At 47.4% G+C, this 127255-nt stretch overlaps 13 non-coding genes across 13 annotated transcripts; all 13 read right to left on the minus strand.

Moving 5' to 3' along the window:
* Positions 1–6368: 6368 nt before the first annotated feature.
* On the minus strand, positions 6369–6487 carry LOC137500615 (5S ribosomal RNA). The gene has a single exon (XR_011018123.1). It is a non-coding gene; the product is annotated as a 5S ribosomal RNA (ribosomal RNA).
* Positions 6488–19198: 12711 nt separating this feature from the next.
* On the minus strand, positions 19199–19317 carry LOC137500616 (5S ribosomal RNA). Its single transcript, XR_011018124.1, has one exon. It is a non-coding gene; the product is annotated as a 5S ribosomal RNA (ribosomal RNA).
* A 9278-nt stretch (positions 19318–28595) lies between these two features.
* Positions 28596–28714, minus strand: LOC137500617 (5S ribosomal RNA). Its single transcript, XR_011018125.1, has one exon. It is a non-coding gene; the product is annotated as a 5S ribosomal RNA (ribosomal RNA).
* A 9282-nt stretch (positions 28715–37996) lies between these two features.
* LOC137500619 (5S ribosomal RNA) lies at positions 37997–38115 on the minus strand. Its single transcript, XR_011018127.1, has one exon. It is a non-coding gene; the product is annotated as a 5S ribosomal RNA (ribosomal RNA).
* Positions 38116–49986: 11871 nt separating this feature from the next.
* On the minus strand, positions 49987–50105 carry LOC137500620 (5S ribosomal RNA). The gene has a single exon (XR_011018128.1). It is a non-coding gene; the product is annotated as a 5S ribosomal RNA (ribosomal RNA).
* A 9282-nt stretch (positions 50106–59387) lies between these two features.
* LOC137500621 (5S ribosomal RNA) lies at positions 59388–59506 on the minus strand. Its single transcript, XR_011018129.1, has one exon. It is a non-coding gene; the product is annotated as a 5S ribosomal RNA (ribosomal RNA).
* Positions 59507–68793: 9287 nt separating this feature from the next.
* LOC137500622 (5S ribosomal RNA) lies at positions 68794–68912 on the minus strand. Its single transcript, XR_011018130.1, has one exon. It is a non-coding gene; the product is annotated as a 5S ribosomal RNA (ribosomal RNA).
* Positions 68913–78199: 9287 nt separating this feature from the next.
* LOC137500623 (5S ribosomal RNA) lies at positions 78200–78318 on the minus strand. The gene has a single exon (XR_011018131.1). It is a non-coding gene; the product is annotated as a 5S ribosomal RNA (ribosomal RNA).
* A 9267-nt stretch (positions 78319–87585) lies between these two features.
* On the minus strand, positions 87586–87704 carry LOC137500624 (5S ribosomal RNA). The gene has a single exon (XR_011018132.1). It is a non-coding gene; the product is annotated as a 5S ribosomal RNA (ribosomal RNA).
* A 9284-nt stretch (positions 87705–96988) lies between these two features.
* On the minus strand, positions 96989–97107 carry LOC137500625 (5S ribosomal RNA). Its single transcript, XR_011018133.1, has one exon. It is a non-coding gene; the product is annotated as a 5S ribosomal RNA (ribosomal RNA).
* A 9284-nt stretch (positions 97108–106391) lies between these two features.
* LOC137500626 (5S ribosomal RNA) lies at positions 106392–106510 on the minus strand. Its single transcript, XR_011018134.1, has one exon. It is a non-coding gene; the product is annotated as a 5S ribosomal RNA (ribosomal RNA).
* A 9332-nt stretch (positions 106511–115842) lies between these two features.
* Positions 115843–115961, minus strand: LOC137500627 (5S ribosomal RNA). The gene has a single exon (XR_011018135.1). It is a non-coding gene; the product is annotated as a 5S ribosomal RNA (ribosomal RNA).
* A 9283-nt stretch (positions 115962–125244) lies between these two features.
* LOC137500628 (5S ribosomal RNA) lies at positions 125245–125363 on the minus strand. The gene has a single exon (XR_011018136.1). It is a non-coding gene; the product is annotated as a 5S ribosomal RNA (ribosomal RNA).
* Between the last annotated feature and the right edge of the window lie 1892 nt (positions 125364–127255).

Raw genomic sequence — 127255 nt, forward strand, 5'->3', positions numbered from 1 at the left:
GGCAGGTTGCTGGTGACGTAAGTGCTTTTTTGCAATATGCTGGGCCTTGAGTGCCTTTTTAAGGAAGGGACACCCAGGATAGGATGCAGCATGGTTGCCCTTGCAGTTTGCGCATATGGCCTCCTTTCTAGGGACTGGGCAGGTGGAGTGATGATGGTGATCTCCACACCTATTACAGCGAACCTTGTTAGTACAGTTGGCAGCTGTGTGATGTAGTTGGAGACAGTTATAACACATGATTATACTAGCAGGCTTATGGCGAGGTGAGGTCCTCCTTTGAGTGGGGGTGGCAGTGCTTAGGGTTGCAGGAGGGGCTGCCTCCGGTTCTATGGCAGGTGTGGTTGGAGAATTTTCAGTGCTTTCCGGATCAGGAGGGGGTGCCTCCGGTTCTATGGCAGGTGTGATTGGAGTATTTTCAGTTTTTTCCAGATCAATCTGGATATGCGTGGTAGCTGAAGAGTTGGGAACTTCTGGGTCAGTCTGGACATGTGTGGTAGCTGAGGGGGAAGTGATTTTAGGGTCGGTTTGAGAACAGGTGTCCACAAGGGACGGAGGTGAATCGGTTTGGACGCCGCAGTCCAAGAAAGGAGGGTCTTCTATTGTGGCTTCTTCTTCTTCTTCTTCTGCATCTTCGATGTCGTCTTCCTCCTCAGGGTAGATTTCTTCTTCAGGCTCAGGATCTTGGAGTGAGTCCACTGGGTTAATGACTATAGGGCGGGGGACATCTTGGAGGGTACTGAGCCTTTGCAGAATGTCCTGCATGAGAATGTCTCGGACAGGGGTAATCATTAGTAAGTTGTTATGCGTCTCTTCTAGTACAGCGACGTGGGTGGGTATGATGTCTGAGATGGCACCAATTATTGTGCTACGGTTTAGAGGCACAGGTCCTTGGATACCAAGTGGGATTAGTGCTGTGCTGCACTTGGGCGAAACTGGAAAGATGGAATTATTCTTGACATAACGGACTGGATCTTCATAGCTTGCGCTTTCGAGATCCTGGTGAGAGAGTGTAGTTGAAGTTGATTTATGCGATAGTGCAGGCGACGGCGATCGGGCGGTGGGGTGAGAGTGAGGCGGGCTGGGGGTATTGTTGTTGCGATACTGGGTATAGGCCTCAATGAATTCACTAATGGGGGAGCGGGGAGGCGAGCGGGTACGGGTCGTGTTGCTTCTGGTTTGGTAATTTCTGGGAGGGTCCGGAACAGGGGTCCAGCTACTCGGTCCACCGGACTTGTTCCTTGATCTTGGTTTGTTGGGCATGGCGGGATTTTTCTTGGCTGGGATTTATTGGTTGAAGGCTGGGAGAGGTAAGGATGAAATACTGGAATGGTCAAACGCAGTAGCGGACCAGGCTGGGTATGTCAACTTGTTGCCTGTGTCGTGTCAGGCTAGTTTTTTATACGTGGATTACGCCACAGGCAAGACACGCGCACAGGACACCAAGCTGTATAGACAAATATGCTCTGTGGCCACTAAAGTGACCGTTTACTGCAGTTGTCTTCTTAGCTGGGCGCAGCTAGCGAGCGCTAGCGGCGATGCTGGCAACTAGGCGGGCTTCTTCTTGGCTGTACAGGGCTAGCGAGTGCTAGCGGCGGTGAGCTCCTCTTGACGGGCTGTGTGCTGGGTGTCTGGGTAACCAGTAACAGGCGTCGTGGCTGGTCTCTCCGATGCGCTCTCTAGCGTGGCTGCACGGCGAGAGTGAGTGTTCGAGTGAGTGTTCGAATGTGAGTGTTGAGTGTGTTCGCGCGCTCCCCTGGTTATCTGAGTGTATCAGGCTACTCGGACCGCGCAGGAAACAGCAGTGGCTGGCTGTCGGGTGGGTTGCGCGGCGACAAGTTGGGGACGTGCTTCCTAGCTCCTTTCTCGTGCTCCCTGCGTCTTTAAGGGGTGGGTTACAATCAGGGTTCGGTTAGGAAGGGATAGTCAAAGGTTTGACGCTGCTCCTCAGGTGGCAGAAGTACTCGTCACCTTGCTTCGGGCGTCCTGATGGAGGTGCGTTCGATGGGCAGCATTTCACCAGCCGCCTCTCCATGCCGACGTTTAGGGGCGGCCGTCGTCGTCGCGACGCCCCCGGGAGTGACCCCCTCTTACCTGAAGGAAGCCCAATCCTTCCTCTAGCAATGGAGCTGAACGGCCATCCTCAGGCTCTAACCCCTTCCGAGTGAGAGCAAAGGCAAGTCAGCCTTTAGGTAGTTTTCCACAGAGTGAAGCAGACCTGCTGTAATCTGCCTCTTGTAGCTTTGCTTGAAAGGACCTACAGGATAAAGGACATAAGTTAGAAGCTAGCCTCCATGACTCGTTCGACTCCTGCTTTCCTGCTGGTAGCGCCAATCTCGTAAAGTCCTAGCCTTTAGGCCTCTATTTATAAGGCTCTCAACTCTGTACAGTCTCTCACATCCAGCAGCTTTCAGCCCCTGTCGGGGGTCGAAAGCTCAGGTTGGGAAAAGGGACAGCCTGCCCAAGGGAACCTCTAGATGTTTCTTAGGGCATAATTAAATTTCCAGTTCGCTACAGAGCCTGTACCGCCTCAGGAGAGGCTTCACCCCTCGCCTGCTGGATGGAGGCATTGTGAGTCGTATCTTACTGCCTCCAGTGGGCTGCGAAGGCAGGATCGAGAACACCGTGACGGAGGAAGGGGCAGTCAGTCCAGACTCTTCAAAGAACAGATTTCCTGTACCAGGAGATGATAAGTCTGTCAGTTTGATAGACCTGGCAACATCCCTTACCTTCGGTCAAATTTCTTTAGGATGAGAGACCCTTTGAGACAGCAACTCAGCAGATTTATTGGAAGGAAGGAAGGAAGGAAGGAAGGAAGGAAGGAAGGAAGGAAGGAAGGAAGGAAGGACCATGGTTTCCCAACAAACTTCTCTGCAAGACATTGCCACAACTTACAAGGGAAAAAATGTAAAGGTTTGAGGTGCTGCAACACTCATACAGCTAACATCTCACTTAAATGGTCCTGAAAGAAAGAAAGAAAGAAAGAAAGAAAGAAAGAAAGAAAGACAGAAAGAAAGAAAGAAAGAAAGAAAGGAAAATAATAATAATAATAATAATAATAATAATAATAATAATAATAATAAGAAGAAGAAGAAGAAGAAGAAGAAGAAGAAGAAGAAGAAGAAGAAGAAGAAGAAGAAGAAGAAGAAGAAGAAGAAGTTGTGTTTAATGACCCTTCAATAGGAGTTTATTTTTTGAGAGAAGCTAGTGTTTTTACCTTGAATATGTATACTCTGAACGAGGTGAAGCAGAATTTGAAGCCAACTGATCGCGCCGAGACTCGATCTTGCTACCCACCTTCATCATACAGAGTAGCGTATGACGATGATGATGATGATGATGATGATGATGATGATGATGGTAGTAATAACTGTATCCAAAATTCAGGTAACATCAGTTTTTACTCGCAAAATGGTTTCATGATTTCTTTGGCTAAGAGAACCAAGCGGTAACCCTAACCTCGAAAATGAATTGTCGCTCTCGATTTATAAGATGCCCTTTCTTTCTTCGGCCTAGTCGCTATCTAGTCGGCAGTCGTTTGAAATCGTGCAGGTTTCTGCATGGTTCGACGTGCGTATCCTACTAGCAGTTGAAGTCAGCGTGAAATTAAGTACAGTACAGTAACTATGTGTAAGATCTCCTTCACTTGGTGAGACAAGTTGTAGGGCCAAATAAAGGTACAGAGAGCAGAGAGAGCATTACATAACATAGAGCTAAATATGCACTGTACTTGGGTTGATGGTGTATTATACTGAACGCCCTCTTCCCCCCCTCCCCCTGCCATTACATCTTTACTGAATGATTCTGCACAACGTTCCCTGCTGTTAATATTAATCCCCTACTGGGTTTTAGCTTAACGGTATCACTCGGTAATCATCATCATCATGACAGCCTCTGTCCTTCATGCTAAAAATCAGCTGCAGAGAAAAGGACCCTTTGTGTTCTTGCCATTATTATTATTATTATTATTATTATTATTATTATTATTATTATTATTATTATTATTATTATTATTATTATTATCATTATCATTTACCTCAGCGAATGAAAGCCCATGTATGAACATTTTTTTGTACATAAGCAACGATCAGCTGCTTTACCGACACCTTGTAATCCAAGAAAGAAAGAAAGAAAGAAAGAAAGAAAGAAAGAAAGAAAGTAAGTATAGGGGTACCTAACCACTCCTGAAAACTACTTTCATTGAAGGTTGTACTAGGCCAAACTCTAGAGACCTCTTACTAAATGGTACCATACTACAGGGCAGGTGTAAAAAATAGTTAATGAAACCGTATAATGAAAGGTACAGACTTAAGAGCAAGTGGCGTACTGGCTTATTATCCCTCCCTTCCAGGACCCTTCTTGCAACCACTAACCACCACCTACACCCCTGCCCAAGCAGTATTCGAGCATCGGGCTGTGTGATGTGGTCGCCTTAGAAGTTTGTGCTAGACAATACCCCAAAGAAAGTAGGTGGTTTAAGACAGGCAATAAAGTTTTAAGTTTTACTCCTCTTCCCTCAAATATGAAGAGAAGTACACCATAATGAGGGGTACTAAGCCATTTAAATTCATGACAGAGACCTGATGATTCTTAGCCCTGCTGATCTAGGGTGACACTTGATATAACCAGGCCAGACCCAGTACCTGAATATTTTTAGGTTATCCAAGCCAAACCTGGGTTATATATTGCCCGAAATATGTAGCATCTACCCTGTAATTAGAAGATGCAGGTGTGACTTCACGACTGGTGATGATATAACGGAGCACAATTTAGCATGTTAGGTACTAGTAGATCCACGATCAGCCCTAGCCGTGTCTGATGCAGAAATCCTAACCTGACTTGGGAAGAACGGTAACTTATTTCTTTCTTTCTTTCTTTCTTTCTTTCTTTCCTTGAACGCTAGCCTGTAGTAGTAAGGCAAGAGGCAGTGATCAGGTGGTCAGCAAAAGGACACATTATTGCTTGAGTTCGAAATTGTCCACTGCCTTAAGTAATAGTCGTATTAGTAGCAGTAATGGTGGTGGTGGTACTACTAGTAAGGTTATGTTCACTATTATCTTACGCCTTTCGTAGATGCCGAGGTGCCGGAAGTTTGTCCCGCAGGAGTTCTTTTTATGCGCCCATATCTACAGACCATCGAAATATCACACGAGTGAGCCGGTGTCGAACCTGTCAAGTAGGGCTCAGAATGGTCTAATTTTAATTCTAGGACGGTAACAGTAACTATACGGAGTTCCGATTCGTTCTACTCAATTTATCACTTGCCAAAAGATCGGTCAGCTGACGTACAAACAACAAAAACGAGTGCTTTCCTCCCTTCACCTAACCTAAAACGTCACGACTCTTTGAACTAACCCTTGTCGTCAAAAGGTTACCTTCTCAGTCTTATTTGAAGGGCGTCTCGTCTTTGATAGAAATGAAAGAGTTTTACAAGTTCCTAGGCTTCAAAACTACGTTACATCGCAACACACGCACTTCGAAGATAGCGGGCTGTGTGTAGGCCACTGTACTGCACTGGTGCCCTACCGTTCGTAAGGAAGCCCGGGAGAGACACGAGCGTACTACAAACTTGTAACTTATTGCCGAACCGTGTCGTAATTTGAATAGCTACTTACCTGAAAGAACATAAAAGGAAATTGTTCGACTCTTTGAGGGGCTGCTAAATGCCGCGGTCGGTTGCTAGGACATGGCTTTCATTGTAATCACGACAGTGTCGATGACGTTGCATGGAAACCACCTTCCTCGCGATTTTCAAGGTGGGCGGGGAGTTTAGAAGCCTCGTTCCGCCCTTTAATAATCTTAATATTGGGAGAAATAGGACGTAGAATGATGTTATGTGCCATAAGAGGCCTGCAGGATAAGCTACACTAACCTAAAAGAATAAGAACAGCAAGTTTAGACATAGGGACGTACGATAGGAGGTACGAAAGTTAAAATCCTGGCACGAGTAATTGGAAGCGGTGCTAGGCTCAGCAAGGGTCCCCTAGGTCGACACACACACACACACACACACACACACACACACACACACACACACAGAGAGAGAGAGAGAGAGAGAGAGAGAGAGAGAGAGAGACGACGAATAATAATAATAATAATAATAATAATAATAATAATAATAATAATAATAATAATAACAACAACGATGATGATGATGTCGCCGCCGCCAGGTTAGGCCGGTCACCTAGGAGGAAATGCAATACTACGCTAAGCTTCGTTCCTGTATAGCCACGGGGTCGAAGAGCAGCAAAAGGTCTAGCTAGTTTCAGACGTAACAAAAAACGTGATTTAAGCAATTTCTGCTGGCCTGAGGCAAAAGTTGAAAGTAAGTTGTCGTACTGGGACTGGGAAACTTGGTAAAAAGGGAATTGAGCCAACGGCACGTGGTGTTCCCAAGCGGTCACCCATCCAAGTACTGACCACGCCCAATGTTGCTTAACTGCGGTGATCGGACGAGAACCGGTGTATTCAACATGGTATGGCCGTTGGCGAGAGAACGGAGCTTGAAACGTCCATACGAACCGCAAAGCGAGTTTCCTGGAGGTCTTTGTGGCGCGGGGGCGTTGGCAATGGTGCAGGGGTGTGCTCGGAGGTCGCCGTCGCGGAGCGGGCGCGGGTGGTTGTCGCGCTCCGCGGCGAAACGTACCCTAACTCGACTTAACCCCACTTCTCGTAACCTAACCCCAAAAAAACGCGCGCGCTGGCGCGCGCGCGCACACACACACGGGAAGTGTCGAGGGTTGTAATAATAATAATAATAATAATAATAATAATTACTGAAGGTGGTTGTGAAGGGGCCGGCGCTGTAGCGCAGGGGCAGCGTGCCTGCCTCGTAGCTGGGGGGCCCGGGTTCAATTCCCGGCCAGGCAAAGGAATTTTACCTCGATCTAATGGCTGCTTTGAGGTCCACTCAGCCTGCTTGCTTAGGGGCTGTAGTGCCATGGGGCTTGGTCTGGTTTTCATTGTAAAGGACAAAGCAGGAGGATTTTTAGCAATAAGGTAATGTAGTAGTAGTAGTAGTAGTAGTTCTTCCCTCCTTAGCTTATGATTTGAATGTTTTGCACTGTCTTTCGATGTATATGAAGTAGGACAGATAGATAAAATCAGAGTGGAGTTGATAACAAGGCTAACAGATGCTGCTCTTTTTTTTAAAGGTGTGGTGGCCCTGAAAAGGGCCGTTTGTTAAGAATGCAGCAAGGCAGAAAACCTGGCACCTTACTTGGAGCTGGTGTATTTGGTAACTGCCTTGGTACCCTCACTGACGGCGTGCTTGGCCAGCTCACCGGGCAACAGGAGGCGGACGGCAGTCTGGATCTCCCGACTGGTGATGGTGGAGCGCTTGTTGTAGTGGGCCAGACGGGAAGCCTCAGCGGCGATGCGCTCGAAGATGTCGTTGACAAAGCTGTTCATGATGCTCATCGCCTTGCTGGAGATGCCAGTATCAGGATGTACCTGTTTAAGCACCTTGTAGATGTAGATGGCATAGCTTTCCTTCCTCTTGCGCTTCTTCTTCTTGTCTCCCTTGGAGATGTTCTTCTGGGCCTTGCCGGCTTTCTTGGCTGCCTTTCCGCTTGTCTTGGGTGGCATGGTTGTCTGGGATGTCTCCTAGAAAGTAAATTTTTCGGCCCCCTTGCAATTCTTTTTAAGACCGAGAGGGCTGCATGCGACTAGCCAATGAGCGCAAGCTTACTGCAGCCTTATTGGTTGGCTCGTAACGTTGAGCAACCTTGCAGGCTACAAAACTGGTGCGCAGAGTGATTCGGTATCATTTTCCCTTCGAAGTAGAGCAGCAGAGCATCATAGCATCATGTCAGGACGAGGAAAGGGAGGAAAAGTGAAGGGCAAGTCCAAGAGTCGCTCCAGCCGTGCAGGCCTGCAGTTCCCTGTCGGCCGTATCCACCGTCTCCTCCGCAAGGGAAACTACGCTGAGCGAGTGGGTGCTGGGGCTCCTGTGTACCTGGCTGCAGTCATGGAATACCTGGCAGCTGAAGTTCTTGAGTTGGCGGGCAATGCAGCCCGTGACAACAAGAAGACCAGGATCATCCCTCGTCACTTACAGTTGGCCATCCGTAACGACGAGGAGTTGAACAAGTTGCTGTCTGGAGTGACCATTGCCCAGGGTGGTGTTCTGCCCAACATCCAGGCAGTGCTCCTGCCTAAGAAGACCGAGAAGAAGGCTTAAGTTCCTGTTCTCGGTCAGGGCGTTGGCTCACCGGAAAAATATAAATAAACGGCCCTTTTCAGGGCCACCAACTCCTTAAGATAAGAGCTGTTTGTCTATCATGCTGCTATAGCTATCTTAGCAGAAGTATGGAGAAATCCTGAAGTGATAGAGCAGTTCAGACAACTCTCCTAATAATAATGATAATAATAACAATAATGAGACACTGCAAATATGAGGGCATCTGTAACATTAGCCAGGAGAGCACAAGAATAGCCTTTCCTTTGAGGTTATTTATTTAAGGGGGAAATGAGTAAGGTAGCTCCAGGCCCCTCTTAATATTTAATTTTCAGAAGGGAAGGAAGAAGGAAGTACATTATAGATTTCTTTTCATTTCATTTATGCTGTATAATTCTGTTCTTGACTGCTGGATACTACCAACCTATGCATGTAAGAACACACACTTAACTAGAAAGGAAAGGAAAGGATACTTAAAGTAGTATATTTACAATACTTTGTCTTTTAGACGTGCACAGCAAGGAAGATAATGTTTGTTTTCTCTTGTTAGCATTAAAATGTAGACATCATAACTGATAATGAGGGCTTTTTTCCGTGCAGGTTTCGGGGAGATGACTGTTTTGAGAGGGAGAATAGCGCAAGCTACGTTAGAGGAGTACTGTAAGTGGGACTCTGTGCTCTTTTGAGAGGTAAGTGGTGGCCCTGAAAAGGGCCGTTTTTTAAATACTGCATGCTCACAAACGGGAGCACGCTCGGAGGAGACTTAACCACCAAAACCGTACAGGGTGCGTCCCTGCCTCTTGAGAGCATAGACGACATCCATGGCGGTCACGGTCTTCCTCTTGGCGTGCTCGGTGTAGGTGACGGCATCCCGGATAACGTTCTCCAGGAATACCTTGAGCACGCCACGGGTCTCCTCGTAGATAAGTCCCGAAATACGCTTGACTCCACCTCTGCGAGCGAGACGTCTGATGGCAGGCTTAGTGATGCCCTGGATGTTGTCTCGGAGCACCTTCCTGTGACGCTTGGCGCCTCCTTTGCCGAGTCCCTTGCCTCCCTTGCCTCGTCCGGTCATGATAGATCAGTAGAGCTGCGAGTTCAGAGCTAGAATGCGGCTGGCACTCGAGGCCCCTCGCTTTTGTTGAAAGTGCCTGGCCCCGGTGACGTCAGCACCGCCCGGCCAATGGGAGTGCAGCTGCTACCGAGGGTGGGGGAAGCGAAGCAATAAAACAGTCGGGCAGCAAGCCCCCGAACCAGGACGAGTTCGACAGCCGTAGTGGAAGGACGTGTTCCTCCCGCTCGCTCTCTCTCTCCTTGCCAGGCGCTCTGTACTTTCCCAGTACTAGTCAGGCAGCTGTACTTGTTAGTACATCTTCGAAAGAGCATTTGTCAGAGCTGAGCACTTTTCAGTGCTCGCTATTTCTCTTTCAGGAGCTTTATTTTCAGGAGGACCAGGATGGAGAAGCCGACCCTACCAGTGAGACTGGTTGACCACGACTACGAGGCAGCCTTCGAGAAACTACAAGACGCGCTCTACACGATGGAAGCCCCCCACTATGAACGCCCGGGGCTGGTGGTGTTCAACCGGTGGGGGGAGGAAAACCACCAGGGGACGCTGAGAGTATTCGACCACCTCAACGCGGTCGCGGAGTTCATCGGAGAGCCTCTCCTGCCGATCATCGGCCATATGGTCCCTGCCTGGGCGATCATCATTCGCCCTAACGACGCAGCCAGCTTCAGGGTCTACGAGGAGCGCGCGTCCCAGCAGTTCCAGGTCGCCCGGCTACCAGGACTCAGGGAGCACCTGGACGTCTCGGGCTACCAGGAGGCAGCCTCGCAGACGGAGCCAACGACCGAGGACGACGGCGGCGCTCCCGAGCGCCGCGACGGCGCGACTCCAGTTGGAAAGCTGTACTCCACGAAGTACACGCAGACCAACAAGGCGACAACCAGGGCGAAGTGGTCGCAGACGCAGGCCTACCAGGAAGGGCCTGTTACCCGGGCGCAAACCAGGAACGCGCCCGTGTTGGTGGAGAGCAGCACAGCGGTGGAGAAGGACGCCCCCTGGCGTACTGAGACTGCTGCCCAGGTCCAGCCTGCCTGCAAGTCTGTCGAGTTGCAGACCTCGATGTGCGCCCCCCAGGACAGGGAACGCAGTCGAGTGTTAGCATCGACCGACGCCACCACCGCCGCCGCCAGCCAGGAGAAAGAAGAAGATGGCGACGCAGAGGAGCCGGCAGCTACCCCGGGGTCACCAGGCCGGGAGGAGGGCCACCAGGGCGAGGCCTCTTCCCCAGCCGAGAAGCAACCCCTGGGACCGACCGACGCCGCCGCCAGCCAGGGAAAAGAAGAAGATGGCGACGCAGCGGAGCCACCAACTACCCCGGGGTCACCAGGCCGGGAAGAGGGCCACCAGGACGCGGCCTCTTCCCCCGCCGAGAAGCAACCCCCGGGAAGAAGAAGAAGACGACGCCGCACCAGGAAGCAGAAGGCGACGCTGGCTCACCAGGAGAGGACCGCCAAGCCGCAACCCAGGACTGCTCCCAGGACAGCAGTCAACCGAGGAGCCAATCAGGAGAGGACCTCAGCGGGTAGCGGCAATCAGGTGAGAGTGAAACGTCCCCCTCAGCAGCTCTTGCAGTGTTTCCGCTGTCTGAGGTGGGGCCACCGTCAGGTTAGCTGTGGGCTCGAGGTGAGGTGCAACCGCTGTGGTGGTGATCACTACTACACGGCCTGCGCAACACTTAGAGACGCGCCGGTGTGCGCCAACTGCTCGGGGGGCCACCCGGCCTCCCATCGCAGTTGCCCTGTTTACCGGGCCATGGCGCGGGCAGAGAGGAAGGAGGCCCGGCGCCATGACCCACCACCTTCCAGGAGGCCCCCGCCTCGGCGGGCTTGGCCTCATTCTCCGGGATCGGAGACTGGGTACGAGGTACCCCAAGGAGGTGGAGTCGTGCGACAGGCCCTAGTGGTACTTGACGCGTGGCTCCGCAGCCGGCAAGGACCGTGCTAGTCACAGCAGTGCCCAGACGGACTGATCCCCAGACGATGGAATGGCAAGGAATTGGTGTATGTTTTGTGCATGTTACCTGTTCCTAACTAACACAACCTCTGGTCTTTTTCCAGCCCACATCCTTGCATGTGCTATCACAAGATGTCAGGTTTTACATGTAGGCTCTTTCTTCTTTCTGCCTATGTGGTTTTTCCCTGACCCTTCAATACCAAACTTCACTACCATATACCTAATACAATATCGCCTGGTAGCGTGTCTGACATGGAAACAGGCAGATACTCCTTGTATCACTTCCCACTCTCCCCTGCTATCTCTTTCTTCTTCTTAGAAATAATAGCATGTCGGAGGCCAAAGTAGATTGAGTCGTTGGTCACGCGGGGGGAGCGGGCTTCGGGGGCCCCCCCGAAAAAAAAAAAAAAAAAAAAAAAAAAAGCCCCCGAACCATTCTTCCTGGGACGAGTCGACAGTGAGCACGTGATGGCCCGTACTAAGCAGACTGCACGTAAATCTACCGGAGGCAAGGCCCCGCGCAAGCAACTGGCCACCAAGGCTGCCCGTAAGAGCGCGCCTGCCACCGGAGGAGTGAAGAAGCCTCATCGCTACAGGCCCGGTACCGTGGCCCTGCGTGAGATCAGACGCTACCAGAAGAGCACTGAGCTTCTGATCCGCAAGCTGCCCTTCCAGCGGCTGGTGAGAGAGATAGCTCAGGACTTCAAGACCGACCTGCGCTTCCAGAGCTCGGCTGTCATGGCCTTGCAGGAGGCCAGTGAGGCCTACCTGGTGGGTCTTTTTGAAGACACCAACTTGTGTGCCATCCACGCCAAGCGTGTCACCATCATGCCTAAGGACATCCAGCTCGCCCGCCGCATCCGTGGCGAACGTGCCTAAGTCCGGTGCTTGTCTTATGGCTGGAGCTTTACCAAACGGCCCTTTTCAGGGCCACCAAAATTTCCTAGAAGAGTAGTTATTGTCTCTCTGGTCTAGGATAGAAGGAAAACGAAAAGAAAAAAAGCTAGTGGTTCCTCTAGGTTCAAGGAAAAATCTAAGAGTAACAGAATATAATAATAATAACAATAATAATAATAATAATAATAATAATAATAATAATAATAATAATAATCTTGAGTATTGAGTACAATAATTCATTAATTAATATCTAGGACGTGATAGTAATAATAATAATAATAATAATAATAATAATAATAATAATAACAACAACAACAGCAACAGCAAAAGTGCAGTAAGTAAGGATAAAGAAAAATGTAGTTAAGTACAATAATAATGAAATTTGAAGAGTGAGTCGCCCCGCAATGAGACAAACTAGCCTGTTTAGGAGGCAGAGATAGGAGAGGCCAGGGTTCCAGCCTTGGACAGTGACTGACATAATATGCTCTCTTGGGGAATAAAATTGATGGCCCTGATAAGGGCCGTTTTTCCTCTGCTCCTACGAGAGCAAGAGGTGCGTGTAGAAGGAAGCAAGAACATGAAATGTCCTCACTTCCTTTTTGCTGGTGCCTTTTTAGGCGAGGCCTTGGGCTTAGCGGCCTTTTTAGGCTTAGGTGCCTTAGGTTTCTTAGTGGGCACCTTGGCGGCCTTCTTAGCCTTGGAAGGAGCCTTCTGCTTGGGTTTGGGAGCAGGAGCGGCCTTCTTCTTCTCGGCAGGCTTTTTGGAAATGGCTTTCTTGGCTGCAGCCTTGGCTCCACCAGCCTTCTTCGCCTTGGGGATGCGCTTCTCCTTGGGGGCAGCGGACCGCTTGACAGGGGCTGCGCTGGCCTTCTCCGGCTTGGCAGCCGAAGCGAGCTTGAAGGAACCTGAAGCTCCCTTCCCCTTGGTCTGGACCAGCTCTCCGGAAGCCACGGCAGATTTCAGGTACTTCTTGATGAAAGGGGCCAGCTTCTCAGAGTCCACCTTGTAGTTGGCAGAGATGTACTTCTTGATAGCCTGCAGAGAAGATCCACCTCGTTCCTTCAGGCTCTTGATGGCACTGCCCACCATCTCGGAGGTTTTCGGATGGGCAGGCTTGGTGCGAGGTTTCTTCGATGCAGAAGCCTTGCTCTTCTTGGGCGACGCCTGGGCCGGAGCCGAGGCGGGTGCAGATGCTGCCGATGCTGTTGCTGTGTCAGCCATGGTCACGATGAGAATGTGTTCGCGCGCTCCCTGGTCATCCGTATGTTCCACCTATCTCCGAGGAGATAGGTGGTTTGTAACGTGCCGATACCGGTGCGCTATTCCGCGCTCCTCTGTCGGACTGTTGTGTGTGTTAGTGTCAGTTGTGTGAATTATTGTGTTTTATTTGACAGTTTATGTATGCTCATGGTCACCCATCCAGTGGGTGACCACGCTCAATGTTGCTTTGACAGTATGTGTGCTCGCGGTCACCCATCCAGTGGGCGACCACGCCCGATGTTGCTTTGGCAGTTTGTGTGTGTATTTTATTTTTATTGTTGTGTGTGTGAGTGTTGATCGTATGTGTTATGTGTGTGTGGCCGTGTGTGTATGTGTGTAACCAAGACTCGCTACATTCAGTGTCACGGTGACACAGCAGTACGTGTTTGTCGGTTGTGGCACACCCTCTTGCGTTCGGAGGTTTGCAATGGGAATTACCGACGTCGTTAAGCAGTGACTCATACATAGGTGACTGGCGCCACCATATTTGTGTGAGTGTGCGGTGTTAAATTTGGAAAAGCATCGGTTAGGTGTTAATTTCTGAGGAAAATATTGAGCATCTGTAATTGGCAGTTTGTTGGCACCCGCATCGGCTGTACCCTTGTTCTGTGGTTTAGGAAGTGAGGGTTTAATTTGGGAAGAAAGATTCTTGGCGGGACGTGGATACTTGGTCTTGGATTCAGGGGCTCAGCTACTCGATCCACTGAGTTGACCCTGAATTGTAAGCAGTTAGTTGAAGGGGGGGGGGATAGGGGGCGGGGACAGGGAGGGAACCAACAGTCCAGGTTCTCGTCCAGGGAGAGTGATGTCCCTGGCCAGGGAGAGTGAAGTCCCTAGTTTTAACGAGAGAGGAAGGTTGGCTGGGCACTCGTCCCGGGTAGGAGTCCTAGGCATAAGGAGAGTGAAGTCCCTATGTTTTACGAGTGAGGGAAACCGGTCGCAGGCGAGGAGGGTGCCTTTGACCGGGGGGGGGTCCTAGGTTACAGTGCGAACCGTAAAGAAGGACTTGGATGGGGGAGATCATGGGGCAGGGAGGGGTACGTTTGATTTAACGGTCAAACGCACTAGGCGGACCAATTTGTGGCTATCAGTTACCCTCTGTTGCCCGAGTCGTGACAGGGCTAGTTTTTTATACGTGGTTAACGCCACAGACAAGTCACGAACTCAGGACAGCAGGGCAACGTCAGTTACGTAGTCTGTTGCAGGGCTGCCGCGTGTGTTCGCGCGCTCCCCTGGTTATCTGAGTGTATCAGGCTACTCGGACCGCGCAGGAAACAGCAGTGGCTGGCTGTCGGGTGGGTTGCGCGGCGACAAGTTGGGGACGTGCTTCCCCTTTCTCGTGCTCCCTGCGTCTTTAAGGGGTGGGTTACAATCAGGGTTCGGTTAGGAAGGGATAGTCAAAGGTTTGACGCTGCTCCTCAGGTGGCAGAAGTACTCGTCACCTTGCTTCGGGCGTCCTGATGGAGGTGCGTTCGATGGGCAGCATTTCACCAGCCGCCTCTCCATGCCGACGTTTAGGGGCGGCCGTCGTCGTCGCGACGCCCCCGGGAGTGACCCCCTCTTACCTGAAGGAAGCCCAATCCTTCCTCTAGCAATGGAGCTGAACGGCCATCCTCAGGCTCTAACCCCTTCCGAGTGAGAGCAAAGGCAAGTCAGCCTTTAGGTAGTTTTCCACAGAGTGAAGCAGACCTGCTGTAATCTGCCTCTTGTAGCTTTGCTTGAAAGGACCTACAGGATAAAGGACATAAGTTAGAAGCTAGCCTCCATGACTCGTTCGACTCCTGCTTTCCTGCTGGTAGCGCCAATCTCGTAAAGTCCTAGCCTTTAGGCCTCTATTTATAAGGCTCTCAACTCTGTACAGTCTCTCACATCCAGCAGCTTTCAGCCCCTGTCGGGGGTCGAAAGCTCAGGTTGGGAAAAGGGACAGCCTGCCCAAGGGAACCTCTAGATGTTTCTTAGGGCATAATTAAATTTCCAGTTCGCTACAGAGCCTGTACCGCCTCAGGAGAGGCTTCACCCCTCGCCTGCTGGATGGAGGCATTGTGAGTCGTATCTTACTGCCTCCAGTGGGCTGCGAAGGCAGGATCGAGAACACCGTGACGGAGGAAGGGGCAGTCAGTCCAGACTCTTCAAAGAACAGATTTCCTGTACCAGGAGATGATAAGTCTGTCAGTTTGATAGACCTGGCAACATCCCTTACCTTCGGTCAAATTTCTTTAGGATGAGAGACCCTTTGAGACAGCAACTCAGCAGATTTATTGGAAGGAAGGAAGGAAGGAAGGAAGGAAGGAAGGAAGGAAGGAAGGAAGGAAGGAAGGAAGGACCATGGTTTCCCAACAAACTTCTCTGCAAGACATTGCCACAACTTACAAGGGAAAAAATGTAAAGGTTTGAGGTGCTGCAACACTCATACAGCTAACATCTCACTTAAATGGTCCTGAAAGAAAGAAAGAAAGAAAGAAAGAAAGAAAGAAAGAAAGACAGAAAGAAAGAAAGAAAGAAAGAAAGAAAGGAAAATAATAATAATAATAATAATAATAATAATAATAATAATAATAATAATAATAATAATAATAATAATAATAAGAAGAAGAAGAAGAAGAAGAAGAAGAAGAAGAAGAAGAAGAAGTTGTGTTTAATGACCCTTCAATAGGAGTTTATTTTTTGAGAGAAGCTAGTGTTTTTACCTTGAATATGTATACTCTGAACGAGGTGAAGCAGAATTTGAAGCCAACTGATCGCGCCGAGACTCGATCTTGCTACCCACCTTCATCATACAGAGTAGCGTATGACGATGATGATGATGATGATGATGATGATGATGATGATGGTAGTAATAACTGTATCCAAAATTCAGGTAACATCAGTTTTTACTCGCAAAATGGTTTCATGATTTCTTTGGCTAAGAGAACCAAGCGGTAACCCTAACCTCGAAAATGAATTGTCGCTCTCGATTTATAAGATGCCCTTTCTTTCTTCGGCCTAGTCGCTATCTAGTCGGCAGTCGTTTGAAATCGTGCAGGTTTCTGCATGGTTCGACGTGCGTATCCTACTAGCAGTTGAAGTCAGCGTGAAATTAAGTACAGTACAGTAACTATGTGTAAGATCTCCTTCACTTGGTGAGACAAGTTGTAGGGCCAAATAAAGGTACAGAGAGCAGAGAGAGCATTACATAACATAGAGCTAAATATGCACTGTACTTGGGTTGATGGTGTATTATACTGAACGCCCTCTTCCCCCCCTCCCCCTGCCATTACATCTTTACTGAATGATTCTGCACAACGTTCCCTGCTGTTAATATTAATCCCCTACTGGGTTTTAGCTTAACGGTATCACTCGGTAATCATCATCATCATGACAGCCTCTGTCCTTCATGCTAAAAATCAGCTGCAGAGAAAAGGACCCTTTGTGTTCTTGCCATTATTATTATTATTATTATTATTATTATTATTATTATTATTATTATTATTATTATTATTATTATTATTATCATTATCATTTACCTCAGCGAATGAAAGCCCATGTATGAACATTTTTTTGTACATAAGCAACGATCAGCTGCTTTACCGACACCTTGTAATCCAAGAAAGAAAGAAAGAAAGAAAGAAAGAAAGAAAGAAAGAAAGTAAGTATAGGGGTACCTAACCACTCCTGAAAACTACTTTCATTGAAGGTTGTACTAGGCCAAACTCTAGAGACCTCTTACTAAATGGTACCATACTACAGGGCAGGTGTAAAAAATAGTTAATGAAACCGTATAATGAAAGGTACAGACTTAAGAGCAAGTGGCGTACTGGCTTATTATCCCTCCCTTCCAGGACCCTTCTTGCAACCACTAACCACCACCTACACCCCTGCCCAAGCAGTATTCGAGCATCGGGCTGTGTGATGTGGTCGCCTTAGAAGTTTGTGCTAGACAATACCCCAAAGAAAGTAGGTGGTTTAAGACAGGCAATAAAGTTTTAAGTTTTACTCCTCTTCCCTCAAATATGAAGAGAAGTACACCATAATGAGGGGTACTAAGCCATTTAAATTCATGACAGAGACCTGATGATTCTTAGCCCTGCTGATCTAGGGTGACACTTGATATAACCAGGCCAGACCCAGTACCTGAATATTTTTAGGTTATCCAAGCCAAACCTGGGTTATATATTGCCCGAAATATGTAGCATCTACCCTGTAATTAGAAGATGCAGGTGTGACTTCACGACTGGTGATGATATAACGGAGCACAATTTAGCATGTTAGGTACTAGTAGATCCACGATCAGCCCTAGCCGTGTCTGATGCAGAAATCCTAACCTGACTTGGGAAGAACGGTAACTTATTTCTTTCTTTCTTTCTTTCTTTCTTTCTTTCCTTGAACGCTAGCCTGTAGTAGTAAGGCAAGAGGCAGTGATCAGGTGGTCAGCAAAAGGACACATTATTGCTTGAGTTCGAAATTGTCCACTGCCTTAAGTAATAGTCGTATTAGTAGCAGTAATGGTGGTGGTGGTACTACTAGTAAGGTTATGTTCACTATTATCTTACGCCTTTCGTAGATGCCGAGGTGCCGGAAGTTTGTCCCGCAGGAGTTCTTTTTATGCGCCCATATCTACAGACCATCGAAATATCACACGAGTGAGCCGGTGTCGAACCTGTCAAGTAGGGCTCAGAATGGTCTAATTTTAATTCTAGGACGGTAACAGTAACTATACGGAGTTCCGATTCGTTCTACTCAATTTATCACTTGCCAAAAGATCGGTCAGCTGACGTACAAACAACAAAAACGAGTGCTTTCCTCCCTTCACCTAACCTAAAACGTCACGACTCTTTGAACTAACCCTTGTCGTCAAAAGGTTACCTTCTCAGTCTTATTTGAAGGGCGTCTCGTCTTTGATAGAAATGAAAGAGTTTTACAAGTTCCTAGGCTTCAAAACTACGTTACATCGCAACACACGCACTTCGAAGATAGCGGGCTGTGTGTAGGCCACTGTACTGCACTGGTGCCCTACCGTTCGTAAGGAAGCCCGGGAGAGACACGAGCGTACTACAAACTTGTAACTTATTGCCGAACCGTGTCGTAATTTGAATAGCTACTTACCTGAAAGAACATAAAAGGAAATTGTTCGACTCTTTGAGGGGCTGCTAAATGCCGCGGTCGGTTGCTAGGACATGGCTTTCATTGTAATCACGACAGTGTCGATGACGTTGCATGGAAACCACCTTCCTCGCGATTTTCAAGGTGGGCGGGGAGTTTAGAAGCCTCGTTCCGCCCTTTAATAATCTTAATATTGGGAGAAATAGGACGTAGAATGATGTTATGTGCCATAAGAGGCCTGCAGGATAAGCTACACTAACCTAAAAGAATAAGAACAGCAAGTTTAGACATAGGGACGTACGATAGGAGGTACGAAAGTTAAAATCCTGGCACGAGTAATTGGAAGCGGTGCTAGGCTCAGCAAGGGTCCCCTAGGTCGACACACACACACACACACACACACACACACACACACACACACACACACAGAGAGAGAGAGAGAGAGAGAGAGAGAGAGAGAGAGAGACGACGAATAATAATAATAATAATAATAATAATAATAATAATAATAATAATAATAATAATAATAACAACAACGATGATGATGATGTCGCCGCCGCCAGGTTAGGCCGGTCACCTAGGAGGAAATGCAATACTACGCTAAGCTTCGTTCCTGTATAGCCACGGGGTCGAAGAGCAGCAAAAGGTCTAGCTAGTTTCAGACGTAACAAAAAACGTGATTTAAGCAATTTCTGCTGGCCTGAGGCAAAAGTTGAAAGTAAGTTGTCGTACTGGGACTGGGAAACTTGGTAAAAAGGGAATTGAGCCAACGGCACGTGGTGTTCCCAAGCGGTCACCCATCCAAGTACTGACCACGCCCAATGTTGCTTAACTGCGGTGATCGGACGAGAACCGGTGTATTCAACATGGTATGGCCGTTGGCGAGAGAACGGAGCTTGAAACGTCCATACGAACCGCAAAGCGAGTTTCCTGGAGGTCTTTGTGGCGCGGGGGCGTTGGCAATGGTGCAGGGGTGTGCTCGGAGGTCGCCGTCGCGGAGCGGGCGCGGGTGGTTGTCGCGCTCCGCGGCGAAACGTACCCTAACTCGACTTAACCCCACTTCTCGTAACCTAACCCCAAAAAAACGCGCGCGCTGGCGCGCGCGCGCACACACACACGGGAAGTGTCGAGGGTTGTAATAATAATAATAATAATAATAATAATAATTACTGAAGGTGGTTGTGAAGGGGCCGGCGCTGTAGCGCAGGGGCAGCGTGCCTGCCTCGTAGCTGGGGGGCCCGGGTTCAATTCCCGGCCAGGCAAAGGAATTTTACCTCGATCTAATGGCTGCTTTGAGGTCCACTCAGCCTGCTTGCTTAGGGGCTGTAGTGCCATGGGGCTTGGTCTGGTTTTCATTGTAAAGGACAAAGCAGGAGGATTTTTAGCAATAAGGTAATGTAGTAGTAGTAGTAGTAGTAGTTCTTCCCTCCTTAGCTTATGATTTGAATGTTTTGCACTGTCTTTCGATGTATATGAAGTAGGACAGATAGATAAAATCAGAGTGGAGTTGATAACAAGGCTAACAGATGCTGCTCTTTTTTTTAAAGGTGTGGTGGCCCTGAAAAGGGCCGTTTGTTAAGAATGCAGCAAGGCAGAAAACCTGGCACCTTACTTGGAGCTGGTGTATTTGGTAACTGCCTTGGTACCCTCACTGACGGCGTGCTTGGCCAGCTCACCGGGCAACAGGAGGCGGACGGCAGTCTGGATCTCCCGACTGGTGATGGTGGAGCGCTTGTTGTAGTGGGCCAGACGGGAAGCCTCAGCGGCGATGCGCTCGAAGATGTCGTTGACAAAGCTGTTCATGATGCTCATCGCCTTGCTGGAGATGCCAGTATCAGGATGTACCTGTTTAAGCACCTTGTAGATGTAGATGGCATAGCTTTCCTTCCTCTTGCGCTTCTTCTTCTTGTCTCCCTTGGAGATGTTCTTCTGGGCCTTGCCGGCTTTCTTGGCTGCCTTTCCGCTTGTCTTGGGTGGCATGGTTGTCTGGGATGTCTCCTAGAAAGTAAATTTTTCGGCCCCCTTGCAATTCTTTTTAAGACCGAGAGGGCTGCATGCGACTAGCCAATGAGCGCAAGCTTACTGCAGCCTTATTGGTTGGCTCGTAACGTTGAGCAACCTTGCAGGCTACAAAACTGGTGCGCAGAGTGATTCGGTATCATTTTCCCTTCGAAGTAGAGCAGCAGAGCATCATAGCATCATGTCAGGACGAGGAAAGGGAGGAAAAGTGAAGGGCAAGTCCAAGAGTCGCTCCAGCCGTGCAGGCCTGCAGTTCCCTGTCGGCCGTATCCACCGTCTCCTCCGCAAGGGAAACTACGCTGAGCGAGTGGGTGCTGGGGCTCCTGTGTACCTGGCTGCAGTCATGGAATACCTGGCAGCTGAAGTTCTTGAGTTGGCGGGCAATGCAGCCCGTGACAACAAGAAGACCAGGATCATCCCTCGTCACTTACAGTTGGCCATCCGTAACGACGAGGAGTTGAACAAGTTGCTGTCTGGAGTGACCATTGCCCAGGGTGGTGTTCTGCCCAACATCCAGGCAGTGCTCCTGCCTAAGAAGACCGAGAAGAAGGCTTAAGTTCCTGTTCTCGGTCAGGGCGTTGGCTCACCGGAAAAATATAAATAAACGGCCCTTTTCAGGGCCACCAACTCCTTAAGATAAGAGCTGTTTGTCTATCATGCTGCTATAGCTATCTTAGCAGAAGTATGGAGAAATCCTGAAGTGATAGAGCAGTTCAGACAACTCTCCTAATAATAATGATAATAATAACAATAATGAGACACTGCAAATATGAGGGCATCTGTAACATTAGCCAGGAGAGCACAAGAATAGCCTTTCCTTTGAGGTTATTTATTTAAGGGGGAAATGAGTAAGGTAGCTCCAGGCCCCTCTTAATATTTAATTTTCAGAAGGGAAGGAAGAAGGAAGTACATTATAGATTTCTTTTCATTTCATTTATGCTGTATAATTCTGTTCTTGACTGCTGGATACTACCAACCTATGCATGTAAGAACACACACTTAACTAGAAAGGAAAGGAAAGGATACTTAAAGTAGTATATTTACAATACTTTGTCTTTTAGACGTGCACAGCAAGGAAGATAATGTTTGTTTTCTCTTGTTAGCATTAAAATGTAGACATCATAACTGATAATGAGGGCTTTTTTCCGTGCAGGTTTCGGGGAGATGACTGTTTTGAGAGGGAGAATAGCGCAAGCTACGTTAGAGGAGTACTGTAAGTGGGACTCTGTGCTCTTTTGAGAGGTAAGTGGTGGCCCTGAAAAGGGCCGTTTTTTAAATACTGCATGCTCACAAACGGGAGCACGCTCGGAGGAGACTTAACCACCAAAACCGTACAGGGTGCGTCCCTGCCTCTTGAGAGCATAGACGACATCCATGGCGGTCACGGTCTTCCTCTTGGCGTGCTCGGTGTAGGTGACGGCATCCCGGATAACGTTCTCCAGGAATACCTTGAGCACGCCACGGGTCTCCTCGTAGATAAGTCCCGAAATACGCTTGACTCCACCTCTGCGAGCGAGACGTCTGATGGCAGGCTTAGTGATGCCCTGGATGTTGTCTCGGAGCACCTTCCTGTGACGCTTGGCGCCTCCTTTGCCGAGTCCCTTGCCTCCCTTGCCTCGTCCGGTCATGATAGATCAGTAGAGCTGCGAGTTCAGAGCTAGAATGCGGCTGGCACTCGAGGCCCCTCGCTTTTGTTGAAAGTGCCTGGCCCCGGTGACGTCAGCACCGCCCGGCCAATGGGAGTGCAGCTGCTACCGAGGGTGGGGGAAGCGAAGCAATAAAACAGTCGGGCAGCAAGCCCCCGAACCATTCTTCCTGGGACGAGTCGACAGTGAGCACGTGATGGCCCGTACTAAGCAGACTGCACGTAAATCTACCGGAGGCAAGGCCCCGCGCAAGCAACTGGCCACCAAGGCTGCCCGTAAGAGCGCGCCTGCCACCGGAGGAGTGAAGAAGCCTCATCGCTACAGGCCCGGTACCGTGGCCCTGCGTGAGATCAGACGCTACCAGAAGAGCACTGAGCTTCTGATCCGCAAGCTGCCCTTCCAGCGGCTGGTGAGAGAGATAGCTCAGGACTTCAAGACCGACCTGCGCTTCCAGAGCTCGGCTGTCATGGCCTTGCAGGAGGCCAGTGAGGCCTACCTGGTGGGTCTTTTTGAAGACACCAACTTGTGTGCCATCCACGCCAAGCGTGTCACCATCATGCCTAAGGACATCCAGCTCGCCCGCCGCATCCGTGGCGAACGTGCCTAAGTCCGGTGCTTGTCTTATGGCTGGAGCTTTACCAAACGGCCCTTTTCAGGGCCACCAAAATTTCCTAGAAGAGTAGTTATTGTCTCTCTGGTCTAGGATAGAAGGAAAACGAAAAGAAAAAAAGCTAGTGGTTCCTCTAGGTTCAAGGAAAAATCTAAGAGTAACAGAATATAATAATAATAACAATAATAATAATAATAATAATAATAATAATAATAATAATAATAATCTTGAGTATTGAGTACAATAATTCATTAATTAATATCTAGGACGTGATAGTAATAATAATAATAATAATAATAATAATAATAATAATAATAATAACAACAACAACAGCAACAGCAAAAGTGCAGTAAGTAAGGATAAAGAAAAATGTAGTTAAGTACAATAATAATGAAATTTGAAGAGTGAGTCGCCCCGCAATGAGACAAACTAGCCTGTTTAGGAGGCAGAGATAGGAGAGGCCAGGGTTCCAGCCTTGGACAGTGACTGACATAATATGCTCTCTTGGGGAATAAAATTGATGGCCCTGATAAGGGCCGTTTTTCCTCTGCTCCTACGAGAGCAAGAGGTGCGTGTAGAAGGAAGCAAGAACATGAAATGTCCTCACTTCCTTTTTGCTGGTGCCTTTTTAGGCGAGGCCTTGGGCTTAGCGGCCTTTTTAGGCTTAGGTGCCTTAGGTTTCTTAGTGGGCACCTTGGCGGCCTTCTTAGCCTTGGAAGGAGCCTTCTGCTTGGGTTTGGGAGCAGGAGCGGCCTTCTTCTTCTCGGCAGGCTTTTTGGAAATGGCTTTCTTGGCTGCAGCCTTGGCTCCACCAGCCTTCTTCGCCTTGGGGATGCGCTTCTCCTTGGGGGCAGCGGACCGCTTGACAGGGGCTGCGCTGGCCTTCTCCGGCTTGGCAGCCGAAGCGAGCTTGAAGGAACCTGAAGCTCCCTTCCCCTTGGTCTGGACCAGCTCTCCGGAAGCCACGGCAGATTTCAGGTACTTCTTGATGAAAGGGGCCAGCTTCTCAGAGTCCACCTTGTAGTTGGCAGAGATGTACTTCTTGATAGCCTGCAGAGAAGATCCACCTCGTTCCTTCAGGCTCTTGATGGCACTGCCCAACCATCTCGGAGGTTTTCGGATGGGCAGGCTTGGTGCGAGGTTTCTTCGATGCAGAAGCCTTGCTCTTCTTGGGCGACGCCTGGGCCGGAGCCGAGGCGGGTGCAGATGCTGCCGATGCTGTTGCTGTGTCAGCCATGGTCACGATGAGAATGTGTTCGCGCGCTCCCCTGGTTATCTGAGTGTATCAGGCTACTCGGACCGCGCAGGAAACAGCAGTGGCTGGCTGTCGGGTGGGTTGCGCGGCGACAAGTTGGGGACGTGCTTCCTAGCTCCTTTCTCGTGCTCCCTGCGTCTTTAAGGGGTGGGTTACAATCAGGGTTCGGTTAGGAAGGGATAGTCAAAGGTTTGACGCTGCTCCTCAGGTGGCAGAAGTACTCGTCACCTTGCTTCGGGCGTCCTGATGGAGGTGCGTTCGATGGGCAGCATTTCACCAGCCGCCTCTCCATGCCGACGTTTAGGGGCGGCCGTCGTCGTCGCGACGCCCCCGGGAGTGACCCCCTCTTACCTGAAGGAAGCCTTCCTCTAGCAATGGAGCTGAACGGCCATCCTCAGGCTCTAACCCCTTCCGAGTGAGAGCAAAGGCAAGTCAGCCTTTAGGTAGTTTTCCACAGAGTGAAGCAGACCTGCTGTAATCTGCCTCTTGTAGCTTTGCTTGAAAGGACCTACAGGATAAAGGACATAAGTTAGAAGCTAGCCTCCATGACTCGTTCGACTCCTGCTTTCCTGCTGGTAGCGCCAATCTCGTAAAGTCCTAGCCTTTAGGCCTCTATTTATAAGGCTCTCAACTCTGTACAGTCTCTCACATCCAGCAGCTTTCAGCCCCTGTCGGGGGTCGAAAGCTCAGGTTGGGAAAAGGGACAGCCTGCCCAAGGGAACCTCTAGATGTTTCTTAGGGCATAATTAAATTTCCAGTTCGCTACAGAGCCTGTACCGCCTCAGGAGAGGCTTCACCCCTCGCCTGCTGGATGGAGGCATTGTGAGTCGTATCTTACTGCCTCCAGTGGGCTGCGAAGGCAGGATCGAGAACACCGTGACGGAGGAAGGGGCAGTCAGTCCAGACTCTTCAAAGAACAGATTTCCTGTACCAGGAGATGATAAGTCTGTCAGTTTGATAGACCTGGCAACATCCCTTACCTTCGGTCAAATTTCTTTAGGATGAGAGACCCTTTGAGACAGCAACTCAGCAGATTTATTGGAAGGAAGGAAGGAAGGAAGGAAGGAAGGAAGGAAGGAAGGAAGGAAGGAAGGAAGGAAGGAAGGACCATGGTTTCCCAACAAACTTCTCTGCAAGACATTGCCACAACTTACAAGGGAAAAAATGTAAAGGTTTGAGGTGCTGCAACACTCATACAGCTAACATCTCACTTAAATGGTCCTGAAAGAAAGAAAGAAAGAAAGAAAGAAAGAAAGAAAGAAAGACAGAAAGAAAGAAAGAAAGAAAGAAAGGAATAATAATAATAATAATAATAATAATAATAATAATAATAATAATAATAATAATAATAATAATAATAATAAGAAGAAGAAGAAGAAGAAGAAGAAGAAGAAGAAGAAGAAGAAGAAGAAGAAGAAGAAGTTGTGTTTAATGACCCTTCAATAGGAGTTTATTTTTTGAGAGAAGCTAGTGTTTTTACCTTGAATATGTATACTCTGAACGAGGTGAAGCAGAATTTGAAGCCAACTGATCGCGCCGAGACTCGATCTTGCTACCCACCTTCATCATACAGAGTAGCGTATGACGATGATGATGATGATGATGATGATGATGATGATGATGGTAGTAATAACTGTATCCAAAATTCAGGTAACATCAGTTTTTACTCGCAAAATGGTTTCATGATTTCTTTGGCTAAGAGAACCAAGCGGTAACCCTAACCTCGAAAATGAATTGTCGCTCTCGATTTATAAGATGCCCTTTCTTTCTTCGGCCTAGTCGCTATCTAGTCGGCAGTCGTTTGAAATCGTGCAGGTTTCTGCATGGTTCGACGTGCGTATCCTACTAGCAGTTGAAGTCAGCGTGAAATTAAGTACAGTACAGTAACTATGTGTAAGATCTCCTTCACTTGGTGAGACAAGTTGTAGGGCCAAATAAAGGTACAGAGAGCAGAGAGAGCATTACATAACATAGAGCTAAATATGCACTGTACTTGGGTTGATGGTGTATTATACTGAACGCCCTCTTCCCCCCCTCCCCCTGCCATTACATCTTTACTGAATGATTCTGCACAACGTTCCCTGCTGTTAATATTAATCCCCTACTGGGTTTTAGCTTAACGGTATCACTCGGTAATCATCATCATCATGACAGCCTCTGTCCTTCATGCTAAAAATCAGCTGCAGAGAAAAGGACCCTTTGTGTTCTTGCCATTATTATTATTATTATTATTATTATTATTATTATTATTATTATTATTATTATTATTATCATTATCATTTACCTCAGCGAATGAAAGCCCATGTATGAACATTTTTTTGTACATAAGCAACGATCAGCTGCTTTACCGACACCTTGTAATCCAAGAAAGAAAGAAAGAAAGAAAGAAAGAAAGAAAGAAAGAAAGTAAGTATAGGGGTACCTAACCACTCCTGAAAACTACTTTCATTGAAGGTTGTACTAGGCCAAACTCTAGAGACCTCTTACTAAATGGTACCATACTACAGGGCAGGTGTAAAAAATAGTTAATGAAACCGTATAATGAAAGGTACAGACTTAAGAGCAAGTGGCGTACTGGCTTATTATCCCTCCCTTCCAGGACCCTTCTTGCAACCACTAACCACCACCTACACCCCTGCCCAAGCAGTATTCGAGCATCGGGCTGTGTGATGTGGTCGCCTTAGAAGTTTGTGCTAGACAATACCCCAAAGAAAGTAGGTGGTTTAAGACAGGCAATAAAGTTTTAAGTTTTACTCCTCTTCCCTCAAATATGAAGAGAAGTACACCATAATGAGGGGTACTAAGCCATTTAAATTCATGACAGAGACCTGATGATTCTTAGCCCTGCTGATCTAGGGTGACACTTGATATAACCAGGCCAGACCCAGTACCTGAATATTTTTAGGTTATCCAAGCCAAACCTGGGTTATATATTGCCCGAAATATGTAGCATCTACCCTGTAATTAGAAGATGCAGGTGTGACTTCACGACTGGTGATGATATAACGGAGCACAATTTAGCATGTTAGGTACTAGTAGATCCACGATCAGCCCTAGCCGTGTCTGATGCAGAAATCCTAACCTGACTTGGGAAGAACGGTAACTTATTTCTTTCTTTCTTTCTTTCTTTCTTTCTTTCCTTGAACGCTAGCCTGTAGTAGTAAGGCAAGAGGCAGTGATCAGGTGGTCAGCAAAAGGACACATTATTGCTTGAGTTCGAAATTGTCCACTGCCTTAAGTAATAGTCGTATTAGTAGCAGTAATGGTGGTGGTGGTACTACTAGTAAGGTTATGTTCACTATTATCTTACGCCTTTCGTAGATGCCGAGGTGCCGGAAGTTTGTCCCGCAGGAGTTCTTTTTATGCGCCCATATCTACAGACCATCGAAATATCACACGAGTGAGCCGGTGTCGAACCTGTCAAGTAGGGCTCAGAATGGTCTAATTTTAATTCTAGGACGGTAACAGTAACTATACGGAGTTCCGATTCGTTCTACTCAATTTATCACTTGCCAAAAGATCGGTCAGCTGACGTACAAACAACAAAAACGAGTGCTTTCCTCCCTTCACCTAACCTAAAACGTCACGACTCTTTGAACTAACCCTTGTCGTCAAAAGGTTACCTTCTCAGTCTTATTTGAAGGGCGTCTCGTCTTTGATAGAAATGAAAGAGTTTTACAAGTTCCTAGGCTTCAAAACTACGTTACATCGCAACACACGCACTTCGAAGATAGCGGGCTGTGTGTAGGCCACTGTACTGCACTGGTGCCCTACCGTTCGTAAGGAAGCCCGGGAGAGACACGAGCGTACTACAAACTTGTAACTTATTGCCGAACCGTGTCGTAATTTGAATAGCTACTTACCTGAAAGAACATAAAAGGAAATTGTTCGACTCTTTGAGGGGCTGCTAAATGCCGCGGTCGGTTGCTAGGACATGGCTTTCATTGTAATCACGACAGTGTCGATGACGTTGCATGGAAACCACCTTCCTCGCGATTTTCAAGGTGGGCGGGGAGTTTAGAAGCCTCGTTCCGCCCTTTAATAATCTTAATATTGGGAGAAATAGGACGTAGAATGATGTTATGTGCCATAAGAGGCCTGCAGGATAAGCTACACTAACCTAAAAGAATAAGAACAGCAAGTTTAGACATAGGGACGTACGATAGGAGGTACGAAAGTTAAAATCCTGGCACGAGTAATTGGAAGCGGTGCTAGGCTCAGCAAGGGTCCCCTAGGTCGACACACACACACACACACACACACACACACACACACACACACACACACACAGAGAGAGAGAGAGAGAGAGAGAGAGAGAGAGAGAGAGAGACGACGAATAATAATAATAATAATAATAATAATAATAATAATAATAATAATAATAATAATAATAATAACAACAACGATGATGATGATGTCGCCGCCGCCAGGTTAGGCCGGTCACCTAGGAGGAAATGCAATACTACGCTAAGCTTCGTTCCTGTATAGCCACGGGGTCGAAGAGCAGCAAAAGGTCTAGCTAGTTTCAGACGTAACAAAAAACGTGATTTAAGCAATTTCTGCTGGCCTGAGGCAAAAGTTGAAAGTAAGTTGTCGTACTGGGACTGGGAAACTTGGTAAAAAGGGAATTGAGCCAACGGCACGTGGTGTTCCCAAGCGGTCACCCATCCAAGTACTGACCACGCCCAATGTTGCTTAACTGCGGTGATCGGACGAGAACCGGTGTATTCAACATGGTATGGCCGTTGGCGAGAGAACGGAGCTTGAAACGTCCATACGAACCGCAAAGCGAGTTTCCTGGAGGTCTTTGTGGCGCGGGGGCGTTGGCAATGGTGCAGGGGTGTGCTCGGAGGTCGCCGTCGCGGAGCGGGCGCGGGTGGTTGTCGCGCTCCGCGGCGAAACGTACCCTAACTCGACTTAACCCCACTTCTCGTAACCTAACCCCAAAAAAACGCGCGCGCTGGCGCGCGCGCGCACACACACACGGGAAGTGTCGAGGGTTGTAATAATAATAATAATAATAATAATAATAATTACTGAAGGTGGTTGTGAAGGGGCCGGCGCTGTAGCGCAGGGGCAGCGTGCCTGCCTCGTAGCTGGGGGGCCCGGGTTCAATTCCCGGCCAGGCAAAGGAATTTTACCTCGATCTAATGGCTGCTTTGAGGTCCACTCAGCCTGCTTGCTTAGGGGCTGTAGTGCCATGGGGCTTGGTCTGGTTTTCATTGTAAAGGACAAAGCAGGAGGATTTTTAGCAATAAGGTAATGTAGTAGTAGTAGTAGTAGTAGTTCTTCCCTCCTTAGCTTATGATTTGAATGTTTTGCACTGTCTTTCGATGTATATGAAGTAGGACAGATAGATAAAATCAGAGTGGAGTTGATAACAAGGCTAACAGATGCTGCTCTTTTTTTTAAAGGTGTGGTGGCCCTGAAAAGGGCCGTTTGTTAAGAATGCAGCAAGGCAGAAAACCTGGCACCTTACTTGGAGCTGGTGTATTTGGTAACTGCCTTGGTACCCTCACTGACGGCGTGCTTGGCCAGCTCACCGGGCAACAGGAGGCGGACGGCAGTCTGGATCTCCCGACTGGTGATGGTGGAGCGCTTGTTGTAGTGGGCCAGACGGGAAGCCTCAGCGGCGATGCGCTCGAAGATGTCGTTGACAAAGCTGTTCATGATGCTCATCGCCTTGCTGGAGATGCCAGTATCAGGATGTACCTGTTTAAGCACCTTGTAGATGTAGATGGCATAGCTTTCCTTCCTCTTGCGCTTCTTCTTCTTGTCTCCCTTGGAGATGTTCTTCTGGGCCTTGCCGGCTTTCTTGGCTGCCTTTCCGCTTGTCTTGGGTGGCATGGTTGTCTGGGATGTCTCCTAGAAAGTAAATTTTTCGGCCCCCTTGCAATTCTTTTTAAGACCGAGAGGGCTGCATGCGACTAGCCAATGAGCGCAAGCTTACTGCAGCCTTATTGGTTGGCTCGTAACGTTGAGCAACCTTGCAGGCTACAAAACTGGTGCGCAGAGTGATTCGGTATCATTTTCCCTTCGAAGTAGAGCAGCAGAGCATCATAGCATCATGTCAGGACGAGGAAAGGGAGGAAAAGTGAAGGGCAAGTCCAAGAGTCGCTCCAGCCGTGCAGGCCTGCAGTTCCCTGTCGGCCGTATCCACCGTCTCCTCCGCAAGGGAAACTACGCTGAGCGAGTGGGTGCTGGGGCTCCTGTGTACCTGGCTGCAGTCATGGAATACCTGGCAGCTGAAGTTCTTGAGTTGGCGGGCAATGCAGCCCGTGACAACAAGAAGACCAGGATCATCCCTCGTCACTTACAGTTGGCCATCCGTAACGACGAGGAGTTGAACAAGTTGCTGTCTGGAGTGACCATTGCCCAGGGTGGTGTTCTGCCCAACATCCAGGCAGTGCTCCTGCCTAAGAAGACCGAGAAGAAGGCTTAAGTTCCTGTTCTCGGTCAGGGCGTTGGCTCACCGGAAAAATATAAATAAACGGCCCTTTTCAGGGCCACCAACTCCTTAAGATAAGAGCTGTTTGTCTATCATGCTGCTATAGCTATCTTAGCAGAAGTATGGAGAAATCCTGAAGTGATAGAGCAGTTCAGACAACTCTCCTAATAATAATGATAATAATAACAATAATGAGACACTGCAAATATGAGGGCATCTGTAACATTAGCCAGGAGAGCACAAGAATAGCCTTTCCTTTGAGGTTATTTATTTAAGGGGGAAATGAGTAAGGTAGCTCCAGGCCCCTCTTAATATTTAATTTTCAGAAGGGAAGGAAGAAGGAAGTACATTATAGATTTCTTTTCATTTCATTTATGCTGTATAATTCTGTTCTTGACTGCTGGATACTACCAACCTATGCATGTAAGAACACACACTTAACTAGAAAGGAAAGGAAAGGATACTTAAAGTAGTATATTTACAATACTTTGTCTTTTAGACGTGCACAGCAAGGAAGATAATGTTTGTTTTCTCTTGTTAGCATTAAAATGTAGACATCATAACTGATAATGAGGGCTTTTTTCCGTGCAGGTTTCGGGGAGATGACTGTTTTGAGAGGGAGAATAGCGCAAGCTACGTTAGAGGAGTACTGTAAGTGGGACTCTGTGCTCTTTTGAGAGGTAAGTGGTGGCCCTGAAAAGGGCCGTTTTTTAAATACTGCATGCTCACAAACGGGAGCACGCTCGGAGGAGACTTAACCACCAAAACCGTACAGGGTGCGTCCCTGCCTCTTGAGAGCATAGACGACATCCATGGCGGTCACGGTCTTCCTCTTGGCGTGCTCGGTGTAGGTGACGGCATCCCGGATAACGTTCTCCAGGAATACCTTGAGCACGCCACGGGTCTCCTCGTAGATAAGTCCCGAAATACGCTTGACTCCACCTCTGCGAGCGAGACGTCTGATGGCAGGCTTAGTGATGCCCTGGATGTTGTCTCGGAGCACCTTCCTGTGACGCTTGGCGCCTCCTTTGCCGAGTCCCTTGCCTCCCTTGCCTCGTCCGGTCATGATAGATCAGTAGAGCTGCGAGTTCAGAGCTAGAATGCGGCTGGCACTCGAGGCCCCTCGCTTTTGTTGAAAGTGCCTGGCCCCGGTGACGTCAGCACCGCCCGGCCAATGGGAGTGCAGCTGCTACCGAGGGTGGGGGAAGCGAAGCAATAAAACAGTCGGGCAGCAAGCCCCCGAACCATTCTTCCTGGGACGAGTCGACAGTGAGCACGTGATGGCCCGTACTAAGCAGACTGCACGTAAATCTACCGGAGGCAAGGCCCCGCGCAAGCAACTGGCCACCAAGGCTGCCCGTAAGAGCGCGCCTGCCACCGGAGGAGTGAAGAAGCCTCATCGCTACAGGCCCGGTACCGTGGCCCTGCGTGAGATCAGACGCTACCAGAAGAGCACTGAGCTTCTGATCCGCAAGCTGCCCTTCCAGCGGCTGGTGAGAGAGATAGCTCAGGACTTCAAGACCGACCTGCGCTTCCAGAGCTCGGCTGTCATGGCCTTGCAGGAGGCCAGTGAGGCCTACCTGGTGGGTCTTTTTGAAGACACCAACTTGTGTGCCATCCACGCCAAGCGTGTCACCATCATGCCTAAGGACATCCAGCTCGCCCGCCGCATCCGTGGCGAACGTGCCTAAGTCCGGTGCTTGTCTTATGGCTGGAGCTTTACCAAACGGCCCTTTTCAGGGCCACCAAAATTTCCTAGAAGAGTAGTTATTGTCTCTCTGGTCTAGGATAGAAGGAAAACGAAAAGAAAAAAAGCTAGTGGTTCCTCTAGGTTCAAGGAAAAATCTAAGAGTAACAGAATATAATAATAATAACAATAATAATAATAATAATAATAATAATAATAATAATAATAATAATCTTGAGTATTGAGTACAATAATTCATTAATTAATATCTAGGACGTGATAGTAATAATAATAATAATAATAATAATAATAATAATAATAATAATAACAACAACAACAGCAACAGCAAAAGTGCAGTAAGTAAGGATAAAGAAAAATGTAGTTAAGTACAATAATAATGAAATTTGAAGAGTGAGTCGCCCCGCAATGAGACAAACTAGCCTGTTTAGGAGGCAGAGATAGGAGAGGCCAGGGTTCCAGCCTTGGACAGTGACTGACATAATATGCTCTCTTGGGGAATAAAATTGATGGCCCTGATAAGGGCCGTTTTTCCTCTGCTCCTACGAGAGCAAGAGGTGCGTGTAGAAGGAAGCAAGAACATGAAATGTCCTCACTTCCTTTTTGCTGGTGCCTTTTTAGGCGAGGCCTTGGGCTTAGCGGCCTTTTTAGGCTTAGGTGCCTTAGGTTTCTTAGTGGGCACCTTGGCGGCCTTCTTAGCCTTGGAAGGAGCCTTCTGCTTGGGTTTGGGAGCAGGAGCGGCCTTCTTCTTCTCGGCAGGCTTTTTGGAAATGGCTTTCTTGGCTGCAGCCTTGGCTCCACCAGCCTTCTTCGCCTTGGGGATGCGCTTCTCCTTGGGGGCAGCGGACCGCTTGACAGGGGCTGCGCTGGCCTTCTCCGGCTTGGCAGCCGAAGCGAGCTTGAAGGAACCTGAAGCTCCCTTCCCCTTGGTCTGGACCAGCTCTCCGGAAGCCACGGCAGATTTCAGGTACTTCTTGATGAAAGGGGCCAGCTTCTCAGAGTCCACCTTGTAGTTGGCAGAGATGTACTTCTTGATAGCCTGCAGAGAAGATCCACCTCGTTCCTTCAGGCTCTTGATGGCACTGCCCACCATCTCGGAGGTTTTCGGATGGGCAGGCTTGGTGCGAGGTTTCTTCGATGCAGAAGCCTTGCTCTTCTTGGGCGACGCCTGGGCCGGAGCCGAGGCGGGTGCAGATGCTGCCGATGCTGTTGCTGTGTCAGCCATGGTCACGATGAGAATGTGTTCGCGCGCTCCCCTGGTTATCTGAGTGTATCAGGCTACTCGGACCGCGCAGGAAACAGCAGTGGCTGGCTGTCGGGTGGGTTGCGCGGCGACAAGTTGGGGACGTGCTTCCTAGCTCCTTTCTCGTGCTCCCTGCGTCTTTAAGGGGTGGGTTACAATCAGGGTTCGGTTAGGAAGGGATAGTCAAAGGTTTGACGCTGCTCCTCAGGTGGCAGAAGTACTCGTCACCTTGCTTCGGGCGTCCTGATGGAGGTGCGTTCGATGGGCAGCATTTCACCAGCCGCCTCTCCATGCCGACGTTTAGGGGCGGCCGTCGTCGTCGCGACGCCCCCGGGAGTGACCCCCTCTTACCTGAAGGAAGCCCAATCCTTCCTCTAGCAATGGAGCTGAACGGCCATCCTCAGGCTCTAACCCCTTCCGAGTGAGAGCAAAGGCAAGTCAGCCTTTAGGTAGTTTCCACAGAGTGAAGCAGACCTGCTGTAATCTGCCTCTTGTAGCTTTGCTTGAAAGGACCTACAGGATAAAGGACATAAGTTAGAAGCTAGCCTCCATGACTCGTTCGACTCCTGCTTTCCTGCTGGTAGCGCCAATCTCGTAAAGTCCTAGCCTTTAGGCCTCTATTTATAAGGCTCTCAACTCTGTACAGTCTCTCACATCCAGCAGCTTTCAGCCCCTGTCGGGGGTCGAAAGCTCAGGTTGGGAAAAGGGACAGCCTGCCCAAGGGAACCTCTAGATGTTTCTTAGGGCATAATTAAATTTCCAGTTCGCTACAGAGCCTGTACCGCCTCAGGAGAGGCTTCACCCCTCGCCTGCTGGATGGAGGCATTGTGAGTCGTATCTTACTGCCTCCAGTGGGCTGCGAAGGCAGGATCGAGAACACCGTGACGGAGGAAGGGGCAGTCAGTCCAGACTCTTCAAAGAACAGATTTCCTGTACCAGGAGATGATAAGTCTGTCAGTTTGATAGACCTGGCAACATCCCTTACCTTCGGTCAAATTTCTTTAGGATGAGAGACCCTTTGAGACAGCAACTCAGCAGATTTATTGGAAGGAAGGAAGGAAGGAAGGAAGGAAGGAAGGAAGGAAGGAAGGAAGGAAGGAAGGAAGGAAGGACCATGGTTTCCCAACAAACTTCTCTGCAAGACATTGCCACAACTTACAAGGGAAAAAATGTAAAGGTTTGAGGTGCTGCAACACTCATACAGCTAACATCTCACTTAAATGGTCCTGAAAGAAAGAAAGAAAGAAAGAAAGAAAGAAAGAAAGAAAGACAGAAAGAAAGAAAGAAAGAAAGAAAGAAAGGAATAATAATAATAATAATAATAATAATAATAATAATAATAATAATAATAATAATAATAATAATAATAATAAGAAGAAGAAGAAGAAGAAGAAGAAGAAGAAGAAGAAGAAGAAGAAGAAGAAGAAGAAGTTGTGTTTAATGACCCTTCAATAGGAGTTTATTTTTTGAGAGAAGCTAGTGTTTTTACCTTGAATATGTATACTCTGAACGAGGTGAAGCAGAATTTGAAGCCAACTGATCGCGCCGAGACTCGATCTTGCTACCCACCTTCATCATACAGAGTAGCGTATGACGATGATGATGATGATGATGATGATGATGATGATGATGGTAGTAATAACTGTATCCAAAATTCAGGTAACATCAGTTTTTACTCGCAAAATGGTTTCATGATTTCTTTGGCTAAGAGAACCAAGCGGTAACCCTAACCTCGAAAATGAATTGTCGCTCTCGATTTATAAGATGCCCTTTCTTTCTTCGGCCTAGTCGCTATCTAGTCGGCAGTCGTTTGAAATCGTGCAGGTATGGTTCGACGTGCGTATCCTACTAGCAGTTGAAGTCAGCGTGAAATTAAGTACAGTACAGTAACTATGTGTAAGATCTCCTTCACTTGGTGAGACAAGTTGTAGGGCCAAATAAAGGTACAGAGAGCAGAGAGAGCATTACATAACATAGAGCTAAATATGCACTGTACTTGGGTTGATGGTGTATTATACTGAACGCCCTCTTCCCCCCCTCCCCCTGCCATTACATCTTTACTGAATGATTCTGCACAACGTTCCCTGCTGTTAATATTAATCCCCTACTGGGTTTTAGCTTAACGGTATCACTCGGTAATCATCATCATCATGACAGCCTCTGTCCTTCATGCTAAAAATCAGCTGCAGAGAAAAGGACCCTTTGTGTTCTTGCCATTATTATTATTATTATTATTATTATTATTATTATTATTATTATTATTATTATTATTATTATTATCATTATCATTTACCTCAGCGAATGAAAGCCCATGTATGAACATTTTTTTGTACATAAGCAACGATCAGCTGCTTTACCGACACCTTGTAATCCAAGAAAGAAAGAAAGAAAGAAAGAAAGAAAGAAAGAAAGAAAGTAAGTATAGGGGTACCTAACCACTCCTGAAAACTACTTTCATTGAAGGTTGTACTAGGCCAAACTCTAGAGACCTCTTACTAAATGGTACCATACTACAGGGCAGGTGTAAAAAATAGTTAATGAAACCGTATAATGAAAGGTACAGACTTAAGAGCAAGTGGCGTACTGGCTTATTATCCCTCCCTTCCAGGACCCTTCTTGCAACCACTAACCACCACCTACACCCCTGCCCAAGCAGTATTCGAGCATCGGGCTGTGTGATGTGGTCGCCTTAGAAGTTTGTGCTAGACAATACCCCAAAGAAAGTAGGTGGTTTAAGACAGGCAATAAAGTTTTAAGTTTTACTCCTCTTCCCTCAAATATGAAGAGAAGTACACCATAATGAGGGGTACTAAGCCATTTAAATTCATGACAGAGACCTGATGATTCTTAGCCCTGCTGATCTAGGGTGACACTTGATATAACCAGGCCAGACCCAGTACCTGAATATTTTTAGGTTATCCAAGCCAAACCTGGGTTATATATTGCCCGAAATATGTAGCATCTACCCTGTAATTAGAAGATGCAGGTGTGACTTCACGACTGGTGATGATATAACGGAGCACAATTTAGCATGTTAGGTACTAGTAGATCCACGATCAGCCCTAGCCGTGTCTGATGCAGAAATCCTAACCTGACTTGGGAAGAACGGTAACTTATTTCTTTCTTTCTTTCTTTCTTTCTTTCTTTCCTTGAACGCTAGCCTGTAGTAGTAAGGCAAGAGGCAGTGATCAGGTGGTCAGCAAAAGGACACATTATTGCTTGAGTTCGAAATTGTCCACTGCCTTAAGTAATAGTCGTATTAGTAGCAGTAATGGTGGTGGTGGTACTACTAGTAAGGTTATGTTCACTATTATCTTACGCCTTTCGTAGATGCCGAGGTGCCGGAAGTTTGTCCCGCAGGAGTTCTTTTTATGCGCCCATATCTACAGACCATCGAAATATCACACGAGTGAGCCGGTGTCGAACCTGTCAAGTAGGGCTCAGAATGGTCTAATTTTAATTCTAGGACGGTAACAGTAACTATACGGAGTTCCGATTCGTTCTACTCAATTTATCACTTGCCAAAAGATCGGTCAGCTGACGTACAAACAACAAAAACGAGTGCTTTCCTCCCTTCACCTAACCTAAAACGTCACGACTCTTTGAACTAACCCTTGTCGTCAAAAGGTTACCTTCTCAGTCTTATTTGAAGGGCGTCTCGTCTTTGATAGAAATGAAAGAGTTTTACAAGTTCCTAGGCTTCAAAACTACGTTACATCGCAACACACGCACTTCGAAGATAGCGGGCTGTGTGTAGGCCACTGTACTGCACTGGTGCCCTACCGTTCGTAAGGAAGCCCGGGAGAGACACGAGCGTACTACAAACTTGTAACTTATTGCCGAACCGTGTCGTAATTTGAATAGCTACTTACCTGAAAGAACATAAAAGGAAATTGTTCGACTCTTTGAGGGGCTGCTAAATGCCGCGGTCGGTTGCTAGGACATGGCTTTCATTGTAATCACGACAGTGTCGATGACGTTGCATGGAAACCACCTTCCTCGCGATTTTCAAGGTGGGCGGGGAGTTTAGAAGCCTCGTTCCGCCCTTTAATAATCTTAATATTGGGAGAAATAGGACGTAGAATGATGTTATGTGCCATAAGAGGCCTGCAGGATAAGCTACACTAACCTAAAAGAATAAGAACAGCAAGTTTAGACATAGGGACGTACGATAGGAGGTACGAAAGTTAAAATCCTGGCACGAGTAATTGGAAGCGGTGCTAGGCTCAGCAAGGGTCCCCTAGGTCGACACACACACACACACACACACACACACACACACACACACACACACACACAGAGAGAGAGAGAGAGAGAGAGAGAGAGAGAGAGAGACGACGAATAATAATAATAATAATAATAATAATAATAATAATAATAATAATAATAATAATAATAATAACAACAACGATGATGATGATGTCGCCGCCGCCAGGTTAGGCCGGTCACCTAGGAGGAAATGCAATACTACGCTAAGCTTCGTTCCTGTATAGCCACGGGGTCGAAGAGCAGCAAAAGGTCTAGCTAGTTTCAGACGTAACAAAAAACGTGATTTAAGCAATTTCTGCTGGCCTGAGGCAAAAGTTGAAAGTAAGTTGTCGTACTGGGACTGGGAAACTTGGTAAAAAGGGAATTGAGCCAACGGCACGTGGTGTTCCCAAGCGGTCACCCATCCAAGTACTGACCACGCCCAATGTTGCTTAACTGCGGTGATCGGACGAGAACCGGTGTATTCAACATGGTATGGCCGTTGGCGAGAGAACGGAGCTTGAAACGTCCATACGAACCGCAAAGCGAGTTTCCTGGAGGTCTTTGTGGCGCGGGGGCGTTGGCAATGGTGCAGGGGTGTGCTCGGAGGTCGCCGTCGCGGAGCGGGCGCGGGTGGTTGTCGCGCTCCGCGGCGAAACGTACCCTAACTCGACTTAACCCCACTTCTCGTAACCTAACCCCAAAAAAACGCGCGCGCTGGCGCGCGCGCGCACACACACACGGGAAGTGTCGAGGGTTGTAATAATAATAATAATAATAATAATAATAATTACTGAAGGTGGTTGTGAAGGGGCCGGCGCTGTAGCGCAGGGGCAGCGTGCCTGCCTCGTAGCTGGGGGGCCCGGGTTCAATTCCCGGCCAGGCAAAGGAATTTTACCTCGATCTAATGGCTGCTTTGAGGTCCACTCAGCCTGCTTGCTTAGGGGCTGTAGTGCCATGGGGCTTGGTCTGGTTTTCATTGTAAAGGACAAAGCAGGAGGATTTTTAGCAATAAGGTAATGTAGTAGTAGTAGTAGTAGTAGTTCTTCCCTCCTTAGCTTATGATTTGAATGTTTTGCACTGTCTTTCGATGTATATGAAGTAGGACAGATAGATAAAATCAGAGTGGAGTTGATAACAAGGCTAACAGATGCTGCTCTTTTTTTTAAAGGTGTGGTGGCCCTGAAAAGGGCCGTTTGTTAAGAATGCAGCAAGGCAGAAAACCTGGCACCTTACTTGGAGCTGGTGTATTTGGTAACTGCCTTGGTACCCTCACTGACGGCGTGCTTGGCCAGCTCACCGGGCAACAGGAGGCGGACGGCAGTCTGGATCTCCCGACTGGTGATGGTGGAGCGCTTGTTGTAGTGGGCCAGACGGGAAGCCTCAGCGGCGATGCGCTCGAAGATGTCGTTGACAAAGCTGTTCATGATGCTCATCGCCTTGCTGGAGATGCCAGTATCAGGATGTACCTGTTTAAGCACCTTGTAGATGTAGATGGCATAGCTTTCCTTCCTCTTGCGCTTCTTCTTCTTGTCTCCCTTGGAGATGTTCTTCTGGGCCTTGCCGGCTTTCTTGGCTGCCTTTCCGCTTGTCTTGGGTGGCATGGTTGTCTGGGATGTCTCCTAGAAAGTAAATTTTTCGGCCCCCTTGCAATTCTTTTTAAGACCGAGAGGGCTGCATGCGACTAGCCAATGAGCGCAAGCTTACTGCAGCCTTATTGGTTGGCTCGTAACGTTGAGCAACCTTGCAGGCTACAAAACTGGTGCGCAGAGTGATTCGGTATCAGGCGCCATCTCCCATTGTTGACCGTATTCCTATGAATTTCCATAAGTTCCGATGGCACGTTAACAAAAATTTACAGCCCTTCGAACCTCGCAGCAGGGAGGATATTGACCGGGCTATTCAACATCTCTATAATAAGATGGGGAATGCTCGGAAATATGCTCTAAATGCTGCACGAAATTCCATTTCGGCCCATGACAACAACAATGGGATGCGCAACAATGGCATTCGTACTCCCGCTCATCATGGCGGGAACGCGACTGGCCCTGGTTGCCATCCCAATATTAATAATAATAATAATAATAATAACAATCCAAATTATAATAATAATAATAATAATAATAATAATAATAATAATAATAATAATAATAATAATAATAATATTAATATCAACACGAGCCATCGGGACGATAATGGTACACCAGATCTCCTCAAGGATTTGATCTATATTAAGAATAGATATAGGAAAAGATGGCAATTGTACCGTGACCCTGCTGACCGGGCGGAATACCACGAACTCGCCCGGGAAGTCCGCAAACGATTGTTGGAGCGCAAGATTGAAAAATGGGAAGAATTCTGCCGCTCCCTTACAGAACACGAGCCAGACCGCAATTTCTGGAAAACCACCCGCTGTCTGACTCGAACCCGGGAACCTAGCCGAGCTATTCACGGCACTAGGGGCCTGGTATTCTCCCCTTACGATAAAGCTGAGGCCTTTGCTGATTCTATTGAGAATCAATGTGTGACACATGACGATATTAACGATGACAATGACGAACTACGGACTCGTGCCGCACGAAGAAAGGTCTCAACTTTCATAAGACAATGGACTCCAGACAATGACATCGAAAAAGTGACGCCTGCAGAGGTCCGCAAAATTATCAAGGGCCTTAAGGAGAATAAGTCTCCTGGCGATGACAGGCTATCCAACAAAGAAATTAAATTCCTGCCCTATAAAGCAGTACTGTTTTTGGCATCCATCTTTTCGGCCTGTTTTACCACGGGGTACTTTCCTAAGCTTTGGAAAACAGCCAAAATAGTTGTTCTTCCCAAGCCTGGAAAGGACAAATTATTCCCGCAAAATTATCGTCCTATTAGCCTGTTATCGCACTTATCTAAAATCTTCGAGAGACTTATTCTCAATAGACTCAATGGTCACCTTCTGCGACATAGCATAATGAGACCGGAACAGTTCGGATTCCGGTCAAGACGTAGCGCTCCTCTTGCAGTGCTGCGTCTTGCTCAGTATGCTACTAGGTCGTTTAATTTACGCCGTACAGTCCCTGCTGTATTTTTCGATATTGAAAAAGCATTCGATACGGTTTGGCATGACAATCTTATTTCAAAATTAATAGGTAAATATCATGTTCCCCCATACCTAGTCAAAATTATTCACTCCTACCTATATAATAGAAAATTTTACGTGTCCTGTGATGGAGAAAAATCCACCCCTCGGTCTCTGCAGGCAGGAGTACCACAGGGTGGAACGCTGTCCCCTACATTGTACGGCCTATATGTAAACGACCTACCTATAGTTCCGGGAGTAGAGATACAGCAGTACGCCGATGACATAGCCGTCTACACTTCGAAACGACGGCGATGTGATGCCATTCGGCTGCTGCAGTCCTGGATAAATTGTTTTAGGGACTGGTGCAAAATTAATAAAGTTAAAATAAATGCCGACAAAACTCAGGCAATCCCGTTCACCTGGAGAATACCTAGACTTGACCATCTTAGAATTGGCAACACGGTCCTCCCATGGGCCCGTGTTGTCAAATATCTCGGCCTTCATTTAGATAGAAAATTAACTTGGAGTAACAATGTGAACCAGGCCCTTCAGCGAGCATCAGCAAGGGTGGCCTGTCTTAAACCATTGCTTTCAAATAAATATATCTCTCCTACCATAAAGAGAAATATTTATTTAGCATGTGTGAGACCCATCCTTCTGTACGGCTGTGAGGTCTGGGGCTACACTGCCAAGACTCACATACGCAAGCTACAAACATTTCAAAATAAAACACTGCGAAAAATGATTAAGCCACCATGGTACGTTTCGAACATCAAAATTAGACACGACTTGCGTATCCCAACTATTCGGTTCCAAATTAACAAAATTGCTAGGATGGCCAAGTCTAGAATACTCTCGGCCCAGTCAAACGACCCAGGAGTCTCTCTGCTAAAACGGATTATAAGAACCAAGAAGCCTAATACCCGGTACAAATTTAGAGGCCCTTGGCTCACTTATAATCCATAATTTCGGCCTTTTCCAAATTTAACTAAACCATCACTAATTACTAGAAATCTGCCCTGAAAACGCCCGTTTCTTAAGAATGCAATGGTATCCCCTTCCTACCTCTAGTTGAAAACAAAATTTAGCGATGTTTCGGGGGTTTCACCACTGATTTAGGGACTCACCCCCCTAAAACAGATTGTTTTCCCCCCCCCCCAGTGCAAGTAACAGTGATTTTCCGTCTCATCGGTATCCCGCGGAAACAGATGAGTAGAGGGGCAATATTTTCGCCCCGGGGCTCCCAGGTACTTGCTCACAGCAAAAAAAAAAAAAAAAAAAAAAAAAAAGATTCGGTATCATTTTCCCTTCGAAGTAGAGCAGCAGAGCATCATAGCATCATGTCAGGACGAGGAAAGGGAGGAAAAGTGAAGGGCAAGTCCAAGAGTCGCTCCAGCCGTGCAGGCCTGCAGTTCCCTGTCGGCCGTATCCACCGTCTCCTCCGCAAGGGAAACTACGCTGAGCGAGTGGGTGCTGGGGCTCCTGTGTACCTGGCTGCAGTCATGGAATACCTGGCAGCTGAAGTTCTTGAGTTGGCGGGCAATGCAGCCCGTGACAACAAGAAGACCAGGATCATCCCTCGTCACTTACAGTTGGCCATCCGTAACGACGAGGAGTTGAACAAGTTGCTGTCTGGAGTGACCATTGCCCAGGGTGGTGTTCTGCCCAACATCCAGGCAGTGCTCCTGCCTAAGAAGACCGAGAAGAAGGCTTAAGTTCCTGTTCTCGGTCAGGGCGTTGGCTCACCGGAAAAATATAAATAAACGGCCCTTTTCAGGGCCACCAACTCCTTAAGATAAGAGCTGTTTGTCTATCATGCTGCTATAGCTATCTTAGCAGAAGTATGGAGAAATCCTGAAGTGATAGAGCAGTTCAGACAACTCTCCTAATAATAATGATAATAATAACAATAATGAGACACTGCAAATATGAGGGCATCTGTAACATTAGCCAGGAGAGCACAAGAATAGCCTTTCCTTTGAGGTTATTTATTTAAGGGGGAAATGAGTAAGGTAGCTCCAGGCCCCTCTTAATATTTAATTTTCAGAAGGGAAGGAAGAAGGAAGTACATTATAGATTTCTTTTCATTTCATTTATGCTGTATAATTCTGTTCTTGACTGCTGGATACTACCAACCTATGCATGTAAGAACACACACTTAACTAGAAAGGAAAGGAAAGGATACTTAAAGTAGTATATTTACAATACTTTGTCTTTTAGACGTGCACAGCAAGGAAGATAATGTTTGTTTTCTCTTGTTAGCATTAAAATGTAGACATCATAACTGATAATGAGGGCTTTTTTCCGTGCAGGTTTCGGGGAGATGACTGTTTTGAGAGGGAGAATAGCGCAAGCTACGTTAGAGGAGTACTGTAAGTGGGACTCTGTGCTCTTTTGAGAGGTAAGTGGTGGCCCTGAAAAGGGCCGTTTTTTAAATACTGCATGCTCACAAACGGGAGCACGCTCGGAGGAGACTTAACCACCAAAACCGTACAGGGTGCGTCCCTGCCTCTTGAGAGCATAGACGACATCCATGGCGGTCACGGTCTTCCTCTTGGCGTGCTCGGTGTAGGTGACGGCATCCCGGATAACGTTCTCCAGGAATACCTTGAGCACGCCACGGGTCTCCTCGTAGATAAGTCCCGAAATACGCTTGACTCCACCTCTGCGAGCGAGACGTCTGATGGCAGGCTTAGTGATGCCCTGGATGTTGTCTCGGAGCACCTTCCTGTGACGCTTGGCGCCTCCTTTGCCGAGTCCCTTGCCTCCCTTGCCTCGTCCGGTCATGATAGATCAGTAGAGCTGCGAGTTCAGAGCTAGAATGCGGCTGGCACTCGAGGCCCCTCGCTTTTGTTGAAAGTGCCTGGCCCCGGTGACGTCAGCACCGCCCGGCCAATGGGAGTGCAGCTGCTACCGAGGGTGGGGGAAGCGAAGCAATAAAACAGTCGGGCAGCAAGCCCCCGAACCATTCTTCCTGGGACGAGTCGACAGTGAGCACGTGATGGCCCGTACTAAGCAGACTGCACGTAAATCTACCGGAGGCAAGGCCCCGCGCAAGCAACTGGCCACCAAGGCTGCCCGTAAGAGCGCGCCTGCCACCGGAGGAGTGAAGAAGCCTCATCGCTACAGGCCCGGTACCGTGGCCCTGCGTGAGATCAGACGCTACCAGAAGAGCACTGAGCTTCTGATCCGCAAGCTGCCCTTCCAGCGGCTGGTGAGAGAGATAGCTCAGGACTTCAAGACCGACCTGCGCTTCCAGAGCTCGGCTGTCATGGCCTTGCAGGAGGCCAGTGAGGCCTACCTGGTGGGTCTTTTTGAAGACACCAACTTGTGTGCCATCCACGCCAAGCGTGTCACCATCATGCCTAAGGACATCCAGCTCGCCCGCCGCATCCGTGGCGAACGTGCCTAAGTCCGGTGCTTGTCTTATGGCTGGAGCTTTACCAAACGGCCCTTTTCAGGGCCACCAAAATTTCCTAGAAGAGTAGTTATTGTCTCTCTGGTCTAGGATAGAAGGAAAACGAAAAGAAAAAAAGCTAGTGGTTCCTCTAGGTTCAAGGAAAAATCTAAGAGTAACAGAATATAATAATAATAACAATAATAATAATAATAATAATAATAATAATAATAATAATAATAATCTTGAGTATTGAGTACAATAATTCATTAATTAATATCTAGGACGTGATAGTAATAATAATAATAATAATAATAATAATAATAATAATAATAATAACAACAACAACAGCAACAGCAAAAGTGCAGTAAGTAAGGATAAAGAAAAATGTAGTTAAGTACAATAATAATGAAATTTGAAGAGTGAGTCGCCCCGCAATGAGACAAACTAGCCTGTTTAGGAGGCAGAGATAGGAGAGGCCAGGGTTCCAGCCTTGGACAGTGACTGACATAATATGCTCTCTTGGGGAATAAAATTGATGGCCCTGATAAGGGCCGTTTTTCCTCTGCTCCTACGAGAGCAAGAGGTGCGTGTAGAAGGAAGCAAGAACATGAAATGTCCTCACTTCCTTTTTGCTGGTGCCTTTTTAGGCGAGGCCTTGGGCTTAGCGGCCTTTTTAGGCTTAGGTGCCTTAGGTTTCTTAGTGGGCACCTTGGCGGCCTTCTTAGCCTTGGAAGGAGCCTTCTGCTTGGGTTTGGGAGCAGGAGCGGCCTTCTTCTTCTCGGCAGGCTTTTTGGAAATGGCTTTCTTGGCTGCAGCCTTGGCTCCACCAGCCTTCTTCGCCTTGGGGATGCGCTTCTCCTTGGGGGCAGCGGACCGCTTGACAGGGGCTGCGCTGGCCTTCTCCGGCTTGGCAGCCGAAGCGAGCTTGAAGGAACCTGAAGCTCCCTTCCCCTTGGTCTGGACCAGCTCTCCGGAAGCCACGGCAGATTTCAGGTACTTCTTGATGAAAGGGGCCAGCTTCTCAGAGTCCACCTTGTAGTTGGCAGAGATGTACTTCTTGATAGCCTGCAGAGAAGATCCACCTCGTTCCTTCAGGCTCTTGATGGCACTGCCCACCATCTCGGAGGTTTTCGGATGGGCAGGCTTGGTGCGAGGTTTCTTCGATGCAGAAGCCTTGCTCTTCTTGGGCGACGCCTGGGCCGGAGCCGAGGCGGGTGCAGATGCTGCCGATGCTGTTGCTGTGTCAGCCATGGTCACGATGAGAATGTGTTCGCGCGCTCCCCTGGTTATCTGAGTGTATCAGGCTACTCGGACCGCGCAGGAAACAGCAGTGGCTGGCTGTCGGGTGGGTTGCGCGGCGACAAGTTGGGGACGTGCTTCCTAGCTCCTTTCTCGTGCTCCCTGCGTCTTTAAGGGGTGGGTTACAATCAGGGTTCGGTTAGGAAGGGATAGTCAAAGGTTTGACGCTGCTCCTCAGGTGGCAGAAGTACTCGTCACCTTGCTTCGGGCGTCCTGATGGAGGTGCGTTCGATGGGCAGCATTTCACCAGCCGCCTCTCCATGCCGACGTTTAGGGGCGGCCGTCGTCGTCGCGACGCCCCCGGGAGTGACCCCCTCTTACCTGAAGGAAGCCCAATCCTTCCTCTAGCAATGGAGCTGAACGGCCATCCTCAGGCTCTAACCCCTTCCGAGTGAGAGCAAAGGCAAGTCAGCCTTTAGGTAGTTTTCCACAGAGTGAAGCAGACCTGCTGTAATCTGCCTCTTGTAGCTTTGCTTGAAAGGACCTACAGGATAAAGGACATAAGTTAGAAGCTAGCCTCCATGACTCGTTCGACTCCTGCTTTCCTGCTGGTAGCGCCAATCTCGTAAAGTCCTAGCCTTTAGGCCTCTATTTATAAGGCTCTCAACTCTGTACAGTCTCTCACATCCAGCAGCTTTCAGCCCCTGTCGGGGGTCGAAAGCTCAGGTTGGGAAAAGGGACAGCCTGCCCAAGGGAACCTCTAGATGTTTCTTAGGGCATAATTAAATTTCCAGTTCGCTACAGAGCCTGTACCGCCTCAGGAGAGGCTTCACCCCTCGCCTGCTGGATGGAGGCATTGTGAGTCGTATCTTACTGCCTCCAGTGGGCTGCGAAGGCAGGATCGAGAACACCGTGACGGAGGAAGGGGCAGTCAGTCCAGACTCTTCAAAGAACAGATTTCCTGTACCAGGAGATGATAAGTCTGTCAGTTTGATAGACCTGGCAACATCCCTTACCTTCGGTCAAATTTCTTTAGGATGAGAGACCCTTTGAGACAGCAACTCAGCAGATTTATTGGAAGGAAGGAAGGAAGGAAGGAAGGAAGGAAGGAAGGAAGGAAGGAAGGAAGGAAGGAAGGAAGGACCATGGTTTCCCAACAAACTTCTCTGCAAGACATTGCCACAACTTACAAGGGAAAAAATGTAAAGGTTTGAGGTGCTGCAACACTCATACAGCTAACATCTCACTTAAATGGTCCTGAAAGAAAGAAAGAAAGAAAGAAAGAAAGAAAGAAAGAAAGACAGAAAGAAAGAAAGAAAGAAAGAAAGGAAAATAATAATAATAATAATAATAATAATAATAATAATAATAATAATAATAATAATAATAATAATAAGAAGAAGAAGAAGAAGAAGAAGAAGAAGAAGAAGAAGAAGAAGAAGAAGAAGAAGAAGAAGAAGTTGTGTTTAATGACCCTTCAATAGGAGTTTATTTTTTGAGAGAAGCTAGTGTTTTTACCTTGAATATGTATACTCTGAACGAGGTGAAGCAGAATTTGAAGCCAACTGATCGCGCCGAGACTCGATCTTGCTACCCACCTTCATCATACAGAGTAGCGTATGACGATGATGATGATGATGATGATGATGATGATGATGATGGTAGTAATAACTGTATCCAAAATTCAGGTAACATCAGTTTTTACTCGCAAAATGGTTTCATGATTTCTTTGGCTAAGAGAACCAAGCGGTAACCCTAACCTCGAAAATGAATTGTCGCTCTCGATTTATAAGATGCCCTTTCTTTCTTCGGCCTAGTCGCTATCTAGTCGGCAGTCGTTTGAAATCGTGCAGGTTTCTGCATGGTTCGACGTGCGTATCCTACTAGCAGTTGAAGTCAGCGTGAAATTAAGTACAGTACAGTAACTATGTGTAAGATCTCCTTCACTTGGTGAGACAAGTTGTAGGGCCAAATAAAGGTACAGAGAGCAGAGAGAGCATTACATAACATAGAGCTAAATATGCACTGTACTTGGGTTGATGGTGTATTATACTGAACGCCCTCTTCCCCCCCTCCCCCTGCCATTACATCTTTACTGAATGATTCTGCACAACGTTCCCTGCTGTTAATATTAATCCCCTACTGGGTTTTAGCTTAACGGTATCACTCGGTAATCATCATCATCATGACAGCCTCTGTCCTTCATGCTAAAAATCAGCTGCAGAGAAAAGGACCCTTTGTGTTCTTGCCATTATTATTATTATTATTATTATTATTATTATTATTATTATTATTATTATTATTATTATCATTATCATTTACCTCAGCGAATGAAAGCCCATGTATGAACATTTTTTTGTACATAAGCAACGATCAGCTGCTTTACCGACACCTTGTAATCCAAGAAAGAAAGAAAGAAAGAAAGAAAGAAAGAAAGAAAGAAAGAAAGTAAGTATAGGGGTACCTAACCACTCCTGAAAACTACTTTCATTGAAGGTTGTACTAGGCCAAACTCTAGAGACCTCTTACTAAATGGTACCATACTACAGGGCAGGTGTAAAAAATAGTTAATGAAACCGTATAATGAAAGGTACAGACTTAAGAGCAAGTGGCGTACTGGCTTATTATCCCTCCCTTCCAGGACCCTTCTTGCAACCACTAACCACCACCTACACCCCTGCCCAAGCAGTATTCGAGCATCGGGCTGTGTGATGTGGTCGCCTTAGAAGTTTGTGCTAGACAATACCCCAAAGAAAGTAGGTGGTTTAAGACAGGCAATAAAGTTTTAAGTTTTACTCCTCTTCCCTCAAATATGAAGAGAAGTACACCATAATGAGGGGTACTAAGCCATTTAAATTCATGACAGAGACCTGATGATTCTTAGCCCTGCTGATCTAGGGTGACACTTGATATAACCAGGCCAGACCCAGTACCTGAATATTTTTAGGTTATCCAAGCCAAACCTGGGTTATATATTGCCCGAAATATGTAGCATCTACCCTGTAATTAGAAGATGCAGGTGTGACTTCACGACTGGTGATGATATAACGGAGCACAATTTAGCATGTTAGGTACTAGTAGATCCACGATCAGCCCTAGCCGTGTCTGATGCAGAAATCCTAACCTGACTTGGGAAGAACGGTAACTTATTTCTTTCTTTCTTTCTTTCTTTCTTTCTTTCCTTGAACGCTAGCCTGTAGTAGTAAGGCAAGAGGCAGTGATCAGGTGGTCAGCAAAAGGACACATTATTGCTTGAGTTCGAAATTGTCCACTGCCTTAAGTAATAGTCGTATTAGTAGCAGTAATGGTGGTGGTGGTACTACTAGTAAGGTTATGTTCACTATTATCTTACGCCTTTCGTAGATGCCGAGGTGCCGGAAGTTTGTCCCGCAGGAGTTCTTTTTATGCGCCCATATCTACAGACCATCGAAATATCACACGAGTGAGCCGGTGTCGAACCTGTCAAGTAGGGCTCAGAATGGTCTAATTTTAATTCTAGGACGGTAACAGTAACTATACGGAGTTCCGATTCGTTCTACTCAATTTATCACTTGCCAAAAGATCGGTCAGCTGACGTACAAACAACAAAAACGAGTGCTTTCCTCCCTTCACCTAACCTAAAACGTCACGACTCTTTGAACTAACCCTTGTCGTCAAAAGGTTACCTTCTCAGTCTTATTTGAAGGGCGTCTCGTCTTTGATAGAAATGAAAGAGTTTTACAAGTTCCTAGGCTTCAAAACTACGTTACATCGCAACACACGCACTTCGAAGATAGCGGGCTGTGTGTAGGCCACTGTACTGCACTGGTGCCCTACCGTTCGTAAGGAAGCCCGGGAGAGACACGAGCGTACTACAAACTTGTAACTTATTGCCGAACCGTGTCGTAATTTGAATAGCTACTTACCTGAAAGAACATAAAAGGAAATTGTTCGACTCTTTGAGGGGCTGCTAAATGCCGCGGTCGGTTGCTAGGACATGGCTTTCATTGTAATCACGACAGTGTCGATGACGTTGCATGGAAACCACCTTCCTCGCGATTTTCAAGGTGGGCGGGGAGTTTAGAAGCCTCGTTCCGCCCTTTAATAATCTTAATATTGGGAGAAATAGGACGTAGAATGATGTTATGTGCCATAAGAGGCCTGCAGGATAAGCTACACTAACCTAAAAGAATAAGAACAGCAAGTTTAGACATAGGGACGTACGATAGGAGGTACGAAAGTTAAAATCCTGGCACGAGTAATTGGAAGCGGTGCTAGGCTCAGCAAGGGTCCCCTAGGTCGACACACACACACACACACACACACACACACACACACACACACACACACACAGAGAGAGAGAGAGAGAGAGAGAGAGAGAGAGAGAGACGACGAATAATAATAATAATAATAATAATAATAATAATAATAATAATAATAATAATAATAATAATAACAACAACGATGATGATGATGTCGCCGCCGCCAGGTTAGGCCGGTCACCTAGGAGGAAATGCAATACTACGCTAAGCTTCGTTCCTGTATAGCCACGGGGTCGAAGAGCAGCAAAAGGTCTAGCTAGTTTCAGACGTAACAAAAAACGTGATTTAAGCAATTTCTGCTGGCCTGAGGCAAAAGTTGAAAGTAAGTTGTCGTACTGGGACTGGGAAACTTGGTAAAAAGGGAATTGAGCCAACGGCACGTGGTGTTCCCAAGCGGTCACCCATCCAAGTACTGACCACGCCCAATGTTGCTTAACTGCGGTGATCGGACGAGAACCGGTGTATTCAACATGGTATGGCCGTTGGCGAGAGAACGGAGCTTGAAACGTCCATACGAACCGCAAAGCGAGTTTCCTGGAGGTCTTTGTGGCGCGGGGGCGTTGGCAATGGTGCAGGGGTGTGCTCGGAGGTCGCCGTCGCGGAGCGGGCGCGGGTGGTTGTCGCGCTCCGCGGCGAAACGTACCCTAACTCGACTTAACCCCACTTCTCGTAACCTAACCCCAAAAAAACGCGCGCGCTGGCGCGCGCGCGCACACACACACGGGAAGTGTCGAGGGTTGTAATAATAATAATAATAATAATAATAATAATTACTGAAGGTGGTTGTGAAGGGGCCGGCGCTGTAGCGCAGGGGCAGCGTGCCTGCCTCGTAGCTGGGGGGCCCGGGTTCAATTCCCGGCCAGGCAAAGGAATTTTACCTCGATCTAATGGCTGCTTTGAGGTCCACTCAGCCTGCTTGCTTAGGGGCTGTAGTGCCATGGGGCTTGGTCTGGTTTTCATTGTAAAGGACAAAGCAGGAGGATTTTTAGCAATAAGGTAATGTAGTAGTAGTAGTAGTAGTAGTTCTTCCCTCCTTAGCTTATGATTTGAATGTTTTGCACTGTCTTTCGATGTATATGAAGTAGGACAGATAGATAAAATCAGAGTGGAGTTGATAACAAGGCTAACAGATGCTGCTCTTTTTTTTAAAGGTGTGGTGGCCCTGAAAAGGGCCGTTTGTTAAGAATGCAGCAAGGCAGAAAACCTGGCACCTTACTTGGAGCTGGTGTATTTGGTAACTGCCTTGGTACCCTCACTGACGGCGTGCTTGGCCAGCTCACCGGGCAACAGGAGGCGGACGGCAGTCTGGATCTCCCGACTGGTGATGGTGGAGCGCTTGTTGTAGTGGGCCAGACGGGAAGCCTCAGCGGCGATGCGCTCGAAGATGTCGTTGACAAAGCTGTTCATGATGCTCATCGCCTTGCTGGAGATGCCAGTATCAGGATGTACCTGTTTAAGCACCTTGTAGATGTAGATGGCATAGCTTTCCTTCCTCTTGCGCTTCTTCTTCTTGTCTCCCTTGGAGATGTTCTTCTGGGCCTTGCCGGCTTTCTTGGCTGCCTTTCCGCTTGTCTTGGGTGGCATGGTTGTCTGGGATGTCTCCTAGAAAGTAAATTTTTCGGCCCCCTTGCAATTCTTTTTAAGACCGAGAGGGCTGCATGCGACTAGCCAATGAGCGCAAGCTTACTGCAGCCTTATTGGTTGGCTCGTAACGTTGAGCAACCTTGCAGGCTACAAAACTGGTGCGCAGAGTGATTCGGTATCATTTTCCCTTCGAAGTAGAGCAGCAGAGCATCATAGCATCATGTCAGGACGAGGAAAGGGAGGAAAAGTGAAGGGCAAGTCCAAGAGTCGCTCCAGCCGTGCAGGCCTGCAGTTCCCTGTCGGCCGTATCCACCGTCTCCTCCGCAAGGGAAACTACGCTGAGCGAGTGGGTGCTGGGGCTCCTGTGTACCTGGCTGCAGTCATGGAATACCTGGCAGCTGAAGTTCTTGAGTTGGCGGGCAATGCAGCCCGTGACAACAAGAAGACCAGGATCATCCCTCGTCACTTACAGTTGGCCATCCGTAACGACGAGGAGTTGAACAAGTTGCTGTCTGGAGTGACCATTGCCCAGGGTGGTGTTCTGCCCAACATCCAGGCAGTGCTCCTGCCTAAGAAGACCGAGAAGAAGGCTTAAGTTCCTGTTCTCGGTCAGGGCGTTGGCTCACCGGAAAAATATAAATAAACGGCCCTTTTCAGGGCCACCAACTCCTTAAGATAAGAGCTGTTTGTCTATCATGCTGCTATAGCTATCTTAGCAGAAGTATGGAGAAATCCTGAAGTGATAGAGCAGTTCAGACAACTCTCCTAATAATAATGATAATAATAACAATAATGAGACACTGCAAATATGAGGGCATCTGTAACATTAGCCAGGAGAGCACAAGAATAGCCTTTCCTTTGAGGTTATTTATTTAAGGGGGAAATGAGTAAGGTAGCTCCAGGCCCCTCTTAATATTTAATTTTCAGAAGGGAAGGAAGAAGGAAGTACATTATAGATTTCTTTTCATTTCATTTATGCTGTATAATTCTGTTCTTGACTGCTGGATACTACCAACCTATGCATGTAAGAACACACACTTAACTAGAAAGGAAAGGAAAGGATACTTAAAGTAGTATATTTACAATACTTTGTCTTTTAGACGTGCACAGCAAGGAAGATAATGTTTGTTTTCTCTTGTTAGCATTAAAATGTAGACATCATAACTGATAATGAGGGCTTTTTTCCGTGCAGGTTTCGGGGAGATGACTGTTTTGAGAGGGAGAATAGCGCAAGCTACGTTAGAGGAGTACTGTAAGTGGGACTCTGTGCTCTTTTGAGAGGTAAGTGGTGGCCCTGAAAAGGGCCGTTTTTTAAATACTGCATGCTCACAAACGGGAGCACGCTCGGAGGAGACTTAACCACCAAAACCGTACAGGGTGCGTCCCTGCCTCTTGAGAGCATAGACGACATCCATGGCGGTCACGGTCTTCCTCTTGGCGTGCTCGGTGTAGGTGACGGCATCCCGGATAACGTTCTCCAGGAATACCTTGAGCACGCCACGGGTCTCCTCGTAGATAAGTCCCGAAATACGCTTGACTCCACCTCTGCGAGCGAGACGTCTGATGGCAGGCTTAGTGATGCCCTGGATGTTGTCTCGGAGCACCTTCCTGTGACGCTTGGCGCCTCCTTTGCCGAGTCCCTTGCCTCCCTTGCCTCGTCCGGTCATGATAGATCAGTAGAGCTGCGAGTTCAGAGCTAGAATGCGGCTGGCACTCGAGGCCCCTCGCTTTTGTTGAAAGTGCCTGGCCCCGGTGACGTCAGCACCGCCCGGCCAATGGGAGTGCAGCTGCTACCGAGGGTGGGGGAAGCGAAGCAATAAAACAGTCGGGCAGCAAGCCCCCGAACCATTCTTCCTGGGACGAGTCGACAGTGAGCACGTGATGGCCCGTACTAAGCAGACTGCACGTAAATCTACCGGAGGCAAGGCCCCGCGCAAGCAACTGGCCACCAAGGCTGCCCGTAAGAGCGCGCCTGCCACCGGAGGAGTGAAGAAGCCTCATCGCTACAGGCCCGGTACCGTGGCCCTGCGTGAGATCAGACGCTACCAGAAGAGCACTGAGCTTCTGATCCGCAAGCTGCCCTTCCAGCGGCTGGTGAGAGAGATAGCTCAGGACTTCAAGACCGACCTGCGCTTCCAGAGCTCGGCTGTCATGGCCTTGCAGGAGGCCAGTGAGGCCTACCTGGTGGGTCTTTTTGAAGACACCAACTTGTGTGCCATCCACGCCAAGCGTGTCACCATCATGCCTAAGGACATCCAGCTCGCCCGCCGCATCCGTGGCGAACGTGCCTAAGTCCGGTGCTTGTCTTATGGCTGGAGCTTTACCAAACGGCCCTTTTCAGGGCCACCAAAATTTCCTAGAAGAGTAGTTATTGTCTCTCTGGTCTAGGATAGAAGGAAAACGAAAAGAAAAAAAGCTAGTGGTTCCTCTAGGTTCAAGGAAAAATCTAAGAGTAACAGAATATAATAATAATAACAATAATAATAATAATAATAATAATAATAATAATAATAATAATAATCTTGAGTATTGAGTACAATAATTCATTAATTAATATCTAGGACGTGATAGTAATAATAATAATAATAATAATAATAATAATAATAATAATAATAACAACAACAACAGCAACAGCAAAAGTGCAGTAAGTAAGGATAAAGAAAAATGTAGTTAAGTACAATAATAATGAAATTTGAAGAGTGAGTCGCCCCGCAATGAGACAAACTAGCCTGTTTAGGAGGCAGAGATAGGAGAGGCCAGGGTTCCAGCCTTGGACAGTGACTGACATAATATGCTCTCTTGGGGAATAAAATTGATGGCCCTGATAAGGGCCGTTTTTCCTCTGCTCCTACGAGAGCAAGAGGTGCGTGTAGAAGGAAGCAAGAACATGAAATGTCCTCACTTCCTTTTTGCTGGTGCCTTTTTAGGCGAGGCCTTGGGCTTAGCGGCCTTTTTAGGCTTAGGTGCCTTAGGTTTCTTAGTGGGCACCTTGGCGGCCTTCTTAGCCTTGGAAGGAGCCTTCTGCTTGGGTTTGGGAGCAGGAGCGGCCTTCTTCTTCTCGGCAGGCTTTTTGGAAATGGCTTTCTTGGCTGCAGCCTTGGCTCCACCAGCCTTCTTCGCCTTGGGGATGCGCTTCTCCTTGGGGGCAGCGGACCGCTTGACAGGGGCTGCGCTGGCCTTCTCCGGCTTGGCAGCCGAAGCGAGCTTGAAGGAACCTGAAGCTCCCTTCCCCTTGGTCTGGACCAGCTCTCCGGAAGCCACGGCAGATTTCAGGTACTTCTTGATGAAAGGGGCCAGCTTCTCAGAGTCCACCTTGTAGTTGGCAGAGATGTACTTCTTGATAGCCTGCAGAGAAGATCCACCTCGTTCCTTCAGGCTCTTGATGGCACTGCCCACCATCTCGGAGGTTTTCGGATGGGCAGGCTTGGTGCGAGGTTTCTTCGATGCAGAAGCCTTGCTCTTCTTGGGCGACGCCTGGGCCGGAGCCGAGGCGGGTGCAGATGCTGCCGATGCTGTTGCTGTGTCAGCCATGGTCACGATGAGAATGTGTTCGCGCGCTCCCCTGGTTATCTGAGTGTATCAGGCTACTCGGACCGCGCAGGAAACAGCAGTGGCTGGCTGTCGGGTGGGTTGCGCGGCGACAAGTTGGGGACGTGCTTCCTAGCTCCTTTCTCGTGCTCCCTGCGTCTTTAAGGGGTGGGTTACAATCAGGGTTCGGTTAGGAAGGGATAGTCAAAGGTTTGACGCTGCTCCTCAGGTGGCAGAAGTACTCGTCACCTTGCTTCGGGCGTCCTGATGGAGGTGCGTTCGATGGGCAGCATTTCACCAGCCGCCTCTCCATGCCGACGTTTAGGGGCGGCCGTCGTCGTCGCGACGCCCCCGGGAGTGACCCCCTCTTACCTGAAGGAAGCCCAATCCTTCCTCTAGCAATGGAGCTGAACGGCCATCCTCAGGCTCTAACCCCTTCCGAGTGAGAGCAAAGGCAAGTCAGCCTTTAGGTAGTTTTCCACAGAGTGAAGCAGACCTGCTGTAATCTGCCTCTTGTAGCTTTGCTTGAAAGGACCTACAGGATAAAGGACATAAGTTAGAAGCTAGCCTCCATGACTCGTTCGACTCCTGCTTTCCTGCTGGTAGCGCCAATCTCGTAAAGTCCTAGCCTTTAGGCCTCTATTTATAAGGCTCTCAACTCTGTACAGTCTCTCACATCCAGCAGCTTTCAGCCCCTGTCGGGGGTCGAAAGCTCAGGTTGGGAAAAGGGACAGCCTGCCCAAGGGAACCTCTAGATGTTTCTTAGGGCATAATTAAATTTCCAGTTCGCTACAGAGCCTGTACCGCCTCAGGAGAGGCTTCACCCCTCGCCTGCTGGATGGAGGCATTGTGAGTCGTATCTTACTGCCTCCAGTGGGCTGCGAAGGCAGGATCGAGAACACCGTGACGGAGGAAGGGGCAGTCAGTCCAGACTCTTCAAAGAACAGATTTCCTGTACCAGGAGATGATAAGTCTGTCAGTTTGATAGACCTGGCAACATCCCTTACCTTCGGTCAAATTTCTTTAGGATGAGAGACCCTTTGAGACAGCAACTCAGCAGATTTATTGGAAGGAAGGAAGGAAGGAAGGAAGGAAGGAAGGAAGGAAGGAAGGAAGGAAGGAAGGAAGGAAGGACCATGGTTTCCCAACAAACTTCTCTGCAAGACATTGCCACAACTTACAAGGGAAAAAATGTAAAGGTTTGAGGTGCTGCAACACTCATACAGCTAACATCTCACTTAAATGGTCCTGAAAGAAAGAAAGAAAGAAAGAAAGAAAGAAAGAAAGAAAGACAGAAAGAAAGAAAGAAAGAAAGAAAGGAAAATAATAATAATAATAATAATAATAATAATAATAATAATAATAATAATAATAATAATAATAATAAGAAGAAGAAGAAGAAGAAGAAGAAGAAGAAGAAGAAGAAGAAGAAGAAGAAGAAGAAGAAGAAGAAGTTGTGTTTAATGACCCTTCAATAGGAGTTTATTTTTTGAGAGAAGCTAGTGTTTTTACCTTGAATATGTATACTCTGAACGAGGTGAAGCAGAATTTGAAGCCAACTGATCGCGCCGAGACTCGATCTTGCTACCCACCTTCATCATACAGAGTAGCGTATGACGATGATGATGATGATGATGATGATGATGATGATGATGGTAGTAATAACTGTATCCAAAATTCAGGTAACATCAGTTTTTACTCGCAAAATGGTTTCATGATTTCTTTGGCTAAGAGAACCAAGCGGTAACCCTAACCTCGAAAATGAATTGTCGCTCTCGATTTATAAGATGCCCTTTCTTTCTTCGGCCTAGTCGCTATCTAGTCGGCAGTCGTTTGAAATCGTGCAGGTTTCTGCATGGTTCGACGTGCGTATCCTACTAGCAGTTGAAGTCAGCGTGAAATTAAGTACAGTACAGTAACTATGTGTAAGATCTCCTTCACTTGGTGAGACAAGTTGTAGGGCCAAATAAAGGTACAGAGAGCAGAGAGAGCATTACATAACATAGAGCTAAATATGCACTGTACTTGGGTTGATGGTGTATTATACTGAACGCCCTCTTCCCCCCCTCCCCCTGCCATTACATCTTTACTGAATGATTCTGCACAACGTTCCCTGCTGTTAATATTAATCCCCTACTGGGTTTTAGCTTAACGGTATCACTCGGTAATCATCATCATCATGACAGCCTCTGTCCTTCATGCTAAAAATCAGCTGCAGAGAAAAGGACCCTTTGTGTTCTTGCCATTATTATTATTATTATTATTATTATTATTATTATTATTATTATTATTATTATTATTATCATTATCATTTACCTCAGCGAATGAAAGCCCATGTATGAACATTTTTTTGTACATAAGCAACGATCAGCTGCTTTACCGACACCTTGTAATCCAAGAAAGAAAGAAAGAAAGAAAGAAAGAAAGAAAGAAAGAAAGTAAGTATAGGGGTACCTAACCACTCCTGAAAACTACTTTCATTGAAGGTTGTACTAGGCCAAACTCTAGAGACCTCTTACTAAATGGTACCATACTACAGGGCAGGTGTAAAAAATAGTTAATGAAACCGTATAATGAAAGGTACAGACTTAAGAGCAAGTGGCGTACTGGCTTATTATCCCTCCCTTCCAGGACCCTTCTTGCAACCACTAACCACCACCTACACCCCTGCCCAAGCAGTATTCGAGCATCGGGCTGTGTGATGTGGTCGCCTTAGAAGTTTGTGCTAGACAATACCCCAAAGAAAGTAGGTGGTTTAAGACAGGCAATAAAGTTTTAAGTTTTACTCCTCTTCCCTCAAATATGAAGATACACCATAATGAGGGGTACTAAGCCATTTAAATTCATGACAGAGACCTGATGATTCTTAGCCCTGCTGATCTAGGGTGACACTTGATATAACCAGGCCAGACCCAGTACCTGAATATTTTTAGGTTATCCAAGCCAAACCTGGGTTATATATTGCCCGAAATATGTAGCATCTACCCTGTAATTAGAAGATGCAGGTGTGACTTCACGACTGGTGATGATATAACGGAGCACAATTTAGCATGTTAGGTACTAGTAGATCCACGATCAGCCCTAGCCGTGTCTGATGCAGAAATCCTAACCTGACTTGGGAAGAACGGTAACTTATTTCTTTCTTTCTTTCTTTCTTTCTTTCTTTCCTTGAACGCTAGCCTGTAGTAGTAAGGCAAGAGGCAGTGATCAGGTGGTCAGCAAAAGGACACATTATTGCTTGAGTTCGAAATTGTCCACTGCCTTAAGTAATAGTCGTATTAGTAGCAGTAATGGTGGTGGTGGTACTACTAGTAAGGTTATGTTCACTATTATCTTACGCCTTTCGTAGATGCCGAGGTGCCGGAAGTTTGTCCCGCAGGAGTTCTTTTTATGCGCCCATATCTACAGACCATCGAAATATCACACGAGTGAGCCGGTGTCGAACCTGTCAAGTAGGGCTCAGAATGGTCTAATTTTAATTCTAGGACGGTAACAGTAACTATACGGAGTTCCGATTCGTTCTACTCAATTTATCACTTGCCAAAAGATCGGTCAGCTGACGTACAAACAACAAAAACGAGTGCTTTCCTCCCTTCACCTAACCTAAAACGTCACGACTCTTTGAACTAACCCTTGTCGTCAAAAGGTTACCTTCTCAGTCTTATTTGAAGGGCGTCTCGTCTTTGATAGAAATGAAAGAGTTTTACAAGTTCCTAGGCTTCAAAACTACGTTACATCGCAACACACGCACTTCGAAGATAGCGGGCTGTGTGTAGGCCACTGTACTGCACTGGTGCCCTACCGTTCGTAAGGAAGCCCGGGAGAGACACGAGCGTACTACAAACTTGTAACTTATTGCCGAACCGTGTCGTAATTTGAATAGCTACTTACCTGAAAGAACATAAAAGGAAATTGTTCGACTCTTTGAGGGGCTGCTAAATGCCGCGGTCGGTTGCTAGGACATGGCTTTCATTGTAATCACGACAGTGTCGATGACGTTGCATGGAAACCACCTTCCTCGCGATTTTCAAGGTGGGCGGGGAGTTTAGAAGCCTCGTTCCGCCCTTTAATAATCTTAATATTGGGAGAAATAGGACGTAGAATGATGTTATGTGCCATAAGAGGCCTGCAGGATAAGCTACACTAACCTAAAAGAATAAGAACAGCAAGTTTAGACATAGGGACGTACGATAGGAGGTACGAAAGTTAAAATCCTGGCACGAGTAATTGGAAGCGGTGCTAGGCTCAGCAAGGGTCCCCTAGGTCGACACACACACACACACACACACACACACACACACACACACACACACACACACAGAGAGAGAGAGAGAGAGAGAGAGAGAGAGAGAGAGACGACGAATAATAATAATAATAATAATAATAATAATAATAATAATAATAATAATAATAATAATAATAACAACAACGATGATGATGATGTCGCCGCCGCCAGGTTAGGCCGGTCACCTAGGAGGAAATGCAATACTACGCTAAGCTTCGTTCCTGTATAGCCACGGGGTCGAAGAGCAGCAAAAGGTCTAGCTAGTTTCAGACGTAACAAAAAACGTGATTTAAGCAATTTCTGCTGGCCTGAGGCAAAAGTTGAAAGTAAGTTGTCGTACTGGGACTGGGAAACTTGGTAAAAAGGGAATTGAGCCAACGGCACGTGGTGTTCCCAAGCGGTCACCCATCCAAGTACTGACCACGCCCAATGTTGCTTAACTGCGGTGATCGGACGAGAACCGGTGTATTCAACATGGTATGGCCGTTGGCGAGAGAACGGAGCTTGAAACGTCCATACGAACCGCAAAGCGAGTTTCCTGGAGGTCTTTGTGGCGCGGGGGCGTTGGCAATGGTGCAGGGGTGTGCTCGGAGGTCGCCGTCGCGGAGCGGGCGCGGGTGGTTGTCGCGCTCCGCGGCGAAACGTACCCTAACTCGACTTAACCCCACTTCTCGTAACCTAACCCCAAAAAAACGCGCGCGCTGGCGCGCGCGCGCGCACACACACACGGGAAGTGTCGAGGGTTGTAATAATAATAATAATAATAATAATAATAATTACTGAAGGTGGTTGTGAAGGGGCCGGCGCTGTAGCGCAGGGGCAGCGTGCCTGCCTCGTAGCTGGGGGGCCCGGGTTCAATTCCCGGCCAGGCAAAGGAATTTTACCTCGATCTAATGGCTGCTTTGAGGTCCACTCAGCCTGCTTGCTTAGGGGCTGTAGTGCCATGGGGCTTGGTCTGGTTTTCATTGTAAAGGACAAAGCAGGAGGATTTTTAGCAATAAGGTAATGTAGTAGTAGTAGTAGTAGTAGTTCTTCCCTCCTTAGCTTATGATTTGAATGTTTTGCACTGTCTTTCGATGTATATGAAGTAGGACAGATAGATAAAATCAGAGTGGAGTTGATAACAAGGCTAACAGATGCTGCTCTTTTTTTTAAAGGTGTGGTGGCCCTGAAAAGGGCCGTTTGTTAAGAATGCAGCAAGGCAGAAAACCTGGCACCTTACTTGGAGCTGGTGTATTTGGTAACTGCCTTGGTACCCTCACTGACGGCGTGCTTGGCCAGCTCACCGGGCAACAGGAGGCGGACGGCAGTCTGGATCTCCCGACTGGTGATGGTGGAGCGCTTGTTGTAGTGGGCCAGACGGGAAGCCTCAGCGGCGATGCGCTCGAAGATGTCGTTGACAAAGCTGTTCATGATGCTCATCGCCTTGCTGGAGATGCCAGTATCAGGATGTACCTGTTTAAGCACCTTGTAGATGTAGATGGCATAGCTTTCCTTCCTCTTGCGCTTCTTCTTCTTGTCTCCCTTGGAGATGTTCTTCTGGGCCTTGCCGGCTTTCTTGGCTGCCTTTCCGCTTGTCTTGGGTGGCATGGTTGTCTGGGATGTCTCCTAGAAAGTAAATTTTTCGGCCCCCTTGCAATTCTTTTTAAGACCGAGAGGGCTGCATGCGACTAGCCAATGAGCGCAAGCTTACTGCAGCCTTATTGGTTGGCTCGTAACGTTGAGCAACCTTGCAGGCTACAAAACTGGTGCGCAGAGTGATTCGGTATCATTTTCCCTTCGAAGTAGAGCAGCAGAGCATCATAGCATCATGTCAGGACGAGGAAAGGGAGGAAAAGTGAAGGGCAAGTCCAAGAGTCGCTCCAGCCGTGCAGGCCTGCAGTTCCCTGTCGGCCGTATCCACCGTCTCCTCCGCAAGGGAAACTACGCTGAGCGAGTGGGTGCTGGGGCTCCTGTGTACCTGGCTGCAGTCATGGAATACCTGGCAGCTGAAGTTCTTGAGTTGGCGGGCAATGCAGCCCGTGACAACAAGAAGACCAGGATCATCCCTCGTCACTTACAGTTGGCCATCCGTAACGACGAGGAGTTGAACAAGTTGCTGTCTGGAGTGACCATTGCCCAGGGTGGTGTTCTGCCCAACATCCAGGCAGTGCTCCTGCCTAAGAAGACCGAGAAGAAGGCTTAAGTTCCTGTTCTCGGTCAGGGCGTTGGCTCACCGGAAAAATATAAATAAACGGCCCTTTTCAGGGCCACCAACTCCTTAAGATAAGAGCTGTTTGTCTATCATGCTGCTATAGCTATCTTAGCAGAAGTATGGAGAAATCCTGAAGTGATAGAGCAGTTCAGACAACTCTCCTAATAATAATGATAATAATAACAATAATGAGACACTGCAAATATGAGGGCATCTGTAACATTAGCCAGGAGAGCACAAGAATAGCCTTTCCTTTGAGGTTATTTATTTAAGGGGGAAATGAGTAAGGTAGCTCCAGGCCCCTCTTAATATTTAATTTTCAGAAGGGAAGGAAGAAGGAAGTACATTATAGATTTCTTTTCATTTCATTTATGCTGTATAATTCTGTTCTTGACTGCTGGATACTACCAACCTATGCATGTAAGAACACACACTTAACTAGAAAGGAAAGGAAAGGATACTTAAAGTAGTATATTTACAATACTTTGTCTTTTAGACGTGCACAGCAAGGAAGATAATGTTTGTTTTCTCTTGTTAGCATTAAAATGTAGACATCATAACTGATAATGAGGGCTTTTTTCCGTGCAGGTTTCGGGGAGATGACTGTTTTGAGAGGGAGAATAGCGCAAGCTACGTTAGAGGAGTACTGTAAGTGGGACTCTGTGCTCTTTTGAGAGGTAAGTGGTGGCCCTGAAAAGGGCCGTTTTTTAAATACTGCATGCTCACAAACGGGAGCACGCTCGGAGGAGACTTAACCACCAAAACCGTACAGGGTGCGTCCCTGCCTCTTGAGAGCATAGACGACATCCATGGCGGTCACGGTCTTCCTCTTGGCGTGCTCGGTGTAGGTGACGGCATCCCGGATAACGTTCTCCAGGAATACCTTGAGCACGCCACGGGTCTCCTCGTAGATAAGTCCCGAAATACGCTTGACTCCACCTCTGCGAGCGAGACGTCTGATGGCAGGCTTAGTGATGCCCTGGATGTTGTCTCGGAGCACCTTCCTGTGACGCTTGGCGCCTCCTTTGCCGAGTCCCTTGCCTCCCTTGCCTCGTCCGGTCATGATAGATCAGTAGAGCTGCGAGTTCAGAGCTAGAATGCGGCTGGCACTCGAGGCCCCTCGCTTTTGTTGAAAGTGCCTGGCCCCGGTGACGTCAGCACCGCCCGGCCAATGGGAGTGCAGCTGCTACCGAGGGTGGGGGAAGCGAAGCAATAAAACAGTCGGGCAGCAAGCCCCCGAACCATTCTTCCTGGGACGAGTCGACAGTGAGCACGTGATGGCCCGTACTAAGCAGACTGCACGTAAATCTACCGGAGGCAAGGCCCCGCGCAAGCAACTGGCCACCAAGGCTGCCCGTAAGAGCGCGCCTGCCACCGGAGGAGTGAAGAAGCCTCATCGCTACAGGCCCGGTACCGTGGCCCTGCGTGAGATCAGACGCTACCAGAAGAGCACTGAGCTTCTGATCCGCAAGCTGCCCTTCCAGCGGCTGGTGAGAGAGATAGCTCAGGACTTCAAGACCGACCTGCGCTTCCAGAGCTCGGCTGTCATGGCCTTGCAGGAGGCCAGTGAGGCCTACCTGGTGGGTCTTTTTGAAGACACCAACTTGTGTGCCATCCACGCCAAGCGTGTCACCATCATGCCTAAGGACATCCAGCTCGCCCGCCGCATCCGTGGCGAACGTGCCTAAGTCCGGTGCTTGTCTTATGGCTGGAGCTTTACCAAACGGCCCTTTTCAGGGCCACCAAAATTTCCTAGAAGAGTAGTTATTGTCTCTCTGGTCTAGGATAGAAGGAAAACGAAAAGAAAAAAAGCTAGTGGTTCCTCTAGGTTCAAGGAAAAATCTAAGAGTAACAGAATATAATAATAATAACAATAATAATAATAATAATAATAATAATAATAATAATAATAATAATCTTGAGTATTGAGTACAATAATTCATTAATTAATATCTAGGACGTGATAGTAATAATAATAATAATAATAATAATAATAATAATAATAATAATAACAACAACAACAGCAACAGCAAAAGTGCAGTAAGTAAGGATAAAGAAAAATGTAGTTAAGTACAATAATAATGAAATTTGAAGAGTGAGTCGCCCCGCAATGAGACAAACTAGCCTGTTTAGGAGGCAGAGATAGGAGAGGCCAGGGTTCCAGCCTTGGACAGTGACTGACATAATATGCTCTCTTGGGGAATAAAATTGATGGCCCTGATAAGGGCCGTTTTTCCTCTGCTCCTACGAGAGCAAGAGGTGCGTGTAGAAGGAAGCAAGAACATGAAATGTCCTCACTTCCTTTTTGCTGGTGCCTTTTTAGGCGAGGCCTTGGGCTTAGCGGCCTTTTTAGGCTTAGGTGCCTTAGGTTTCTTAGTGGGCACCTTGGCGGCCTTCTTAGCCTTGGAAGGAGCCTTCTGCTTGGGTTTGGGAGCAGGAGCGGCCTTCTTCTTCTCGGCAGGCTTTTTGGAAATGGCTTTCTTGGCTGCAGCCTTGGCTCCACCAGCCTTCTTCGCCTTGGGGATGCGCTTCTCCTTGGGGGCAGCGGACCGCTTGACAGGGGCTGCGCTGGCCTTCTCCGGCTTGGCAGCCGAAGCGAGCTTGAAGGAACCTGAAGCTCCCTTCCCCTTGGTCTGGACCAGCTCTCCGGAAGCCACGGCAGATTTCAGGTACTTCTTGATGAAAGGGGCCAGCTTCTCAGAGTCCACCTTGTAGTTGGCAGAGATGTACTTCTTGATAGCCTGCAGAGAAGATCCACCTCGTTCCTTCAGGCTCTTGATGGCACTGCCCACCATCTCGGAGGTTTTCGGATGGGCAGGCTTGGTGCGAGGTTTCTTCGATGCAGAAGCCTTGCTCTTCTTGGGCGACGCCTGGGCCGGAGCCGAGGCGGGTGCAGATGCTGCCGATGCTGTTGCTGTGTCAGCCATGGTCACGATGAGAATGTGTTCGCGCGCTCCCCTGGTTATCTGAGTGTATCAGGCTACTCGGACCGCGCAGGAAACAGCAGTGGCTGGCTGTCGGGTGGGTTGCGCGGCGACAAGTTGGGGACGTGCTTCCTAGCTCCTTTCTCGTGCTCCCTGCGTCTTTAAGGGGTGGGTTACAATCAGGGTTCGGTTAGGAAGGGATAGTCAAAGGTTTGACGCTGCTCCTCAGGTGGCAGAAGTACTCGTCACCTTGCTTCGGGCGTCCTGATGGAGGTGCGTTCGATGGGCAGCATTTCACCAGCCGCCTCTCCATGCCGACGTTTAGGGGCGGCCGTCGTCGTCGCGACGCCCCCGGGAGTGACCCCCTCTTACCTGAAGGAAGCCCAATCCTTCCTCTAGCAATGGAGCTGAACGGCCATCCTCAGGCTCTAACCCCTTCCGAGTGAGAGCAAAGGCAAGTCAGCCTTTAGGTAGTTTTCCACAGAGTGAAGCAGACCTGCTGTAATCTGCCTCTTGTAGCTTTGCTTGAAAGGACCTACAGGATAAAGGACATAAGTTAGAAGCTAGCCTCCATGACTCGTTCGACTCCTGCTTTCCTGCTGGTAGCGCCAATCTCGTAAAGTCCTAGCCTTTAGGCCTCTATTTATAAGGCTCTCAACTCTGTACAGTCTCTCACATCCAGCAGCTTTCAGCCCCTGTCGGGGGTCGAAAGCTCAGGTTGGGAAAAGGGACAGCCTGCCCAAGGGAACCTCTAGATGTTTCTTAGGGCATAATTAAATTTCCAGTTCGCTACAGAGCCTGTACCGCCTCAGGAGAGGCTTCACCCCTCGCCTGCTGGATGGAGGCATTGTGAGTCGTATCTTACTGCCTCCAGTGGGCTGCGAAGGCAGGATCGAGAACACCGTGACGGAGGAAGGGGCAGTCAGTCCAGACTCTTCAAAGAACAGATTTCCTGTACCAGGAGATGATAAGTCTGTCAGTTTGATAGACCTGGCAACATCCCTTACCTTCGGTCAAATTTCTTTAGGATGAGAGACCCTTTGAGACAGCAACTCAGCAGATTTATTGGAAGGAAGGAAGGAAGGAAGGAAGGAAGGAAGGAAGGAAGGAAGGAAGGAAGGAAGGAAGGAAGGACCATGGTTTCCCAACAAACTTCTCTGCAAGACATTGCCACAACTTACAAGGGAAAAAATGTAAAGGTTTGAGGTGCTGCAACACTCATACAGCTAACATCTCACTTAAATGGTCCTGAAAGAAAGAAAGAAAGAAAGAAAGAAAGAAAGAAAGAAAGACAGAAAGAAAGAAAGAAAGAAAGAAAGAAAGGAAAATAATAATAATAATAATAATAATAATAATAATAATAATAATAATAATAATAATAATAATAATAATAATAAGAAGAAGAAGAAGAAGAAGAAGAAGAAGAAGAAGAAGAAGAAGAAGAAGAAGAAGAAGTTGTGTTTAATGACCCTTCAATAGGAGTTTATTTTTTGAGAGAAGCTAGTGTTTTTACCTTGAATATGTATACTCTGAACGAGGTGAAGCAGAATTTGAAGCCAACTGATCGCGCCGAGACTCGATCTTGCTACCCACCTTCATCATACAGAGTAGCGTATGACGATGATGATGATGATGATGATGATGATGATGATGATGGTAGTAATAACTGTATCCAAAATTCAGGTAACATCAGTTTTTACTCGCAAAATGGTTTCATGATTTCTTTGGCTAAGAGAACCAAGCGGTAACCCTAACCTCGAAAATGAATTGTCGCTCTCGATTTATAAGATGCCCTTTCTTTCTTCGGCCTAGTCGCTATCTAGTCGGCAGTCGTTTGAAATCGTGCAGGTTTCTGCATGGTTCGACGTGCGTATCCTACTAGCAGTTGAAGTCAGCGTGAAATTAAGTACAGTACAGTAACTATGTGTAAGATCTCCTTCACTTGGTGAGACAAGTTGTAGGGCCAAATAAAGGTACAGAGAGCAGAGAGAGCATTACATAACATAGAGCTAAATATGCACTGTACTTGGGTTGATGGTGTATTATACTGAACGCCCTCTTCCCCCCCTCCCCCTGCCATTACATCTTTACTGAATGATTCTGCACAACGTTCCCTGCTGTTAATATTAATCCCCTACTGGGTTTTAGCTTAACGGTATCACTCGGTAATCATCATCATCATGACAGCCTCTGTCCTTCATGCTAAAAATCAGCTGCAGAGAAAAGGACCCTTTGTGTTCTTGCCATTATTATTATTATTATTATTATTATTATTATTATTATTATTATTATTATTATTATTATCATTATCATTTACCTCAGCGAATGAAAGCCCATGTATGAACATTTTTTTGTACATAAGCAACGATCAGCTGCTTTACCGACACCTTGTAATCCAAGAAAGAAAGAAAGAAAGAAAGAAAGAAAGAAAGAAAGAAAGTAAGTATAGGGGTACCTAACCACTCCTGAAAACTACTTTCATTGAAGGTTGTACTAGGCCAAACTCTAGAGACCTCTTACTAAATGGTACCATACTACAGGGCAGGTGTAAAAAATAGTTAATGAAACCGTATAATGAAAGGTACAGACTTAAGAGCAAGTGGCGTACTGGCTTATTATCCCTCCCTTCCAGGACCCTTCTTGCAACCACTAACCACCACCTACACCCCTGCCCAAGCAGTATTCGAGCATCGGGCTGTGTGATGTGGTCGCCTTAGAAGTTTGTGCTAGACAATACCCCAAAGAAAGTAGGTGGTTTAAGACAGGCAATAAAGTTTTAAGTTTTACTCCTCTTCCCTCAAATATGAAGAGAAGTACACCATAATGAGGGGTACTAAGCCATTTAAATTCATGACAGAGACCTGATGATTCTTAGCCCTGCTGATCTAGGGTGACACTTGATATAACCAGGCCAGACCCAGTACCTGAATATTTTTAGGTTATCCAAGCCAAACCTGGGTTATATATTGCCCGAAATATGTAGCATCTACCCTGTAATTAGAAGATGCAGGTGTGACTTCACGACTGGTGATGATATAACGGAGCACAATTTAGCATGTTAGGTACTAGTAGATCCACGATCAGCCCTAGCCGTGTCTGATGCAGAAATCCTAACCTGACTTGGGAAGAACGGTAACTTATTTCTTTCTTTCTTTCTTTCTTTCTTTCTTTCCTTGAACGCTAGCCTGTAGTAGTAAGGCAAGAGGCAGTGATCAGGTGGTCAGCAAAAGGACACATTATTGCTTGAGTTCGAAATTGTCCACTGCCTTAAGTAATAGTCGTATTAGTAGCAGTAATGGTGGTGGTGGTACTACTAGTAAGGTTATGTTCACTATTATCTTACGCCTTTCGTAGATGCCGAGGTGCCGGAAGTTTGTCCCGCAGGAGTTCTTTTTATGCGCCCATATCTACAGACCATCGAAATATCACACGAGTGAGCCGGTGTCGAACCTGTCAAGTAGGGCTCAGAATGGTCTAATTTTAATTCTAGGACGGTAACAGTAACTATACGGAGTTCCGATTCGTTCTACTCAATTTATCACTTGCCAAAAGATCGGTCAGCTGACGTACAAACAACAAAAACGAGTGCTTTCCTCCCTTCACCTAACCTAAAACGTCACGACTCTTTGAACTAACCCTTGTCGTCAAAAGGTTACCTTCTCAGTCTTATTTGAAGGGCGTCTCGTCTTTGATAGAAATGAAAGAGTTTTACAAGTTCCTAGGCTTCAAAACTACGTTACATCGCAACACACGCACTTCGAAGATAGCGGGCTGTGTGTAGGCCACTGTACTGCACTGGTGCCCTACCGTTCGTAAGGAAGCCCGGGAGAGACACGAGCGTACTACAAACTTGTAACTTATTGCCGAACCGTGTCGTAATTTGAATAGCTACTTACCTGAAAGAACATAAAAGGAAATTGTTCGACTCTTTGAGGGGCTGCTAAATGCCGCGGTCGGTTGCTAGGACATGGCTTTCATTGTAATCACGACAGTGTCGATGACGTTGCATGGAAACCACCTTCCTCGCGATTTTCAAGGTGGGCGGGGAGTTTAGAAGCCTCGTTCCGCCCTTTAATAATCTTAATATTGGGAGAAATAGGACGTAGAATGATGTTATGTGCCATAAGAGGCCTGCAGGATAAGCTACACTAACCTAAAAGAATAAGAACAGCAAGTTTAGACATAGGGACGTACGATAGGAGGTACGAAAGTTAAAATCCTGGCACGAGTAATTGGAAGCGGTGCTAGGCTCAGCAAGGGTCCCCTAGGTCGACACACACACACACACACACACACACACACACACACACACACACACACACAGAGAGAGAGAGAGAGAGAGAGAGAGAGAGAGAGAGACGACGAATAATAATAATAATAATAATAATAATAATAATAATAATAATAATAATAATAATAATAATAACAACAACGATGATGATGATGTCGCCGCCGCCAGGTTAGGCCGGTCACCTAGGAGGAAATGCAATACTACGCTAAGCTTCGTTCCTGTATAGCCACGGGGTCGAAGAGCAGCAAAAGGTCTAGCTAGTTTCAGACGTAACAAAAAACGTGATTTAAGCAATTTCTGCTGGCCTGAGGCAAAAGTTGAAAGTAAGTTGTCGTACTGGGACTGGGAAACTTGGTAAAAAGGGAATTGAGCCAACGGCACGTGGTGTTCCCAAGCGGTCACCCATCCAAGTACTGACCACGCCCAATGTTGCTTAACTGCGGTGATCGGACGAGAACCGGTGTATTCAACATGGTATGGCCGTTGGCGAGAGAACGGAGCTTGAAACGTCCATACGAACCGCAAAGCGAGTTTCCTGGAGGTCTTTGTGGCGCGGGGGCGTTGGCAATGGTGCAGGGGTGTGCTCGGAGGTCGCCGTCGCGGAGCGGGCGCGGGTGGTTGTCGCGCTCCGCGGCGAAACGTACCCTAACTCGACTTAACCCCACTTCTCGTAACCTAACCCCAAAAAAACGCGCGCGCTGGCGCGCGCGCGCACACACACACGGGAAGTGTCGAGGGTTGTAATAATAATAATAATAATAATAATAATAATTACTGAAGGTGGTTGTGAAGGGGCCGGCGCTGTAGCGCAGGGGCAGCGTGCCTGCCTCGTAGCTGGGGGGCCCGGGTTCAATTCCCGGCCAGGCAAAGGAATTTTACCTCGATCTAATGGCTGCTTTGAGGTCCACTCAGCCTGCTTGCTTAGGGGCTGTAGTGCCATGGGGCTTGGTCTGGTTTTCATTGTAAAGGACAAAGCAGGAGGATTTTTAGCAATAAGGTAATGTAGTAGTAGTAGTAGTAGTAGTTCTTCCCTCCTTAGCTTATGATTTGAATGTTTTGCACTGTCTTTCGATGTATATGAAGTAGGACAGATAGATAAAATCAGAGTGGAGTTGATAACAAGGCTAACAGATGCTGCTCTTTTTTTTAAAGGTGTGGTGGCCCTGAAAAGGGCCGTTTGTTAAGAATGCAGCAAGGCAGAAAACCTGGCACCTTACTTGGAGCTGGTGTATTTGGTAACTGCCTTGGTACCCTCACTGACGGCGTGCTTGGCCAGCTCACCGGGCAACAGGAGGCGGACGGCAGTCTGGATCTCCCGACTGGTGATGGTGGAGCGCTTGTTGTAGTGGGCCAGACGGGAAGCCTCAGCGGCGATGCGCTCGAAGATGTCGTTGACAAAGCTGTTCATGATGCTCATCGCCTTGCTGGAGATGCCAGTATCAGGATGTACCTGTTTAAGCACCTTGTAGATGTAGATGGCATAGCTTTCCTTCCTCTTGCGCTTCTTCTTCTTGTCTCCCTTGGAGATGTTCTTCTGGGCCTTGCCGGCTTTCTTGGCTGCCTTTCCGCTTGTCTTGGGTGGCATGGTTGTCTGGGATGTCTCCTAGAAAGTAAATTTTTCGGCCCCCTTGCAATTCTTTTTAAGACCGAGAGGGCTGCATGCGACTAGCCAATGAGCGCAAGCTTACTGCAGCCTTATTGGTTGGCTCGTAACGTTGAGCAACCTTGCAGGCTACAAAACTGGTGCGCAGAGTGATTCGGTATCATTTTCCCTTCGAAGTAGAGCAGCAGAGCATCATAGCATCATGTCAGGACGAGGAAAGGGAGGAAAAGTGAAGGGCAAGTCCAAGAGTCGCTCCAGCCGTGCAGGCCTGCAGTTCCCTGTCGGCCGTATCCACCGTCTCCTCCGCAAGGGAAACTACGCTGAGCGAGTGGGTGCTGGGGCTCCTGTGTACCTGGCTGCAGTCATGGAATACCTGGCAGCTGAAGTTCTTGAGTTGGCGGGCAATGCAGCCCGTGACAACAAGAAGACCAGGATCATCCCTCGTCACTTACAGTTGGCCATCCGTAACGACGAGGAGTTGAACAAGTTGCTGTCTGGAGTGACCATTGCCCAGGGTGGTGTTCTGCCCAACATCCAGGCAGTGCTCCTGCCTAAGAAGACCGAGAAGAAGGCTTAAGTTCCTGTTCTCGGTCAGGGCGTTGGCTCACCGGAAAAATATAAATAAACGGCCCTTTTCAGGGCCACCAACTCCTTAAGATAAGAGCTGTTTGTCTATCATGCTGCTATAGCTATCTTAGCAGAAGTATGGAGAAATCCTGAAGTGATAGAGCAGTTCAGACAACTCTCCTAATAATAATGATAATAATAACAATAATGAGACACTGCAAATATGAGGGCATCTGTAACATTAGCCAGGAGAGCACAAGAATAGCCTTTCCTTTGAGGTTATTTATTTAAGGGGGAAATGAGTAAGGTAGCTCCAGGCCCCTCTTAATATTTAATTTTCAGAAGGGAAGGAAGAAGGAAGTACATTATAGATTTCTTTTCATTTCATTTATGCTGTATAATTCTGTTCTTGACTGCTGGATACTACCAACCTATGCATGTAAGAACACACACTTAACTAGAAAGGAAAGGAAAGGATACTTAAAGTAGTATATTTACAATACTTTGTCTTTTAGACGTGCACAGCAAGGAAGATAATGTTTGTTTTCTCTTGTTAGCATTAAAATGTAGACATCATAACTGATAATGAGGGCTTTTTTCCGTGCAGGTTTCGGGGAGATGACTGTTTTGAGAGGGAGAATAGCGCAAGCTACGTTAGAGGAGTACTGTAAGTGGGACTCTGTGCTCTTTTGAGAGGTAAGTGGTGGCCCTGAAAAGGGCCGTTTTTTAAATACTGCATGCTCACAAACGGGAGCACGCTCGGAGGAGACTTAACCACCAAAACCGTACAGGGTGCGTCCCTGCCTCTTGAGAGCATAGACGACATCCATGGCGGTCACGGTCTTCCTCTTGGCGTGCTCGGTGTAGGTGACGGCATCCCGGATAACGTTCTCCAGGAATACCTTGAGCACGCCACGGGTCTCCTCGTAGATAAGTCCCGAAATACGCTTGACTCCACCTCTGCGAGCGAGACGTCTGATGGCAGGCTTAGTGATGCCCTGGATGTTGTCTCGGAGCACCTTCCTGTGACGCTTGGCGCCTCCTTTGCCGAGTCCCTTGCCTCCCTTGCCTCGTCCGGTCATGATAGATCAGTAGAGCTGCGAGTTCAGAGCTAGAATGCGGCTGGCACTCGAGGCCCCTCGCTTTTGTTGAAAGTGCCTGGCCCCGGTGACGTCAGCACCGCCCGGCCAATGGGAGTGCAGCTGCTACCGAGGGTGGGGGAAGCGAAGCAATAAAACAGTCGGGCAGCAAGCCCCCGAACCATTCTTCCTGGGACGAGTCGACAGTGAGCACGTGATGGCCCGTACTAAGCAGACTGCACGTAAATCTACCGGAGGCAAGGCCCCGCGCAAGCAACTGGCCACCAAGGCTGCCCGTAAGAGCGCGCCTGCCACCGGAGGAGTGAAGAAGCCTCATCGCTACAGGCCCGGTACCGTGGCCCTGCGTGAGATCAGACGCTACCAGAAGAGCACTGAGCTTCTGATCCGCAAGCTGCCCTTCCAGCGGCTGGTGAGAGAGATAGCTCAGGACTTCAAGACCGACCTGCGCTTCCAGAGCTCGGCTGTCATGGCCTTGCAGGAGGCCAGTGAGGCCTACCTGGTGGGTCTTTTTGAAGACACCAACTTGTGTGCCATCCACGCCAAGCGTGTCACCATCATGCCTAAGGACATCCAGCTCGCCCGCCGCATCCGTGGCGAACGTGCCTAAGTCCGGTGCTTGTCTTATGGCTGGAGCTTTACCAAACGGCCCTTTTCAGGGCCACCAAAATTTCCTAGAAGAGTAGTTATTGTCTCTCTGGTCTAGGATAGAAGGAAAACGAAAAGAAAAAAAGCTAGTGGTTCCTCTAGGTTCAAGGAAAAATCTAAGAGTAACAGAATATAATAATAATAACAATAATAATAATAATAATAATAATAATAATAATAATAATAATAATCTTGAGTATTGAGTACAATAATTCATTAATTAATATCTAGGACGTGATAGTAATAATAATAATAATAATAATAATAATAATAATAATAATAATAACAACAACAACAGCAACAGCAAAAGTGCAGTAAGTAAGGATAAAGAAAAATGTAGTTAAGTACAATAATAATGAAATTTGAAGAGTGAGTCGCCCCGCAATGAGACAAACTAGCCTGTTTAGGAGGCAGAGATAGGAGAGGCCAGGGTTCCAGCCTTGGACAGTGACTGACATAATATGCTCTCTTGGGGAATAAAATTGATGGCCCTGATAAGGGCCGTTTTTCCTCTGCTCCTACGAGAGCAAGAGGTGCGTGTAGAAGGAAGCAAGAACATGAAATGTCCTCACTTCCTTTTTGCTGGTGCCTTTTTAGGCGAGGCCTTGGGCTTAGCGGCCTTTTTAGGCTTAGGTGCCTTAGGTTTCTTAGTGGGCACCTTGGCGGCCTTCTTAGCCTTGGAAGGAGCCTTCTGCTTGGGTTTGGGAGCAGGAGCGGCCTTCTTCTTCTCGGCAGGCTTTTTGGAAATGGCTTTCTTGGCTGCAGCCTTGGCTCCACCAGCCTTCTTCGCCTTGGGGATGCGCTTCTCCTTGGGGGCAGCGGACCGCTTGACAGGGGCTGCGCTGGCCTTCTCCGGCTTGGCAGCCGAAGCGAGCTTGAAGGAACCTGAAGCTCCCTTCCCCTTGGTCTGGACCAGCTCTCCGGAAGCCACGGCAGATTTCAGGTACTTCTTGATGAAAGGGGCCAGCTTCTCAGAGTCCACCTTGTAGTTGGCAGAGATGTACTTCTTGATAGCCTGCAGAGAAGATCCACCTCGTTCCTTCAGGCTCTTGATGGCACTGCCCACCATCTCGGAGGTTTTCGGATGGGCAGGCTTGGTGCGAGGTTTCTTCGATGCAGAAGCCTTGCTCTTCTTGGGCGACGCCTGGGCCGGAGCCGAGGCGGGTGCAGATGCTGCCGATGCTGTTGCTGTGTCAGCCATGGTCACGATGAGAATGTGTTCGCGCGCTCCCCTGGTTATCTGAGTGTATCAGGCTACTCGGACCGCGCAGGAAACAGCAGTGGCTGGCTGTCGGGTGGGTTGCGCGGCGACAAGTTGGGGACGTGCTTCCTAGCTCCTTTCTCGTGCTCCCTGCGTCTTTAAGGGGTGGGTTACAATCAGGGTTCGGTTAGGAAGGGATAGTCAAAGGTTTGACGCTGCTCCTCAGGTGGCAGAAGTACTCGTCACCTTGCTTCGGGCGTCCTGATGGAGGTGCGTTCGATGGGCAGCATTTCACCAGCCGCCTCTCCATGCCGACGTTTAGGGGCGGCCGTCGTCGTCGCGACGCCCCCGGGAGTGACCCCCTCTTACCTGAAGGAAGCCCAATCCTTCCTCTAGCAATGGAGCTGAACGGCCATCCTCAGGCTCTAACCCCTTCCGAGTGAGAGCAAAGGCAAGTCAGCCTTTAGGTAGTTTTCCACAGAGTGAAGCAGACCTGCTGTAATCTGCCTCTTGTAGCTTTGCTTGAAAGGACCTACAGGATAAAGGACATAAGTTAGAAGCTAGCCTCCATGACTCGTTCGACTCCTGCTTTCCTGCTGGTAGCGCCAATCTCGTAAAGTCCTAGCCTTTAGGCCTCTATTTATAAGGCTCTCAACTCTGTACAGTCTCTCACATCCAGCAGCTTTCAGCCCCTGTCGGGGGTCGAAAGCTCAGGTTGGGAAAAGGGACAGCCTGCCCAAGGGAACCTCTAGATGTTTCTTAGGGCATAATTAAATTTCCAGTTCGCTACAGAGCCTGTACCGCCTCAGGAGAGGCTTCACCCCTCGCCTGCTGGATGGAGGCATTGTGAGTCGTATCTTACTGCCTCCAGTGGGCTGCGAAGGCAGGATCGAGAACACCGTGACGGAGGAAGGGGCAGTCAGTCCAGACTCTTCAAAGAACAGATTTCCTGTACCAGGAGATGATAAGTCTGTCAGTTTGATAGACCTGGCAACATCCCTTACCTTCGGTCAAATTTCTTTAGGATGAGAGACCCTTTGAGACAGCAACTCAGCAGATTTATTGGAAGGAAGGAAGGAAGGAAGGAAGGAAGGAAGGAAGGAAGGAAGGAAGGAAGGAAGGAAGGAAGGACCATGGTTTCCCAACAAACTTCTCTGCAAGACATTGCCACAACTTACAAGGGAAAAAATGTAAAGGTTTGAGGTGCTGCAACACTCATACAGCTAACATCTCACTTAAATGGTCCTGAAAGAAAGAAAGAAAGAAAGAAAGAAAGAAAGAAAGAAAGACAGAAAGAAAGAAAGAAAGAAAGAAAGGAAAATAATAATAATAATAATAATAATAATAATAATAATAATAATAATAATAATAATAATAATAATAATAATAAGAAGAAGAAGAAGAAGAAGAAGAAGAAGAAGAAGAAGAAGAAGAAGAAGAAGAAGAAGTTGTGTTTAATGACCCTTCAATAGGAGTTTATTTTTTGAGAGAAGCTAGTGTTTTTACCTTGAATATGTATACTCTGAACGAGGTGAAGCAGAATTTGAAGCCAACTGATCGCGCCGAGACTCGATCTTGCTACCCACCTTCATCATACAGAGTAGCGTATGACGATGATGATGATGATGATGATGATGATGATGATGATGGTAGTAATAACTGTATCCAAAATTCAGGTAACATCAGTTTTTACTCGCAAAATGGTTTCATGATTTCTTTGGCTAAGAGAACCAAGCGGTAACCCTAACCTCGAAAATGAATTGTCGCTCTCGATTTATAAGATGCCCTTTCTTTCTTCGGCCTAGTCGCTATCTAGTCGGCAGTCGTTTGAAATCGTGCAGGTTTCTGCATGGTTCGACGTGCGTATCCTACTAGCAGTTGAAGTCAGCGTGAAATTAAGTACAGTACAGTAACTATGTGTAAGATCTCCTTCACTTGGTGAGACAAGTTGTAGGGCCAAATAAAGGTACAGAGAGCAGAGAGAGCATTACATAACATAGAGCTAAATATGCACTGTACTTGGGTTGATGGTGTATTATACTGAACGCCCTCTTCCCCCCCTCCCCCTGCCATTACATCTTTACTGAATGATTCTGCACAACGTTCCCTGCTGTTAATATTAATCCCCTACTGGGTTTTAGCTTAACGGTATCACTCGGTAATCATCATCATCATGACAGCCTCTGTCCTTCATGCTAAAAATCAGCTGCAGAGAAAAGGACCCTTTGTGTTCTTGCCATTATTATTATTATTATTATTATTATTATTATTATTATTATTATTATTATTATTATTATCATTATCATTTACCTCAGCGAATGAAAGCCCATGTATGAACATTTTTTTGTACATAAGCAACGATCAGCTGCTTTACCGACACCTTGTAATCCAAGAAAGAAAGAAAGAAAGAAAGAAAGAAAGAAAGAAAGAAAGAAAGTAAGTATAGGGGTACCTAACCACTCCTGAAAACTACTTTCATTGAAGGTTGTACTAGGCCAAACTCTAGAGACCTCTTACTAAATGGTACCATACTACAGGGCAGGTGTAAAAAATAGTTAATGAAACCGTATAATGAAAGGTACAGACTTAAGAGCAAGTGGCGTACTGGCTTATTATCCCTCCCTTCCAGGACCCTTCTTGCAACCACTAACCACCACCTACACCCCTGCCCAAGCAGTATTCGAGCATCGGGCTGTGTGATGTGGTCGCCTTAGAAGTTTGTGCTAGACAATACCCCAAAGAAAGTAGGTGGTTTAAGACAGGCAATAAAGTTTTAAGTTTTACTCCTCTTCCCTCAAATATGAAGAGAAGTACACCATAATGAGGGGTACTAAGCCATTTAAATTCATGACAGAGACCTGATGATTCTTAGCCCTGCTGATCTAGGGTGACACTTGATATAACCAGGCCAGACCCAGTACCTGAATATTTTTAGGTTATCCAAGCCAAACCTGGGTTATATATTGCCCGAAATATGTAGCATCTACCCTGTAATTAGAAGATGCAGGTGTGACTTCACGACTGGTGATGATATAACGGAGCACAATTTAGCATGTTAGGTACTAGTAGATCCACGATCAGCCCTAGCCGTGTCTGATGCAGAAATCCTAACCTGACTTGGGAAGAACGGTAACTTATTTCTTTCTTTCTTTCTTTCTTTCTTTCTTTCCTTGAACGCTAGCCTGTAGTAGTAAGGCAAGAGGCAGTGATCAGGTGGTCAGCAAAAGGACACATTATTGCTTGAGTTCATTGCTTGAGTTCGAAATTGTCCACTGCCTTAAGTAATAGTCGTATTAGTAGCAGTAATGGTGGTGGTGGTACTACTAGTAAGGTTATGTTCACTATTATCTTACGCCTTTCGTAGATGCCGAGGTGCCGGAAGTTTGTCCCGCAGGAGTTCTTTTTATGCGCCCATATCTACAGACCATCGAAATATCACACGAGTGAGCCGGTGTCGAACCTGTCAAGTAGGGCTCAGAATGGTCTAATTTTAATTCTAGGACGGTAACAGTAACTATACGGAGTTCCGATTCGTTCTACTCAATTTATCACTTGCCAAAAGATCGGTCAGCTGACGTACAAACAACAAAAACGAGTGCTTTCCTCCCTTCACCTAACCTAAAACGTCACGACTCTTTGAACTAACCCTTGTCGTCAAAAGGTTACCTTCTCAGTCTTATTTGAAGGGCGTCTCGTCTTTGATAGAAATGAAAGAGTTTTACAAGTTCCTAGGCTTCAAAACTACGTTACATCGCAACACACGCACTTCGAAGATAGCGGGCTGTGTGTAGGCCACTGTACTGCACTGGTGCCCTACCGTTCGTAAGGAAGCCCGGGAGAGACACGAGCGTACTACAAACTTGTAACTTATTGCCGAACCGTGTCGTAATTTGAATAGCTACTTACCTGAAAGAACATAAAAGGAAATTGTTCGACTCTTTGAGGGGCTGCTAAATGCCGCGGTCGGTTGCTAGGACATGGCTTTCATTGTAATCACGACAGTGTCGATGACGTTGCATGGAAACCACCTTCCTCGCGATTTTCAAGGTGGGCGGGGAGTTTAGAAGCCTCGTTCCGCCCTTTAATAATCTTAATATTGGGAGAAATAGGACGTAGAATGATGTTATGTGCCATAAGAGGCCTGCAGGATAAGCTACACTAACCTAAAAGAATAAGAACAGCAAGTTTAGACATAGGGACGTACGATAGGAGGTACGAAAGTTAAAATCCTGGCACGAGTAATTGGAAGCGGTGCTAGGCTCAGCAAGGGTCCCCTAGGTCGACACACACACACACACACACACACACACACACACACACACACACACAGAGAGAGAGAGAGAGAGAGAGAGAGAGAGAGAGAGAGACGACGAATAATAATAATAATAATAATAATAATAATAATAATAATAATAATAATAATAACAACAACGATGATGATGATGTCGCCGCCGCCAGGTTAGGCCGGTCACCTAGGAGGAAATGCAATACTACGCTAAGCTTCGTTCCTGTATAGCCACGGGGTCGAAGAGCAGCAAAAGGTCTAGCTAGTTTCAGACGTAACAAAAAACGTGATTTAAGCAATTTCTGCTGGCCTGAGGCAAAAGTTGAAAGTAAGTTGTCGTACTGGGACTGGGAAACTTGGTAAAAAGGGAATTGAGCCAACGGCACGTGGTGTTCCCAAGCGGTCACCCATCCAAGTACTGACCACGCCCAATGTTGCTTAACTGCGGTGATCGGACGAGAACCGGTGTATTCAACATGGTATGGCCGTTGGCGAGAGAACGGAGCTTGAAACGTCCATACGAACCGCAAAGCGAGTTTCCTGGAGGTCTTTGTGGCGCGGGGGCGTTGGCAATGGTGCAGGGGTGTGCTCGGAGGTCGCCGTCGCGGAGCGGGCGCGGGTGGTTGTCGCGCTCCGCGGCGAAACGTACCCTAACTCGACTTAACCCCACTTCTCGTAACCTAACCCCAAAAAAACGCGCGCGCTGGCGCGCGCGCGCACACACACACGGGAAGTGTCGAGGGTTGTAATAATAATAATAATAATAATAATAATAATTACTGAAGGTGGTTGTGAAGGGGCCGGCGCTGTAGCGCAGGGGCAGCGTGCCTGCCTCGTAGCTGGGGGGCCCGGGTTCAATTCCCGGCCAGGCAAAGGAATTTTACCTCGATCTAATGGCTGCTTTGAGGTCCACTCAGCCTGCTTGCTTAGGGGCTGTAGTGCCATGGGGCTTGGTCTGGTTTTCATTGTAAAGGACAAAGCAGGAGGATTTTTAGCAATAAGGTAATGTAGTAGTAGTAGTAGTAGTAGTTCTTCCCTCCTTAGCTTATGATTTGAATGTTTTGCACTGTCTTTCGATGTATATGAAGTAGGACAGATAGATAAAATCAGAGTGGAGTTGATAACAAGGCTAACAGATGCTGCTCTTTTTTTTAAAGGTGTGGTGGCCCTGAAAAGGGCCGTTTGTTAAGAATGCAGCAAGGCAGAAAACCTGGCACCTTACTTGGAGCTGGTGTATTTGGTAACTGCCTTGGTACCCTCACTGACGGCGTGCTTGGCCAGCTCACCGGGCAACAGGAGGCGGACGGCAGTCTGGATCTCCCGACTGGTGATGGTGGAGCGCTTGTTGTAGTGGGCCAGACGGGAAGCCTCAGCGGCGATGCGCTCGAAGATGTCGTTGACAAAGCTGTTCATGATGCTCATCGCCTTGCTGGAGATGCCAGTATCAGGATGTACCTGTTTAAGCACCTTGTAGATGTAGATGGCATAGCTTTCCTTCCTCTTGCGCTTCTTCTTCTTGTCTCCCTTGGAGATGTTCTTCTGGGCCTTGCCGGCTTTCTTGGCTGCCTTTCCGCTTGTCTTGGGTGGCATGGTTGTCTGGGATGTCTCCTAGAAAGTAAATTTTTCGGCCCCCTTGCAATTCTTTTTAAGACCGAGAGGGCTGCATGCGACTAGCCAATGAGCGCAAGCTTACTGCAGCCTTATTGGTTGGCTCGTAACGTTGAGCAACCTTGCAGGCTACAAAACTGGTGCGCAGAGTGATTCGGTATCATTTTCCCTTCGAAGTAGAGCAGCAGAGCATCATAGCATCATGTCAGGACGAGGAAAGGGAGGAAAAGTGAAGGGCAAGTCCAAGAGTCGCTCCAGCCGTGCAGGCCTGCAGTTCCCTGTCGGCCGTATCCACCGTCTCCTCCGCAAGGGAAACTACGCTGAGCGAGTGGGTGCTGGGGCTCCTGTGTACCTGGCTGCAGTCATGGAATACCTGGCAGCTGAAGTTCTTGAGTTGGCGGGCAATGCAGCCCGTGACAACAAGAAGACCAGGATCATCCCTCGTCACTTACAGTTGGCCATCCGTAACGACGAGGAGTTGAACAAGTTGCTGTCTGGAGTGACCATTGCCCAGGGTGGTGTTCTGCCCAACATCCAGGCAGTGCTCCTGCCTAAGAAGACCGAGAAGAAGGCTTAAGTTCCTGTTCTCGGTCAGGGCGTTGGCTCACCGGAAAAATATAAATAAACGGCCCTTTTCAGGGCCACCAACTCCTTAAGATAAGAGCTGTTTGTCTATCATGCTGCTATAGCTATCTTAGCAGAAGTATGGAGAAATCCTGAAGTGATAGAGCAGTTCAGACAACTCTCCTAATAATAATGATAATAATAACAATAATGAGACACTGCAAATATGAGGGCATCTGTAACATTAGCCAGGAGAGCACAAGAATAGCCTTTCCTTTGAGGTTATTTATTTAAGGGGGAAATGAGTAAGGTAGCTCCAGGCCCCTCTTAATATTTAATTTTCAGAAGGGAAGGAAGAAGGAAGTACATTATAGATTTCTTTTCATTTCATTTATGCTGTATAATTCTGTTCTTGACTGCTGGATACTACCAACCTATGCATGTAAGAACACACACTTAACTAGAAAGGAAAGGAAAGGATACTTAAAGTAGTATATTTACAATACTTTGTCTTTTAGACGTGCACAGCAAGGAAGATAATGTTTGTTTTCTCTTGTTAGCATTAAAATGTAGACATCATAACTGATAATGAGGGCTTTTTTCCGTGCAGGTTTCGGGGAGATGACTGTTTTGAGAGGGAGAATAGCGCAAGCTACGTTAGAGGAGTACTGTAAGTGGGACTCTGTGCTCTTTTGAGAGGTAAGTGGTGGCCCTGAAAAGGGCCGTTTTTTAAATACTGCATGCTCACAAACGGGAGCACGCTCGGAGGAGACTTAACCACCAAAACCGTACAGGGTGCGTCCCTGCCTCTTGAGAGCATAGACGACATCCATGGCGGTCACGGTCTTCCTCTTGGCGTGCTCGGTGTAGGTGACGGCATCCCGGATAACGTTCTCCAGGAATACCTTGAGCACGCCACGGGTCTCCTCGTAGATAAGTCCCGAAATACGCTTGACTCCACCTCTGCGAGCGAGACGTCTGATGGCAGGCTTAGTGATGCCCTGGATGTTGTCTCGGAGCACCTTCCTGTGACGCTTGGCGCCTCCTTTGCCGAGTCCCTTGCCTCCCTTGCCTCGTCCGGTCATGATAGATCAGTAGAGCTGCGAGTTCAGAGCTAGAATGCGGCTGGCACTCGAGGCCCCTCGCTTTTGTTGAAAGTGCCTGGCCCCGGTGACGTCAGCACCGCCCGGCCAATGGGAGTGCAGCTGCTACCGAGGGTGGGGGAAGCGAAGCAATAAAACAGTCGGGCAGCAAGCCCCCGAACCATTCTTCCTGGGACGAGTCGACAGTGAGCACGTGATGGCCCGTACTAAGCAGACTGCACGTAAATCTACCGGAGGCAAGGCCCCGCGCAAGCAACTGGCCACCAAGGCTGCCCGTAAGAGCGCGCCTGCCACCGGAGGAGTGAAGAAGCCTCATCGCTACAGGCCCGGTACCGTGGCCCTGCGTGAGATCAGACGCTACCAGAAGAGCACTGAGCTTCTGATCCGCAAGCTGCCCTTCCAGCGGCTGGTGAGAGAGATAGCTCAGGACTTCAAGACCGACCTGCGCTTCCAGAGCTCGGCTGTCATGGCCTTGCAGGAGGCCAGTGAGGCCTACCTGGTGGGTCTTTTTGAAGACACCAACTTGTGTGCCATCCACGCCAAGCGTGTCACCATCATGCCTAAGGACATCCAGCTCGCCCGCCGCATCCGTGGCGAACGTGCCTAAGTCCGGTGCTTGTCTTATGGCTGGAGCTTTACCAAACGGCCCTTTTCAGGGCCACCAAAATTTCCTAGAAGAGTAGTTATTGTCTCTCTGGTCTAGGATAGAAGGAAAACGAAAAGAAAAAAAGCTAGTGGTTCCTCTAGGTTCAAGGAAAAATCTAAGAGTAACAGAATATAATAATAATAACAATAATAATAATAATAATAATAATAATAATAATAATAATAATAATCTTGAGTATTGAGTACAATAATTCATTAATTAATATCTAGGACGTGATAGTAATAATAATAATAATAATAATAATAATAATAATAATAATAATAACAACAACAACAGCAACAGCAAAAGTGCAGTAAGTAAGGATAAAGAAAAATGTAGTTAAGTACAATAATAATGAAATTTGAAGAGTGAGTCGCCCCGCAATGAGACAAACTAGCCTGTTTAGGAGGCAGAGATAGGAGAGGCCAGGGTTCCAGCCTTGGACAGTGACTGACATAATATGCTCTCTTGGGGAATAAAATTGATGGCCCTGATAAGGGCCGTTTTTCCTCTGCTCCTACGAGAGCAAGAGGTGCGTGTAGAAGGAAGCAAGAACATGAAATGTCCTCACTTCCTTTTTGCTGGTGCCTTTTTAGGCGAGGCCTTGGGCTTAGCGGCCTTTTTAGGCTTAGGTGCCTTAGGTTTCTTAGTGGGCACCTTGGCGGCCTTCTTAGCCTTGGAAGGAGCCTTCTGCTTGGGTTTGGGAGCAGGAGCGGCCTTCTTCTTCTCGGCAGGCTTTTTGGAAATGGCTTTCTTGGCTGCAGCCTTGGCTCCACCAGCCTTCTTCGCCTTGGGGATGCGCTTCTCCTTGGGGGCAGCGGACCGCTTGACAGGGGCTGCGCTGGCCTTCTCCGGCTTGGCAGCCGAAGCGAGCTTGAAGGAACCTGAAGCTCCCTTCCCCTTGGTCTGGACCAGCTCTCCGGAAGCCACGGCAGATTTCAGGTACTTCTTGATGAAAGGGGCCAGCTTCTCAGAGTCCACCTTGTAGTTGGCAGAGATGTACTTCTTGATAGCCTGCAGAGAAGATCCACCTCGTTCCTTCAGGCTCTTGATGGCACTGCCCACCATCTCGGAGGTTTTCGGATGGGCAGGCTTGGTGCGAGGTTTCTTCGATGCAGAAGCCTTGCTCTTCTTGGGCGACGCCTGGGCCGGAGCCGAGGCGGGTGCAGATGCTGCCGATGCTGTTGCTGTGTCAGCCATGGTCACGATGAGAATGTGTTCGCGCGCTCCCCTGGTTATCTGAGTGTATCAGGCTACTCGGACCGCGCAGGAAACAGCAGTGGCTGGCTGTCGGGTGGGTTGCGCGGCGACAAGTTGGGGACGTGCTTCCTAGCTCCTTTCTCGTGCTCCCTGCGTCTTTAAGGGGTGGGTTACAATCAGGGTTCGGTTAGGAAGGGATAGTCAAAGGTTTGACGCTGCTCCTCAGGTGGCAGAAGTACTCGTCACCTTGCTTCGGGCGTCCTGATGGAGGTGCGTTCGATGGGCAGCATTTCACCAGCCGCCTCTCCATGCCGACGTTTAGGGGCGGCCGTCGTCGTCGCGACGCCCCCGGGAGTGACCCCCTCTTACCTGAAGGAAGCCCAATCCTTCCTCTAGCAATGGAGCTGAACGGCCATCCTCAGGCTCTAACCCCTTCCGAGTGAGAGCAAAGGCAAGTCAGCCTTTAGGTAGTTTTCCACAGAGTGAAGCAGACCTGCTGTAATCTGCCTCTTGTAGCTTTGCTTGAAAGGACCTACAGGATAAAGGACATAAGTTAGAAGCTAGCCTCCATGACTCGTTCGACTCCTGCTTTCCTGCTGGTAGCGCCAATCTCGTAAAGTCCTAGCCTTTAGGCCTCTATTTATAAGGCTCTCAACTCTGTACAGTCTCTCACATCCAGCAGCTTTCAGCCCCTGTCGGGGGTCGAAAGCTCAGGTTGGGAAAAGGGACAGCCTGCCCAAGGGAACCTCTAGATGTTTCTTAGGGCATAATTAAATTTCCAGTTCGCTACAGAGCCTGTACCGCCTCAGGAGAGGCTTCACCCCTCGCCTGCTGGATGGAGGCATTGTGAGTCGTATCTTACTGCCTCCAGTGGGCTGCGAAGGCAGGATCGAGAACACCGTGACGGAGGAAGGGGCAGTCAGTCCAGACTCTTCAAAGAACAGATTTCCTGTACCAGGAGATGATAAGTCTGTCAGTTTGATAGACCTGGCAACATCCCTTACCTTCGGTCAAATTTCTTTAGGATGAGAGACCCTTTGAGACAGCAACTCAGCAGATTTATTGGAAGGAAGGAAGGAAGGAAGGAAGGAAGGAAGGAAGGAAGGAAGGAAGGAAGGAAGGAAGGAAGGACCATGGTTTCCCAACAAACTTCTCTGCAAGACATTGCCACAACTTACAAGGGAAAAAATGTAAAGGTTTGAGGTGCTGCAACACTCATACAGCTAACATCTCACTTAAATGGTCCTGAAAGAAAGAAAGAAAGAAAGAAAGAAAGAAAGAAAGAAAGACAGAAAGAAAGAAAGAAAGAAAGAAAGGAATAATAATAATAATAATAATAATAATAATAATAATAATAATAATAATAATAATAATAATAATAATAAGAAGAAGAAGAAGAAGAAGAAGAAGAAGAAGAAGAAGAAGAAGAAGAAGTTGTGTTTAATGACCCTTCAATAGGAGTTTATTTTTTGAGAGAAGCTAGTGTTTTTACCTTGAATATGTATACTCTGAACGAGGTGAAGCAGAATTTGAAGCCAACTGATCGCGCCGAGACTCGATCTTGCTACCCACCTTCATCATACAGAGTAGCGTATGACGATGATGATGATGATGATGATGATGATGATGATGATGGTAGTAATAACTGTATCCAAAATTCAGGTAACATCAGTTTTTACTCGCAAAATGGTTTCATGATTTCTTTGGCTAAGAGAACCAAGCGGTAACCCTAACCTCGAAAATGAATTGTCGCTCTCGATTTATAAGATGCCCTTTCTTTCTTCGGCCTAGTCGCTATCTAGTCGGCAGTCGTTTGAAATCGTGCAGGTTTCTGCATGGTTCGACGTGCGTATCCTACTAGCAGTTGAAGTCAGCGTGAAATTAAGTACAGTACAGTAACTATGTGTAAGATCTCCTTCACTTGGTGAGACAAGTTGTAGGGCCAAATAAAGGTACAGAGAGCAGAGAGAGCATTACATAACATAGAGCTAAATATGCACTGTACTTGGGTTGATGGTGTATTATACTGAACGCCCTCTTCCCCCCCTCCCCCTGCCATTACATCTTTACTGAATGATTCTGCACAACGTTCCCTGCTGTTAATATTAATCCCCTACTGGGTTTTAGCTTAACGGTATCACTCGGTAATCATCATCATCATGACAGCCTCTGTCCTTCATGCTAAAAATCAGCTGCAGAGAAAAGGACCCTTTGTGTTCTTGCCATTATTATTATTATTATTATTATTATTATTATTATTATTATTATTATTATTATTATTATCATTATCATTTACCTCAGCGAATGAAAGCCCATGTATGAACATTTTTTTGTACATAAGCAACGATCAGCTGCTTTACCGACACCTTGTAATCCAAGAAAGAAAGAAAGAAAGAAAGAAAGAAAGAAAGAAAGAAAGTAAGTATAGGGGTACCTAACCACTCCTGAAAACTACTTTCATTGAAGGTTGTACTAGGCCAAACTCTAGAGACCTCTTACTAAATGGTACCATACTACAGGGCAGGTGTAAAAAATAGTTAATGAAACCGTATAATGAAAGGTACAGACTTAAGAGCAAGTGGCGTACTGGCTTATTATCCCTCCCTTCCAGGACCCTTCTTGCAACCACTAACCACCACCTACACCCCTGCCCAAGCAGTATTCGAGCATCGGGCTGTGTGATGTGGTCGCCTTAGAAGTTTGTGCTAGACAATACCCCAAAGAAAGTAGGTGGTTTAAGACAGGCAATAAAGTTTTAAGTTTTACTCCTCTTCCCTCAAATATGAAGAGAAGTACACCATAATGAGGGGTACTAAGCCATTTAAATTCATGACAGAGACCTGATGATTCTTAGCCCTGCTGATCTAGGGTGACACTTGATATAACCAGGCCAGACCCAGTACCTGAATATTTTTAGGTTATCCAAGCCAAACCTGGGTTATATATTGCCCGAAATATGTAGCATCTACCCTGTAATTAGAAGATGCAGGTGTGACTTCACGACTGGTGATGATATAACGGAGCACAATTTAGCATGTTAGGTACTAGTAGATCCACGATCAGCCCTAGCCGTGTCTGATGCAGAAATCCTAACCTGACTTGGGAAGAACGGTAACTTATTTCTTTCTTTCTTTCTTTCTTTCTTTCTTTCCTTGAACGCTAGCCTGTAGTAGTAAGGCAAGAGGCAGTGATCAGGTGGTCAGCAAAAGGACACATTATTGCTTGAGTTCGAAATTGTCCACTGCCTTAAGTAATAGTCGTATTAGTAGCAGTAATGGTGGTGGTGGTACTACTAGTAAGGTTATGTTCACTATTATCTTACGCCTTTCGTAGATGCCGAGGTGCCGGAAGTTTGTCCCGCAGGAGTTCTTTTTATGCGCCCATATCTACAGACCATCGAAATATCACACGAGTGAGCCGGTGTCGAACCTGTCAAGTAGGGCTCAGAATGGTCTAATTTTAATTCTAGGACGGTAACAGTAACTATACGGAGTTCCGATTCGTTCTACTCAATTTATCACTTGCCAAAAGATCGGTCAGCTGACGTACAAACAACAAAAACGAGTGCTTTCCTCCCTTCACCTAACCTAAAACGTCACGACTCTTTGAACTAACCCTTGTCGTCAAAAGGTTACCTTCTCAGTCTTATTTGAAGGGCGTCTCGTCTTTGATAGAAATGAAAGAGTTTTACAAGTTCCTAGGCTTCAAAACTACGTTACATCGCAACACACGCACTTCGAAGATAGCGGGCTGTGTGTAGGCCACTGTACTGCACTGGTGCCCTACCGTTCGTAAGGAAGCCCGGGAGAGACACGAGCGTACTACAAACTTGTAACTTATTGCCGAACCGTGTCGTAATTTGAATAGCTACTTACCTGAAAGAACATAAAAGGAAATTGTTCGACTCTTTGAGGGGCTGCTAAATGCCGCGGTCGGTTGCTAGGACATGGCTTTCATTGTAATCACGACAGTGTCGATGACGTTGCATGGAAACCACCTTCCTCGCGATTTTCAAGGTGGGCGGGGAGTTTAGAAGCCTCGTTCCGCCCTTTAATAATCTTAATATTGGGAGAAATAGGACGTAGAATGATGTTATGTGCCATAAGAGGCCTGCAGGATAAGCTACACTAACCTAAAAGAATAAGAACAGCAAGTTTAGACATAGGGACGTACGATAGGAGGTACGAAAGTTAAAATCCTGGCACGAGTAATTGGAAGCGGTGCTAGGCTCAGCAAGGGTCCCCTAGGTCGACACACACACACACACACACACACACACACACACACACACACACACACACAGAGAGAGAGAGAGAGAGAGAGAGAGAGAGAGAGAGACGACGAATAATAATAATAATAATAATAATAATAATAATAATAATAATAATAATAATAATAATAATAACAACAACGATGATGATGATGTCGCCGCCGCCAGGTTAGGCCGGTCACCTAGGAGGAAATGCAATACTACGCTAAGCTTCGTTCCTGTATAGCCACGGGGTCGAAGAGCAGCAAAAGGTCTAGCTAGTTTCAGACGTAACAAAAAACGTGATTTAAGCAATTTCTGCTGGCCTGAGGCAAAAGTTGAAAGTAAGTTGTCGTACTGGGACTGGGAAACTTGGTAAAAAGGGAATTGAGCCAACGGCACGTGGTGTTCCCAAGCGGTCACCCATCCAAGTACTGACCACGCCCAATGTTGCTTAACTGCGGTGATCGGACGAGAACCGGTGTATTCAACATGGTATGGCCGTTGGCGAGAGAACGGAGCTTGAAACGTCCATACGAACCGCAAAGCGAGTTTCCTGGAGGTCTTTGTGGCGCGGGGGCGTTGGCAATGGTGCAGGGGTGTGCTCGGAGGTCGCCGTCGCGGAGCGGGCGCGGGTGGTTGTCGCGCTCCGCGGCGAAACGTACCCTAACTCGACTTAACCCCACTTCTCGTAACCTAACCCCAAAAAAACGCGCGCGCTGGCGCGCGCGCGCACACACACACGGGAAGTGTCGAGGGTTGTAATAATAATAATAATAATAATAATAATAATTACTGAAGGTGGTTGTGAAGGGGCCGGCGCTGTAGCGCAGGGGCAGCGTGCCTGCCTCGTAGCTGGGGGGCCCGGGTTCAATTCCCGGCCAGGCAAAGGAATTTTACCTCGATCTAATGGCTGCTTTGAGGTCCACTCAGCCTGCTTGCTTAGGGGCTGTAGTGCCATGGGGCTTGGTCTGGTTTTCATTGTAAAGGACAAAGCAGGAGGATTTTTAGCAATAAGGTAATGTAGTAGTAGTAGTAGTAGTAGTTCTTCCCTCCTTAGCTTATGATTTGAATGTTTTGCACTGTCTTTCGATGTATATGAAGTAGGACAGATAGATAAAATCAGAGTGGAGTTGATAACAAGGCTAACAGATGCTGCTCTTTTTTTTAAAGGTGTGGTGGCCCTGAAAAGGGCCGTTTGTTAAGAATGCAGCAAGGCAGAAAACCTGGCACCTTACTTGGAGCTGGTGTATTTGGTAACTGCCTTGGTACCCTCACTGACGGCGTGCTTGGCCAGCTCACCGGGCAACAGGAGGCGGACGGCAGTCTGGATCTCCCGACTGGTGATGGTGGAGCGCTTGTTGTAGTGGGCCAGACGGGAAGCCTCAGCGGCGATGCGCTCGAAGATGTCGTTGACAAAGCTGTTCATGATGCTCATCGCCTTGCTGGAGATGCCAGTATCAGGATGTACCTGTTTAAGCACCTTGTAGATGTAGATGGCATAGCTTTCCTTCCTCTTGCGCTTCTTCTTCTTGTCTCCCTTGGAGATGTTCTTCTGGGCCTTGCCGGCTTTCTTGGCTGCCTTTCCGCTTGTCTTGGGTGGCATGGTTGTCTGGGATGTCTCCTAGAAAGTAAATTTTTCGGCCCCCTTGCAATTCTTTTTAAGACCGAGAGGGCTGCATGCGACTAGCCAATGAGCGCAAGCTTACTGCAGCCTTATTGGTTGGCTCGTAACGTTGAGCAACCTTGCAGGCTACAAAACTGGTGCGCAGAGTGATTCGGTATCATTTTCCCTTCGAAGTAGAGCAGCAGAGCATCATAGCATCATGTCAGGACGAGGAAAGGGAGGAAAAGTGAAGGGCAAGTCCAAGAGTCGCTCCAGCCGTGCAGGCCTGCAGTTCCCTGTCGGCCGTATCCACCGTCTCCTCCGCAAGGGAAACTACGCTGAGCGAGTGGGTGCTGGGGCTCCTGTGTACCTGGCTGCAGTCATGGAATACCTGGCAGCTGAAGTTCTTGAGTTGGCGGGCAATGCAGCCCGTGACAACAAGAAGACCAGGATCATCCCTCGTCACTTACAGTTGGCCATCCGTAACGACGAGGAGTTGAACAAGTTGCTGTCTGGAGTGACCATTGCCCAGGGTGGTGTTCTGCCCAACATCCAGGCAGTGCTCCTGCCTAAGAAGACCGAGAAGAAGGCTTAAGTTCCTGTTCTCGGTCAGGGCGTTGGCTCACCGGAAAAATATAAATAAACGGCCCTTTTCAGGGCCACCAACTCCTTAAGATAAGAGCTGTTTGTCTATCATGCTGCTATAGCTATCTTAGCAGAAGTATGGAGAAATCCTGAAGTGATAGAGCAGTTCAGACAACTCTCCTAATAATAATGATAATAATAACAATAATGAGACACTGCAAATATGAGGGCATCTGTAACATTAGCCAGGAGAGCACAAGAATAGCCTTTCCTTTGAGGTTATTTATTTAAGGGGGAAATGAGTAAGGTAGCTCCAGGCCCCTCTTAATATTTAATTTTCAGAAGGGAAGGAAGAAGGAAGTACATTATAGATTTCTTTTCATTTCATTTATGCTGTATAATTCTGTTCTTGACTGCTGGATACTACCAACCTATGCATGTAAGAACACACACTTAACTAGAAAGGAAAGGAAAGGATACTTAAAGTAGTATATTTACAATACTTTGTCTTTTAGACGTGCACAGCAAGGAAGATAATGTTTGTTTTCTCTTGTTAGCATTAAAATGTAGACATCATAACTGATAATGAGGGCTTTTTTCCGTGCAGGTTTCGGGGAGATGACTGTTTTGAGAGGGAGAATAGCGCAAGCTACGTTAGAGGAGTACTGTAAGTGGGACTCTGTGCTCTTTTGAGAGGTAAGTGGTGGCCCTGAAAAGGGCCGTTTTTTAAATACTGCATGCTCACAAACGGGAGCACGCTCGGAGGAGACTTAACCACCAAAACCGTACAGGGTGCGTCCCTGCCTCTTGAGAGCATAGACGACATCCATGGCGGTCACGGTCTTCCTCTTGGCGTGCTCGGTGTAGGTGACGGCATCCCGGATAACGTTCTCCAGGAATACCTTGAGCACGCCACGGGTCTCCTCGTAGATAAGTCCCGAAATACGCTTGACTCCACCTCTGCGAGCGAGACGTCTGATGGCAGGCTTAGTGATGCCCTGGATGTTGTCTCGGAGCACCTTCCTGTGACGCTTGGCGCCTCCTTTGCCGAGTCCCTTGCCTCCCTTGCCTCGTCCGGTCATGATAGATCAGTAGAGCTGCGAGTTCAGAGCTAGAATGCGGCTGGCACTCGAGGCCCCTCGCTTTTGTTGAAAGTGCCTGGCCCCGGTGACGTCAGCACCGCCCGGCCAATGGGAGTGCAGCTGCTACCGAGGGTGGGGGAAGCGAAGCAATAAAACAGTCGGGCAGCAAGCCCCCGAACCATTCTTCCTGGGACGAGTCGACAGTGAGCACGTGATGGCCCGTACTAAGCAGACTGCACGTAAATCTACCGGAGGCAAGGCCCCGCGCAAGCAACTGGCCACCAAGGCTGCCCGTAAGAGCGCGCCTGCCACCGGAGGAGTGAAGAAGCCTCATCGCTACAGGCCCGGTACCGTGGCCCTGCGTGAGATCAGACGCTACCAGAAGAGCACTGAGCTTCTGATCCGCAAGCTGCCCTTCCAGCGGCTGGTGAGAGAGATAGCTCAGGACTTCAAGACCGACCTGCGCTTCCAGAGCTCGGCTGTCATGGCCTTGCAGGAGGCCAGTGAGGCCTACCTGGTGGGTCTTTTTGAAGACACCAACTTGTGTGCCATCCACGCCAAGCGTGTCACCATCATGCCTAAGGACATCCAGCTCGCCCGCCGCATCCGTGGCGAACGTGCCTAAGTCCGGTGCTTGTCTTATGGCTGGAGCTTTACCAAACGGCCCTTTTCAGGGCCACCAAAATTTCCTAGAAGAGTAGTTATTGTCTCTCTGGTCTAGGATAGAAGGAAAACGAAAAGAAAAAAAGCTAGTGGTTCCTCTAGGTTCAAGGAAAAATCTAAGAGTAACAGAATATAATAATAATAACAATAATAATAATAATAATAATAATAATAATAATAATAATAATAATCTTGAGTATTGAGTACAATAATTCATTAATTAATATCTAGGACGTGATAGTAATAATAATAATAATAATAATAATAATAATAATAATAATAATAACAACAACAACAGCAACAGCAAAAGTGCAGTAAGTAAGGATAAAGAAAAATGTAGTTAAGTACAATAATAATGAAATTTGAAGAGTGAGTCGCCCCGCAATGAGACAAACTAGCCTGTTTAGGAGGCAGAGATAGGAGAGGCCAGGGTTCCAGCCTTGGACAGTGACTGACATAATATGCTCTCTTGGGGAATAAAATTGATGGCCCTGATAAGGGCCGTTTTTCCTCTGCTCCTACGAGAGCAAGAGGTGCGTGTAGAAGGAAGCAAGAACATGAAATGTCCTCACTTCCTTTTTGCTGGTGCCTTTTTAGGCGAGGCCTTGGGCTTAGCGGCCTTTTTAGGCTTAGGTGCCTTAGGTTTCTTAGTGGGCACCTTGGCGGCCTTCTTAGCCTTGGAAGGAGCCTTCTGCTTGGGTTTGGGAGCAGGAGCGGCCTTCTTCTTCTCGGCAGGCTTTTTGGAAATGGCTTTCTTGGCTGCAGCCTTGGCTCCACCAGCCTTCTTCGCCTTGGGGATGCGCTTCTCCTTGGGGGCAGCGGACCGCTTGACAGGGGCTGCGCTGGCCTTCTCCGGCTTGGCAGCCGAAGCGAGCTTGAAGGAACCTGAAGCTCCCTTCCCCTTGGTCTGGACCAGCTCTCCGGAAGCCACGGCAGATTTCAGGTACTTCTTGATGAAAGGGGCCAGCTTCTCAGAGTCCACCTTGTAGTTGGCAGAGATGTACTTCTTGATAGCCTGCAGAGAAGATCCACCTCGTTCCTTCAGGCTCTTGATGGCACTGCCCACCATCTCGGAGGTTTTCGGATGGGCAGGCTTGGTGCGAGGTTTCTTCGATGCAGAAGCCTTGCTCTTCTTGGGCGACGCCTGGGCCGGAGCCGAGGCGGGTGCAGATGCTGCCGATGCTGTTGCTGTGTCAGCCATGGTCACGATGAGAATGTGTTCGCGCGCTCCCCTGGTTATCTGAGTGTATCAGGCTACTCGGACCGCGCAGGAAACAGCAGTGGCTGGCTGTCGGGTGGGTTGCGCGGCGACAAGTTGGGGACGTGCTTCCTAGCTCCTTTCTCGTGCTCCCTGCGTCTTTAAGGGGTGGGTTACAATCAGGGTTCGGTTAGGAAGGGATAGTCAAAGGTTTGACGCTGCTCCTCAGGTGGCAGAAGTACTCGTCACCTTGCTTCGGGCGTCCTGATGGAGGTGCGTTCGATGGGCAGCATTTCACCAGCCGCCTCTCCATGCCGACGTTTAGGGGCGGCCGTCGTCGTCGCGACGCCCCCGGGAGTGACCCCCTCTTACCTGAAGGAAGCCCAATCCTTCCTCTAGCAATGGAGCTGAACGGCCATCCTCAGGCTCTAACCCCTTCCGAGTGAGAGCAAAGGCAAGTCAGCCTTTAGGTAGTTTTCCACAGAGTGAAGCAGACCTGCTGTAATCTGCCTCTTGTAGCTTTGCTTGAAAGGACCTACAGGATAAAGGACATAAGTTAGAAGCTAGCCTCCATGACTCGTTCGACTCCTGCTTTCCTGCTGGTAGCGCCAATCTCGTAAAGTCCTAGCCTTTAGGCCTCTATTTATAAGGCTCTCAACTCTGTACAGTCTCTCACATCCAGCAGCTTTCAGCCCCTGTCGGGGGTCGAAAGCTCAGGTTGGGAAAAGGGACAGCCTGCCCAAGGGAACCTCTAGATGTTTCTTAGGGCATAATTAAATTTCCAGTTCGCTACAGAGCCTGTACCGCCTCAGGAGAGGCTTCACCCCTCGCCTGCTGGATGGAGGCATTGTGAGTCGTATCTTACTGCCTCCAGTGGGCTGCGAAGGCAGGATCGAGAACACCGTGACGGAGGAAGGGGCAGTCAGTCCAGACTCTTCAAAGAACAGATTTCCTGTACCAGGAGATGATAAGTCTGTCAGTTTGATAGACCTGGCAACATCCCTTACCTTCGGTCAAATTTCTTTAGGATGAGAGACCCTTTGAGACAGCAACTCAGCAGATTTATTGGAAGGAAGGAAGGAAGGAAGGAAGGAAGGAAGGAAGGAAGGAAGGAAGGAAGGAAGGAAGGAAGGACCATGGTTTCCCAACAAACTTCTCTGCAAGACATTGCCACAACTTACAAGGGAAAAAATGTAAAGGTTTGAGGTGCTGCAACACTCATACAGCTAACATCTCACTTAAATGGTCCTGAAAGAAAGAAAGAAAGAAAGAAAGAAAGAAAGAAAGAAAGACAGAAAGAAAGAAAGAAAGAAAGAAAGGAAAATAATAATAATAATAATAATAATAATAATAATAATAATAATAATAATAATAATAATAATAATAAGAAGAAGAAGAAGAAGAAGAAGAAGAAGAAGAAGAAGAAGAAGAAGAAGAAGAAGAAGAAGAAGAAGTTGTGTTTAATGACCCTTCAATAGGAGTTTATTTTTTGAGAGAAGCTAGTGTTTTTACCTTGAATATGTATACTCTGAACGAGGTGAAGCAGAATTTGAAGCCAACTGATCGCGCCGAGACTCGATCTTGCTACCCACCTTCATCATACAGAGTAGCGTATGACGATGATGATGATGATGATGATGATGATGATGATGATGGTAGTAATAACTGTATCCAAAATTCAGGTAACATCAGTTTTTACTCGCAAAATGGTTTCATGATTTCTTTGGCTAAGAGAACCAAGCGGTAACCCTAACCTCGAAAATGAATTGTCGCTCTCGATTTATAAGATGCCCTTTCTTTCTTCGGCCTAGTCGCTATCTAGTCGGCAGTCGTTTGAAATCGTGCAGGTTTCTGCATGGTTCGACGTGCGTATCCTACTAGCAGTTGAAGTCAGCGTGAAATTAAGTACAGTACAGTAACTATGTGTAAGATCTCCTTCACTTGGTGAGACAAGTTGTAGGGCCAAATAAAGGTACAGAGAGCAGAGAGAGCATTACATAACATAGAGCTAAATATGCACTGTACTTGGGTTGATGGTGTATTATACTGAACGCCCTCTTCCCCCCCTCCCCCTGCCATTACATCTTTACTGAATGATTCTGCACAACGTTCCCTGCTGTTAATATTAATCCCCTACTGGGTTTTAGCTTAACGGTATCACTCGGTAATCATCATCATCATGACAGCCTCTGTCCTTCATGCTAAAAATCAGCTGCAGAGAAAAGGACCCTTTGTGTTCTTGCCATTATTATTATTATTATTATTATTATTATTATTATTATTATTATTATTATTATTATTATCATTATCATTTACCTCAGCGAATGAAAGCCCATGTATGAACATTTTTTTGTACATAAGCAACGATCAGCTGCTTTACCGACACCTTGTAATCCAAGAAAGAAAGAAAGAAAGAAAGAAAGAAAGAAAGAAAGAAAGTAAGTATAGGGGTACCTAACCACTCCTGAAAACTACTTTCATTGAAGGTTGTACTAGGCCAAACTCTAGAGACCTCTTACTAAATGGTACCATACTACAGGGCAGGTGTAAAAAATAGTTAATGAAACCGTATAATGAAAGGTACAGACTTAAGAGCAAGTGGCGTACTGGCTTATTATCCCTCCCTTCCAGGACCCTTCTTGCAACCACTAACCACCACCTACACCCCTGCCCAAGCAGTATTCGAGCATCGGGCTGTGTGATGTGGTCGCCTTAGAAGTTTGTGCTAGACAATACCCCAAAGAAAGTAGGTGGTTTAAGACAGGCAATAAAGTTTTAAGTTTTACTCCTCTTCCCTCAAATATGAAGAGAAGTACACCATAATGAGGGGTACTAAGCCATTTAAATTCATGACAGAGACCTGATGATTCTTAGCCCTGCTGATCTAGGGTGACACTTGATATAACCAGGCCAGACCCAGTACCTGAATATTTTTAGGTTATCCAAGCCAAACCTGGGTTATATATTGCCCGAAATATGTAGCATCTACCCTGTAATTAGAAGATGCAGGTGTGACTTCACGACTGGTGATGATATAACGGAGCACAATTTAGCATGTTAGGTACTAGTAGATCCACGATCAGCCCTAGCCGTGTCTGATGCAGAAATCCTAACCTGACTTGGGAAGAACGGTAACTTATTTCTTTCTTTCTTTCTTTCTTTCTTTCTTTCCTTGAACGCTAGCCTGTAGTAGTAAGGCAAGAGGCAGTGATCAGGTGGTCAGCAAAAGGACACATTATTGCTTGAGTTCGAAATTGTCCACTGCCTTAAGTAATAGTCGTATTAGTAGCAGTAATGGTGGTGGTGGTACTACTAGTAAGGTTATGTTCACTATTATCTTACGCCTTTCGTAGATGCCGAGGTGCCGGAAGTTTGTCCCGCAGGAGTTCTTTTTATGCGCCCATATCTACAGACCATCGAAATATCACACGAGTGAGCCGGTGTCGAACCTGTCAAGTAGGGCTCAGAATGGTCTAATTTTAATTCTAGGACGGTAACAGTAACTATACGGAGTTCCGATTCGTTCTACTCAATTTATCACTTGCCAAAAGATCGGTCAGCTGACGTACAAACAACAAAAACGAGTGCTTTCCTCCCTTCACCTAACCTAAAACGTCACGACTCTTTGAACTAACCCTTGTCGTCAAAAGGTTACCTTCTCAGTCTTATTTGAAGGGCGTCTCGTCTTTGATAGAAATGAAAGAGTTTTACAAGTTCCTAGGCTTCAAAACTACGTTACATCGCAACACACGCACTTCGAAGATAGCGGGCTGTGTGTAGGCCACTGTACTGCACTGGTGCCCTACCGTTCGTAAGGAAGCCCGGGAGAGACACGAGCGTACTACAAACTTGTAACTTATTGCCGAACCGTGTCGTAATTTGAATAGCTACTTACCTGAAAGAACATAAAAGGAAATTGTTCGACTCTTTGAGGGGCTGCTAAATGCCGCGGTCGGTTGCTAGGACATGGCTTTCATTGTAATCACGACAGTGTCGATGACGTTGCATGGAAACCACCTTCCTCGCGATTTTCAAGGTGGGCGGGGAGTTTAGAAGCCTCGTTCCGCCCTTTAATAATCTTAATATTGGGAGAAATAGGACGTAGAATGATGTTATGTGCCATAAGAGGCCTGCAGGATAAGCTACACTAACCTAAAAGAATAAGAACAGCAAGTTTAGACATAGGGACGTACGATAGGAGGTACGAAAGTTAAAATCCTGGCACGAGTAATTGGAAGCGGTGCTAGGCTCAGCAAGGGTCCCCTAGGTCGACACACACACACACACACACACACACACACACACACACACACACACACACAGAGAGAGAGAGAGAGAGAGAGAGAGAGAGAGAGAGACGACGAATAATAATAATAATAATAATAATAATAATAATAATAATAATAATAATAATAATAATAATAACAACAACGATGATGATGATGTCGCCGCCGCCAGGTTAGGCCGGTCACCTAGGAGGAAATGCAATACTACGCTAAGCTTCGTTCCTGTATAGCCACGGGGTCGAAGAGCAGCAAAAGGTCTAGCTAGTTTCAGACGTAACAAAAAACGTGATTTAAGCAATTTCTGCTGGCCTGAGGCAAAAGTTGAAAGTAAGTTGTCGTACTGGGACTGGGAAACTTGGTAAAAAGGGAATTGAGCCAACGGCACGTGGTGTTCCCAAGCGGTCACCCATCCAAGTACTGACCACGCCCAATGTTGCTTAACTGCGGTGATCGGACGAGAACCGGTGTATTCAACATGGTATGGCCGTTGGCGAGAGAACGGAGCTTGAAACGTCCATACGAACCGCAAAGCGAGTTTCCTGGAGGTCTTTGTGGCGCGGGGGCGTTGGCAATGGTGCAGGGGTGTGCTCGGAGGTCGCCGTCGCGGAGCGGGCGCGGGTGGTTGTCGCGCTCCGCGGCGAAACGTACCCTAACTCGACTTAACCCCACTTCTCGTAACCTAACCCCAAAAAAACGCGCGCGCTGGCGCGCGCGCGCACACACACACGGGAAGTGTCGAGGGTTGTAATAATAATAATAATAATAATAATAATAATTACTGAAGGTGGTTGTGAAGGGGCCGGCGCTGTAGCGCAGGGGCAGCGTGCCTGCCTCGTAGCTGGGGGGCCCGGGTTCAATTCCCGGCCAGGCAAAGGAATTTTACCTCGATCTAATGGCTGCTTTGAGGTCCACTCAGCCTGCTTGCTTAGGGGCTGTAGTGCCATGGGGCTTGGTCTGGTTTTCATTGTAAAGGACAAAGCAGGAGGATTTTTAGCAATAAGGTAATGTAGTAGTAGTAGTAGTAGTAGTTCTTCCCTCCTTAGCTTATGATTTGAATGTTTTGCACTGTCTTTCGATGTATATGAAGTAGGACAGATAGATAAAATCAGAGTGGAGTTGATAACAAGGCTAACAGATGCTGCTCTTTTTTTTAAAGGTGTGGTGGCCCTGAAAAGGGCCGTTTGTTAAGAATGCAGCAAGGCAGAAAACCTGGCACCTTACTTGGAGCTGGTGTATTTGGTAACTGCCTTGGTACCCTCACTGACGGCGTGCTTGGCCAGCTCACCGGGCAACAGGAGGCGGACGGCAGTCTGGATCTCCCGACTGGTGATGGTGGAGCGCTTGTTGTAGTGGGCCAGACGGGAAGCCTCAGCGGCGATGCGCTCGAAGATGTCGTTGACAAAGCTGTTCATGATGCTCATCGCCTTGCTGGAGATGCCAGTATCAGGATGTACCTGTTTAAGCACCTTGTAGATGTAGATGGCATAGCTTTCCTTCCTCTTGCGCTTCTTCTTCTTGTCTCCCTTGGAGATGTTCTTCTGGGCCTTGCCGGCTTTCTTGGCTGCCTTTCCGCTTGTCTTGGGTGGCATGGTTGTCTGGGATGTCTCCTAGAAAGTAAATTTTTCGGCCCCCTTGCAATTCTTTTTAAGACCGAGAGGGCTGCATGCGACTAGCCAATGAGCGCAAGCTTACTGCAGCCTTATTGGTTGGCTCGTAACGTTGAGCAACCTTGCAGGCTACAAAACTGGTGCGCAGAGTGATTCGGTATCATTTTCCCTTCGAAGTAGAGCAGCAGAGCATCATAGCATCATGTCAGGACGAGGAAAGGGAGGAAAAGTGAAGGGCAAGTCCAAGAGTCGCTCCAGCCGTGCAGGCCTGCAGTTCCCTGTCGGCCGTATCCACCGTCTCCTCCGCAAGGGAAACTACGCTGAGCGAGTGGGTGCTGGGGCTCCTGTGTACCTGGCTGCAGTCATGGAATACCTGGCAGCTGAAGTTCTTGAGTTGGCGGGCAATGCAGCCCGTGACAACAAGAAGACCAGGATCATCCCTCGTCACTTACAGTTGGCCATCCGTAACGACGAGGAGTTGAACAAGTTGCTGTCTGGAGTGACCATTGCCCAGGGTGGTGTTCTGCCCAACATCCAGGCAGTGCTCCTGCCTAAGAAGACCGAGAAGAAGGCTTAAGTTCCTGTTCTCGGTCAGGGCGTTGGCTCACCGGAAAAATATAAATAAACGGCCCTTTTCAGGGCCACCAACTCCTTAAGATAAGAGCTGTTTGTCTATCATGCTGCTATAGCTATCTTAGCAGAAGTATGGAGAAATCCTGAAGTGATAGAGCAGTTCAGACAACTCTCCTAATAATAATGATAATAATAACAATAATGAGACACTGCAAATATGAGGGCATCTGTAACATTAGCCAGGAGAGCACAAGAATAGCCTTTCCTTTGAGGTTATTTATTTAAGGGGGAAATGAGTAAGGTAGCTCCAGGCCCCTCTTAATATTTAATTTTCAGAAGGGAAGGAAGAAGGAAGTACATTATAGATTTCTTTTCATTTCATTTATGCTGTATAATTCTGTTCTTGACTGCTGGATACTACCAACCTATGCATGTAAGAACACACACTTAACTAGAAAGGAAAGGAAAGGATACTTAAAGTAGTATATTTACAATACTTTGTCTTTTAGACGTGCACAGCAAGGAAGATAATGTTTGTTTTCTCTTGTTAGCATTAAAATGTAGACATCATAACTGATAATGAGGGCTTTTTTCCGTGCAGGTTTCGGGGAGATGACTGTTTTGAGAGGGAGAATAGCGCAAGCTACGTTAGAGGAGTACTGTAAGTGGGACTCTGTGCTCTTTTGAGAGGTAAGTGGTGGCCCTGAAAAGGGCCGTTTTTTAAATACTGCATGCTCACAAACGGGAGCACGCTCGGAGGAGACTTAACCACCAAAACCGTACAGGGTGCGTCCCTGCCTCTTGAGAGCATAGACGACATCCATGGCGGTCACGGTCTTCCTCTTGGCGTGCTCGGTGTAGGTGACGGCATCCCGGATAACGTTCTCCAGGAATACCTTGAGCACGCCACGGGTCTCCTCGTAGATAAGTCCCGAAATACGCTTGACTCCACCTCTGCGAGCGAGACGTCTGATGGCAGGCTTAGTGATGCCCTGGATGTTGTCTCGGAGCACCTTCCTGTGACGCTTGGCGCCTCCTTTGCCGAGTCCCTTGCCTCCCTTGCCTCGTCCGGTCATGATAGATCAGTAGAGCTGCGAGTTCAGAGCTAGAATGCGGCTGGCACTCGAGGCCCCTCGCTTTTGTTGAAAGTGCCTGGCCCCGGTGACGTCAGCACCGCCCGGCCAATGGGAGTGCAGCTGCTACCGAGGGTGGGGGAAGCGAAGCAATAAAACAGTCGGGCAGCAAGCCCCCGAACCATTCTTCCTGGGACGAGTCGACAGTGAGCACGTGATGGCCCGTACTAAGCAGACTGCACGTAAATCTACCGGAGGCAAGGCCCCGCGCAAGCAACTGGCCACCAAGGCTGCCCGTAAGAGCGCGCCTGCCACCGGAGGAGTGAAGAAGCCTCATCGCTACAGGCCCGGTACCGTGGCCCTGCGTGAGATCAGACGCTACCAGAAGAGCACTGAGCTTCTGATCCGCAAGCTGCCCTTCCAGCGGCTGGTGAGAGAGATAGCTCAGGACTTCAAGACCGACCTGCGCTTCCAGAGCTCGGCTGTCATGGCCTTGCAGGAGGCCAGTGAGGCCTACCTGGTGGGTCTTTTTGAAGACACCAACTTGTGTGCCATCCACGCCAAGCGTGTCACCATCATGCCTAAGGACATCCAGCTCGCCCGCCGCATCCGTGGCGAACGTGCCTAAGTCCGGTGCTTGTCTTATGGCTGGAGCTTTACCAAACGGCCCTTTTCAGGGCCACCAAAATTTCCTAGAAGAGTAGTTATTGTCTCTCTGGTCTAGGATAGAAGGAAAACGAAAAGAAAAAAAGCTAGTGGTTCCTCTAGGTTCAAGGAAAAATCTAAGAGTAACAGAATATAATAATAATAACAATAATAATAATAATAATAATAATAATAATAATAATAATAATAATCTTGAGTATTGAGTACAATAATTCATTAATTAATATCTAGGACGTGATAGTAATAATAATAATAATAATAATAATAATAATAATAATAATAATAACAACAACAACAGCAACAGCAAAAGTGCAGTAAGTAAGGATAAAGAAAAATGTAGTTAAGTACAATAATAATGAAATTTGAAGAGTGAGTCGCCCCGCAATGAGACAAACTAGCCTGTTTAGGAGGCAGAGATAGGAGAGGCCAGGGTTCCAGCCTTGGACAGTGACTGACATAATATGCTCTCTTGGGGAATAAAATTGATGGCCCTGATAAGGGCCGTTTTTCCTCTGCTCCTACGAGAGCAAGAGGTGCGTGTAGAAGGAAGCAAGAACATGAAATGTCCTCACTTCCTTTTTGCTGGTGCCTTTTTAGGCGAGGCCTTGGGCTTAGCGGCCTTTTTAGGCTTAGGTGCCTTAGGTTTCTTAGTGGGCACCTTGGCGGCCTTCTTAGCCTTGGAAGGAGCCTTCTGCTTGGGTTTGGGAGCAGGAGCGGCCTTCTTCTTCTCGGCAGGCTTTTTGGAAATGGCTTTCTTGGCTGCAGCCTTGGCTCCACCAGCCTTCTTCGCCTTGGGGATGCGCTTCTCCTTGGGGGCAGCGGACCGCTTGACAGGGGCTGCGCTGGCCTTCTCCGGCTTGGCAGCCGAAGCGAGCTTGAAGGAACCTGAAGCTCCCTTCCCCTTGGTCTGGACCAGCTCTCCGGAAGCCACGGCAGATTTCAGGTACTTCTTGATGAAAGGGGCCAGCTTCTCAGAGTCCACCTTGTAGTTGGCAGAGATGTACTTCTTGATAGCCTGCAGAGAAGATCCACCTCGTTCCTTCAGGCTCTTGATGGCACTGCCCACCATCTCGGAGGTTTTCGGATGGGCAGGCTTGGTGCGAGGTTTCTTCGATGCAGAAGCCTTGCTCTTCTTGGGCGACGCCTGGGCCGGAGCCGAGGCGGGTGCAGATGCTGCCGATGCTGTTGCTGTGTCAGCCATGGTCACGATGAGAATGTGTTCGCGCGCTCCCCTGGTTATCTGAGTGTATCAGGCTACTCGGACCGCGCAGGAAACAGCAGTGGCTGGCTGTCGGGTGGGTTGCGCGGCGACAAGTTGGGGACGTGCTTCCTAGCTCCTTTCTCGTGCTCCCTGCGTCTTTAAGGGGTGGGTTACAATCAGGGTTCGGTTAGGAAGGGATAGTCAAAGGTTTGACGCTGCTCCTCAGGTGGCAGAAGTACTCGTCACCTTGCTTCGGGCGTCCTGATGGAGGTGCGTTCGATGGGCAGCATTTCACCAGCCGCCTCTCCATGCCGACGTTTAGGGGCGGCCGTCGTCGTCGCGACGCCCCCGGGAGTGACCCCCTCTTACCTGAAGGAAGCCCAATCCTTCCTCTAGCAATGGAGCTGAACGGCCATCCTCAGGCTCTAACCCCTTCCGAGTGAGAGCAAAGGCAAGTCAGCCTTTAGGTAGTTTTCCACAGAGTGAAGCAGACCTGCTGTAATCTGCCTCTTGTAGCTTTGCTTGAAAGGACCTACAGGATAAAGGACATAAGTTAGAAGCTAGCCTCCATGACTCGTTCGACTCCTGCTTTCCTGCTGGTAGCGCCAATCTCGTAAAGTCCTAGCCTTTAGGCCTCTATTTATAAGGCTCTCAACTCTGTACAGTCTCTCACATCCAGCAGCTTTCAGCCCCTGTCGGGGGTCGAAAGCTCAGGTTGGGAAAAGGGACAGCCTGCCCAAGGGAACCTCTAGATGTTTCTTAGGGCATAATTAAATTTCCAGTTCGCTACAGAGCCTGTACCGCCTCAGGAGAGGCTTCACCCCTCGCCTGCTGGATGGAGGCATTGTGAGTCGTATCTTACTGCCTCCAGTGGGCTGCGAAGGCAGGATCGAGAACACCGTGACGGAGGAAGGGGCAGTCAGTCCAGACTCTTCAAAGAACAGATTTCCTGTACCAGGAGATGATAAGTCTGTCAGTTTGATAGACCTGGCAACATCCCTTACCTTCGGTCAAATTTCTTTAGGATGAGAGACCCTTTGAGACAGCAACTCAGCAGATTTATTGGAAGGAAGGAAGGAAGGAAGGAAGGAAGGAAGGAAGGAAGGAAGGAAGGAAGGAAGGAAGGAAGGACCATGGTTTCCCAACAAACTTCTCTGCAAGACATTGCCACAACTTACAAGGGAAAAAATGTAAAGGTTTGAGGTGCTGCAACACTCATACAGCTAACATCTCACTTAAATGGTCCTGAAAGAAAGAAAGAAAGAAAGAAAGAAAGAAAGAAAGAAAGACAGAAAGAAAGAAAGAAAGAAAGAAAGGAAAATAATAATAATAATAATAATAATAATAATAATAATAATAATAATAATAATAATAATAATAATAATAAGAAGAAGAAGAAGAAGAAGAAGAAGAAGAAGAAGAAGAAGAAGAAGAAGAAGAAGAAGAAGTTGTGTTTAATGACCCTTCAATAGGAGTTTATTTTTTGAGAGAAGCTAGTGTTTTTACCTTGAATATGTATACTCTGAACGAGGTGAAGCAGAATTTGAAGCCAACTGATCGCGCCGAGACTCGATCTTGCTACCCACCTTCATCATACAGAGTAGCGTATGACGATGATGATGATGATGATGATGATGATGATGATGATGGTAGTAATAACTGTATCCAAAATTCAGGTAACATCAGTTTTTACTCGCAAAATGGTTTCATGATTTCTTTGGCTAAGAGAACCAAGCGGTAACCCTAACCTCGAAAATGAATTGTCGCTCTCGATTTATAAGATGCCCTTTCTTTCTTCGGCCTAGTCGCTATCTAGTCGGCAGTCGTTTGAAATCGTGCAGGTTTCTGCATGGTTCGACGTGCGTATCCTACTAGCAGTTGAAGTCAGCGTGAAATTAAGTACAGTACAGTAACTATGTGTAAGATCTCCTTCACTTGGTGAGACAAGTTGTAGGGCCAAATAAAGGTACAGAGAGCAGAGAGAGCATTACATAACATAGAGCTAAATATGCACTGTACTTGGGTTGATGGTGTATTATACTGAACGCCCTCTTCCCCCCCTCCCCCTGCCATTACATCTTTACTGAATGATTCTGCACAACGTTCCCTGCTGTTAATATTAATCCCCTACTGGGTTTTAGCTTAACGGTATCACTCGGTAATCATCATCATCATGACAGCCTCTGTCCTTCATGCTAAAAATCAGCTGCAGAGAAAAGGACCCTTTGTGTTCTTGCCATTATTATTATTATTATTATTATTATTATTATTATTATTATTATTATTATTATTATTATTATCATTATCATTTACCTCAGCGAATGAAAGCCCATGTATGAACATTTTTTTGTACATAAGCAACGATCAGCTGCTTTACCGACACCTTGTAATCCAAGAAAGAAAGAAAGAAAGAAAGAAAGAAAGAAAGAAAGAAAGTAAGTATAGGGGTACCTAACCACTCCTGAAAACTACTTTCATTGAAGGTTGTACTAGGCCAAACTCTAGAGACCTCTTACTAAATGGTACCATACTACAGGGCAGGTGTAAAAAATAGTTAATGAAACCGTATAATGAAAGGTACAGACTTAAGAGCAAGTGGCGTACTGGCTTATTATCCCTCCCTTCCAGGACCCTTCTTGCAACCACTAACCACCACCTACACCCCTGCCCAAGCAGTATTCGAGCATCGGGCTGTGTGATGTGGTCGCCTTAGAAGTTTGTGCTAGACAATACCCCAAAGAAAGTAGGTGGTTTAAGACAGGCAATAAAGTTTTAAGTTTTACTCCTCTTCCCTCAAATATGAAGAGAAGTACACCATAATGAGGGGTACTAAGCCATTTAAATTCATGACAGAGACCTGATGATTCTTAGCCCTGCTGATCTAGGGTGACACTTGATATAACCAGGCCAGACCCAGTACCTGAATATTTTTAGGTTATCCAAGCCAAACCTGGGTTATATATTGCCCGAAATATGTAGCATCTACCCTGTAATTAGAAGATGCAGGTGTGACTTCACGACTGGTGATGATATAACGGAGCACAATTTAGCATGTTAGGTACTAGTAGATCCACGATCAGCCCTAGCCGTGTCTGATGCAGAAATCCTAACCTGACTTGGGAAGAACGGTAACTTATTTCTTTCTTTCTTTCTTTCTTTCTTTCTTTCCTTGAACGCTAGCCTGTAGTAGTAAGGCAAGAGGCAGTGATCAGGTGGTCAGCAAAAGGACACATTATTGCTTGAGTTCGAAATTGTCCACTGCCTTAAGTAATAGTCGTATTAGTAGCAGTAATGGTGGTGGTGGTACTACTAGTAAGGTTATGTTCACTATTATCTTACGCCTTTCGTAGATGCCGAGGTGCCGGAAGTTTGTCCCGCAGGAGTTCTTTTTATGCGCCCATATCTACAGACCATCGAAATATCACACGAGTGAGCCGGTGTCGAACCTGTCAAGTAGGGCTCAGAATGGTCTAATTTTAATTCTAGGACGGTAACAGTAACTATACGGAGTTCCGATTCGTTCTACTCAATTTATCACTTGCCAAAAGATCGGTCAGCTGACGTACAAACAACAAAAACGAGTGCTTTCCTCCCTTCACCTAACCTAAAACGTCACGACTCTTTGAACTAACCCTTGTCGTCAAAAGGTTACCTTCTCAGTCTTATTTGAAGGGCGTCTCGTCTTTGATAGAAATGAAAGAGTTTTACAAGTTCCTAGGCTTCAAAACTACGTTACATCGCAACACACGCACTTCGAAGATAGCGGGCTGTGTGTAGGCCACTGTACTGCACTGGTGCCCTACCGTTCGTAAGGAAGCCCGGGAGAGACACGAGCGTACTACAAACTTGTAACTTATTGCCGAACCGTGTCGTAATTTGAATAGCTACTTACCTGAAAGAACATAAAAGGAAATTGTTCGACTCTTTGAGGGGCTGCTAAATGCCGCGGTCGGTTGCTAGGACATGGCTTTCATTGTAATCACGACAGTGTCGATGACGTTGCATGGAAACCACCTTCCTCGCGATTTTCAAGGTGGGCGGGGAGTTTAGAAGCCTCGTTCCGCCCTTTAATAATCTTAATATTGGGAGAAATAGGACGTAGAATGATGTTATGTGCCATAAGAGGCCTGCAGGATAAGCTACACTAACCTAAAAGAATAAGAACAGCAAGTTTAGACATAGGGACGTACGATAGGAGGTACGAAAGTTAAAATCCTGGCACGAGTAATTGGAAGCGGTGCTAGGCTCAGCAAGGGTCCCCTAGGTCGACACACACACACACACACACACACACACACACACACACACACACACACACAGAGAGAGAGAGAGAGAGAGAGAGAGAGAGAGAGAGACGACGAATAATAATAATAATAATAATAATAATAATAATAATAATAATAATAATAATAATAATAATAACAACAACGATGATGATGATGTCGCCGCCGCCAGGTTAGGCCGGTCACCTAGGAGGAAATGCAATACTACGCTAAGCTTCGTTCCTGTATAGCCACGGGGTCGAAGAGCAGCAAAAGGTCTAGCTAGTTTCAGACGTAACAAAAAACGTGATTTAAGCAATTTCTGCTGGCCTGAGGCAAAAGTTGAAAGTAAGTTGTCGTACTGGGACTGGGAAACTTGGTAAAAAGGGAATTGAGCCAACGGCACGTGGTGTTCCCAAGCGGTCACCCATCCAAGTACTGACCACGCCCAATGTTGCTTAACTGCGGTGATCGGACGAGAACCGGTGTATTCAACATGGTATGGCCGTTGGCGAGAGAACGGAGCTTGAAACGTCCATACGAACCGCAAAGCGAGTTTCCTGGAGGTCTTTGTGGCGCGGGGGCGTTGGCAATGGTGCAGGGGTGTGCTCGGAGGTCGCCGTCGCGGAGCGGGCGCGGGTGGTTGTCGCGCTCCGCGGCGAAACGTACCCTAACTCGACTTAACCCCACTTCTCGTAACCTAACCCCAAAAAAACGCGCGCGCTGGCGCGCGCGCGCACACACACACGGGAAGTGTCGAGGGTTGTAATAATAATAATAATAATAATAATAATAATTACTGAAGGTGGTTGTGAAGGGGCCGGCGCTGTAGCGCAGGGGCAGCGTGCCTGCCTCGTAGCTGGGGGGCCCGGGTTCAATTCCCGGCCAGGCAAAGGAATTTTACCTCGATCTAATGGCTGCTTTGAGGTCCACTCAGCCTGCTTGCTTAGGGGCTGTAGTGCCATGGGGCTTGGTCTGGTTTTCATTGTAAAGGACAAAGCAGGAGGATTTTTAGCAATAAGGTAATGTAGTAGTAGTAGTAGTAGTAGTTCTTCCCTCCTTAGCTTATGATTTGAATGTTTTGCACTGTCTTTCGATGTATATGAAGTAGGACAGATAGATAAAATCAGAGTGGAGTTGATAACAAGGCTAACAGATGCTGCTCTTTTTTTTAAAGGTGTGGTGGCCCTGAAAAGGGCCGTTTGTTAAGAATGCAGCAAGGCAGAAAACCTGGCACCTTACTTGGAGCTGGTGTATTTGGTAACTGCCTTGGTACCCTCACTGACGGCGTGCTTGGCCAGCTCACCGGGCAACAGGAGGCGGACGGCAGTCTGGATCTCCCGACTGGTGATGGTGGAGCGCTTGTTGTAGTGGGCCAGACGGGAAGCCTCAGCGGCGATGCGCTCGAAGATGTCGTTGACAAAGCTGTTCATGATGCTCATCGCCTTGCTGGAGATGCCAGTATCAGGATGTACCTGTTTAAGCACCTTGTAGATGTAGATGGCATAGCTTTCCTTCCTCTTGCGCTTCTTCTTCTTGTCTCCCTTGGAGATGTTCTTCTGGGCCTTGCCGGCTTTCTTGGCTGCCTTTCCGCTTGTCTTGGGTGGCATGGTTGTCTGGGATGTCTCCTAGAAAGTAAATTTTTCGCCATGCCATGCCATGCCATCCCCATGTTCGATGCATTGAGCCGTAAATTTTTCGGCCCCCTTGCAATTCTTTTTAAGACCGAGAGGGCTGCATGCGACTAGCCAATGAGCGCAAGCTTACTGCAGCCTTATTGGTTGGCTCGTAACGTTGAGCAACCTTGCAGGCTACAAAACTGGTGCGCAGAGTGATTCGGTATCATTTTCCCTTCGAAGTAGAGCAGCAGAGCATCATAGCATCATGTCAGGACGAGGAAAGGGAGGAAAAGTGAAGGGCAAGTCCAAGAGTCGCTCCAGCCGTGCAGGCCTGCAGTTCCCTGTCGGCCGTATCCACCGTCTCCTCCGCAAGGGAAACTACGCTGAGCGAGTGGGTGCTGGGGCTCCTGTGTACCTGGCTGCAGTCATGGAATACCTGGCAGCTGAAGTTCTTGAGTTGGCGGGCAATGCAGCCCGTGACAACAAGAAGACCAGGATCATCCCTCGTCACTTACAGTTGGCCATCCGTAACGACGAGGAGTTGAACAAGTTGCTGTCTGGAGTGACCATTGCCCAGGGTGGTGTTCTGCCCAACATCCAGGCAGTGCTCCTGCCTAAGAAGACCGAGAAGAAGGCTTAAGTTCCTGTTCTCGGTCAGGGCGTTGGCTCACCGGAAAAATATAAATAAACGGCCCTTTTCAGGGCCACCAACTCCTTAAGATAAGAGCTGTTTGTCTATCATGCTGCTATAGCTATCTTAGCAGAAGTATGGAGAAATCCTGAAGTGATAGAGCAGTTCAGACAACTCTCCTAATAATAATGATAATAATAACAATAATGAGACACTGCAAATATGAGGGCATCTGTAACATTAGCCAGGAGAGCACAAGAATAGCCTTTCCTTTGAGGTTATTTATTTAAGGGGGAAATGAGTAAGGTAGCTCCAGGCCCCTCTTAATATTTAATTTTCAGAAGGGAAGGAAGAAGGAAGTACATTATAGATTTCTTTTCATTTCATTTATGCTGTATAATTCTGTTCTTGACTGCTGGATACTACCAACCTATGCATGTAAGAACACACACTTAACTAGAAAGGAAAGGAAAGGATACTTAAAGTAGTATATTTACAATACTTTGTCTTTTAGACGTGCACAGCAAGGAAGATAATGTTTGTTTTCTCTTGTTAGCATTAAAATGTAGACATCATAACTGATAATGAGGGCTTTTTTCCGTGCAGGTTTCGGGGAGATGACTGTTTTGAGAGGGAGAATAGCGCAAGCTACGTTAGAGGAGTACTGTAAGTGGGACTCTGTGCTCTTTTGAGAGGTAAGTGGTGGCCCTGAAAAGGGCCGTTTTTTAAATACTGCATGCTCACAAACGGGAGCACGCTCGGAGGAGACTTAACCACCAAAACCGTACAGGGTGCGTCCCTGCCTCTTGAGAGCATAGACGACATCCATGGCGGTCACGGTCTTCCTCTTGGCGTGCTCGGTGTAGGTGACGGCATCCCGGATAACGTTCTCCAGGAATACCTTGAGCACGCCACGGGTCTCCTCGTAGATAAGTCCCGAAATACGCTTGACTCCACCTCTGCGAGCGAGACGTCTGATGGCAGGCTTAGTGATGCCCTGGATGTTGTCTCGGAGCACCTTCCTGTGACGCTTGGCGCCTCCTTTGCCGAGTCCCTTGCCTCCCTTGCCTCGTCCGGTCATGATAGATCAGTAGAGCTGCGAGTTCAGAGCTAGAATGCGGCTGGCACTCGAGGCCCCTCGCTTTTGTTGAAAGTGCCTGGCCCCGGTGACGTCAGCACCGCCCGGCCAATGGGAGTGCAGCTGCTACCGAGGGTGGGGGAAGCGAAGCAATAAAACAGTCGGGCAGCAAGCCCCCGAACCATTCTTCCTGGGACGAGTCGACAGTGAGCACGTGATGGCCCGTACTAAGCAGACTGCACGTAAATCTACCGGAGGCAAGGCCCCGCGCAAGCAACTGGCCACCAAGGCTGCCCGTAAGAGCGCGCCTGCCACCGGAGGAGTGAAGAAGCCTCATCGCTACAGGCCCGGTACCGTGGCCCTGCGTGAGATCAGACGCTACCAGAAGAGCACTGAGCTTCTGATCCGCAAGCTGCCCTTCCAGCGGCTGGTGAGAGAGATAGCTCAGGACTTCAAGACCGACCTGCGCTTCCAGAGCTCGGCTGTCATGGCCTTGCAGGAGGCCAGTGAGGCCTACCTGGTGGGTCTTTTTGAAGACACCAACTTGTGTGCCATCCACGCCAAGCGTGTCACCATCATGCCTAAGGACATCCAGCTCGCCCGCCGCATCCGTGGCGAACGTGCCTAAGTCCGGTGCTTGTCTTATGGCTGGAGCTTTACCAAACGGCCCTTTTCAGGGCCACCAAAATTTCCTAGAAGAGTAGTTATTGTCTCTCTGGTCTAGGATAGAAGGAAAACGAAAAGAAAAAAAGCTAGTGGTTCCTCTAGGTTCAAGGAAAAATCTAAGAGTAACAGAATATAATAATAATAACAATAATAATAATAATAATAATAATAATAATAATAATAATAATAATCTTGAGTATTGAGTACAATAATTCATTAATTAATATCTAGGACGTGATAGTAATAATAATAATAATAATAATAATAATAATAATAATAATAATAACAACAACAACAGCAACAGCAAAAGTGCAGTAAGTAAGGATAAAGAAAAATGTAGTTAAGTACAATAATAATGAAATTTGAAGAGTGAGTCGCCCCGCAATGAGACAAACTAGCCTGTTTAGGAGGCAGAGATAGGAGAGGCCAGGGTTCCAGCCTTGGACAGTGACTGACATAATATGCTCTCTTGGGGAATAAAATTGATGGCCCTGATAAGGGCCGTTTTTCCTCTGCTCCTACGAGAGCAAGAGGTGCGTGTAGAAGGAAGCAAGAACATGAAATGTCCTCACTTCCTTTTTGCTGGTGCCTTTTTAGGCGAGGCCTTGGGCTTAGCGGCCTTTTTAGGCTTAGGTGCCTTAGGTTTCTTAGTGGGCACCTTGGCGGCCTTCTTAGCCTTGGAAGGAGCCTTCTGCTTGGGTTTGGGAGCAGGAGCGGCCTTCTTCTTCTCGGCAGGCTTTTTGGAAATGGCTTTCTTGGCTGCAGCCTTGGCTCCACCAGCCTTCTTCGCCTTGGGGATGCGCTTCTCCTTGGGGGCAGCGGACCGCTTGACAGGGGCTGCGCTGGCCTTCTCCGGCTTGGCAGCCGAAGCGAGCTTGAAGGAACCTGAAGCTCCCTTCCCCTTGGTCTGGACCAGCTCTCCGGAAGCCACGGCAGATTTCAGGTACTTCTTGATGAAAGGGGCCAGCTTCTCAGAGTCCACCTTGTAGTTGGCAGAGATGTACTTCTTGATAGCCTGCAGAGAAGATCCACCTCGTTCCTTCAGGCTCTTGATGGCACTGCCCACCATCTCGGAGGTTTTCGGATGGGCAGGCTTGGTGCGAGGTTTCTTCGATGCAGAAGCCTTGCTCTTCTTGGGCGACGCCTGGGCCGGAGCCGAGGCGGGTGCAGATGCTGCCGATGCTGTTGCTGTGTCAGCCATGGTCACGATGAGAATGTGTTCGCGCGCTCCCCTGGTTATCTGAGTGTATCAGGCTACTCGGACCGCGCAGGAAACAGCAGTGGCTGGCTGTCGGGTGGGTTGCGCGGCGACAAGTTGGGGACGTGCTTCCTAGCTCCTTTCTCGTGCTCCCTGCGTCTTTAAGGGGTGGGTTACAATCAGGGTTCGGTTAGGAAGGGATAGTCAAAGGTTTGACGCTGCTCCTCAGGTGGCAGAAGTACTCGTCACCTTGCTTCGGGCGTCCTGATGGAGGTGCGTTCGATGGGCAGCATTTCACCAGCCGCCTCTCCATGCCGACGTTTAGGGGCGGCCGTCGTCGTCGCGACGCCCCCGGGAGTGACCCCCTCTTACCTGAAGGAAGCCCAATCCTTCCTCTAGCAATGGAGCTGAACGGCCATCCTCAGGCTCTAACCCCTTCCGAGTGAGAGCAAAGGCAAGTCAGCCTTTAGGTAGTTTTCCACAGAGTGAAGCAGACCTGCTGTAATCTGCCTCTTGTAGCTTTGCTTGAAAGGACCTACAGGATAAAGGACATAAGTTAGAAGCTAGCCTCCATGACTCGTTCGACTCCTGCTTTCCTGCTGGTAGCGCCAATCTCGTAAAGTCCTAGCCTTTAGGCCTCTATTTATAAGGCTCTCAACTCTGTACAGTCTCTCACATCCAGCAGCTTTCAGCCCCTGTCGGGGGTCGAAAGCTCAGGTTGGGAAAAGGGACAGCCTGCCCAAGGGAACCTCTAGATGTTTCTTAGGGCATAATTAAATTTCCAGTTCGCTACAGAGCCTGTACCGCCTCAGGAGAGGCTTCACCCCTCGCCTGCTGGATGGAGGCATTGTGAGTCGTATCTTACTGCCTCCAGTGGGCTGCGAAGGCAGGATCGAGAACACCGTGACGGAGGAAGGGGCAGTCAGTCCAGACTCTTCAAAGAACAGATTTCCTGTACCAGGAGATGATAAGTCTGTCAGTTTGATAGACCTGGCAACATCCCTTACCTTCGGTCAAATTTCTTTAGGATGAGAGACCCTTTGAGACAGCAACTCAGCAGATTTATTGGAAGGAAGGAAGGAAGGAAGGAAGGAAGGAAGGAAGGAAGGAAGGAAGGAAGGAAGGAAGGAAGGACCATGGTTTCCCAACAAACTTCTCTGCAAGACATTGCCACAACTTACAAGGGAAAAAATGTAAAGGTTTGAGGTGCTGCAACACTCATACAGCTAACATCTCACTTAAATGGTCCTGAAAGAAAGAAAGAAAGAAAGAAAGAAAGAAAGAAAGAAAGACAGAAAGAAAGAAAGAAAGAAAGAAAGGAAAATAATAATAATAATAATAATAATAATAATAATAATAATAATAATAATAATAATAATAATAATAAGAAGAAGAAGAAGAAGAAGAAGAAGAAGAAGAAGAAGAAGAAGAAGAAGAAGAAGAAGTTGTGTTTAATGACCCTTCAATAGGAGTTTATTTTTTGAGAGAAGCTAGTGTTTTTACCTTGAATATGTATACTCTGAACGAGGTGAAGCAGAATTTGAAGCCAACTGATCGCGCCGAGACTCGATCTTGCTACCCACCTTCATCATACAGAGTAGCGTATGACGATGATGATGATGATGATGATGATGATGATGATGATGGTAGTAATAACTGTATCCAAAATTCAGGTAACATCAGTTTTTACTCGCAAAATGGTTTCATGATTTCTTTGGCTAAGAGAACCAAGCGGTAACCCTAACCTCGAAAATGAATTGTCGCTCTCGATTTATAAGATGCCCTTTCTTTCTTCGGCCTAGTCGCTATCTAGTCGGCAGTCGTTTGAAATCGTGCAGGTTTCTGCATGGTTCGACGTGCGTATCCTACTAGCAGTTGAAGTCAGCGTGAAATTAAGTACAGTACAGTAACTATGTGTAAGATCTCCTTCACTTGGTGAGACAAGTTGTAGGGCCAAATAAAGGTACAGAGAGCAGAGAGAGCATTACATAACATAGAGCTAAATATGCACTGTACTTGGGTTGATGGTGTATTATACTGAACGCCCTCTTCCCCCCCTCCCCCTGCCATTACATCTTTACTGAATGATTCTGCACAACGTTCCCTGCTGTTAATATTAATCCCCTACTGGGTTTTAGCTTAACGGTATCACTCGGTAATCATCATCATCATGACAGCCTCTGTCCTTCATGCTAAAAATCAGCTGCAGAGAAAAGGACCCTTTGTGTTCTTGCCATTATTATTATTATTATTATTATTATTATTATTATTATTATTATTATTATTATTATTATTATCATTATCATTTACCTCAGCGAATGAAAGCCCATGTATGAACATTTTTTTGTACATAAGCAACGATCAGCTGCTTTACCGACACCTTGTAATCCAAGAAAGAAAGAAAGAAAGAAAGAAAGAAAGAAAGAAAGAAAGTAAGTATAGGGGTACCTAACCACTCCTGAAAACTACTTTCATTGAAGGTTGTACTAGGCCAAACTCTAGAGACCTCTTACTAAATGGTACCATACTACAGGGCAGGTGTAAAAAATAGTTAATGAAACCGTATAATGAAAGGTACAGACTTAAGAGCAAGTGGCGTACTGGCTTATTATCCCTCCCTTCCAGGACCCTTCTTGCAACCACTAACCACCACCTACACCCCTGCCCAAGCAGTATTCGAGCATCGGGCTGTGTGATGTGGTCGCCTTAGAAGTTTGTGCTAGACAATACCCCAAAGAAAGTAGGTGGTTTAAGACAGGCAATAAAGTTTTAAGTTTTACTCCTCTTCCCTCAAATATGAAGAGAAGTACACCATAATGAGGGGTACTAAGCCATTTAAATTCATGACAGAGACCTGATGATTCTTAGCCCTGCTGATCTAGGGTGACACTTGATATAACCAGGCCAGACCCAGTACCTGAATATTTTTAGGTTATCCAAGCCAAACCTGGGTTATATATTGCCCGAAATATGTAGCATCTACCCTGTAATTAGAAGATGCAGGTGTGACTTCACGACTGGTGATGATATAACGGAGCACAATTTAGCATGTTAGGTACTAGTAGATCCACGATCAGCCCTAGCCGTGTCTGATGCAGAAATCCTAACCTGACTTGGGAAGAACGGTAACTTATTTCTTTCTTTCTTTCTTTCTTTCTTTCTTTCCTTGAACGCTAGCCTGTAGTAGTAAGGCAAGAGGCAGTGATCAGGTGGTCAGCAAAAGGACACATTATTGCTTGAGTTCGAAATTGTCCACTGCCTTAAGTAATAGTCGTATTAGTAGCAGTAATGGTGGTGGTGGTACTACTAGTAAGGTTATGTTCACTATTATCTTACGCCTTTCGTAGATGCCGAGGTGCCGGAAGTTTGTCCCGCAGGAGTTCTTTTTATGCGCCCATATCTACAGACCATCGAAATATCACACGAGTGAGCCGGTGTCGAACCTGTCAAGTAGGGCTCAGAATGGTCTAATTTTAATTCTAGGACGGTAACAGTAACTATACGGAGTTCCGATTCGTTCTACTCAATTTATCACTTGCCAAAAGATCGGTCAGCTGACGTACAAACAACAAAAACGAGTGCTTTCCTCCCTTCACCTAACCTAAAACGTCACGACTCTTTGAACTAACCCTTGTCGTCAAAAGGTTACCTTCTCAGTCTTATTTGAAGGGCGTCTCGTCTTTGATAGAAATGAAAGAGTTTTACAAGTTCCTAGGCTTCAAAACTACGTTACATCGCAACACACGCACTTCGAAGATAGCGGGCTGTGTGTAGGCCACTGTACTGCACTGGTGCCCTACCGTTCGTAAGGAAGCCCGGGAGAGACACGAGCGTACTACAAACTTGTAACTTATTGCCGAACCGTGTCGTAATTTGAATAGCTACTTACCTGAAAGAACATAAAAGGAAATTGTTCGACTCTTTGAGGGGCTGCTAAATGCCGCGGTCGGTTGCTAGGACATGGCTTTCATTGTAATCACGACAGTGTCGATGACGTTGCATGGAAACCACCTTCCTCGCGATTTTCAAGGTGGGCGGGGAGTTTAGAAGCCTCGTTCCGCCCTTTAATAATCTTAATATTGGGAGAAATAGGACGTAGAATGATGTTATGTGCCATAAGAGGCCTGCAGGATAAGCTACACTAACCTAAAAGAATAAGAACAGCAAGTTTAGACATAGGGACGTACGATAGGAGGTACGAAAGTTAAAATCCTGGCACGAGTAATTGGAAGCGGTGCTAGGCTCAGCAAGGGTCCCCTAGGTCGACACACACACACACACACACACACACACACACACACACACACACACACACAGAGAGAGAGAGAGAGAGAGAGAGAGAGAGAGAGAGACGACGAATAATAATAATAATAATAATAATAATAATAATAATAATAATAATAATAATAATAATAATAACAACAACGATGATGATGATGTCGCCGCCGCCAGGTTAGGCCGGTCACCTAGGAGGAAATGCAATACTACGCTAAGCTTCGTTCCTGTATAGCCACGGGGTCGAAGAGCAGCAAAAGGTCTAGCTAGTTTCAGACGTAACAAAAAACGTGATTTAAGCAATTTCTGCTGGCCTGAGGCAAAAGTTGAAAGTAAGTTGTCGTACTGGGACTGGGAAACTTGGTAAAAAGGGAATTGAGCCAACGGCACGTGGTGTTCCCAAGCGGTCACCCATCCAAGTACTGACCACGCCCAATGTTGCTTAACTGCGGTGATCGGACGAGAACCGGTGTATTCAACATGGTATGGCCGTTGGCGAGAGAACGGAGCTTGAAACGTCCATACGAACCGCAAAGCGAGTTTCCTGGAGGTCTTTGTGGCGCGGGGGCGTTGGCAATGGTGCAGGGGTGTGCTCGGAGGTCGCCGTCGCGGAGCGGGCGCGGGTGGTTGTCGCGCTCCGCGGCGAAACGTACCCTAACTCGACTTAACCCCACTTCTCGTAACCTAACCCCAAAAAAACGCGCGCGCTGGCGCGCGCGCGCACACACACACGGGAAGTGTCGAGGGTTGTAATAATAATAATAATAATAATAATAATAATTACTGAAGGTGGTTGTGAAGGGGCCGGCGCTGTAGCGCAGGGGCAGCGTGCCTGCCTCGTAGCTGGGGGGCCCGGGTTCAATTCCCGGCCAGGCAAAGGAATTTTACCTCGATCTAATGGCTGCTTTGAGGTCCACTCAGCCTGCTTGCTTAGGGGCTGTAGTGCCATGGGGCTTGGTCTGGTTTTCATTGTAAAGGACAAAGCAGGAGGATTTTTAGCAATAAGGTAATGTAGTAGTAGTAGTAGTAGTAGTTCTTCCCTCCTTAGCTTATGATTTGAATGTTTTGCACTGTCTTTCGATGTATATGAAGTAGGACAGATAGATAAAATCAGAGTGGAGTTGATAACAAGGCTAACAGATGCTGCTCTTTTTTTTAAAGGTGTGGTGGCCCTGAAAAGGGCCGTTTGTTAAGAATGCAGCAAGGCAGAAAACCTGGCACCTTACTTGGAGCTGGTGTATTTGGTAACTGCCTTGGTACCCTCACTGACGGCGTGCTTGGCCAGCTCACCGGGCAACAGGAGGCGGACGGCAGTCTGGATCTCCCGACTGGTGATGGTGGAGCGCTTGTTGTAGTGGGCCAGACGGGAAGCCTCAGCGGCGATGCGCTCGAAGATGTCGTTGACAAAGCTGTTCATGATGCTCATCGCCTTGCTGGAGATGCCAGTATCAGGATGTACCTGTTTAAGCACCTTGTAGATGTAGATGGCATAGCTTTCCTTCCTCTTGCGCTTCTTCTTCTTGTCTCCCTTGGAGATGTTCTTCTGGGCCTTGCCGGCTTTCTTGGCTGCCTTTCCGCTTGTCTTGGGTGGCATGGTTGTCTGGGATGTCTCCTAGAAAGTAAATTTTTCGGCCCCCTTGCAATTCTTTTTAAGACCGAGAGGGCTGCATGCGACTAGCCAATGAGCGCAAGCTTACTGCAGCCTTATTGGTTGGCTCGTAACGTTGAGCAACCTTGCAGGCTACAAAACTGGTGCGCAGAGTGATTCGGTATCATTTTCCCTTCGAAGTAGAGCAGCAGAGCATCATAGCATCATGTCAGGACGAGGAAAGGGAGGAAAAGTGAAGGGCAAGTCCAAGAGTCGCTCCAGCCGTGCAGGCCTGCAGTTCCCTGTCGGCCGTATCCACCGTCTCCTCCGCAAGGGAAACTACGCTGAGCGAGTGGGTGCTGGGGCTCCTGTGTACCTGGCTGCAGTCATGGAATACCTGGCAGCTGAAGTTCTTGAGTTGGCGGGCAATGCAGCCCGTGACAACAAGAAGACCAGGATCATCCCTCGTCACTTACAGTTGGCCATCCGTAACGACGAGGAGTTGAACAAGTTGCTGTCTGGAGTGACCATTGCCCAGGGTGGTGTTCTGCCCAACATCCAGGCAGTGCTCCTGCCTAAGAAGACCGAGAAGAAGGCTTAAGTTCCTGTTCTCGGTCAGGGCGTTGGCTCACCGGAAAAATATAAATAAACGGCCCTTTTCAGGGCCACCAACTCCTTAAGATAAGAGCTGTTTGTCTATCATGCTGCTATAGCTATCTTAGCAGAAGTATGGAGAAATCCTGAAGTGATAGAGCAGTTCAGACAACTCTCCTAATAATAATGATAATAATAACAATAATGAGACACTGCAAATATGAGGGCATCTGTAACATTAGCCAGGAGAGCACAAGAATAGCCTTTCCTTTGAGGTTATTTATTTAAGGGGGAAATGAGTAAGGTAGCTCCAGGCCCCTCTTAATATTTAATTTTCAGAAGGGAAGGAAGAAGGAAGTACATTATAGATTTCTTTTCATTTCATTTATGCTGTATAATTCTGTTCTTGACTGCTGGATACTACCAACCTATGCATGTAAGAACACACACTTAACTAGAAAGGAAAGGAAAGGATACTTAAAGTAGTATATTTACAATACTTTGTCTTTTAGACGTGCACAGCAAGGAAGATAATGTTTGTTTTCTCTTGTTAGCATTAAAATGTAGACATCATAACTGATAATGAGGGCTTTTTTCCGTGCAGGTTTCGGGGAGATGACTGTTTTGAGAGGGAGAATAGCGCAAGCTACGTTAGAGGAGTACTGTAAGTGGGACTCTGTGCTCTTTTGAGAGGTAAGTGGTGGCCCTGAAAAGGGCCGTTTTTTAAATACTGCATGCTCACAAACGGGAGCACGCTCGGAGGAGACTTAACCACCAAAACCGTACAGGGTGCGTCCCTGCCTCTTGAGAGCATAGACGACATCCATGGCGGTCACGGTCTTCCTCTTGGCGTGCTCGGTGTAGGTGACGGCATCCCGGATAACGTTCTCCAGGAATACCTTGAGCACGCCACGGGTCTCCTCGTAGATAAGTCCCGAAATACGCTTGACTCCACCTCTGCGAGCGAGACGTCTGATGGCAGGCTTAGTGATGCCCTGGATGTTGTCTCGGAGCACCTTCCTGTGACGCTTGGCGCCTCCTTTGCCGAGTCCCTTGCCTCCCTTGCCTCGTCCGGTCATGATAGATCAGTAGAGCTGCGAGTTCAGAGCTAGAATGCGGCTGGCACTCGAGGCCCCTCGCTTTTGTTGAAAGTGCCTGGCCCCGGTGACGTCAGCACCGCCCGGCCAATGGGAGTGCAGCTGCTACCGAGGGTGGGGGAAGCGAAGCAATAAAACAGTCGGGCAGCAAGCCCCCGAACCATTCTTCCTGGGACGAGTCGACAGTGAGCACGTGATGGCCCGTACTAAGCAGACTGCACGTAAATCTACCGGAGGCAAGGCCCCGCGCAAGCAACTGGCCACCAAGGCTGCCCGTAAGAGCGCGCCTGCCACCGGAGGAGTGAAGAAGCCTCATCGCTACAGGCCCGGTACCGTGGCCCTGCGTGAGATCAGACGCTACCAGAAGAGCACTGAGCTTCTGATCCGCAAGCTGCCCTTCCAGCGGCTGGTGAGAGAGATAGCTCAGGACTTCAAGACCGACCTGCGCTTCCAGAGCTCGGCTGTCATGGCCTTGCAGGAGGCCAGTGAGGCCTACCTGGTGGGTCTTTTTGAAGACACCAACTTGTGTGCCATCCACGCCAAGCGTGTCACCATCATGCCTAAGGACATCCAGCTCGCCCGCCGCATCCGTGGCGAACGTGCCTAAGTCCGGTGCTTGTCTTATGGCTGGAGCTTTACCAAACGGCCCTTTTCAGGGCCACCAAAATTTCCTAGAAGAGTAGTTATTGTCTCTCTGGTCTAGGATAGAAGGAAAACGAAAAGAAAAAAAGCTAGTGGTTCCTCTAGGTTCAAGGAAAAATCTAAGAGTAACAGAATATAATAATAATAACAATAATAATAATAATAATAATAATAATAATAATAATAATAATAATCTTGAGTATTGAGTACAATAATTCATTAATTAATATCTAGGACGTGATAGTAATAATAATAATAATAATAATAATAATAATAATAATAATAATAACAACAACAACAGCAACAGCAAAAGTGCAGTAAGTAAGGATAAAGAAAAATGTAGTTAAGTACAATAATAATGAAATTTGAAGAGTGAGTCGCCCCGCAATGAGACAAACTAGCCTGTTTAGGAGGCAGAGATAGGAGAGGCCAGGGTTCCAGCCTTGGACAGTGACTGACATAATATGCTCTCTTGGGGAATAAAATTGATGGCCCTGATAAGGGCCGTTTTTCCTCTGCTCCTACGAGAGCAAGAGGTGCGTGTAGAAGGAAGCAAGAACATGAAATGTCCTCACTTCCTTTTTGCTGGTGCCTTTTTAGGCGAGGCCTTGGGCTTAGCGGCCTTTTTAGGCTTAGGTGCCTTAGGTTTCTTAGTGGGCACCTTGGCGGCCTTCTTAGCCTTGGAAGGAGCCTTCTGCTTGGGTTTGGGAGCAGGAGCGGCCTTCTTCTTCTCGGCAGGCTTTTTGGAAATGGCTTTCTTGGCTGCAGCCTTGGCTCCACCAGCCTTCTTCGCCTTGGGGATGCGCTTCTCCTTGGGGGCAGCGGACCGCTTGACAGGGGCTGCGCTGGCCTTCTCCGGCTTGGCAGCCGAAGCGAGCTTGAAGGAACCTGAAGCTCCCTTCCCCTTGGTCTGGACCAGCTCTCCGGAAGCCACGGCAGATTTCAGGTACTTCTTGATGAAAGGGGCCAGCTTCTCAGAGTCCACCTTGTAGTTGGCAGAGATGTACTTCTTGATAGCCTGCAGAGAAGATCCACCTCGTTCCTTCAGGCTCTTGATGGCACTGCCCACCATCTCGGAGGTTTTCGGATGGGCAGGCTTGGTGCGAGGTTTCTTCGATGCAGAAGCCTTGCTCTTCTTGGGCGACGCCTGGGCCGGAGCCGAGGCGGGTGCAGATGCTGCCGATGCTGTTGCTGTGTCAGCCATGGTCACGATGAGAATGTGTTCGCGCGCTCCCCTGGTTATCTGAGTGTATCAGGCTACTCGGACCGCGCAGGAAACAGCAGTGGCTGGCTGTCGGGTGGGTTGCGCGGCGACAAGTTGGGGACGTGCTTCCTAGCTCCTTTCTCGTGCTCCCTGCGTCTTTAAGGGGTGGGTTACAATCAGGGTTCGGTTAGGAAGGGATAGTCAAAGGTTTGACGCTGCTCCTCAGGTGGCAGAAGTACTCGTCACCTTGCTTCGGGCGTCCTGATGGAGGTGCGTTCGATGGGCAGCATTTCACCAGCCGCCTCTCCATGCCGACGTTTAGGGGCGGCCGTCGTCGTCGCGACGCCCCCGGGAGTGACCCCCTCTTACCTGAAGGAAGCCCAATCCTTCCTCTAGCAATGGAGCTGAACGGCCATCCTCAGGCTCTAACCCCTTCCGAGTGAGAGCAAAGGCAAGTCAGCCTTTAGGTAGTTTTCCACAGAGTGAAGCAGACCTGCTGTAATCTGCCTCTTGTAGCTTTGCTTGAAAGGACCTACAGGATAAAGGACATAAGTTAGAAGCTAGCCTCCATGACTCGTTCGACTCCTGCTTTCCTGCTGGTAGCGCCAATCTCGTAAAGTCCTAGCCTTTAGGCCTCTATTTATAAGGCTCTCAACTCTGTACAGTCTCTCACATCCAGCAGCTTTCAGCCCCTGTCGGGGGTCGAAAGCTCAGGTTGGGAAAAGGGACAGCCTGCCCAAGGGAACCTCTAGATGTTTCTTAGGGCATAATTAAATTTCCAGTTCGCTACAGAGCCTGTACCGCCTCAGGAGAGGCTTCACCCCTCGCCTGCTGGATGGAGGCATTGTGAGTCGTATCTTACTGCCTCCAGTGGGCTGCGAAGGCAGGATCGAGAACACCGTGACGGAGGAAGGGGCAGTCAGTCCAGACTCTTCAAAGAACAGATTTCCTGTACCAGGAGATGATAAGTCTGTCAGTTTGATAGACCTGGCAACATCCCTTACCTTCGGTCAAATTTCTTTAGGATGAGAGACCCTTTGAGACAGCAACTCAGCAGATTTATTGGAAGGAAGGAAGGAAGGAAGGAAGGAAGGAAGGAAGGAAGGAAGGAAGGAAGGAAGGAAGGAAGGACCATGGTTTCCCAACAAACTTCTCTGCAAGACATTGCCACAACTTACAAGGGAAAAAATGTAAAGGTTTGAGGTGCTGCAACACTCATACAGCTAACATCTCACTTAAATGGTCCTGAAAGAAAGAAAGAAAGAAAGAAAGAAAGAAAGAAAGAAAGACAGAAAGAAAGAAAGAAAGAAAGAAAGGAAAATAATAATAATAATAATAATAATAATAATAATAATAATAATAATAATAATAATAATAATAATAATAATAAGAAGAAGAAGAAGAAGAAGAAGAAGAAGAAGAAGAAGAAGAAGAAGAAGAAGAAGAAGTTGTGTTTAATGACCCTTCAATAGGAGTTTATTTTTTGAGAGAAGCTAGTGTTTTTACCTTGAATATGTATACTCTGAACGAGGTGAAGCAGAATTTGAAGCCAACTGATCGCGCCGAGACTCGATCTTGCTACCCACCTTCATCATACAGAGTAGCGTATGACGATGATGATGATGATGATGATGATGATGATGATGATGGTAGTAATAACTGTATCCAAAATTCAGGTAACATCAGTTTTTACTCGCAAAATGGTTTCATGATTTCTTTGGCTAAGAGAACCAAGCGGTAACCCTAACCTCGAAAATGAATTGTCGCTCTCGATTTATAAGATGCCCTTTCTTTCTTCGGCCTAGTCGCTATCTAGTCGGCAGTCGTTTGAAATCGTGCAGGTTTCTGCATGGTTCGACGTGCGTATCCTACTAGCAGTTGAAGTCAGCGTGAAATTAAGTACAGTACAGTAACTATGTGTAAGATCTCCTTCACTTGGTGAGACAAGTTGTAGGGCCAAATAAAGGTACAGAGAGCAGAGAGAGCATTACATAACATAGAGCTAAATATGCACTGTACTTGGGTTGATGGTGTATTATACTGAACGCCCTCTTCCCCCCCTCCCCCTGCCATTACATCTTTACTGAATGATTCTGCACAACGTTCCCTGCTGTTAATATTAATCCCCTACTGGGTTTTAGCTTAACGGTATCACTCGGTAATCATCATCATCATGACAGCCTCTGTCCTTCATGCTAAAAATCAGCTGCAGAGAAAAGGACCCTTTGTGTTCTTGCCATTATTATTATTATTATTATTATTATTATTATTATTATTATTATTATTATTATTATTATCATTATCATTTACCTCAGCGAATGAAAGCCCATGTATGAACATTTTTTTGTACATAAGCAACGATCAGCTGCTTTACCGACACCTTGTAATCCAAGAAAGAAAGAAAGAAAGAAAGAAAGAAAGAAAGAAAGAAAGTAAGTATAGGGGTACCTAACCACTCCTGAAAACTACTTTCATTGAAGGTTGTACTAGGCCAAACTCTAGAGACCTCTTACTAAATGGTACCATACTACAGGGCAGGTGTAAAAAATAGTTAATGAAACCGTATAATGAAAGGTACAGACTTAAGAGCAAGTGGCGTACTGGCTTATTATCCCTCCCTTCCAGGACCCTTCTTGCAACCACTAACCACCACCTACACCCCTGCCCAAGCAGTATTCGAGCATCGGGCTGTGTGATGTGGTCGCCTTAGAAGTTTGTGCTAGACAATACCCCAAAGAAAGTAGGTGGTTTAAGACAGGCAATAAAGTTTTAAGTTTTACTCCTCTTCCCTCAAATATGAAGAGAAGTACACCATAATGAGGGGTACTAAGCCATTTAAATTCATGACAGAGACCTGATGATTCTTAGCCCTGCTGATCTAGGGTGACACTTGATATAACCAGGCCAGACCCAGTACCTGAATATTTTTAGGTTATCCAAGCCAAACCTGGGTTATATATTGCCCGAAATATGTAGCATCTACCCTGTAATTAGAAGATGCAGGTGTGACTTCACGACTGGTGATGATATAACGGAGCACAATTTAGCATGTTAGGTACTAGTAGATCCACGATCAGCCCTAGCCGTGTCTGATGCAGAAATCCTAACCTGACTTGGGAAGAACGGTAACTTATTTCTTTCTTTCTTTCTTTCTTTCTTTCTTTCCTTGAACGCTAGCCTGTAGTAGTAAGGCAAGAGGCAGTGATCAGGTGGTCAGCAAAAGGACACATTATTGCTTGAGTTCGAAATTGTCCACTGCCTTAAGTAATAGTCGTATTAGTAGCAGTAATGGTGGTGGTGGTACTACTAGTAAGGTTATGTTCACTATTATCTTACGCCTTTCGTAGATGCCGAGGTGCCGGAAGTTTGTCCCGCAGGAGTTCTTTTTATGCGCCCATATCTACAGACCATCGAAATATCACACGAGTGAGCCGGTGTCGAACCTGTCAAGTAGGGCTCAGAATGGTCTAATTTTAATTCTAGGACGGTAACAGTAACTATACGGAGTTCCGATTCGTTCTACTCAATTTATCACTTGCCAAAAGATCGGTCAGCTGACGTACAAACAACAAAAACGAGTGCTTTCCTCCCTTCACCTAACCTAAAACGTCACGACTCTTTGAACTAACCCTTGTCGTCAAAAGGTTACCTTCTCAGTCTTATTTGAAGGGCGTCTCGTCTTTGATAGAAATGAAAGAGTTTTACAAGTTCCTAGGCTTCAAAACTACGTTACATCGCAACACACGCACTTCGAAGATAGCGGGCTGTGTGTAGGCCACTGTACTGCACTGGTGCCCTACCGTTCGTAAGGAAGCCCGGGAGAGACACGAGCGTACTACAAACTTGTAACTTATTGCCGAACCGTGTCGTAATTTGAATAGCTACTTACCTGAAAGAACATAAAAGGAAATTGTTCGACTCTTTGAGGGGCTGCTAAATGCCGCGGTCGGTTGCTAGGACATGGCTTTCATTGTAATCACGACAGTGTCGATGACGTTGCATGGAAACCACCTTCCTCGCGATTTTCAAGGTGGGCGGGGAGTTTAGAAGCCTCGTTCCGCCCTTTAATAATCTTAATATTGGGAGAAATAGGACGTAGAATGATGTTATGTGCCATAAGAGGCCTGCAGGATAAGCTACACTAACCTAAAAGAATAAGAACAGCAAGTTTAGACATAGGGACGTACGATAGGAGGTACGAAAGTTAAAATCCTGGCACGAGTAATTGGAAGCGGTGCTAGGCTCAGCAAGGGTCCCCTAGGTCGACACACACACACACACACACACACACACACACACACACACACACACACACAGAGAGAGAGAGAGAGAGAGAGAGAGAGAGAGAGAGAGACGACGAATAATAATAATAATAATAATAATAATAATAATAATAATAATAATAATAATAATAATAATAACAACAACGATGATGATGATGTCGCCGCCGCCAGGTTAGGCCGGTCACCTAGGAGGAAATGCAATACTACGCTAAGCTTCGTTCCTGTATAGCCACGGGGTCGAAGAGCAGCAAAAGGTCTAGCTAGTTTCAGACGTAACAAAAAACGTGATTTAAGCAATTTCTGCTGGCCTGAGGCAAAAGTTGAAAGTAAGTTGTCGTACTGGGACTGGGAAACTTGGTAAAAAGGGAATTGAGCCAACGGCACGTGGTGTTCCCAAGCGGTCACCCATCCAAGTACTGACCACGCCCAATGTTGCTTAACTGCGGTGATCGGACGAGAACCGGTGTATTCAACATGGTATGGCCGTTGGCGAGAGAACGGAGCTTGAAACGTCCATACGAACCGCAAAGCGAGTTTCCTGGAGGTCTTTGTGGCGCGGGGGCGTTGGCAATGGTGCAGGGGTGTGCTCGGAGGTCGCCGTCGCGGAGCGGGCGCGGGTGGTTGTCGCGCTCCGCGGCGAAACGTACCCTAACTCGACTTAACCCCACTTCTCGTAACCTAACCCCAAAAAAACGCGCGCGCTGGCGCGCGCGCGCACACACACACGGGAAGTGTCGAGGGTTGTAATAATAATAATAATAATAATAATAATAATTACTGAAGGTGGTTGTGAAGGGGCCGGCGCTGTAGCGCAGGGGCAGCGTGCCTGCCTCGTAGCTGGGGGGCCCGGGTTCAATTCCCGGCCAGGCAAAGGAATTTTACCTCGATCTAATGGCTGCTTTGAGGTCCACTCAGCCTGCTTGCTTAGGGGCTGTAGTGCCATGGGGCTTGGTCTGGTTTTCATTGTAAAGGACAAAGCAGGAGGATTTTTAGCAATAAGGTAATGTAGTAGTAGTAGTAGTAGTAGTTCTTCCCTCCTTAGCTTATGATTTGAATGTTTTGCACTGTCTTTCGATGTATATGAAGTAGGACAGATAGATAAAATCAGAGTGGAGTTGATAACAAGGCTAACAGATGCTGCTCTTTTTTTTAAAGGTGTGGTGGCCCTGAAAAGGGCCGTTTGTTAAGAATGCAGCAAGGCAGAAAACCTGGCACCTTACTTGGAGCTGGTGTATTTGGTAACTGCCTTGGTACCCTCACTGACGGCGTGCTTGGCCAGCTCACCGGGCAACAGGAGGCGGACGGCAGTCTGGATCTCCCGACTGGTGATGGTGGAGCGCTTGTTGTAGTGGGCCAGACGGGAAGCCTCAGCGGCGATGCGCTCGAAGATGTCGTTGACAAAGCTGTTCATGATGCTCATCGCCTTGCTGGAGATGCCAGTATCAGGATGTACCTGTTTAAGCACCTTGTAGATGTAGATGGCATAGCTTTCCTTCCTCTTGCGCTTCTTCTTCTTGTCTCCCTTGGAGATGTTCTTCTGGGCCTTGCCGGCTTTCTTGGCTGCCTTTCCGCTTGTCTTGGGTGGCATGGTTGTCTGGGATGTCTCCTAGAAAGTAAATTTTTCGGCCCCCTTGCAATTCTTTTTAAGACCGAGAGGGCTGCATGCGACTAGCCAATGAGCGCAAGCTTACTGCAGCCTTATTGGTTGGCTCGTAACGTTGAGCAACCTTGCAGGCTACAAAACTGGTGCGCAGAGTGATTCGGTATCATTTTCCCTTCGAAGTAGAGCAGCAGAGCATCATAGCATCATGTCAGGACGAGGAAAGGGAGGAAAAGTGAAGGGCAAGTCCAAGAGTCGCTCCAGCCGTGCAGGCCTGCAGTTCCCTGTCGGCCGTATCCACCGTCTCCTCCGCAAGGGAAACTACGCTGAGCGAGTGGGTGCTGGGGCTCCTGTGTACCTGGCTGCAGTCATGGAATACCTGGCAGCTGAAGTTCTTGAGTTGGCGGGCAATGCAGCCCGTGACAACAAGAAGACCAGGATCATCCCTCGTCACTTACAGTTGGCCATCCGTAACGACGAGGAGTTGAACAAGTTGCTGTCTGGAGTGACCATTGCCCAGGGTGGTGTTCTGCCCAACATCCAGGCAGTGCTCCTGCCTAAGAAGACCGAGAAGAAGGCTTAAGTTCCTGTTCTCGGTCAGGGCGTTGGCTCACCGGAAAAATATAAATAAACGGCCCTTTTCAGGGCCACCAACTCCTTAAGATAAGAGCTGTTTGTCTATCATGCTGCTATAGCTATCTTAGCAGAAGTATGGAGAAATCCTGAAGTGATAGAGCAGTTCAGACAACTCTCCTAATAATAATGATAATAATAACAATAATG

This window comes from Anabrus simplex, chromosome 4 (assembly GCF_040414725.1).
Source record: "Anabrus simplex isolate iqAnaSimp1 chromosome 4, ASM4041472v1, whole genome shotgun sequence".
Classification (NCBI taxonomy): Eukaryota; Metazoa; Arthropoda; class Insecta; order Orthoptera; family Tettigoniidae; genus Anabrus; species Anabrus simplex.